This window comes from Cydia splendana, chromosome 1 (genome assembly GCF_910591565.1).
Source record: "Cydia splendana chromosome 1, ilCydSple1.2, whole genome shotgun sequence".
NCBI classification, from domain to species: Eukaryota; Metazoa; Arthropoda; class Insecta; order Lepidoptera; family Tortricidae; genus Cydia; species Cydia splendana.
In genome coordinates, this window is record NC_085960.1 from 24,994,778 (window position 1) to 25,138,956 (window position 144,179).

General features: G+C 36.3%; 8 protein-coding genes and 1 long non-coding RNA gene across 10 annotated transcripts; 3 read left to right on the plus strand and 6 right to left on the minus strand.

Annotated features, from left to right (window-relative positions):
- Positions 1–6,320: 6,320 nt before the first annotated feature.
- LOC134797999 (phosphatidylinositol 3-kinase regulatory subunit gamma) lies at positions 6,321–17,658 on the minus strand. Its single transcript, XM_063770336.1, has 7 exons — positions 17,607–17,658; positions 16,425–16,452; positions 11,958–11,968; positions 10,850–10,940; positions 8,309–9,007; positions 7,774–8,070; positions 6,321–7,264 (listed from the first exon to the last, which is right to left on the minus strand). Exons 1-7 carry the CDS (start codon positions 17,641–17,643, stop codon positions 7,048–7,050), a joined length of 1,380 nt encoding a protein of 459 aa, XP_063626406.1. The 5' UTR covers positions 17,644–17,658; the 3' UTR covers positions 6,321–7,047.
- Positions 17,659–18,161: 503 nt separating this feature from the next.
- Positions 18,162–40,720, plus strand: LOC134797360 (transmembrane protein 145). Its single transcript, XM_063769585.1, has 7 exons — positions 18,162–18,848; positions 20,072–20,347; positions 20,678–20,837; positions 21,549–21,686; positions 22,378–22,633; positions 35,613–35,717; positions 36,526–40,720. The coding sequence occupies exons 1-7, from the start codon at positions 18,379–18,381 to the stop codon at positions 36,666–36,668; spliced, it is 1,548 nt and encodes a 515-aa protein (XP_063625655.1). The 5' UTR covers positions 18,162–18,378; the 3' UTR covers positions 36,669–40,720.
- A 4,812-nt stretch (positions 40,721–45,532) lies between these two features.
- Positions 45,533–46,931, minus strand: LOC134801562 (uncharacterized). The gene is made up of 2 exons (XR_010145701.1): positions 46,255–46,931; positions 45,533–46,127 (listed from the first exon to the last, which is right to left on the minus strand). It is a non-coding gene; the product is annotated as an uncharacterized LOC134801562 (long non-coding RNA).
- Positions 46,932–49,058: 2,127 nt separating this feature from the next.
- LOC134796906 (protein retinal degeneration B) lies at positions 49,059–54,651 on the minus strand. Its single transcript, XM_063769109.1, has 2 exons — positions 54,478–54,651; positions 49,059–52,675 (listed from the first exon to the last, which is right to left on the minus strand). The coding sequence occupies exon 2, from the start codon at positions 52,636–52,638 to the stop codon at positions 49,126–49,128; it is 3,513 nt and encodes a 1,170-aa protein (XP_063625179.1). The 5' UTR covers positions 52,639–52,675; positions 54,478–54,651; the 3' UTR covers positions 49,059–49,125.
- A 2,595-nt stretch (positions 54,652–57,246) lies between these two features.
- LOC134797184 (carnitine O-palmitoyltransferase 2, mitochondrial) lies at positions 57,247–63,639 on the minus strand. Its single transcript, XM_063769440.1, has 8 exons — positions 62,897–63,639; positions 62,576–62,754; positions 62,089–62,359; positions 61,331–61,521; positions 60,615–60,784; positions 59,462–59,575; positions 58,455–58,756; positions 57,247–57,415 (listed from the first exon to the last, which is right to left on the minus strand). Exons 1-8 carry the CDS (start codon positions 63,502–63,504, stop codon positions 57,289–57,291), a joined length of 1,962 nt encoding a protein of 653 aa, XP_063625510.1. The 5' UTR covers positions 63,505–63,639; the 3' UTR covers positions 57,247–57,288.
- Positions 63,640–67,197: 3,558 nt separating this feature from the next.
- On the minus strand, positions 67,198–71,867 carry LOC134797664 (kelch-like protein 6). Its single transcript, XM_063770010.1, has 7 exons — positions 71,709–71,867; positions 70,976–71,116; positions 70,239–70,370; positions 69,514–69,638; positions 69,159–69,307; positions 67,757–67,940; positions 67,198–67,377 (listed from the first exon to the last, which is right to left on the minus strand). Exons 1-7 carry the CDS (start codon positions 71,784–71,786, stop codon positions 67,212–67,214), a joined length of 975 nt encoding a protein of 324 aa, XP_063626080.1. The 5' UTR covers positions 71,787–71,867; the 3' UTR covers positions 67,198–67,211.
- Positions 71,868–74,615: 2,748 nt separating this feature from the next.
- Positions 74,616–76,715, minus strand: LOC134797714 (transcription initiation factor IIE subunit beta). Its single transcript, XM_063770068.1, has 6 exons — positions 76,581–76,715; positions 76,083–76,193; positions 75,804–75,966; positions 75,583–75,692; positions 75,052–75,229; positions 74,616–74,897 (listed from the first exon to the last, which is right to left on the minus strand). Exons 1-6 carry the CDS (start codon positions 76,640–76,642, stop codon positions 74,637–74,639), a joined length of 885 nt encoding a protein of 294 aa, XP_063626138.1. The 5' UTR covers positions 76,643–76,715; the 3' UTR covers positions 74,616–74,636.
- Positions 76,716–84,635: 7,920 nt separating this feature from the next.
- Positions 84,636–110,315, plus strand: LOC134797288 (chitooligosaccharidolytic beta-N-acetylglucosaminidase). The gene is made up of 16 exons (XM_063769518.1): positions 84,636–84,734; positions 91,042–91,105; positions 93,674–93,798; positions 94,163–94,293; positions 94,752–94,857; positions 100,432–100,592; positions 101,784–101,892; positions 102,256–102,377; positions 103,122–103,256; positions 105,336–105,441; positions 106,321–106,496; positions 106,966–107,064; positions 107,779–107,899; positions 108,846–108,938; positions 109,142–109,289; positions 109,398–110,315. The coding sequence occupies exons 2-16, from the start codon at positions 91,047–91,049 to the stop codon at positions 109,480–109,482; spliced, it is 1,776 nt and encodes a 591-aa protein (XP_063625588.1). The 5' UTR covers positions 84,636–84,734; positions 91,042–91,046; the 3' UTR covers positions 109,483–110,315.
- Positions 110,316–121,255: 10,940 nt separating this feature from the next.
- Positions 121,256–127,310, plus strand: LOC134792239 (transmembrane protein 50A). 2 transcript variants are annotated; one of them, XM_063763513.1, is made up of 4 exons: positions 121,256–121,449; positions 122,136–122,267; positions 122,767–122,902; positions 124,757–127,310. In XM_063763513.1, the coding sequence occupies exons 1-4, from the start codon at positions 121,354–121,356 to the stop codon at positions 124,864–124,866; spliced, it is 474 nt and encodes a 157-aa protein (XP_063619583.1). In that variant the 5' UTR covers positions 121,256–121,353; the 3' UTR covers positions 124,867–127,310. The 2 variants fall into 2 exon arrangements, with proteins under 2 accessions (XP_063619583.1, XP_063619575.1); XM_063763505.1 differs by having other exon boundaries at positions 122,767–122,917; positions 124,757–127,309.
- Positions 127,311–144,179: the final 16,869 nt, after the last annotated feature.

A 144,179-nucleotide genomic window follows, 5' to 3' on the forward strand; every position in this document is an offset into this window, starting at 1 on the left:
TGACGCTTTTTATCAAGCGATGTTGGATTTTCGACTTTAGGCCTTGGTCGTTAAATCGAATTTAGAGTGTGGACAGATTCAATCGCTTTTTTAACGCGCGTTGAAAAAGCTGTCGTGCGAATGGGGGCTAACTAGCGTCGCTAGCTAGTGTAGTGTAATGAACAAGCTCTTTTTTATCTCGACTAGCAACACTTAATTAGCGCACTGCAAATTGTATAATGTAATGCCCGCTATAGGAGAAGGATAGTCAGGATAGGATTTTATTAATCATCGACATTCCATGCAGACGAAATTGCGGTTAGAAGCTAGTTTCCAAATAAATAAAGAATACGTCAATATTATTACCTAATTTCGAATGAAACTATACCACGGTTGATTTGTTTGTTTATTAACACTTATTAAAACATACTACAATTATAATTTTACATAAAATGGCGACTGAAAGGAATAGTTTATGTTTGAATGCACCCGATTTGGCTGCCCCTAACTTTAATGGTACCTTATCTTAAAATTTAAAATTCGCCTTTGAGATCAAAACATCTACTTCACAGAAATTACATCCATCCTGAAACTACTTTTGGACTCTTTATGCATAATTATAAGACATGAATACAAAAATAACTCGAATAAATCTCATTATATTAACTTTATAACTTACAATGATAAATAAATTTAAATTACACAATTCAATGTGAAACAACGTATAACGCCTCTTTCTCTGAATCCGTTTAGAACCGATCGTCGTTACTAGCATGTACAGTCAAGTGTAAAAATATGGGTGCATACAACTTACTCAAAAATATGTCCCATAGTTCTTAATTCGCTGACATAAGAGCTATGGGACAATATTTTTTGACTTTTTTGAGTATGATGAGTACACCCATATTTTTACACTTCACTGTACAAGTATAATGTACAAGTCAGAAGCAGATAGGTACCTATATATATATGTAGTAAGTATGAATTATCTGAGATGATTTTGGCCTCAAACCCTAAGCTGTTACACAAAAGGCATTGTTTCTTTTGTGTACCGCGGTAGCTACCTAAATTTTCATTAGTGAGAAGGATCAAGCTCGTTTTAGCGTACGTAGAAAAATACAATTTTAGCGTTCTACTTATACGGTTCAAATTCATGTAACAGTATTCAGAGATAATGGGTAATGTAGTACGACAGGTATTAAGAATATTCGGAGGTAGTCTGTGCGGAAAGAGAAGAGTTGTGAAATGTATAGGAACCAACGACTCTTTTTTTTCCGCACGCAGACTCTAACAAAAAAACTGTTACATAAATTAGAGCCATAAGTGTAGAACACTAAATTGCCATTTAAACGGGCTTGATCCTTCTCACTAATGATAAATTAGGTAGCCACCGCGGTGCACAAAAGAAACATTGCCTTTTTGTTTAACAGCTTAGGGTTTGAGGCCAAATAATAATTTCAGATAATTCATACTTTACTTGTATAGTAACGACGTCACTATACGTAACTTGTGACGTCCACCTATTTGAATCCTGGATCACTTTGTACCTTGTCAGTCACATGCAGAGGAATACTCTCAATAAGTAGGTATTCCTGCAAAGCAGTAGCGGTAATGATAATGACTCGTTGATTATTAGATATTATTGTGTTTAATTAATGAAATTGCGATAAGGTACAAAGGTGCCTAGAAATTAAATAAGTTGACTACTTATATATTGATAAAGCGCTCAAAATTATTTGAACAAGCTCTCATTTTACTACCAATATTTCTGCTGCTGATTGTACCTACATTTTTGATCACATGATTAACACATTTACTGCCAGCAACCGAGTAAGTAGTAGGCGGGTTCTCTGTTCGTAAGCGCTTTACGCTACAAAGCGGATAAACCACGTAATCGGCTACACTCGTAGCGCGCACTGACAGTGAACGCGTTAATTATGGTCACTACAAATTTCACTCACTAGTCCACCATGGGCGCTTTCAAAGTAACTAGGAGACTGACTGACCCCATCATGACATTATCAAGAGAAAGAAAATAACGGTTTATGGCCGGCATAGCATACATAGGTGAATATTGTCAATTTTACAAGTACATATTAGTGAATCGTATTGTATCGTCAGTTTTACACATCTTCACTAGGCCCTGACGCTCTTCCAACTTCCAATTAACTCTGAATAGGCCTTTAGGTATAAGTAATTACACAGTAAAACTATAAATACTAAAGTAATCCCGATATATATATACAAAGTTGATAAATTGCACAAAGTATAATAAAAAAAATATTGCACCTAATACTGTGAACATAGTTTTTTTTACATAGTACATCAGGCATTTGTGTTTTATGTGAGTGGGGACCCAATATCTAAATAGGTATCTGTAAAAAACTACACAGGTAATAATCAGAATAAATGTTGGATAAATACTGTAAATATATAGCATTAAGAACTTTACTCGTACTTAATGGTCTTAGTATGTTTTCCATTTATTCATAATTTTCACTAATTATCGTGTATATCTTGTGCAATGACAGAAATAATAAAAAAGCGGCAAATTCATATATATCTAACCACGTGTTTACTCGTTTTAATAAATATTTGTACCATAATCGTTTAAAATACAGGGTGAAATTTAAATCACTATCTATTTATCGGAATCTATTTAGCGAAAAAAAAAAGTACATTTTTTTTTTAATTTTCAATTTTTAAATATTTTCCACGAGTCGTGGTCACCCTATTACCACAAATGTAAACAAACCTAATAGTAGGTTTAACAACAACATCAGCAAAACCCTTATCTGACCTTCACTAAACCTTATAATCGTTGCAATAGGGTCCACCCAGTTAGTGTTGGCGATGGTAGGCAGGTTTATCAATTTCGAGGGTAGTCTAAACTAAACCATTCCGCGCTAGCGGTAAACATAACGGTAAGCATAAATGATTAGTCACTCGTCACTCGCCAACCTTAAAATAATAATCGCGCGCGTACTAAGGTTAAAAAAAATGTTTTCGAACCGGGAATATTACGAAGTGGTACGGTGTTATTTATTAAGTGGTGAGTGTTTACGTGGTGCACAAAGATTATACGAAATGGAATCCGTTCCACGCCTTCGCAGACAAGGATTGAATCCAAGAGTACCATCTCGTGGGACTTTCGTTAATTGCGTCGATTTTTAATCAAATGTACGTAAGTTGATTCAATTTTTTAAATACGCCTGAATGCAAAGATTCCTGACCTAGTTTTTACTCATTGTTTTTAAGCCACGGACGTTTTGTTAATAATCATTAGTCAGAAATAACATTTTAGATTAAAAATGGGTTGCCTTTGCATTTTGACGGTTCTAATAATGATCTGTAATCTCGCTGCAATAGGGTTCATAATTGGTGACGCGATTGCAAACAGCGGGAGGGGCGGGGTGTCAATGACCAAGCGGGTTTTCCACCGCGAGCGGAGCGGACTCATTAAGGACTCAGTTTAACTCGCAAGACTAAACTACGTACTTGTGTTTCCACCAACAAATAGTCGAGCGGAAATGACAAAATGAGCAAAAAGAGTTGAAATGAGCTCGCTCAGCTCGTGAGAGCGGAGCGGTGTCATTACGGAGTCCGGTCAACTCGCAATGGTAAATTACATAGGCGCGTTTCCACAGGGAAAGAGGTGAGCGGAGCGAGTCAACTAGTTAAAATGAGCCCGCTGCGTCAAGGTCCGGCCGACTAGTTTGAAAAGGACTCGTTGCTGTCTTCTTGAAATTGTTCTCTGGTAACCCTGTAATATTCTTAAATTTTTCTTCGTCTAAATCGTTGAATAGCCTATATTCCCCCTTCAGTGTTCTTTCTCGAATGTGCTGGCATAACCAAAATCTTCGTTTGGCGCGCTTGTTTCTCTGTTTTGTATACAACAATATGTATTTTTTCTTCTTGTATAAAAACTCGTAATCGCTATCACTTGATTCCGTATCGCACGACATCATGTTCAAACACGACCACACGCAACCAGTTCAAAACTTCAACTGAACTCGCTCTCTGTGGAAATCGACTATTCATTTTCTATTTCTCTTTATCCGTTCAGCCCGCTCCGCTCATTCCTCTTTTTCATTTCTCTTTTGCGGTGGGAATCAAACAACTAAACTCTTTGTTGGTGGAAACGCAAACCTATTTTTTAACAACGAAGTCCGCTCCGCTTAGCCATCTCTCGCTCATTACTCGTTCGCGGTGGAAAACCAGCTTAACTGATAAGAGAGAAGCGGGTGTAGTGGGTAGTTGTCGGTTCACCATAACGTACGAGGTTTTTAGGACAACTTGATGATGAGTTATTTCGAAAAAAATGTACTGAGCGGTATTAAAAGAAAAAACACGTGTTTAATATTTTTTCGAGTTCTTTCGGTTGTTTCAATTTGGCCAGTGAATTAAATTTCACCCTGTATATCAGCGCGCGATAACGCCTAGATAATGAGTTTTTTTAAAGTCAGTCGGGGCAAGTGCGGCCGTTAGAGCCCCTTCACCGTGTCCGCACTTTTACCAGAAAGCAAAGGGAAAGTGTGGTCACGGTGGAACGGCTCTCACTCCTAGTATTACGCCATTGGACGTAATCCATGGGCGCACTTGGCCCGACCTCGTTCACTCCGAGATAAATCTGATGGCGACCTGTACCCGACACGTGGCCTTTTCTATAAGAAGAACAATGTCTCATTTGCTTTGTTTCAAAATGTAATGGTATATGCAAATAATTATATTTAACACACTCGTAGCCAGATATGGATGTTTATAGTTTAATTACCACATCAATAAGCCCAACTGCATAGATAGAACAATCTAGAAAATCGATAAATGACCATAGCAAGTATTTACTGGCTTAAATAAATTAGGTAGAATAAACAATATTGTTACAGAACTGCAATACAAAATCTCCTCTTCATTTTTGCAACACTCCTCATATAAACTTTGATGACTCATGGAAACATCAAATAACTAATATAACTTTAAAGAATACTTCAATTCGTAACTTTCATCGATTAATTGGTTAAACCTACCTACACTAAAACTACTTTATGATTACAACCTTACATTTACCATAAATGGTGAATTCGGTGTAAGTTTCCAAATAACCAATGTATGTTTAATTGACAAGAATAGTTTATACGTATCAGAAACAATTATGTGCCTAAGCAAGGCGGCTACAGAAAATCCAGAATTCACCCCAAATCCAGAATTCACCCCAGTCTCATAGCTTTTTTAGAGAGTAGGTAAGTAACAATTTTCAAAGAGAGCCAAGGCAAACACTGAAGCTACTCGGCCACCACTATTTGAATGCTTAGAATTTGTGGCAAGCCAGTTGCATATTAGAGAAGTAGACATTATTTCAGCGAAATTATTAACCATAGATTTAGTCGATTTGACCACGACATATAAAATAAAGTAATAAAATCCTTATATATATTTGAAAGACATGTTGCACACATTGGTAAATGTCACAATGCTGAGCATTAATGAGCCAACATTATCACCAAATTCGTCACAGTAAGAAAGAAGTACGATTCATTTCATCATTTTCCTTAAAAAGAACTTTTGTTAATGCACGTATAGTTGAAAAATTACAAAATGCTATAAATATTATAGCAATAAGCTTAAACCAATTATATGAAGGAAAAAAAAAACAATATTCTTCCTTTGTTCAAATTAAAAAATGTTGATCACAATCCAGATATAAAATGATAATTCTCTTTTATACATACAAATACCTTCTAAAAATCGGTTTATATATATTTATGTCATATAATGCATATGTATTATATGACGAAATGTTATTAATTACTATCACATGAGTCATAAATGGGAGGTTATCGATACGAGCACTATGGCTGCAGACTCAAAGTCGAGTATTGGACACGATTTCAAAACGTAATCCTACCTCAAAATGCAAACAAAACTGCACTTTATGCAAGAATATTTCATGAACAGTTATTTATTCAGACAAATCCAGGTACTTAATACCTTTTTTTTCCTTGTTCATTAATCACGCATCAATTTATTTACACACTCAAAATTAATTTTAAAACATACTTTTGCTTGTCCATTTTCATTAAAGAATAAAACATTTCAAGTATGTATTATTGTATGTTGTTGTGACTTGAGTCTAATTTGCAACACCTATGGAGTTCTGGTAATCAGACCGCAAACAAGTTGTTATAATAGTTAAATACATACATGAACAATTATTCGTTTAGTTTTCCTGATATTCATCAAATTTAAGGTCCTTATTAAATACCTTCTAAAATTTTAATTACGTCCTGTTAGCAGGATGAGTGTCGCGGTAGGATGTAGTATTGTATATATTTGAGGAATTTAAATATTCAATAAATTTATAAATATAGTACCTGCAGATGTAGGTATGTGCTTTATAAATCCCAACCCTAAAAATGACTTTTAACAAATTAATATCACATTAGCAAACACAAATAACAAATCAAGTATTAAATAACATTAAACTTCCAGAGTTCACTGATTTGCACGCATCAACATTTACATGACACATTTTTGGTACTCGCGTTTGTACATTTGGCTGACAGACGTTCTCCCTAAAGCTACTTACAGAAAACATGCAACTTAAATATTATACTTCATACAATACTTTGTCTGTTCCCTCACGCGCCCTTACACTTCCCAATCAAATTCATCAAAAACTGGACGCAATACAAATTTATACTTTCGTTGTTGATTGGGCCATTCAAATTTTTACATACCTCTTCTAATAGAAGTATTAAGCAATGGAAAATATCACATGATAATATGCATAGTTATTATTACCATCACATACTTATCATTGCATTTTAGACATTATTCAGATCCAATAGAAGAGTATAGCCAGGTTGTTGATCATTTCAAAGACAAAACAACCGGGCTAATAATACAAAATCTTTCTGGGAACATGAGATCAGTGCATCTGTTTATACATACAGGAATGACTTGAACCTCATGCATGATACCTTTATCACATAAGTGAAAGATCACACCAGTCATCTATTTAAATAGAAGACTAGATTCAGCAAGACTCACATAAAGTATCATTTGGTACTACTGCCTGGGTCTCTGCTGGTGTGAAGCCTGGCACTCCATTTGATGGTTTGATTGATTTTGATGGGGTTCCAGGTGTTCACTTTCATGTGACTGTTTCTTCTCCGGCTTGCTTACTAGATGAGCATTGATGGGATACTTGAGTGTGGTTCGGAGTTGGTCGTTGTGTTCATCTAGCGAGTTAATGGCGTAATGTAGAACAAGCTCATTTAATGTCCTGAAAAAAAAAAACATGATTAATATACATATGTACAATAACAATTAGGTGTGAATTCATATGTATCTGAATATTACAAGAGCAGCTAGTATTGTTAATAAAATAAAAAGTTTATTAAATATAAGCCATCATTCTTCTTTGAATTGGATGGCCAGATAGCATTTCATTCCACAAATTCAATGCCTAATATCAACAACTGGGAATTAGACCGCCGACCCTCATACAAGGATAATGCCATCAATGACTAATTAAAATATGTATGTTGTATAAGGAAAAAACGTAACTAAGGCAAGCATGTTTGAATTAATGTGAATAATTTTCATATTAAAGTATTTTTTCAATAATAAAATGTAATTGCTAATGACTAAGAAAAAGGAACTTAGCAGTTAGCACTAACATAATAAATTTCCAATATTACTTTTGACAACTCATCTAATTAATCTATATTGCAGCCAATTTATTTACAATGATAAAAGACAAAATTGTAACTAGTGCTATAATAAACTTACTTGTAAACATTATATGGTTCTGCAAAACCATAACCTCTTTCAGTCTTGAATATAATGCAATGGTAGACAATGTTGTTACAACATATGGATAGTGCAAGTTGCCCTCTAGAGTTTGGCCGTATTAAAAATGTGCCTGTAGGTTTTCCATCTAGAATTTTCTCAGCATTTTCGCGAGTGCAATTTTCTACCATCCAACTTTTCATTTCACGATGTGCATATAACTCTTCTAACTTATGTATGTTATCCTCCTCTAAATTTGTTAAATACTCGTCAGTCTTACCACGCCTTTGGAGCCATCTGAAATCACCAATGCTTTAATGAGAAACTTGTATATTGACAAACAAATTAAATTAAATTACACTAGTCTTTCGTCTGGGGGGAGGAAGGGGAGGGGGGAGTGGACACCCACTGCACCTACACGTGTGGATGTTTTAACAGAGGTCCTTCATTTCTATATTTGTCTTAGGATACTTTGACAAATTTAAAAAATAAAGTTCTGGCCTTTAGGGAAGAAATAAAATTCTAGCAGACTTACATTTTGTGCAGATCTTTTTTCTTGAAGAGATCTACTATTTGTGGTTTAAGTTGAGTTATCTCTCTCTCAAGCTTCAAGTTTTCTTTTACAGTAACCCGAAGTAAATTGTGCAGATCATAACTTGCTTGTTTCAAGCTGTTCACTCTTGATATTAGCTGCTTGTTATTTTGTATAAGATCTGTTTTCTCATGTGGTTGTGCTTTAGACTGCATTTCATCTTGATATCGGAGATGTTCCTCACAAACTTTAACAGTCTCGTTGAATGCATCTAGAGCTTGTTTCTTAGCCTTAACTTCCTCCCTCAATCTCATGTATTTGTCAGAGCATTCATCAAAGTTCCTTGTTTTAAGGACATATTGTTTATGTATGTTTTTATATTCTGCTTCGAGTGTTTCTTCACTGTCATTTTCACCTCCATCATTTTCTTGGGATCGTAACAAAGGGTACATAAGAGTGATGTCCAGGTTGCGGTTGCAGTGTGCGAGGGAGCACTGCGTGTAGAACCTGACCAGTTCCACAACAGAAGCAAACTGGAATGGCTCACAGAATCCATAGCGTCCATCTTGATAGTATATCTTTATCAATTTGTTGGTTCCTCCTTTGCGGACAGTCAATGTATATCCACTGCCTTTATTTGATGCATTTCGAACCAGGAAAGAGCCATCTGGGGTATCTCTAAGTTTTTCATTTGCCTCATCTCTGTAATTAATTATGTAAGTTCATTATTTAATAATGTATGATAGAAAAGTAAAACTCGGAGAAGAAATTTATAATGCAATATAAAGCAAATTAAGTAACTTTTTTTTTTATTAAACCTTTTTTCGTAGTTGGTTCAAATGTAGCCTAAGTCACCAGCATCAAAAATAAAATTGGGTCATGAATATTGACACTATGGAAAAAGACAGAAAGTCATTCCCATAAACATAAAAGGGAGAAAGACTTCTAAATTTGTAATCCTTCTCACAATTGGGTAACATAAAATGATGCAATAAAGAATCTATTGATAACACATTGCCATTATAGTCTATTGAACAGCCAATAACACAAAAAAATCATATTTTAAGTTTGTTAAATACATATCCCCTTATTCATAAACGCGCTACAAACCTCAATTAGCTAATAATTGTTTATCTATCAGTCACTTTGACTAATGTATTTGTAAGAAAGGGATAAAACATAATTTAACTAAATCAGGCCCATACAGTTTTATGAATAAGGGCCATAAGGGGGATAGTAAATATAGAATATTATATAATAATTCATTCTTAACAAATAATCACCTGCTCTTAGATATTATTTTGTGTAGAAATCTTGTGCAATTTCAAATTAACCCTAACTAATCAGCAGGTCACAACTGGCTGTTGCCATGCAATAGTTGACATAAGAGTCTAAGTTTCCTATATAACAAATTAATATTTAATTTTTCATTTATTTAAGCTAGAATAAATAACTTGTCAATTATCTGCACTGACACAAAAATGTTGGTATTAAAAATCAAACAGATAAGTATCTAGAACATGTGTCCAATCTCAAGTATTAACCTATAAAAATTTCTTAATTTTCCTTCCTTAACCTATAAGATAGGTACCTAGAGTCAGACCAAGCTAAGTTGGCAGCGATTTTGATAGCACAGACTGTGAAAGTGTTAAGTAAATATCATAATTTCATAGAAGTTTGATGTTTAAAATAACACTTCAACAGTCTGCTATCAAAATCGCTGCCAACTTAGCTTGGTTTGACTCTACTAGCATTCCAGTTAGACACCATGAAAATTAATTTATCTTCAAAGGTAATAGTTATTTACAATACAAGTGCGGAAAAGAGGAAATTCGAATTGCGAATTATCTATTCGCATGTGTATCGTACAACGTTTTACAGTACATATGGCCTTTTAACTTTTGATATTCGCACGAAAAGTGCTATTTTTTCCGCACTAGTGTGGGAAAATAGGACCATATGTACTGTAAAAATTATTATCAATTACTAATATCATAAGAAATAAAATGTACCTACCTATTTATTGATAAATGGCATTGGAATGTAGGTAAAGTAGTGCACCTATGTTTGAGTTTATATAAAATGGCCATTTTATTCTGTTGTTATTTTGCATATTTAACTGCACTTGGTACACACATATGAGTGCATTTAAGGATAGGTACAAAATAAAGATAAATATAAAGTTTTAAGTATGAACTTAGTAGTTGTAATAGCAACTTCTAAAGTTAAAACATTAAATTATTCATCTTTATAATTTTCTTAACATGTTATGGACTACTGGCCTCTACTCAGGAATATAATGTTATTATAGTAAATATATATTTAGAGTAAAATGTGTTATACAGAAACTTACTAAAATTCTCAATGATATTGAAAGGAAAACAATACTTCACAGTAGGTTCTAAATAATAATCATATCAAAGAATATGACAGACAGGATTATTAATATTATTATGTTTAATAAGACGAATTTGTATACTTAAAATATACATAAAGTTAATGACAGTAAAAAACATACTAATATGATTTTTATAGGAAGCTTACCTTGTGATGTCACCCCAATACCATTCACAGTTTTCGAGACATTCTTCAGGTGGCTGCGGAGGGGCGCCTATTTCAACCATTATTTCATTATAAGCACCGAGTTACTCAAACTACTAAACTGCACTCAATAAGCTCGATATCTAACCAGATTCCGGCTACTACTACTAGCACTACTTCCGCCTGAACATAACCAAACGGTCATCAAATACACTTTACAAACATTGTTAGAACTAGTAAGATCACTTAAATAACATTAACACTTTAGTTGTAAGTCATGGTTCAGAAGAACTTCGCGGACACACATAAAACGGAGCAATTTGGTTCACAAAGGAAATGGGCGAGCGCAATGACAGTTACTAGGGCACATTGTCCATCGTTTCCTGGAGATAAACTACTACTCGCGGTGACACAAAACTTGGAATAAACGTTAATGCAGTTGTAACAAAAGTAAAGACATGGAATTCTAATTAAATATCTAAATTATAAAACTTGCAAGTATTAAAACTCAGTCTGCTGTATCTCTGTCGGCCATATTTCAATGCTTCTATACCTATCTTATCTATACTATATGCTGTACATAGACAAAGATATATGTAGAAGGCTGTCGTCCATTGGTCGGTTTATTTAAAGGCCGTAACACACTAAGGCGGTGCGATAGTGTGTTATCACTATAATGCTCTGTACACACTATACCCGATGAACGTCAAGGCGCGCCATGAATCTAGTATTAGAACTGGATCTGGCAAAAATCAAAAAATCAAAATCAAAAATATACTTTATTCATGTAGGCCTAGCAACAAGCTCTTATGAATCGTAATTAATCTTAATCTAATTATCAGAGCAATTTATTGATGTTAATATTATTCCATAATAAAATTGGATTATTATACTTACATATCAAATTTAACACTAAGAATTTCACAAAAGGATCGTCAACCATTAAAAAGATTGTATAAAAAAATACTAGTCTAGAATTTCTAGAATAAAATCTAAATGTCAAAAAAAAAAGCATAAGTAACAAAAGAAGTAGATAGTACAAAATACAAATACAAAAAAAAATACAAAATTCTTTATTTCATTAAAAACCATTACATATTTTTACCAATGGCTGGTGTCTCCCTGTAAGTTATTTACAAAATAACCTGTGCTGGGAGGCACCGCTCTTCCATATCTAATTTACAATTTATTTAGTATTATACTATCATATACTTAATTATTATGTGTGTGTGTGTGTGTGTGTGTGTGTATGTGTGTGAGTGTGTGTACTTGTGCGGCTTGGCTAGGCTACATAACCTAGCAAGTCTTCCACCTGATCGTAATTTTTATCTACTAACCAATTTACTACCTTATTTTTTACATCGTATTGTAGCTTTGGGTATATATCTAGTGCTTTGTTTAAAATATTGTATAGGTGCGAAGAACGTTTATTATATTGCCTATTAGCAAAAGTGGTGTTGGTGATAGTATTACATCGGAATATCCATTTCCTCATCAATAATCAAATATACCTAATAAATAAATAATCATTTCGAATAACAATTAATCCCACGTTGTAATATCATTCATGTAGTCTTGTGTGGTATAATAAGCTTTAGAAATAAGTTTACGCTTTACATAATTCTTAAATTTATTAATAGATAATTCAGTAATATGGTTTGGAAGTTTATTACTTATAAAATCTTACACAATTACCCATGAATGATTTTTTAATTTTATGGAGCCGAGTGAAGGGCACTGCGAGCTTATGTTTATTTCTAGTATTAATATTATGAATTTCACAATTTTTCCTAAAATTTACAATATTTTTATGTACATACAGAATATTCTCATAAATGTATTGACGGTGCACTGCCATTATGTCAATTTCCTTAAATTTATCTCTAAGTGAGTCTCTATGGTTCATTTTGTATATTGCTCGAATAGCCCTCTTCTGCAGAACAAAAATGGTATTTATCTCTGAAGCACCGCCCCACAGTAAAATACCATATGCCATAATGCTATGGAAGTAACTAAAATATACTAATCGAGCTGTTTTCACGTCAGTTAACTGACGGATTTTGCTCACTGCAAAAGCTGCAGAGCTCAGTCTATTCGAAAGAGTAGCAATATGGGGACCCCACTGGAGTTTAGAATCTAAAGTTATACCAAGAAAAACTGTACTATCAACTAATTCCAATTCCTCATCCTTCACAATGACACTTGTTTGCACATGCCTTACGTTACTACTAGTGACAAACTTAATACATTTAGTCTTTTTCTCATTTAACAATAAATTATTAACATTGAACCAATTTACTACTTTTGAAATGGCATTGTTTACATCATTGTAAGCTTGTTGCTGTCGTTTGACTTTGAAAATAAGTGAGGTGTCGTCTGCAAACAATACTATATCATGGTGGGTCTTAACAAGGAATGGCAAGTCATTTATGTAGATAAGGAACAGGAAAGGCCCCAATATTGACCCCTGTGGTACACCCATAGAGACCAATGACCCAGGTGATCGCTGTCCATTCACATCGACCCTTTGTATTCTACCATTTAAGTAGGACTTAAGTAAATTCAGTGCCGATCCTCTAACTCCGTAATAATGAAGTTTCCTGATTAATGTTTCATGACAAACACAGTCGAAGGCCTTAGATAAATCACAGAAGACACCTAAAGCATCTCGTGACTCCTCCCAGGCATCGAAAATATGCTTAATTAGCTCAACACCGGCATCGGTTGTTGAGCGACCCCGTGTAAAACCAAACTGCTTATTATGCATCAAATTATTAACGTTAAAATGTCGTACTAATTGAGAAAGAACTAATTTTTCAAAAATCTTGCTAAATGTTGGTAGCACAGATATCGGTCTAAAGTTAGTGGGGTCAGAGCTGCTACCAGATTTAAATAAAGGAATTACTTTACTATGTTTCATTAGATCAGGAAACTCGCCGCAATCAACACTGTTGTTATTTAAATATAACTACCAAGTCAGGCGCTACAATTTCTACTAAGGATTTGACAGCATGGACAGAGACTCCCCAGAGGTCATTAGTTTTTTTGACATTAATTGATTTAAACGCCTTTATTACATCTGAGGTACAAACATGTTCAAAATGAAGGTCTCCACAACACTCTGGAGCGTTATGTTTTAATAATGTAACAGCAGATGAGGGTGATGAATTTAAATCCTTAGTTGTGGATACTGGTACCTCGGTGAAAAATTTTTCAAATTCTGTAGCTACTTCTAAATTGGAATCTATAATTTTGTTATCAATGTTTAGTTTAAGCTCTTTAATTGTGTGTTTAGAGCGACCAGTCTCCACATTTATAACTTTCCAGGTTGCTTTAACAATGTCGGAACTACTTTTTATTTTTCTGACTTAGATAATTTCGCTTAGCTATATGACAATCTACTTTAAACTTCTTCGAATACTCCTTCACATGTTCTTTAAATTCATCACTCTGATTAAACCGCCGTTCCTCATATAAGGCATACAGTTCACGTCTTCTTTGATGTAAGTCCGCAGTAGCCCACTCACTAAAAACTGATGCACCACTAACTACGACCGATTTTGAGGTGAATATCGCATTATAATGATCCATAAAAGTGTGAAAGAATGAATTATACATACTATTAGGACTCATATCGGAAGACAAAAAGGGTAGCGCCTGAACTAAACTTAGCTTCATTCTTTCCACGCGGTCCGAGGTTACTGGTACAAAAGTTATTTGTTTTCTCATGGTATTTTTCCTTAATGCCTCAAATACCATTAATTGACCTAAGTGGTCTGATTCTAAATTGCTGATAACTTTTTTAGCAATAGGAAAAATATCTGTGAAAATATTATCTATACAGGTTGCACTAGTAGCAGTCACTCTAGTGGGCTCCATAAACATGTGGTTGAGATTACAAGATTTAAAAAGATACAATAATCTACAAGACATTGTTGAATTTTCCATAATATTTACATTAAAGTCGCCGCATATAAGCAATTTCTTACTAGAAGATGATATTTTAAGTAGGGCAGATTCCATTATGTTTTCAAATAATTCAAAATTACTTAATGGCGGCCTATACACACAGACAACAATAAATTGCTCTAATTCTACTGCACTTAGTTCTATAGTCCGTTCAACAGACATGGATACAATGTCCTTACGTTCCTTAAATTTTAACTGACTATTTAATATAATTAATGACCCACCATGTATGGAACTAAGTCTGGTGAACGAACTTCCCGCCTGGTGATTATTAAATTGGGGCATTAATTCATTATTATTTAACCAATGTTCAGTAAGACATAAAATATCAATATTAAAATCATTCAAAAAAAGTTCTATCTGTAATTTTTTTCCTCTAATACATTGAATATTTTGATGCACCAGGTGGATATACTTTCCATGTTTGCAGTATTTTTCATTATATTTATTTAAAACTAAATTGCCAGAGACAGAATCTTTTGTCTTAACACCTAGTTTAAATCTATTAAATCATTGGTTATGACTGGAACCAATTCCATGTTCATACTGGGCTGCTCAATAGGAGCAGAATTGTCTGCCAAATTCTTGGCAGAAATGTCAAGTAAATATGATAGCGATAAAGCTATTTGTCTTTTGTAATAATTTGAAAGGCAACACTTGCCTTTAGTCAAAAACACCATAGGCATATGGTATTTACTAACAAAATTGTTAGTGTCAATTATGCTAAACTTACTACTATATGTACAAAGATTATATAGAGATATATTTAACTTAGGGGCTGTCCATAAATTACGTCATCGATTTTTGACGATTTTGGACCCCCCCCCCCCCCCTATAATCATCCAAAAATCATGCTTCAAATGACCCCATTTCCTCCTACTTCATGCTACCGTCATCCGATGTCCAGACCCCCCCCCCCTAATTTGAAATGACGTAATTTATGAATAGCCCCTTATGTCTAGTGGTATTTTCTGCCTCTGACATTTGCTCACAATAGGGGAATGTGAAAAAAATAATTTCATGCACTGCAAGCGAGTTTAACTGTTCAAAGTATTTAATTAAATTATTTTTGTTCACATTACCCCTATTCCCCATAAGAATAAGCAGTGTTGTCTTAGAATTAATATTACTGTCATTTAAAATTTGTTTTAAGATATTTTCAAAGCTACTGTGAGGCAGACAATTGCTGATTGTACTAAGTCCCTTTAGGTAAAAGCTTAAAAATGAGCTCATATTGCTTCCAATTTCATCAGAATACATAATAACATTAGGTTTAGGTGTGCTTTGTTGTGTAGTGTGGAAGGAGCTATTATCATTTACATGCTGTTGTGGTAAACCGTCACACAGGCTTAGGTCGAGTAAACTGGTCGACGAATGTTCAGTCACTTGCTTACAAGCACATGACTGGGCATTGGTCAGTGACTCAAACCGTTCTGAATTAAGCTTAATCTGGGATATTAAATCATCCATGGCCAAAGAATATTCATTAATCACCTTTTTAGAACTCTCATTTATTTTTTCTAAGGATTCTATGGAATCCTCCAAACTCTGAATTTTTAATTTTAAAGTCTGTGTGTCGGTTTCATATTGCAATTGACTATTTTCTAACTGGGCAGAATATAAATCTAACTTATCCACTAAATTAACATTAATTTTACAAAATCTCAATTTTTAAAAAAACAATTTATTTATTTTTGACAAGTTTCGGTTTTTTTTTATTAGTCTATTTAATTTAATATATTTATTTAGTTTGTTCCCGCTGCAATTTACTAACCTTGGTGTGGTAGTATCATAGGCTAAATCTGTAGGGGCCACAAGGTTTTCAATTGGTGCGGCAACCAACTAAAAGTCGGGCCGGACCAGTTCTTCGAACAAGCTCTGAGAGTGTGCCACTGCTGCATTGTGTTGGGCCTCCTGTAGCTCATAGATTTGTTCGTGGGCGTCGTGCAGTGCTCTCTCCAATGAGTTGATGTCCTTCAGGGCCTGCTCATACGCAGCACTACACTCAGTGAACCTGTCAACCGTCTCCTGAAGCTGGGCCCGCTCTGAATTTACATTATTGTAGTCAGTTTCTAATGAGCAAAGTTCTTTTTTAAGCTTATCATTGCTATTAAGTACTAATAATAGTTCCTTCTCACTGTCTTCCCTTTCACTGAGCAATTGAGCACAAGATTCCTTGGATATTTTCAACTCCAGCAAGGTAAGTTGGAGTTTATCAGTCTCCTGCTGGCGAGCCGCTGCGGCTGCTCTGCGGGTAAGCATTGTAGACAGTTTTGCAATTGAAATTAAACCCAAAAATAAACAAGGAATCACTCACTCAAGCTAAGTGATATTTAGGTACGTACTTACGTGAAATAGTGACGATTGACTGTATCTACACTGCGTTCTAACCCTGTACAATGATCAACGCTTTATTATAAACACACTTAGTAAATATTAGTGATAAAAAAAAACCCAGAAAGGAATCCAAGGCGAAAGCAGGTTTCAAATTTATAACCTGTAACGGCTACAAATCTGAGATATTACAAGACACTAGTAAACGTCACTAAAGCACTTCACTTATTATGTATACATAAAACTTAATGTTAAAACTATTTGATTCACACTTTTAATGCTTATTTTTTTTTTTTTTTTTTTTGTTAGCCTGGTTAAGTGTCCCACTGCTGGGCAAAGGCCTCCCCTCGCTCCCTCCACTCAACCCTGTCTTTTGTAGTTTCCCGCCAATCCAGACAAAATACGTCCAAGTCGTCCCGCCATCTCCTTTTCGGTCTGCCTGCACTCCGGCTAGCACCATCTATGGTGTTCCGTGGGTCCCACTCCGTAACCATTTTGGCCCACCTTTCAGGGTGCATGCGGCAGACATGTCCAGCCCAGTCCCACTTAAGCTCAGCTTAAGTAAGAGCTTAATGCTTAATATTACATGAAATATCATTAAAATTAAAATAATTACAAGGGACCTAGCAAAATCAGCTGCTTATCGTTTGACAGCCCATTTATTGGTTTGTGGGTGGCATGAGGGTGGGTATAACTGACAGAACGGGATAGTCTTATGTATCTTTCAGTAGGAGTAGCAGCGAAAGCGCTATTATTGTTTGTCCTTGTCACAGTCTCACATATTTTTTGTTCCCCACCTTTATTTTAGTATGGATAATGGTGGGCAACAAATAAATTCGACCAATCACAGAGTCGCATTTGCGTATGTTTTGTACCTCACGGAGGCACGCGTATACCACTTCTATACGATCCTACCTTCTATGGTTCTATAGATTCTACAATTGTCTATAGTCGTTTCATCTGTCAGTCAAATGTCAACCAAATCGAGATGAACAAGACGACATACCAGCAGGATTTTTGCCACCCATGGGAGGAGAGAAAACATTTGTGTTTTATTATTTAGGAGAAAAAATGATTGAAACGTGGCATTCATGTAATCTAATATATCAAATGTAGTTTAAAGAAATCTACATGGAGTATATGAAACATAGACTGTGATCTGGTTATTATAAGAATCTGGTTATTATAAGAATGGTGTAAAGTGGAACCGTAAGAGAAAAGTGTTCAATATGTACATGAAATATGTATTTGTTTTGTCCCTCTACCTCATGCTCGACAGTGCGTCGTCTATGCACATAAAGGGCGAATTTTCTACAGATGAGTTCTTCAAATTCGTAGTCAAATTTGGCTTTCAGAAAACTGACATCCATTATCAAAAAGAAACATATGGATTCATATTCGGCAATATCACATCAAAAGAGCGTTTTATGTATCCTATCACATTTGCTGTGTTGAACAGGCATCATTTTATTCATTATTATAAAAATCGGGATATAGAGAACAAGGAGCTGGCATGTCAAGTCATGTTCCAGAACTTGAATACGTCTGCTTACCACCCTAAGTGTAATGCTGGAGGACAGGATTTTTTTCGGCGCATCCCTTGCCCAAAAAACGAAGTTTGCGTTGATGAAGACTCCCTATGGAATGTTGTAAAGAAAAGTCAATTTACTTACGACATTGAGAACCCAGGCCAACCAAGGTATGTATATGTTGCAGTCAAAAGTGTGAACTGGTCAAAAGAACTTTTAACCGACAAAAACAGGCAAAACTGCTTTTGACTGAGCATGTTGGTCAAAAGTAGTTTTACCTGAAAATCATACCTATTTCTGGCAGCAGTTTCGTTTTTAGGGCGTAGCAAAAAAAAAATAACCCTAACCTACCTATCTCTGGGAACAATTTCGTTTTTTGGGCGTAGCAAAAAAAAAATAACCCTAACCTACCTATCTTTGCGAGTACTTTTGACTGCTAGTAACAGTCACAATTACTATTAACCAATGATTTTCAGGTAAAACTACTTTTGACCAACATGCTCAGTCAAAAGCAGTTTTGGCTGTTTTTGTCGGTTAAAAGTTCTTTTGACCAGTTCACACTTTTGACTGCGACATATATAAATTTATAACTTTCAATGAAAACCCTTAAATTCAAATTACTGCCCCTTTTATTTGTCATCAGCCAACCCTTGGACCTTACACACTTGAAAGTATGCAAGTGTGTAATAAAGTGTTTTGTCTGAAATTGTAATAAAGTCTTATGGCAAGAGAAACAGTATGAGGATCCCTTACCAGTGTTCCTATTTCCCCATGTAACCTTAATGAAGTTTTCATTTTTATATTACACTATACTCTGTATCTTTAGGTATTTAAATAAAAATTAATAAAATGTAGATAAAAACATTACATGATCAAATAATGTAGGTCAAAGTCAGGTCGTTCAGTGACAGATCCAGGCAGTTTTGTATTTGGTTGGTTATCCATTAAATGTTATAACTACCCAAAAATGTTCAAATAGTTTGTTTACTTTTATTTTAATACCTAAAGATACAGAGTTAAAGTTTCTGCCCACCTTATGGCTTATAAAAACTAACTATCCTATGTCATTCCCTGAGCCTCAAACTATCTCCATACCAAATTTCATTTAAATTGGTTCCGTGGTTTATATGTGAAGAACCAGAAAGACACAGTTATTGCACAATCTCTTTCATATTTTATGTAGTTATTTTTTTTATCTAAACATGGGATAGAACTAACCTGTATGTGCAACTCTAGCATTGTTAAAAATTCTATCTGCCAAACTGGGGCTAACTGCATTGTTGATCAAGCTATATGTGTAATAGTTAACTGAAACACTTTTTCATTTGTCATACCTTATATTTGTATTTATTGAGATTAGCCAAGTACATTATAGTAATTTATTTACCCACAGGTTCTGGTATGTGTCCATGGTATCCTGCTATCTCAATGAGACAACATGCACATGGCATCATTACAAAGGAGCACCATCGAAAGATAATAAAACCATGACAAATGTCCCGCAAAAAGTCCAATATGACTTTTGGCTGGTCAATGGGAATCCTAATCAAAGTCTATACAATAGCCTGATGTACCAATTTTCGTTTGATCATCAAAACACCCTTGAATTGTATTTGGTGTTTCTGCTTTGCTATATTGTCCTTGTGCCAGTGCAGATTTATGCTGTCAGGTAAATTGTGCTATAATCCTTATTCCTTATCTATTTTATTGTATGAATAATCATCATATGGACTAGAAAATTACAATTACATGTAAACATGAAGCACAGTAGGTATATAACTGTACTCTATTTTCCTTAAACAGAATGGAACTTTTTTTTGTAAGAAAAACAAATTAAAACATTGTATTATATTAATTACATTCATTACAACATTGAATTTTTTTTGGGAAAAAGGTAAAACTGTCATCAATTTTGTAAACTATAATACTTACATTTTATTGGACTATTTTATGAATGACTAACTCTGTCACATCAATGTTTATTTTATATATCTTTCAGGACACAGAAACATCCAGTTACAAAGTTATTCACCTGCAGTCTCATACTGGAGTTTGGTGCCATTTGCTTCAATTTCCTGCACACAGTGAAGTTTGCCGCAGATGGCGTAGGATTTACTGGGCTCGATGTTGCTGGGGATATACTGGATATTATGAGCCGGGTAAGTTCAACATGTGTAAATTTAAATAACTTTATCCTGGAGGAACCTCTTAAGTCCCAAAAGCTTAATTATGTTTTTGAATTTGGTATTTCTTTATTAAAAGTTAAAAATACATTTTGAAAAAAGACCTTTATAAGTTCCTCTGGCACTCAGGAGGCTAAACATAAATTTAAAAATAAAATAGCCATTTGTCTGTTGTACTTGCATAAGTGTGGATATATAGATAATTCAAAGAATACACTTTTTATTTTTATGTTCAGTCAGATGTTGTGGGTAACAGAACTACATATTAACTTTGTCATGGCCACGCCAAAAATAGGGACATTAAATATATTGATGAATGTCATGATCATCATCTTGTTCTAGCTAGTTTATTATTAATTATTACTTACCACTAGTCATGCATGGCATCATGCTCTCAATAACATATCTATCTATCTCTGTGCGACCATATTTGTGTGTTGACAATTGTCTGATATTACAATATGTACAGATGTAGTGAATAATTGTTTTCCATCGTATTTTCTCGGAAACGTTCGTATTTGTCATGCTACTTCAGTCAACCGCAGTATTTTTTGTACCGTAACTGACTAAAATAGCAAGATACATTCATACGTTTCCGTGAAAATACGATGGAAAATAATTATTTACGCACTACCTCTGTACTGGTCTGTACACAATGTTGAAACATATTTTAATGTTATATTTCAGACCCTCTTTATGCTGCTGCTCCTGTTATTGGCAAAAGGCTGGGCAGTGACCAGATTGGAGCTTACATACAAGCCATTGGTTTTCGGCGTGTGGCTGGCATATGGCATCGTACATATACTGCTGTATGTGTGGAATACAGTAAGTTCGCATTTTTTTTCATTGGTATTAAGTCACCGAACCCAATATCATCGGCGAAACGAAAGCCCACAGACTTCGCTGGTTCAGTCACCTACTCAGAATGGGAGAGGATCGGGCTGTCAAGAGGGCGTTCTTGGGACGACCGACTGGTAGCTGTCCGGTGGGTCGGCCCAGGTATCGCTGGGAAGACAGTGTGACGGCGGATCTGCTTCAGCTTCGCGTCAGTAATTGGCAGGAAGTTGCGCAGGATCGGGACAGGTGGCACGCTCTCGTTTCGGAGGCCAAGGCCCGGTTCTCTTTGGATCGCTGAGCCAGAATAGTTAGTTTAGCTATTAAGTCAACCATTAGGGCTTATTTAGACTATGCGAGAACTCGCATGCGAGTTTCATTACATTGCGGGTTTTGATCGGTCGGTTGAATTGGACGTAACCAACAGTCAGCAATGTAACTAAAATCGCAAGCGAGTTCGCGCGCCGTCTAAATCAGCCCTTATACATTGTTGTATATCGTGCGATAAAGTTCGAGTAAATAAATACCTTTATATATTATAATATTTATAATTATATATCGTCGTCTAGTACCCACAATACAAGCCTTATTGAGCTTACCTACTCTAGATCGATTTGTGTAAGACTATCCAATACTTATTTTATTTTGCGTCTAATGCGGACGAATAAAACTAAAATTTCAGACGGAAGTAGATATCATAGAGGAAATAGACGAATACCAAACGTGGCCGGGCTGGCTCATCCTCACCCTGCGCGTGGCCATCATGTCGTGGTTCGTGCTGGAGCTGCGCAACACGATGATGTACGAGCACAACATGGCCAAGCTGAACTTCCTCCTGCATTTCGGTGCCTCGAGCTTGGTGTGGTTCGTGTATCTGCCGGTCATCGCTTTGATAGCACTGCAGATTAGCCCCTTGTGGAGGTTTAAATTTTTACTCGGTAAGCGATTTTTAGTAGTAGTAGTAAAACACTTTATTGCACAAAAAGAAACATAGCATGAAAAAACACACATAATTTGTACAAAGGCGAACTTATCCCTTTCAGGGATGTCTTCCAGATTTTTATTACCTATTGTATTTTTTTTTTATCTTCACGAAAATGTAGGTGGGTGGAGAGTAGTTGTACTCTTGTTGTATTACTGTCCCACCAGCCACGGAACAATAAATGTTATACTAGGTTTTACTTAGTAAATCGTACATTATGGAAAGAGTATTAGACCCTAACCTACCACAAAACCTGGGTCCAAGAGAACGTAGCCATGGCAATGCGTTAAATGAAAAAGGTGATTCACCTAGGTATTGATGCCTGATGGTACGTGGATAAGCTGAATTTATGAATGAAAGTGCGTTTGATAAATGAAAATTACCCACTTAGAATAGAATAGAATATAGAATATGTTTATTGCTCACATATTGATCTTACTCTACAAGTACAATAAGGTTACAACATGTTACCCTACAAGGGCATTGCAAATACACGTGCATATAAAATATGTATACACATAAGAAAGGTACACTATAATTTATCTATTTCTACGCCTATTAAATATAACAAAATTATTATTTTATTATCTTTGAATTATACTTATTTTCATTGAAAAACTCTTGCAGGGAGTAAAAACTGTGATCTATTAGGTAGGTTTTTAGCTTAGTAACAAATTTTGTGTATGTTTGCTCGTTAGTTATTTCTTTTGGAAGGTAATTATAAATTCTTATAGTCATTACGTGAGGGCTCTTGTTACTAATTTGTAAGTTACTTGATGGTATGGCTATTTTATCTTTATTTCTTATATTTATGGCACATGTGTGGCGGTCTGTTGCTTTTGTATATAAACTTGGATTCTTGCGGACAAATTTACTGGCTTCTAGAATATATAGACACGGTAAAGTTAAAATTTTTAAGTTTTTAAAGTGAGGTCTACAGGTTTCAAGGTTTTTAATATTTGTAAGAATTCTTATGCACCTTTTTTGCAGTATGAATAGTTGTAGTATGTCTGTGCTATTGCCCCACAAAATGATTCCATATTGGAGGCAGGTTTGGGTAAATGCATAATATGCAGCAACGGCCGTTTTAAAATCTGTGCTTTTTTTAATATTTCTTAAGACATAGGTAAATCGAGAAAGTTTTGTACTAATTTTGTCAATATGAGATTTCCAATTGATATTTTCGTCGATATTTATACCAAGAAGACTGCAATTACTAATTTGTTGGAAAGTATTATTCAGGTATGTGTAATTTATATCTATTGGGGATCTTTGATGGGGTCTAAACTGTATAAGGTTGGTTTTTTTAAGATTTAATAGTAAATTATGGTCATCAAACCACTTAACAATTACGTTTAGGATACTGTTCATTTTTTGGTTTACTTCCTCATTATTTTGACTTGAGAATACTATGGAAATATCATCGGCATATAAAAAACATTTGATATTGATGGAGTTTATTATCTTTGGCAGGTCGTTAATGTAAATCAAAAATAGGATACAACCTAGGACACTACCTTGCGGAATGGAGCATGTTATTTGTTTAGTTTCTGAATATATTTTCTCAACGGTTTTCCTTTTAATATCATAATGTTCTACTTCAACTAATTGGATTCTGTTCTTCAGATAGGACTTGAACCAGTTGTGGGCATCTCCACGTATCCCTATTCCGTATAATTTATTTAGTAAAATGTCGTGTTTGACACGATCATACGCTTTACTCATATCAAGCATTAGTCCAAAAGCAGAATGCTTACTGTCTATTATATTTATGACTTCCTGAATGAATTTGTAAACAGTGAGTACTGTACCTCTCTGCTTTCTAAAACCAAATTGGCTATCATCAAATATGCTATATTTTTCACAAAAGTCTGATAAGCGTTTCACCATAATCGATTCAAAGATTTTAGAGAAAGTTGGCAACATTGCAATGGGGCGATATTGGTCTGGGTCGGTTGGGTTTTTTGTTTTAGGAATAGGTTTGATAACGGCTACTTTTAAAGCATTTGGAAATGTACCTGTTGTGAACGATTGGTTTATTAAAAATGTTAACGGAAGAATCAGCTCATTTGAACATATTTTCACTAGTGAGGGGGGTATTTCGTCAATTCCGTAACTGTGTTTGTTTTTTAAGTTCCTTATAGTCTTTTCAACTTCTATGTGGTTGGCCGGAGATAGAAACATCGTATTGTGTGTGGAGCTAAGAACTGGACGCCCGCTTGGTTGATTATTAATATTATTTGTATTCATTCCAACTGAAGAAAAGTACGTATTAAAAGAATTTGCTATCAATTGAGGTTGATCTGTCATTGTGTCGTTTATTTTAAGGGATATATTTTTCTTAGGTTTATTTTTTAAGTGAGGTTTTTTTGTCTGCTCTCCTATTATTTTCCATAGTGTTTTTATTTTGTTGTTCGAACTATTTATCCTTTTATTATTGTACATTTTCTTTGCTATAGTAACACTTTTCTTTAATATTTTTGTATAGGTTTCCAAATATTGAATTAATATAGGCTCAGCTGACTGGTCAACAAGGTTTTTTAATAATCGTTTATGTAGACAGGATTTTTTTATTCCAGGTGTTAACCACGCTCTTTTTGGAGTTGCTTTAGATTTCTTTCGTTTCTTAGGTATGCAGTAGTTGAGTAACATTTTCAATATATTACTGAATTCGTTGAAATTTTCATTTATAGTATTTTGCGGAGATAGGATGGAAAACCAATTAATAGTTTGTAGTGCCGTTTTAAATAATTGTACATTTCTTTCTGAAAACGATCGTTTGTAGTATGTATGACTCTCGTGTTTTTTATTTATCTGTTCTTTCGCGACAGGCACTGACATTTACTCCCTTATGGTCTGAAAACCCAAAATCTTGGACATCTACGTTAAATCTATCGGAATCTATTGAGGTTCATACCAAAAGCAAGGTTTCGTGCTGGCCGCTTTACTTACCTACTATGGTTACGATAACATTGACGTGTTCTATATTTTACTTACTATTTTTCATTCACTGACATATGTACTGCTTTTCTTGCATATCAATAAAAATTATATTTATTAACGTGATAATCTGTTATTTACGTGCAACCTAAACGCTGGACCCCTTTGCGCTGCTCTGCCATAACCCGGACAATGGTTATGGCCCAGGGGTAGGTTGCAAAAAGTGATTAAGTGACGACGCTTTTAAATTTTATTACGACTACTAGAAGTGTAATAAAATGAGCACACATGTACGTATTGATGCTTTATCCAAGGAGAACTACGACAGTTGGAAGCTGCAAGCAGAAGCCGTTCTCATAAAAAATGACTTGTGGAAGTACACTAACGGTAAGGTAACTAAACCAGCCGCACCTGAAGCGGACGCGAACGCTTCGGAAGCCGCAACTAAAGCGGACGCTCTAGAAAAGTGGTTAACGGAAGACGCCAAAGCAAAATCTGACTTAATATTATGCATTAGTTCATCAGAACTACGCCACGTCAGAGACTGCAAAACATCGAGGGAGGTATGGTTACGACTAGAATCTATTTACGCCTCTCGTGGGCCCGCTAGGAAAGCAATGTTGTTAAAACGACTATTGTTACATAAAATTAATGAATCCGGAGATTTTCGCGAAGAAATTGGCACATTTTTCGACGCTGTGGACAAATTGGAGGCAATGGAGGTGAAGATCCACGATGATCTTTTATCTATCATGTTATTATATACCTTACCATCTAGTTTTACAAATTTTCGCTGTGCCATTGAAAGCCGAGATGAATTACCGAAACCAGAGGTTCTCAAGGTAAAGATTTTAGAGGAATACGAGTCTAGGAAAGTGAATACAGCCGAAAGTGATGTAATGTATGTACGTGAAAAAAGGAGAACTTGGAACAATCGGAAAGTTAATACTAAAGGAGAGCAAGGGACGTCACGACCACAGGACCACTCGGGGAATGACAAGAACGATGGATATGAAAGAAGAGTAATGAATTGCTACCGTTGTAATCGAGTCGGCCATAAAGCCGCAGATTGTCGGGAAACAAACCCAAAACCTAGACAATATAGTAATGTTGTGGATGAGGGACTAATGTCTTTAAACGTTTCAGGTATACAAGAATGCAACATTGTTGATGACCTTAAACAACAGTGGGTGCTTGATTCCGGGTGCACGTCCCATCTTTGCAATGACGTTCACTTATTTGGAGCTACACTTAAACAATACAATGGTAAACTGAAGTTGGCTACTAACACGAGCGCGGAGGTTCAAGGTAAGGGCTTAGTTAGACTATCGGCATTGACAGAGAGTTCAGCACAACCTATTGAATTTAAAGACACCTTGTATGTGCCAGATTTGAGAACTAACTTGATGTCGGTGGCAAAAGTTACGGATAATGGCTATGATGTATATTTCACACGTGATATAGCCAAGGTATTGGACAAAAGTGGCAACGTTAGGTTGATTGCTAACCGTAGAGGTAACTTATATTGTCTACAAGAATGTGAATCTGCAAACGCAGTCGCGGATTGCAAGATAGATCTTCGGCTTTGGCATGAACGCTTAGGACATCTAAATGCCAGAGATGTTACTAAATTGTTGCAGAAAACTGGTCATGAGGTGAGTCAAAGTTTGATCCATATGAAAGTACTACGTGATTGTGATATTTGTGCAAGAGGTAAGTTGTCTGCATTACCGTTTTCTGAATCAAGCGGTCCATGTGATGAGAGACTGCACATTGTTTATTCTGACATAGTAGGGCCCATGAGATGTGAAGCGAAATCTGGTGCTAAATATTTTATCACTTTCATCGACGACTGCACACGTTGGTGCGAAGTATATTTTCTAAAGAATAAAAGTAAAGCTTTGGAAGCCTTTAAACTCTACAAAAGTTATGCTGAAAACTATACGGGATTGAAGATCAAATATTTTCAATCAGATAACGGCCTTGAGTATTGTAATTTGGAATTCAATGATTATTTAAAGCAAGAAGGGATACAGAGGAGGCTAACTGTGCCACGTACGCCACAACAAAATGGAATAGCGGAAAAAATGAATCGTACTCTGATTGAAATGGCCAGATGTATGCTCTTAAGTAGCGAGTTGTCCACCGATTTTTGGGCCGAAGCTATCGATACGGCATGTTATATTAGGAATCGCTGCCCGACATCTAGTCTAGGAGGTGACATACCATATGAGAAATGGACCCAGAAACCGGTAAAGATCCACTATCTACGGAAGTTTGGGGAGAAGGTTCATTTTCTGAATAAAAACCCTAATAAAGGCAAATTTGATGCCCGCGGGATACCTGGAGTATTCACTGGCTATCCAAAGACCAATAAAGGCTTCAGAGTATGGGTGCCACACGAAAGAAAATTTGTTGTTTCAAGGGACATCAAATTTAATGAAAATGTGCTCACTGAGACCATGTTGTTAAGAGATGAGAAAGACATTCTTGAAATTGAAGCTTTTCTTCCTACAGATGCTGTACAGGCTCAAGATACAAACAATATAAATGAAAAACAAGGAAAAGTCGAAATTGCCCTCTCTAAAGACACAGAAGATGTGAACATGCCGATTACGACAAATAATGTGGAAAGAGAACAAGAACTTGAAACTGATGCACAAGATATTATAGAGTCAGATGAGGATTCGCCACCTGTGGCAGAAACTGTTGAGAGAGAACAGGAACTCAGCAGAGAAGCAGGAGTATCGGATGAAGTGCGCAAAGTTATATTGAAAAGAGGACCTGGTAGACCAAAATTCTTGCACACCGGACAACCAGGACGACCAAGAAAAGTCTACAATTATATTGAAGTAGAAGAATGTAATAGGGAATTTGAGAAAGAGAACACTACTGAAGAATACAGGGACTGCATGGTAGATGAAAAGGATGTGGCTGAAGAATACAGTGACTGCATGGTCGACGAAGAGGACGCAACTGAAGAATACAGAGATTGTATTGAGTTTGCAGGTGTAGCAATGGGAATATCTTTAGATAATGCCCTGCGTAGTGAAGAACGATTCGAATGGGAGCACGCAATACTCTCTGAAATAAGAAGTCTCGTGCATAAAGGGACCTGGACTATCGTCAAAAGGCCACCAAATACAAATGTCGTTGGCTGTAAATATGTATTGACCACTAAAGTTAATGTAGATAAGACTAGCAAGAAGAAAGCCCGACTAGTGGCGCAAGGATTTAGTCAACGGTTTGGAGTGGATTACGATAAAACTTTTGCACCCGTTGCCAGACTAGAAACAGTACGACTTATGATGGCCCTTGCTGCAGAAATGGACCTAGAGATTCATCAATTGGATATAAACACTGCTTATTTGAACGGTTACCTTGAAGAGGAAATATATATGCGTATTCCTCGATTGTTAAAAGAGTGTTTGCTAAAACTGGTGTATGATAATAAAGAAGATCCCATGGTGGTGAAGAAAGCGAAAGAAATGCTTCACGATTTGGAAGCAGGTGGCGACGCATGTCTATTACAGAAATCTTTATATGGATTAAAGCAGGCAGGCCGACAATGGAATAAACGATTTGACAAGAAGTTAAAAGAGATGGGATTATTACAAAGCCTCAACGAACCGTGTCTTTATATGAGAAAGCACGAAGGCGAACATTTATTTGTCCTAGTTTTTGTTGACGACGTACTGATCGCATCAGAAAATGAAGACCGCATTATACAATTTAAGAATGAGTTGAGAAATGAGTTCGACCTTAAAGACTATGGACAGGTTAAATACTTTTTGGGAATTGACATTAGGAGAGATGACAATGGCATTGTGTTGTCACAAGAAGGCTACGTCAAGACTGTGTTGGAAAAATTCAATTTATCTAATTGCAATGCTTGCAAAACTCCAAGCGAGTTATCTATAAGTATGCCTAACAAGGTAATTGAGGGCGAAATTAAAGAAAAATGGCCGTACCGCGAGCTTATAGGGTCACTTATGTATTTATCGGTAGCGACTAGGCCCGATATTACGAATACTGTGATTAAGCTTGCCCAGTTCGTAAATAATCCTGATTCGAGCCACTGGAAGGCTGCTAAAAGAGTTTTACGATACCTTAAGGGAACGGCAAACTATGGTCTTATTTACACCAAGACCGGTAAGTCAATTCAGGCATATTGCGATGCAGATTGGGGAAGTTGCCCAATAGATAGGAAATCTTATTCAGGGTACTCTTTCATTCTAGGAGGGGCTAGCATTTCTTGGTCTTCTAAAAAGCAGAGGACAGTAGCGACTTCAAGCTGTGAAGCTGAATATGTTAGCCTCGCGGAGGCTCTAAAAGAAGGTCTATATCTCCAAAGTTTACTGACTGAGCTCGGTTTACCAAGGTATGCTGATATCTCTATAAATACCGATAGTCGATCTGCTATGTTTCTTGCCCAAGATCCTGTGTTTCATGGTAGAAGCAAACATATTGATATAAAGTACCATTTCATACGGGGGACTTTAAAAGATAACAAAAGTATAGTTCTGGGACATGTACCTACGGAATCAATGCTCGCAGATGTGTTGACAAAACCACTACCCAGCATAAAACATAACAAATGTATCATTGGTCTGGGTCTCAAACCCTTTTAACAAATATTGTACATTTGGTTAGAATTCTCATTTAATTTTGTTTGATGTTAATGTATTACGTTTTATATTATCTTACTATTATATCTTATTAATATTGAGCATATGTAAAACAACTAACTTTGCTTTTGAGGAGGTGTATTGAGGTTCATACCAAAAGCAAGGTTTCGTGCTGGCCGCTTTACTTACCTACTATGGTTACGATAACATTGACGTGTTCTATATTTTACTTACTATTTTTCATTCACTGACATATGTACTGCTTTTCTTGCATATCAATAAAAATTATATTTATTAACGTGATAATCTGTTATTTACGTGCAACCTAAACGCTGGACCCCTTTGCGCTGCTCTGCCATAACCCGGACAGAATCAAAATTAGTAAAAATAACATCTAGGCATTTTGCAGTATTTTTGGTGACTCTTGTAGGTTCTTTTACATGCTGTATAAAGTTAAAAGTTAATAATAAATGTATTAAGTTCTTAGATAATGTCGTTTTTTTGAGTATGTCTACATTTAAGTCCCCCCCTATTATAACATTTTTATTTTTATATTTTGTATGTAGGTACTAACTGCAAAAGTTGTTCAAGTTTTTCAAAAAATAAATCAGGGTTTCTATCACTATTTGGCCAGTAAATAACAATAATTATTAAATTTGACTTGCATAATTCTATGGCACAGGTTTCAAATACGTATTCTATGGAAATGTTGTTTATATCTATTAAATCTACATATTCGATATCTTCTCGTAGGAAGATACATACTCCTCCAGCTTCGTAATTAGACCGGCAAAAGTAACGTGACAAATTATATCCTTCTAAGTACAATAGGTCTATTTTAGGGGTAGTTATCCACGTCTCAGTTATACACAGGGCATGTGAATTAGGTTTTTCATCTATAAAGGCTTCAACTAAATGTAACTTATTATTAATACTACACATATTTTGGAAAATTATATCTAAATGACTAGGGTTAGGGACGAAAATTATTTGTACATGATGCCGAAGGAATCAAAGGTCTTGTACTAATACGGGCTGCGCTCGTGCTCGGGCTCGGGACTCGGCTCTGCGCGTTATCTTGCGTCAACGGTGTCTCGGGACGGGCTGCGCTCGTGCTCAGGACTCGGCTCTGTGCGGTATCTAGCGTCAACGGTGTCACGGGTTCTGGTCTCGCGGTTGATTGTTTCAGCTGAGTTTGATGCAACTGCTGGTGTACCGCTGTCAGTTCGGTAACGTCTCGTCCATTAATTATAAGTCTATTATTCCGTATTACAGCTTTCTTTCCGTTTTGCCTCGCTTCTTGGAGCCTTTTCCTTAATTCTTGTCTTAAATGTAGGCTTTCAGCATCTAGGAACTCTGAAATGTGCAGTCCTGTACTTTTTAAGTATCCCACATTGTCTAAAATCTGCTTTTTTATCCTTTTGCTCAATAACTCGATCACTAATGGCCTCCTGGAAGGTGCTCGTCCTATTCTATATAAATCGTCTATGTATCCGGTGAGGTCCATACCATAAAAGTCGTAAAATACATGTAGTACTCTATTTAGTAATTCCGGCTCTGCCTCGCGCCAGGTTTCACTCATGCCGTAGAGTACTATTTTTTTTTAGTTTTCTGTGTTATTTCTTGAGGTGATCTTACAAGCTTCTTCAGATTGCATATTAGTGGTTGTATTTGTATGGTTCAACTGTTCTTTAGTAGCTGCCGCGTATGACATTGGGCGTTTCAGACATTCTTCTAATGAAGCGGTCTGCATTTTTAGTAAGGATAACTCGGTTTCAAAATGTTGTTCAAGTGATGACTCGGCATTGTGATGTAGAGACTTATTTTGTATTTCACGTATTTCGGTCTGTAACATCCGATTATCATTTTCTAATGAATTAATTTTCTGGCTTAGGTTATTTATGTTTTCGTTTATTTGTTTTTGCTCTTTAGAAAGCTCATTCGTTTTTTGAGTTATTTCTAATTTAAATGAAGTGATCGCTGCATATACTTCTGTTTGAATAATTGCCGTCAATTCGGAGATAGTAGTATGATGGTGTGATGCCAGTTTCTGTTCTAATAATTTGCTGAGAGCGCCCATAGTAAGAGTACTATCAGCCGTGTCCAGTTCCGAAGATTGCGATTCGTTCAAAGTGTCACCTAGCAAGCTGGTATCAGTGGATTCGCTATTTCTCGACTGGGAGTTATACATTGCTTTTACTGTAGCTGGTGGCTTTGGTCTTAAATTCATAGTTTTGTAAGTCGTATTTCTTGTACTCGATGGAGGTGTTTTCATAGTTTGCGAACTCGCAGGTCTCATCGGTATTGGTATGTTAGTATTGTCGCCCTTCGGGAGTTTACTTTTGCAACTTACGCACATCCATGTTGCTTTGCGATTTGGGCTCATTGTGTTAAAGAATCTTTTTTCTGCATTAGCACACTGTAGACATGAAGCCTCTTTACACTTCAAACACTGTAAATAGCATCTATCGCCTTCGGCTATTAAAGTTCCACAACCTGCACACTTTCTATCTAGTGGCGCCATCTTTATGTTTAATGAGGCAAGTGTCGATTGTGTTGTGAAAGAACTAGTTGCGGCTTCTAGTGATTATTTTGTGAAACACGGTGAGTACGTCAAGGCTAGTTATGTTGCACAAGTTTTCTCATAGATGGCGGTGTCATATAAACAGCACTAAGGTCATTGACTTATACGCATCACTTTTGGCGGCACTTATTGTTTTGAATGTTTAACGGTATTAATAGCAATATTTATTGTCTATTTAGCTTTATTGTATACACTGTAACGTCACTAAATAATAAAACGATGAAAAATTTGCACTTTCGACACTGGTTTTAGCTATTATTATTTGAATATAAGTACTCAATTATCGTTCAAAGTTTGGTGAGGTTAGAATTTGAACACAGAAATTTCACTGTAGTCAATATCGAAGCAAGTATTTTATTTGTCCACACTTGTGTTGTGTATTTACACTAAACTAAACACTTTTAGCACGGTATGGGATTCGGAAACCCATCTTTTGTATTATATTTGTTTGCATTCAAGATAGTATGCAAAAGATTGTTTTGGTTTCCATTGATAAATACAAATAACCAATTTAACTTCAATGGAATTACCGCACCCGGGTGGATTTCAGCACAAAAAATTTCACCATACAAAAAAATATTTTTTTTTAAATGTTTAATTTAACACGATTCTAGCTGGGTAAAGTAATGGGGGGCTGTATATTGAGGATATGTATGGTATTTATACAATCATTTGTGGCTTATATTTGAAGTTATCGCTTTCGGAAAATAAAAACGCAAGATGGTGATGACAACCATGGTATGGTAATGACTCTTTTATAGACGGTAATGACACTGCATGTACGGTAATGACGATTTGGGAACTAATTTACATATGTATTAAAAACGTATTAAAAAAACAAAAACTTTTTTAATTGTAAGACTTTAGAACTTTAATAAACATTACAAATAACATGTTTTTGAATATAAGACTAGCTACATAAATTATTTTTAGAAAATTATAAAAAATACATTTTATTCGTATAAATAAATATATAACAAGTATTTTTATTGTATAATTTTAAATAATTTATGTTCCGAAATAGGCAATTTATGTATTCATTTATTTTTTTGGGTTTTTTCAATGTTAAATCATATTAACAATATTGTACTCTTATTATCAGTTTAAACCCGCATCTTCTTTTATCTACTGCATAACTTGGTATTTATGTCATATTATAAAATTACTGGCTTACCAATGAGCTTAATTTTTATGATATATTACTTTTTTTTGATAGTTTGATTCATTGCACAAGTTTGTATTTTTGTTGTTTTATTAATTAACTTTAAAAATAGCTATAATGATTTAAATCCATATATATGTTGTTTAATAGCTAAACATTAATATATAATCAGTGTTTTATAAGTTGCAAGACCCCTACTTGTAATGCATGTCATAAGTTACAAAATGTTAGGTATTGGGTCCGGTGACTACCCAATGGTATAATTATTAATTGCTGTAATTATATACATCAATTAATATAATATTATCAAAAAACATAAAGCCATCACGATAGTGAGCCAGTACCGTAGCCTATGGTCGCTTAAAACTTAATATATGTTGCTTGTTTAAATACTTTGTTTTAACACGACTAACATGCAATTACAGACTCTAAGTTGCACGATTTACATTATTAGATTATAAAAAAAAAACATTTGTATGTTCTAAGTTCTAAATGACCTAAATTTTGCCTACTTCAGTCAAAATGTTAATTAAAAACTAAGCATCCTCTAGTGTGAAAGAAATAGTTATATCTTCTTCTACATTTATTCTAAATTTATAAGGTAGACATTATATAGTGTTAGAAGACATAGAGAACGTTTTTCAAACATACAGCTTAATTTCATAATGAATTATAGCAAAATAACTAGAAAAGTTTCTGAGAACCGTCATCACCATACACATGAAATCATCACTGGTCGTCATTTTTTCCCGGTGATGATGGGTATGGTGTTGACGATTTGAGAGTTTCTTGTTTTTATTTCTAGAATACGAATAATAGTAGTTAATGTCTATGCTACACAATAAACTTCATGTAGTTTGCCATTCATTTCAGTAATTATTTCTAATATATCATTTGTAACTTTTTTAAACCAAAGCATAACGGTGATGATGCTCTGTTGTGACAAACTACGTTTTACAAATTTGTTCGTAATATTTCTCACGATTCAGTGATGTGACTTTATAGTGAAATCATTTTTGGCATTCTATACTAAAGTGAAAAATAGGGCAAGGACCTTTAGCGGTATTTCGTTGTTCATACACCGAGATAAGCTCACATTGACATTACCATAACGGTGTTGACGAATATTCGTGACAAAATTTTAAATATTTTTAAATGTACTTTCTCGGTGAAGGAATTATTGCATATTTTTTCATGTGTTAAACAACAACATGGAAAAGATATAAGTAAATGAAAAATCGCAATCGTACGATAGGTATGCTATAATTTTCACTGCAAACAAAAAGGTTCAGATTTTTCCGGTCGACGGTGATGATTTTAGATACATAAAACATTTTATATAAAAAAAACGATTAAGTTATTGGAGATGGTAATTGAAGGAACATGAAGATAATAGTTCTTAAAAACATATAAAAAAAGTTGCAACTCGCACAACCTACTAGTTTTTTTTATAAAGACCGAACCATAAGTTTTCGCTGGATTTTGAAATCCACCCACCCATATTTGAGTTATCTGTTTGACCTTTTAAGTATTTAGATTTAACATAGAATTGTTTTTATTAGTTGTATGATATAACCTTTTGGAATTGAAACAATTTTTGAAGAAGCTGCTATAATTTCAGGTATTACATATTCGGCGGACTGCCTGGCGTTCTGTGTCATGACACATCTGCTGTGGCCCACTCGATCGGAACAGTACTTGCTGCTGGCTCCCTCTGATTACACAGGTAAGTTACGAGTTTCATAGCCGATAGGTGACAAAAGGAATCATGTTACTAAGCCTCCGCTGTCCCTCTGTCAGTGCGATGTATTTATATCCATATAAGTAGACAGATGAAATTTTCAGTCCGAGTTGCTATAATGTATGTATATTGTATGCATATTATAATATATCGTTAGGTGACAACCAAAACTCCCTAATTACTACTACTAGTTCATCTGCTGTTTTCATGTAAAAATGTGTTGGTTTTATTTGTACTCATCCCAGAAATCCCATATTTCGATTATCCGAACTAGTCTCGGTCCCAATTAGTTCAGATAATCGTGGTCCTATTATTAAAATAAAGAATAAAATATAATCGTCAGATGACAACCAAAACTCACTAATTAGGTACTACGCCAAATTCAGAGCCATATGATAGTGAACTGTAGTACCAAAACAAGGTTCTTTATTTTTAATTTTTTTTTTGCAATTAGTGAATTTTTGTTATCAGTTGACGATATATTCTATATATATAAACATGGAAATAAAATACAGTCAGCAAAGTTGCGAAGCAGCTATGTGTCAGTTATCATTATCAGTTAGAGTGATGTGATAAGCTTATTTGCAAACACCACACTCCATTTTGCGGGCACATCAATTAGTAAGGTTCGGACCGTTTTGCACTATTTTATAGGTCCGCTACATCCATTTCCTCAAACGTCCACAGACCAGACTCAAACGATCACTATTCTGGTACAAATACACGCAGGTATTTCTACTAATGTCTGTTCCTAACCTCGTCATCATTTTTCACGTTACATTTTAATTTCCAGCGGGCATCGAGGAACTAGACGAGTTCAACGAGTCGCCGCACGTGGTGCACAGCGACACGGTGGCGCTCACGGCCGACAGCGTCAACGTCGACGATGAGGACGTCATATTCACCCGCTCGCACAAGAACACCGTATACTCATAGCGGGACTAGACCAATCCAGGGGAAACTTCGAGAATTTTGTCCACGAGGCAGTCGGTTAGAACGAGCTAAGTGATCTTTGAGATTGTTAACCGGCTCTGCGTGTCAGACATTTTTAGACGAGGGCTGATGATAGCCTATTAGCCATATTGAGCGGACAATGGGATATATGTATATGAGGTTTATTAATTTCTAAATTTTGTCCGGTCCTGCACTTAAGTGGGATGTGTCGCACCGTTGTCAAATTTTCAATACCTATGAGTAAATGTCGATTTAAGTGTAATATTAGTCATAGGCGTTATATGTGAATAGATACGAGTATACAACGCGTATTATGATAAAGTGCATCTGTTGTAATAGGTACCTACAGCGTAGACAAACTATTGCACAGTACCGATAAAGAAAAAAAATGGCGGAATAATATAATGAGTTCCTCGAGCATTGTTTTAAAGAATTTAAAGTAATTAGGTATAGTGTATTTTAATGTGCAGTGTCAAATCGAAAACTTAGTCACGTAGTTGTAAGTAACGGGACGATATCTGTTTTCTCGTTGAATAACATTTTTTCATAAAGTATTCTTTAACCCAAGACAAGGCAAGAAAATATTCAAAAGAAAACCTTGAAACCACTTTTATTGTAATCACTTGCGCTATATCTATGTTTGAGGCTACGTAACACTGGCGCATGTTCTTATACTTGAATACCTAACTTACAATTTTGCAATTTACCTATAGTTAGAGTGCGCTAGAACGGCTACATTTGAAAAATTGTTCCTCAAAATTTGGCAGAACCTCCTGACAACCGGCGTCCTACGTGTAGTACATAGGCCCCAATCAAGTTTTGACATTGCATCAACTTGATAGTTTAATTTAAATTAGCAAATTTGATACCCAGTCAGGGGGTAAAAACCCTGATAAACAGGTCAGACAATTTGTGAAAAACCTTCTGTAGTGAATATTTACAATTTTACTCCATTGAAAGAAAATACCATCTCAAGATTTTTGTCGTGTTATTTGATGTTGTTTATACTAGGTAGTTGCAGGTTACATGTATTAGATGATTAGTACCTACATATTTAGGTAATAATGAATGTTCTAATGAGTGTCACTGAAATGTGCCAACCTGTGAGTCAAAAGTTGCATAACACACTAATCACTTTTGAAACTTTTTATGAAGTATAGTAGGTACAAAATTAACGAAGGCGGTATAAACAGTTAATAAACCTGCGAGTCGAAACTATCTTATTGCACAAAGCCTTAATAGTTCATAACTTTAAATGAAATAAAAATATCTTTATATTGAAGTTGTTATATCGAATAGTAGATTAAAAATCTGTCTCTAATAACTGCTTTGCGTACACTTTCATTCTTGGCTGAAATCAGTTTTATAATACTCTTCCGACTCTTCAGAGTATAAGATGTTAATTTTTCTTAGGCTTGTATAATAGGAAGTTAACGAGATCTTCCACCAAAAGCGTAGACATTTTAAGTGATTTTTAAAACGATAGATGTCAATTACCAGTAGTAGAAAAAGTAATACTAACCAATAATACCAATCATCTCCTCAGACTTATGAAATCATTACCAGCGACAGAGACGGAACTGTACCTTTTGAAATAAAACATGAATTCAAACATTTATTCTTCTGCTCGTCAACAGATAGCTGCTATCGCTCATGATAAGTTGAGTGCAATGTTATGTCTGTAGACCGCGTTGCAAATCAGAAATAATCACTCAACTTGGCATAATTATTTATAAATATATAAATTGAATTTACTAAAATTTAAGATGTTTAAATAAATCAATGTTTTATATAAAGGTTTTAACTTTGTATTGCTGACTGAGAAGAAGAAATGAATGAAATAACTCGCATAAATATCGTTTAGTAGGCATACATTTTGAATAAAATTGAAAATTGAATTACATTATAAAAAAAACTACCCGAGTTTTGCTCATACGTATCTATACTGATGTGCCGTTGGAAACTATTCAAAATTGCGAAATTTCCACATGGTAAAATTTCGGATATTCTCATATTTTTGTATGGGAATAGAAATTTACCATTCCCAAAATGAAAGTTTCCCTTGTTTCCTGAGAAATGTCGCTAAAATTTCCGCGAACTTTTCCAACTTTTTGGAAACTACACAACTTACACATCTGTAGGTACTCAACGACATGCTGTTGACAACACAGCGCCGTTTATTCTGACTTTCACACCCACTGAAAACAAATGACACACATTGTTTTACCGACAGTTTACCAAGAGAAATATCTAGATTCTGAAATGTTTCACTGTGGATACTATACATTACCTTAAGGTCGTATGTACTGTACAGTACAGTACGTCTCTACACATTCTTATGAAGTAAATTTGTAATACCTAGGTACGTACTATAAATGTATAAGGTTAGTTATATATAGTTTAATATTGTAAGAATCTTATTTTTAAGAAAGATTATTACGAAATGCTTAAAGTACAAGTAGATCTCATAATAGAAAGTACTATATTGTGTTACATATGATTTCATTAATAGAATGTATTATTAATTATTTTTATAAATACATGCATAATGCAGGTGCAATGAAAATTGGCGCGTGTTGCTTTCTATGTACTTGTTATGATTGCTCATAAGATGCGTCCAGATTAGCAAATACATGTTTGCAAGCTCACATAAGCACGTAATCTACAGCAAACTCGCGGTGCATTGGTTTGATCTGGACACATCTTTACTATACGTAGATGGGATAGTAAGAGAGGAATATAAATATTTGTAGAGCAGAGCAAGTAGACGCACGATTTTTATCCTTTGCTTAAAAGTGGATATATTGTTTACGTGCCAAATTCATCATATTTTACAAGCATTTAACTTGCAATGTATGTATGTTCCCATTATTTAATTTATGGTGTACCTACCTATTACTTACTCGTTTACGGCAGAAAAACGGGAAGAGGAACAACAGTAATACTGAATTTTGTAAACGAATTTGACAATTTAGGTAATACTTCAACAAATACATTTATTATGTATAATACCTACGTTGGTATATCTTTACCGAGGATGCTGTAACCCATGGTATAATAATATGTATACTCCGCCTGGTACTCTCTTCCCGTCTTTTCGTGGTCACGTGACTGACACAAGCCTACGTCATCATGCGACAGCGCTATATGATAATATGCGATAGCGCTATATAAAGTGGCAATGTTATTGTGACGTAGGCTTGTGTCACTCTGGGAAGAGAAGACCATGTTTTATTAGACTATGCTGTAACCACTTGAATACCAATAACATACATAGAGGGGGGGCACCAACAATTGTGCATGCCATCTTAACGATCACTGAAACGATAAAGCAGGTGGGTTAATTTAATATATGGATATGGTAAAATGTTATTGTAATGCATCAGCTAAACAAAACCGGCCCTTGTTTTGATCATTGTCCCTAAAATCTCGGCTATTAGTTGTACTATTTTTGATTCGATAGCCGCACTATTCTTCAGATAAATTCAACATCTTTATTTCTGTTGTTGTTGTAGTAGATTTCTGTCTATTGTTTTTTTTTGTGTTGGATGAATCTAATTTAAACCTATACATATACCTATATACCTATTGCGAATTTATTTATTTCATTTCAACAATATTTATGACCCTACCTTAAGTACCTAATTAGTCATGTAAATTATATTAAGCTATGTGTGTATTGTGTATATAATGTTAACTTTTTTTATCAAAATGATTATTGGGTTTGCTTTGTTTAAATTAAATTGTTTACCTATTATATACGTAGACTTTTTTGGCAAATTTTCGTAACGCTCTCCCTGAGGCATAAATCATCTAGGTAATCTTTCAACCTCGCTCGGGTTAACCAGTTTAGTAGCGAAATAAGCTATTATTATACCATTAAACTAATTTTGCTTGCACAGAGGCTCTCAGCTCGGAGTGTTTTATATGTTTGCAAATTAATAGATTTTAAAAACATGTCACTAGAGATTAAAGTTACTACAGCTAGTGATTATAAGTACTGAAGTGGGTAGAATTTAAAACACTCGTTGAGAAATTCCATCTTCTTCCTCGCGTTATCCCGGCATTTCGCCACGGCTCATGAGAGCCTGGGGTCCGCTTGACAACTAATCCCATGATTTGACGTAGGCACTAGTTTTTACGAAAGCGACTGCCATCTGACCTTCCAACCCAAAGGGGAAACTAGGCCTTATTGGGATTAGTCCGGTTTCCTCACGATGTTTTCCTTCACCGAAAAGCGACTGGTAAATTCAAATGATATTTCGTACATAAGTTCCGAAAAACTCATTGGTACGAGCCGGGGTTTGAACCCGCGACCTCCGGATTGCAAGTCGCACGCTCTTACCGCTAGGCCATCAGCGCTTATTTGAGAAATTCCATCTATGCAGTTTAAATTTATTTCCTGGATGGACGAATTATCACACTGGCGCCGCACCCAGAAATCACAACTTCAGTGTGTTATTACTCTACATTTTCGTTGGCAGACTACACGGCTTGCTCTCAGTACATTTAAGCATACACGATTTCATAGCCCTAAGGCCACTTTTATTAAATTAGTACCTAATAAAAAAAATAGTTTGCAGCGTTTTCTTTTAAGAAATGTTTAAATATCCTATCTTGGTTTACATTAAAATCGTTTCAAATGACGTCTGGCCGGGGAACTGCGCAATACGAGTACATACTCAACATTTATTACATTATAAATATACCTATCTATAATACAGACAGAACGTGAATTTGGCTCACTGCCCAATTCCCTGGGACAGGCGCTAAGTCTCAATTTGATCGATGTGAAGTAAATGTACTTTTTACCCCCGTATGTTTATGTAACATTTTGAAACTGTAAATAAAGATTTCATATTATTTTTGAAATATGTTTTAATTTAATACTTACCTAATACTCCTGTTGCTCTAAGGGTGGTATTTTGTCCAATGTGTATTGCGTCTCAAATTTTGCTTTAATGAGAGAGTGAGACGCACTGACATTGGCACAGAAATTGGACAGGGTGGAATACCACCCTAATTCAGTCACTGATATTCGCTCACGTAACGTAATACCTATCTTTGTTATCCCACAGTAGGTATTTGTGTCAATTTTCTTTCGTTGCATTTAAATAAAACAAGAGTTGCCAACAACAATAATTTATTTACCCACACATTTATGCACACAAAGATTTAAAAGCTAGCACAGCACTTATTTGAATTAATAAATTAACACCGATCACGGAATTTCTAACAACATTTGCGAAACTACGTAGGTACATAGGTATTAGACTAGTAAAAATATGACCATAGATGACCTACACCGAAAAAATAAACTTAAATACAATAATTTAACACATGGTTCACACCTTACGAGAGAGATCAGCGGTCGTATGATTGACGGAGTGATCCACGTGATAACAAGTGCGACAGAGAGGCAACACGTCGAACGTGGTCCACGGTAGGCCCTCTGATAAAGCAAATACATAGTCTAATAAAACATGGTCTTCTCTTCCCAGAGTGACACAAGCCTACGTCACAATAACATTGCCACTTTATATAGCGCTATCGCATATTATCATATAGCGCTGTCGCATGATGACGTAGGCTTGTGTCAGTCACGTGGTCGGAAGAGAGTACCAGAGGCGGAGTATATTATTATATCATGGCAAATATCACCTTTTTATAATGCGCGGTTGAAAGAGGCAAACACTAATTATCACGCTGTCACGTAGTGTATGTAGACCATCATATCCGTACTGCGCCCTGTACCGGCCTACATATTATTCGACGTAACTTGTCTCTTAGACCTCTTTCCCACTGACGTCCAGTTTTTTGCAGGATCCCGTTTTCTGTAGTATGCATGCAGGATCCCGCAAACAGAATCCTCGTGTGAAAGTTAAGATATATTAGCTCGTATACCTACTACTAAAACGGGATCCTGCAAAAAACCGTACCCGCAAAAAACTGGACGTCAGTGGGAAATAGCTTTTACCAGTAAGTAAATGGACGAATGCTTTTCGTCGGATAAATCACGTTTAGAGTCTGTGGGGAAAGGAAAGAGTCGTGGAATATAAGGGAACCAATACATTCAGAGTCATACTCTTCTCTTTCCGACTATATGTAGACTTTAGAATGATTTCGGTGCATGATGGACCTTTTTGACATCCGGGACATTCAGGTATAATCGAAAATCCTCTTTCCAAAATGGAAACTTCCTTGATTTCTTTTAAAATTATCCAGAAATCCTTTAAAACATTATTTGAAACTTTCCACAACCTGCTCTTTCTTCAAAATTACCTTGACACATTCTTATTCTCTTAACAATAAAGTCGCGTCAAGATCATTCTCGATCGCTTAGCAACTATTGCTGCTGACTGTACCTACTCATGTTAATAATATGAGACAATGAATGTCATAGAATTTGGACGAATTTGGTAGGTAGTTAAGTACCTACCTACGTTTTTCTACGACGCAAACGGTTTATTCGTGAGTTTCAGGGATAATTTCATGAATAAAATTGAGGACGGCTTTTAGACTGATTGCATCGTTTGTTTACATTATTCGGTAGGATTTACGTTTATTGTGGATTTCCCGTGGGGAAATAGGTAGGTAGTTAGCTTCAGACATTACTAGTGTATTAATAATAAAAAAACTACACGCTCTTACTCTAAAACGAGTAGTTAACAATAGTCGTGTATTACCTGTTTTTATTAAACTTTTCGTCCGCCTATTTTATCGTTTTACTTTCGGAGGTAAGTAAAACGGTAAAACGGTGTAGGTATCTGCCTACTTTTCGAAATAAGATTTTACATAGATTCTAGAAAAAGCGAATAGGTAACTAAAAAGAGATAAAATATAAACAAAAGCCAGCTATCGACAGGTACTTAGATAATTTTAGAGTTATGTTTACTTTATGGATTATAAACACTAAATACATCATACGATCGAGCGCCGTAGATTTAATCTCTAAATTTAGAAGGAACGGGCCGCGGCATGAAGCCATATAACTAGCGAGGTGCTTACACAGGAAGATCCACACAATCCAATTCAGTTATACCTGGCCTATAGCTCGCTGTATAAACATACTGTATAATAGTGCTTGATATATATAGGATTAGTTTTCATAGCGCCGTATACATAGAGATTTATAATTATAATCGAGATGGATACCTGCAATATATGCATCCCATGGCTCACATGGTCGTTTAATATAGTTAAACAAGTATACAATTGAAAAAAAAAAGACTTGTTAGTACTGCCAAGTGCCAAGAGTATTATGATTTTTTAGGGTTCCGTAGCCAAATGGCAAAATGTGTGCCCCCCCCCCCTGTAACTTCTAAAATAAGAGAATGATAAAACTAAAAAAAATATATGATGTACATTACCATGCAAACTTTCACCGAAAATTGGTTTGAACGAGATTTAGTAAGTAGTTTTTTTTAATACGTCATAAATCGTAATGTTACTTGCTGCTACGGAACCCTTCATGGGCGAGTCCGACTCGCACTTGGCCGCTTTTTTCTTTTGAAGTACTTAACTATTAAATTGCTTATTTTTGGAAAAAGATTTAATTTTGAGTTCTGGAATATAGGCTGTAACGTGTTGTCTTTATCTTATCAGCGACTTACGGTGCTATGGAAACTCTGACCCTTCATCGTGATACAAAGCCACGTTTATTGTTTACCAACCAGCCAACTGAAAATCCGATATGCGAATCAAAGTTGGCTGGCGAAGGTATGTGCTTTATTGATATACTTTTGCACGCCTGCATGCAGGCTAGATACACTGTTCCTTTTATACCCACTACTGTAACAACCTTCACAAACTGTATAAAAGCAAGTAAAACTTTTGATTACGAGCAGGGGCGTATTTTGAAATTTGGCGCCCCGGGCCAATACGTTTCGCCGCCCCAGAAGCAGGCCTCCGTCACACGCTCAAGGCCACGCCCTATATGCCTACCGCTCGGCGTATCGTCGACGATACAACCGACAGAGGGCCGCCGAACGCTCGCGTGAACGCTCGCACCGCACGTTTCCCGCGCTTACGCTTCGAAATGCCGAAACCACGTAATTATTGTGCAGTAAATGAGTGTAAAAGTCAAAAAACAAAGGAAAAAGCCTATAATAAAGATTCATTTTTTTATGGCGGGCTGAAGGTCCCACCTGAAACGTTTAATAATTATATTGAAGGGTTAGAAAAAGTATTTTTAAATAATTTTGACGACGTAATAATTAATCGGCCTGGTAGCACCGTATTACAACTTTTAAACACCGTTGATTTTCCGTTGCTTTGCTCCTGAGTATTTATTAAAATTATTTACGCGATTTAGGATATTTACAACTATAAAATTGATAACAGAGAATTCCGAGAAGGGAAAAAAAAAATCATTATATAAGACTAAAACATATTTCATTGACTAATAAAAAATATGGTTGATCCGCAACATTCGTTTTATTACAATAATCATCATAGGTAGATGCCTACAACCCTAGCGCATTCTTACGATGACGCGTTAGCACGTGACTCGCACGGCGGGCAACACAGTCTCGACTCTTTATGCGCGTACTTATGGTACATTTCTTCTTGTCCTGAGCAGCAGGTATTATTATTAAGGTTTTGTAGGTTATTATAGCGTAGGTATTTTCGCTTTTGTTTGGGAATGAAGTATCTGTTACGTAGTAACTATTTATTAATCTGTGCCAGAAGTCAAGGAAGAAAAACAATATGCAATCCGCCAGGGGCGGCGTATTCCGCCCCCGGGTGTTGGCGCCCCGGGCCATGGCCCGGATGGCCCTAATAGGGTATTATGAGTAGGTAATGGGAGTTGCTTGGCAAGTACTAAGTACATTAACATTACTAACATATATAATTATATTTTTCTTATCACATTACATGTCATTAAAAATGTGAGGGTAACTAACATGGCCGAGTGATTATCTTATAAACACTTGCCAAATTACAGGCTTAAAGAATAATACAAATTGGCATTTCTTATATATTCCTCAGGATTTATAAATACAGTATAACTATAGTATAAAAAATAAAAACCTGCAGCTATAACAAAACCAGGTTTTTGTGTATTTACCTACACATTTCATTTATTAGTGTTAAACTTAAAGACCCGTCACCATATTTATTTGGGAAAGTAGCGAATGCTATCACCAATTATTGTTTTACCACGAGTCCAGGCATAAAAAAATAACTAATAACAGTTTTAAGACTAGTCCTTCTGAGTTTTAGAGAAAACTTCAAGGATCTCTTTGACTTGGTTTAGTCTTAATTAACCTATAGGTATGTGATTTCGGGATATCAACAGTTGTGGTAATTTATGCTAAGTATGTCATAAGTCAAGCAATAATCATGTTAATTATTTATCTGTAATATAAAGTTTTTAAAGTTTAGGTAAATATATTTCAGAAAAAGTTTAACATTTATGTGAGGATCTAAATATTAGTCCTTATTTGTATCAAGAACGTAAATATTTTAAACATATTGCTTCTTCACAATCTGATTGTTATACAATATTAGTATTCTTTTTAATAAAACAAGTGGATGGTTATAAAAGAAAAAGGGTTGGTTTCACCACAAAATAATCAATGATTTACTAATTTTATTGTTGTAATCTGAACCGCCAATCTTTCAACAACTTTTCAATATAAATAAAAAATAATGTGATGGTATAACTTAGTCAGCGGAATGAAGAGATATGTAAGTACAGACATATATGTATTTGTCTTCTATCATTTTTTATTTATATTGTAATGACATTGGCAGGCCACACCACATCATCTCAATCATCTGAGACTCTGGCAACAATAAAAACAAATTTATTAACATTTTTTCGTCAGTATTGCCAGTTTTAATTCGTAAATGTATTAGGTTAGGCAAAGGATGTAACATTATTTGGCAGAATGTTTATTGCCTGTTTTTTATTTACCTGACATATTAATATTATACACAGTGCTGTTATTCAAGTTGACAACATGAATTAAACAACATTAATTGATACCAAAACGTCTCATTATAGTATAATTATATCTGAATCAGGAATATATTCAACTACTTTTAAGTTTTATGTTACAATTATAATTAATTAAAATTACTATGTAACTTAATGCTGTCTACAAAAATAAATTTGTTAGGTAATAGGTAGGTTTATTACAATATCAACATTATAAATTTTAAATGCCAATACTTATATTACAAATTGAGAATAATAAAAAGTTATTACAAATATACATATGTATTTCATGACTTAGAATTTAGTAAGTATTTAAATATATTATGCCAAAATATTAATAAAATTGCATCTACTTATCTTAAATTCATAATTTTAAAACACAATTTTAATAGTCAATAAAAGACTATCCAATAAAAGTATTATATATCTAAGTACTAATAATAATATGTAAAGGTTGCCTGATGATTAATTAATAATTGGATCTTTTAAAAACATCATAATTATAAAATGTTATAAATTTATAATATTATCGACCAATACCAATATCTACCGAAAGTTATATTCATAAACGAAACCCAATTTAAAATATATGTAGGTATAACATAATACATTTAATAAAATAAACTTTAAAGCACTTTGGTATGTGGTTACATAATTATTAGGTATGTCAATGTATGCTCATATTTTCTTGCGGGCTTAATAATATATTTGGTATATATTATTAAGTCCGTAACGCAAGGGTCATGGTGTCAAAACATACAGGAATTATTTTTAGTTCTCAGAATGTTTAACAAGTCTTTAATTTCGGACAAAGGAGAGTTTTATATATTAAAAATTAGGCATGATCTGTACTCCACATCCCTAGCGCATAAGTTTATATATATACCAAGAGCTGCAAAATACGTATCATTTGTAATTTTTACAATAGAGCATGTTGGACTGTGTAAAGTAGGTTCTCATTACAGTTAATTTTGCAATAAATACTATTTAAAGATTAGATATACACCGTGTTTTTATTGAATTCCTTTAACTTCGGGGTATGGTTAAGTACGTTTAAGAGAACTAAATGGCATAGTTAATAAAAAAAAAACTTTTTTTGCTTTAAAAAAAAAAATAAGTTTAAAAAGTAGTTAAATGTAGCATGTAGCGTTGTTGTAACACGGGCATTACATTCAACTCAACCAAACAATTGAAATCTGGGACATATCAATGTCATTTCGAACATCGATCGACCGAGATTGTACTTAAGTTTAGTAGCAAATGTATGAACTCATTCTAAACACTAATCAATATGTAAACCGGCCCTAAGGCAAGTGTACACGCTTGTAGAGGCCTTATAGGAAATAAATAAATTATTGATTATCTCCGAAATGGAGTTGTTTAGAATATCGGTGTCTTTGAGAAAGTTACTTGATTTAAGCTCAGGAATGCACCCTTGAAATTAACGGAAATAAAAAAAAACACGGTGTATAGGTAACAAAATAGAACTACGAAAGCCACTAAATACCATTAGGTACCTAGTTAAAAAGCAATAGGTAGTATGTATTAGTATTTGTGTCATCACTCGGCACTACTCGTCAGCGATTGTCCGGTCGGGTCAGCGCTCAGCGTACCTATCATAAAACGAGGGCACTGAGGCGCTGTATATCTAGACACGTACACAGAATCTACAGGTACGACCTACGTTACATAAATGCTCATATGTCGGAACATAAATAACTTCACGTTACATACACTTATTGAAAATGTAACTTACATATTAAAATACGAACGAGAAAAACGCGTAGGTACGACTAGAACATCGACGGTTGGGTTCAATGTTCGGAGATTCCCAACAATTTTAACTATTAGTACATACATGATCTAAATAATAAATATCTAAATCAATAGGCTTTCACCAATTTAAATCACGAGAAGTAGGTAACAAGAATTCTTACGTCTATTATATCATTAAATTAAACAGTAGTATGGGATGCGGCATCTACGATAGGTCACAAAAATACTACATTCCCAAAACTTAACTAATACCATTCGCTTTTTCTTTGAATAATATTTGTAAAGAATCCTTTAAATATTCTAATAACACCTACCGTAGATAACGCATTACATACCGTTACATTATTTAAGATAGTAAGGTACATAGTGACGATAGATTGTCTAAGCCTTTTTTTCGCATAATACTCAATTGCTTTAGTTGTAACGGCTTTGCTTAAGAAATACGCTAGTTTATATATTATGATGCACAAGCATGAAAAATCTAGTAAGACTAGTACATTTTACTCAATAATACATTTTTTAAAACATAATATTGAGAAGGACAATATTAGTTGATAACAATAACAACCAATAGCAGTGTAACAGCATTAGACGCATTCATATTTCAAATATAATTTAATATTGCTCACCATCTACAATGCTACTCAATCCTTATTAATGCCTTCATCTAATTTGCATGCAAGGCCAGTGCCAAGAATGATACAGAATATGTTTGAGTTAACGGCGGCCGCGGGTCGACACACTAGCCACTGGAGCCAATAATCGGCGCGGCACGAGCAAGCGCGCATTTCCCCTCGCAGGTCGAACAGCACCAGGCGACTTTAAATCGGCCAAATGAGAGGCATAACCATCACTCAAAGTCGTAGCCATATGGTTATACTTTTTACTGATGCGCCCAATTGCATATATCTGTTTAGCGGACAATCCACAGTTGTTATATACGCTAATATCTTTTCCAGATCCATAAGCGGCATGGAGAATAATGCCGTGCTCGCTTATGAGGTTTTTTAAATGTGCCGCTTTGTGCCCTAGGGGGTCTGTTGAGAACCCATCAGAGAAAAATACTAGTCCGTGAGGAAAGTTATGCTCTGCTAACCATGACACGACTCTCCGCTGTTGCATATCAGGTCTCCCAGTGATATATAATATAAGGTAACCCAAGTCTTGCCAGAAGCGTACTACGTCCACTGCACCTGCCCTAACCTTTGGGTCTCGGCCAGTCACAGATACACTCGCGGTAAAGGAGCCGTCAATACTGAAAACCACGCATTCTGTTTCAGGAGGAACAACAGCGAGATGGAAACTACAGCTCGTATGATCTCCTCTGACAACAAGTCTTAGCGGGTATATACCACAAGCCACGCTTTGTTTTTCAGTTAATGAATAGGAGATTCTACCAGTTTTATCCGTGACGACTGTCGACAACAACGTCCATTCTCCTGCTGGAGGGTCTTTCATCATATGAATATCGACTTTCTCGCCCGTTAATGTAATCATGTCCAGTGGACCATACATAAATCTGGCTGTAAACATTTGCGGGCACCCTTCCTTGACTATCACATCATTAGCTCTATGATTGGCAGCAACATTCTTTAGTTTAACTGATGTCCTCTTTTTTATCCATTTCTCCCTCTCTTGACCGGGCTTGAACGACTGGTTATCCTTATCTTCTGAGTGACCGTATAGAGCCAAATCAAAATGTCCAACTTGGCGTAGAATAAACGCAATAACATCAGAACTCTCCCAGTAACTAGCGTGAAACAAATGAGGCAGAGCATTCATTGGGAAATTGCTTAATCCTTCTGGACAATACAAAGCATAGTCTAATCGTTTGGATCCCCACCACTTTTGTTGCAATGCATTCATAGTAATTAGTGGAATATTATCGACTAACCCACTGACTGTACTTTGCATCGATACTTCGGAAAGCCTTCTCAATACCGGAGTTGGCGGCATTTGCAGGTGATCTCCAAACAATTGTGGGTGACTCTGGATTAATTCCATTAAGTGGTATGGTTGTCCGTTACCTAATGGATATTTAGCATATCTCGCAATGTTAATAGGTGGCAAATTTGTGAACCTAGCCGATAGTAAAGGCTCCACTCTAGCAGCCACTGGATCAGTCGGATGAAATAAGTTAAACACTTGTTGCACTGGTGGTTTGACAATGTCACGATATTTATCATCGGCTATTTTTCTCGATGCAACGATAACCGATAAAGGACTACCGAATGTAAAGAAATCACTGACTTCAAATTCCAGTTTGACTTGGTTATCGCTCGTGGAAGACGACCTTCTTCGCGGGGTGGGAGCTTGTAGATGAGATTTATTTATATAGTTTTCTGTTGGATCATTAGGAATGGTTATTTCGGTGTCTAAAATGCTGTTTTCACTGTCATGCCGCGACTGGTACTGCAAAGTACGACAAAGTGAGTCGTAGGCGAGAACAGCGCCCATGCTGTCTCCAACTACGCAGACTTGACCACTAAATCCTTTGCCATCACTTGATTTTATAAATTCATTATAAACCGCATTTGCAGAGTTAATAGTCTTCGTTACAGACTCGGGATAATCTGGCGAATTAGTAGCAATTAAAGGAATCGCACCTATAGGAATTAAATCGTTAGTAAGAGATGGTGTTTCAATCGTAGAAGGTGAACAATCAAAACTATAAGGACTCAATGTAGATAATATCCCTAAACTTTCCGTGCAAATAGATGGACACGGAACAAGCTTTATTACTATATGCCCTACAAGAGTAGGATAGTGTTGGCGCATGACAGATTCAAATGCACCCTTAAAAGTTGTTACATCTGATTTCTTAGCAGTCATATCAATATTGGCATCTAAAACGCTACCACCATGAAATACTAATATTAATACTGTTGTTTGACACGAGCCGTGAACTGGAGTATCAGGGCCGCCGTCAATACTCTGGTGACTTTGTAAAGTGCCGATTCGGCGAGAGCCTCTCTCGGATGTAACTCTTTTGAGGAATGAGGGATTAAAAATACTGTCTTCTTGGTTTTGATCTACTTGTGTCGGTGATATATCGATGTCTCCTTCATCGAGCGAGCACATTGATGACCATTTGTTAAACGAAGATTCACAGTCGTAGAATTCATCCTCAGAACCAGTTTCCGTCTCAGATTCTCTAACGAGAGTTTCCATGCGCCAATTAGCTGCTTGAGCTTGCAAACTCTTTATAGATCCGGAAGACGATGATCTAAGATTAGATTTAGAACTTTTGTGTTCTGATGGCGGAGTTCCCTCGGGGCTCAAATGCTTTTGCATTTTCTTTTCTAAATTATTTTTCTTTGTCACTATCGGTGTTGGCACGTCTTCATTCTTTTCCAGGCTACTCATTGTGGCAGCTAGAGATTTAGAATTATCCTCAGAAACATCCTGCTCGTCACTTGTGTCTCCAGCCATCTTTTTCTGAAGTGCTAACTGAGTTTGTCGTTCTATTTCCCGTATATCTTCCATCGTTAAGCCGTGCCACTCGTCCTGCCACGCCCACGCCTGGCGATGAGCGCGTAACATTGTTTTCCGCAAAGCAACATCATGAATAAATTTCTCTAGTTTGGTTTGCATGCCCCAGTATCGGAATTCTACCCTACACAGTTTGTAAGCACACATTAGTGATTTTCCATTTGGCAAAGGTTGTTGTTTTCCCTGAACTTCTCTCCAATAATCCTCTAGCCAAGACTCGGTTAGGGGGCCCCTGTTACATTTCTGAGACACAAATAGTGTTGGGTCTTCTTCTTTAACATAATCAGCGCCATAAAGTTGATCTTTCACAACATCAATAACATCAACTACTCTATTTTTTAAATCACTGCCAGATAATTTGAAGACATTTTCTTGGTGGCCATTATCAGCAAAGTAATAAGTTTCTATTTCTAATGAGAATTTTTCAACAAATGGACATGTATATCTTGTTTTTGTGTATGGATAAGCATTCCAAGCTTCTTCTGAAACTGTTAAAGCTGATTTTGGCAGTAGACTTTTAAACCACCCTGGCAAATGACTACCAACATGGTATATTTTTTGTGTGTACTGACCTTTACCTCCAGGCCCATCTTCATATGGCTCATTGACCAGGATCTCAACACCACTGCCTTCACCAGTGCTTTCTTCTTTACTTTTTTTTGCAATCATGTACAGCTGCGCAATCCTATATTCCTCTACTGTGAGAGGTAAAGGAATTCTATACTCTTTAATCAGCATCTTGACTGAGTTAGTATTTACTAGGGTCAAAAAATATCTGAAACAAAGATAACAAAGATGTTATTTGTATTAAAAATTATTGGAATACACCTTTCATACTTCAAAATCTGGCATCTAGCTAGTCCAGATTATTCCATAAAGAACTAAGATTATGATTACAAGTAAAACAACATTTCCCATATATCCCAATAGTGGCATATAAGTCAGATAAACAATTGTCTGCAAAGAAAGCATGATTGTATTAACAATGACTCAAGTTTAAAAAGAAAAATCCATTTTGTTCCTGGTTTGTTGGGGCCAATCATGACAAATAATAATCAATTAGGCATTTTCTTATGCAATCAATTCAGTGTGTCACAACAAAATGTTTAGAAGTCTCAGCTTATTTCAAGAATGTTTGAAGACAAAATACTTGATAATAATGATATCAATAGACAAATTTTGCCTTATGTTATTTTAGGAAATGATTATTCTTGACACTGTATGTGTATAAACAGCATTTTAGTATTCATTACTCCAAACTTATTATTATACTTATTATCAATCTTTATTTTTGATGGGTTGAGTTTCACATTTAAGAAGGTATTTAGCAGTTTTACTTTATACAATATACTGAGTGACAATTTGGCACAATATAAATCCTATAATAGGTTTTAAATGTAAGGCATATAAAAGTGTTTGATGGGCCCTTACTAAGTATTTAGATATTTACCTAATATTCAATCTAAAAGATTATAGATTATGAGTAAATCAAATAATAAATGAATAAAAATAAAATACAATTACTGGTTAAGTTTTGGAGTCTCCGACTTCTGAGATTGGTAAAAAGAATATGCTAGGGCCTAATATTTAATATTATAACAGTTAAGGTAAAATGCTTTCAGTTTGTCTTTGTTTGTGTTCAATCTTATGACAAAAACCATTACTTAAGTTCTATCTTACATTCAGTTTTTAAGTTTTGTTAATCTTATTATTATATAAATAGATTCCCATAAAGCTTAGTTGCCTTTTGGCAGTAGCATCTCTGCATTTACATGGTGCACACATATTTGTCAATGCACACTTGTTTATTATTTTATACACCTTAGCTTATGCTGCTTTACTATTAACAGTCATCATCATCATTGGCCTTTACATCCTTTTCAGATGTTTATTACAGCTGCTGTGTATTCCGAGAGTCGCATCTTTTAACAGTAATACATTATTTATACATATGTATAATAGACTTACATATGTCATGTTAAAACATACACACATGTAGGTATGTACAACTGTACTGGATTTTAAAAATTTGTTCAAGTATTATTAATACTTTATTAACTACTTTATTAATCTTTGTTTAATATGTATAACCATTGTATGGCCCATTAAAAGTAATGGCTGTTAAGGTTTGCCTAATATCAGTCTAATTAATTCCAGTACCTGCTGAGTTGCTGCTGACACAGGCACAAGTTCTTAATTACCTAATTAATATGTATTTCACATTAACCTTCGCACAGAGGTGAGGTCATGGTCATAAACCTGGTACAAATACTTGTATACATCAGACACTCTTATGATTCTAAGAAAATACTCCAGTTATTTTTTTGAAGGGCAAAGAAAATAGATAGTTTATTCTTTTAACATAAAGGTCAAATGTTATGGGTGTGTTTCAACATTGAATTTGATAAAAGTGGTACTGTATCACACAAATCATTATTATATGGCTTAGATACTTAAATGTTATTTCTGCTTTTTAAAAATACATTGTACAATTACCGTTACATCTACTATCTATAAAAACGTACTAGCATAACTCACAATATTAACTAAAATACATAATATACAATCATAACTAACCTGATTTCACATCCTAATTAAAGGTTTTAAAAATATCACATCACAACAATGACACATTATCACACAAACATTATTTTATTTCTTATTCACACCACACCAAACAAACGCTCCAATGGAGAAATACGAGTATTACGAGTGAACTTTGACATTTTCAACGCGCAAACTCCGACTGTCAAAACGCCTTAAAACACGTTCCTACTACGTCAATGTACGTTCTTGATGGTGGAACATTACAGTACATTGTAATGATCGTGTGTGCAAATAAAATTATTCAATTATACCAGCTGAAATATTTTCACCAGAAATGACTTAAACCCTTTAGTTTTTATTTTACACCACTGTATTACTATAAAAATACATTTCCATTTAAGACGCTATACGTATAACGGAACGTTGAATTATTACTGATTCTGCCATTCCTGCGTAGATGTGGTGCGTATTCATAGTCACGTCCTTACCAGTAGATTTTTTTTCTACCGAGCGAGCGCGAAGCGTCTCCGTTTAAGATTGAGCATAAATGCTTTTGTATGTCTGTTTAGCTGTTTTTCACTATAGGTTGCATTTCTTAACAGCAGAGGGCCTACCGCAACTACCGCGAACCATTCATTCGTTCGTCTATTTTTTCCTCTCTATCGTTTGATTTTGCAAAAGCGATAGAGAGGCAGATCTATACGGCTCATAGACCCACTAATAGTATAAACATGGGTCTATTTTACTAGTTAATTAGAGGCTCTTAATAAAGTTGCAACGAAGCAACTATGAATAACACTGGGCTAGTCCTAGATGATGGACAGAGCGTAATCGATAACAGTCTGTAAGCGCCGCCGCGAACTCGCCATAGAGCTGTTTAGGTACATACCAAAGTACATACACACACAAACCTTGTAGTCATTGTATCTATACATTGTAGGTATAAGCTACCTTTTAGCCGTCCATACTAAATATGACACTCCTCTCAGCATTTATACGGTGGAGTGGACAAAGGTCGGTGTATGTGTACAGTTGAGTTCACATTGGGCCATATCACAACACCTTTTTACATGAAAACAGAAACAGTATATTAAAATCTGATGTTTATTATATTAACGAAATATACGACAATACAACACCTGAAAAAATAAGTCGAATCCTTTTTTAAACATATTTTTTTTCATAAAATCGAGTTTTTTGTTGAAGAATAACTGCAGCGTTCGGATAATCGAGGTTCTACTGTAAGTAAAAGCTGTAAAACGATGGTATAAGTTACCTACGTAAATCCGTTATTAGACAATACTACTTACAGCAACACTCTCATCATGACGTAAAGGCTGTATTTTCAGCTCAAGGGGGCTTACATTTGTGTTTTTTTTCTACTGCAATGTTTTGAGAGAATGAAACCATGGCAAATTAAATATATTATTTATTTATCAGAACCTAATATCCATATGACAATATAATAATATACAAAGTATACAAAACACCCTTAGAACGCTACGCATATCGTGCGCGGCGTGTGAGCGTGAACTTTATTGGAATGCACGAAAGTTGATTTTGGGCTGAGCCGCGCGCATCTGTTGACGTATTTGGTCAGTTTGGTGGTCAAAGGCAAGTCAAAGGGTTAGATATGAGATATCAAACAAAGATTTAGTGATTTACCGTTACATCTCTTTGATACCCAAATTACATTTTATCGTCGACACAGCACAATTAAGTGACTATTCATGATTCATGAAGCTTACGAGTATTAAAACGAAATAAGGCCAGTTAAATGTGAATACAAAATGCTTTTTCTTATATAATGCTTACTTATAGATAGTTAAAAATATAATTGTTTTACTTAGGTTAACAAATTTATGTGTACATGAATAAATAGTAATCTGTATAAAATTTAATTATCTTATTTCTTATGCTAAATGCATTGTAAGGCACATGAGGTTGGCTAAGCAGAATCGAATAAATTGTCCCATGACTTGTAACCATCAATCATGGTCCTATTTCGATTCAAATGTTCAGTTCAGATACCTATTAAATGCACATTTACGCGGTTAGTTATCACACTGATGCCTTTCCGGCGTTTCCGCGGTACAGCGAGGTCTTTTTTCAGTGACGTTATAGTGTTTTAAATGTCATACAAAAACATTGTTTTAAAGTCTTGAATAAATGTTTATCTTATATTTCAATCGCATACAAGAACGCGTGCGGTTTGCATCAAATGTGAATACCGCCTTACTAGCCTTCGTCGGCCGATAGGTGACCCAGTGTAAGCGCGCCCTAAGGGTTGGTATTCCATCTGTCCAATATCTATTTTGTCTCACATTTTGCTTAATGAGAGAGTGAGACGCAATGACATTGGACGGTGGAATACCATCCTAAGATCGAGTACCCAACAGCTGTGCGAGGGAGCAGAGAATCCACTAAAAGGAACGCTTATAGCAACATGCTCCCTCGCTCATCATTGGTGGATGCTCAGATGCTCACCCTTAGTCCTACCTACACGGACGGGGCTTTTTTGGGACCCCATTTCGCAATACCTACGAGAGACAGCAAAACTATTTTGTACAAAATTTAAAATAGATACCTAACTACCTAATGTAACATTTTAACCCTCAAATCGACAAAAAACACGGAAGGTCGTGAGTTCAAACCTCCTCGGCGCTACTACCAAGAAATGTATGTATCGTTTTTAGGACGCCTACTTCTAATTTTATCAAGCTATATATAGCCATGTTACGCCTAACATGGCTATATTATTTAGCTTGATAAAGCCGCCGCTTTAAAACACACATAAGTAACATAATTCTATTTTGCGCCGCTTTTGCCTTTAAAGCGTAATCACGTAGATATAATTTTAGTGATATCTTCAAAGGACTGGTGCAAGGCCTTCACGAACTCGGTGCTATTGTTGTGAGATTTGTAGCTGGTGACCGCTGCGCCTAACTTGTCGGGGAAGGCTGAATACCTGAAGAGAAAACAAGTTAAAGTTTTTTGTCAAAAATATCATTTTCTTTCAACAGGCAACTAATACTCATCGAGACAATTCTAACAAACCCAAATACAATTAGGTTGAGTGGTTTTATCACAAGAGTTCCTATGGCCACCTCCTGTGTCCATCATCAGATCAGCTCGATGGTACCATAATACTGCATTTGTCATCCAACTTACATAAATCATGTATGTGAGGTTTCAGCACAATCGAATAATGGGAAGTGGATATAATTTAGCTTGCAAGATTTGCCCCGAACATCACACACACACAAACATCGCCAAGTTCAATAAAAGCTTGTAAACACTTTTTGACTTTCATGCTAAACATGTTGTATCTTTAGATGTGAATCCATTCACTTCGTTGCAGAAAATCGATTCTAATTTATAAAAGTAAAATCTTTCTACTCTTTCTAGACCCTATTGTTTATGCAATAAAGCTCATAATTATCATAACACTACTAGGCAGCTGTGAGAAAATAACTTGCCTAACTTCTTCCTCATTCCTAAAGGAGCACAGGCCGCTTTAAAAAGTTATCGAATGGCGCGAGCACTGGTTTTTACCAAATCGACTGCTATCTGACCTTCCAGTTCAGAGGGGGGAAAATATATTTAAACAGGGATTAGTTCTGTTTCCTCACGATATTCGCCGAAAAGCGATTGGTAAATGTTAAATAATATCTCTTAAAAAAGTTCCAAGAAACTCATTGGTACAAGCGCCTGCGCTCGCGGTGTTCCACCCTTAAGGCTCCTCTTCACGTTGGGCCAACGCCAACGCCAACGAGGGACGCATTTATGCGTTAGAGGGAGCAAGTGATATTGCTATCTCATTCCATGGCTGCGTCCCTCGTTGGCGTTGGCGTTGGCCCAACGTGAAGAGGAGGCGATACTCGTTTGAACGCCTTGCAGGTAGCAGGTTGTAAGGATTAAGGGAAAGTTTTTTTAACTGGAACACCGCGAGCGCAGGCGATTATAGGTACGTGCCAGAGCAACTACTAATAACTCGATAAACTTACCCAATACCGAATCCTTCTGTAGCCACCGGTCCAAAACCTCCTCCCATAACTGAAGGCGACGACAGCGTACTCGTACTTAGTATCGACTTGTTCAGTAAGTTATATTCATAAGAATCAAAGAGCTCAGGCCGTGGCAGGTTATACTCTTCAACAATCTTCATGAGCGCGAACAAATGACGGTCGAATCCTTGGCCCATCGCCGCGTCTTTCACTAGCTCGGAGTGATATTTGGAGCATTCTTGCATCATTGCGCTGAGCTCCCCTTGTGAGGTCTTGTTTGAGTGAAGGGCTTCGCAGAACGCCTGGGAAAATGATAGGGTTTTAATACCTTTATAGTGGTTTATAGGTTTTCTTACTTCACTATGCTATATGTTTTGTTCACTATGGTATATGTTTTGTGGTCACTGGATTGACAAAAATCAACTTTAGATAACCAATGTTACCGCAACGCCAAATTTGAAGCACAATAAATTTGTTTTATAAATCAGTCAAAATAAAAGACTACACCTGCGTTGAAAAATGAGTCATTTTATAGTTCATTCTAAAGACAAGTATTACAGTCATTTAGTTATATGTAAACTTGAAGAAAAAAGTTTTGATTGCCTAATAGGTACTTTGTAATGACTCAAAGATAAAAACAATTTATAGGTACATACTTTAAACCCTCGTTGAGTATAGGTACTTAGGTACCACATAGGTAGGTAGTAGGTACATAATATTTGATCTAGCTTAATATCATGTTAAACTTATCAGGGTAATGAGTAACAAATAGGTTGTTAGACTGGTATCAGACAAGTGATAACAGATTAGAGATAGTCGTCGCCAGCCGGTAGTTACATTGACCTATCATAGCACTATTTGTGGCTTTCCATTATAAAAGGATCCTTATGCTCCATGTGCATAAGGATGGTATTCCACCTGTCGAATTTCTTGGTCCAATGTCATTGCGTCTCACTCTCATTAAGAAAAATGTTAGACGCAGACATGGCTAGATGCCTAGGGCCTACCTTCGTTTTTTCAGTGCAAGGCCTCATCGTTTCCGTTCTGCCGTGTTTAAACGCCGAAGTGCTACACGATTCATAGGTGCCGACGAATTTACCATGGAGCAGGTGATACGCAGCCTGGAAACAAATATTATTTATTTTTAGAGCATTCGAGTTCTCTAATGGTATATAAGTATTAAATACCATCGCGCCAAGGATGATTTGGTAAATTCTGTTATAGTCTGGGCAACGAATTGAGATAGGTACTAAAAATGATCGCGCAACTTCCTTAATCTGTTATTAGCCAGCTGTAAAAGTTATATTTCAAAATATTTTTTTTTCAACTTCCAAATAGGAAAAAAATAATGGTACCATTCGTTTCCTTACACTATATTAAAAAAAAAATTGTATGCCAACAATATACATAAAGTATAAACGCAATATTTCACCGACAAAATCGCAAGTTCCTTGTTTTCCATACATCGAAACGGCTTCTAACGTTACATGGTGACGTCACGATGTATTGCCATTTTGTTAGAAGCGTTTCGTCAGTAAAGTGCGGGTGCTAGACTTTCATTTGTGTTTAATTTAAGACAATCGAGTCCCATACAGACATTTCATCCTCAAAACAATCCTGATTGATAACATTCATAAAAAAATTTCAAATACCCTATTCAAAACTTTAGTTAAATTTGTACTTGTAGTACATGAAGACTTTGAGAAAAAAACTGAGAGTTCTCAAAAAACAAGGTAATTTGGCTCACAGCGCCACATGCATTTTTTTTGAATAATATAGGAGGCAAACGAGCAGACGGATCACCTGATGGTAAGCGATTACCGCCGCCCATGGACACCCGCAACACTAGAAGGGTTGTAAGTAGAGATGCCACGAATATTCGGCAACTATTCGGTATCCGGCCACTTTTCCGAATTGACTCTAACTGCATTAATTAGTTATATTCAACAAAAAACATATCTTAGCAAACGTTGTGCTTTGTTGGCGAACCGTTTTCATAATAATTGTGACTCAAAATGTTCGCATCTCGTGCCGAATATTCGGCGCTTCGGCCGAGAGAAGGGCCGAATATTCGGTATTAGGTATTCGGCCAAAACCACTATTCGGGGCATCTCTAGTTGTAAGTGCGTTGCCGGCCTTATGTGGTACATTTTAACATACCTGGAAGCCGAGCTGCATTACACAATCAGGACTGACTTTATACTTCTTGCAAGCACCTTTTGTTAGGCCTTCGTACAAAATGTAGTCGATGCTTAATAATTCATACCACTCCTTGTATTCCTTCTTAGCTTTGTCAACAAATTGTTTTGATTTATCATCCAACTTGAAATCTGGAAGGCGAAGATAGAACTCATCAGGCTGTATAAACCAACAAAGTAATACCATAGAGAAAACCGGCCAAGTGCGAGTCGGACTCGTGTTTCTAGGGTTCCGTATATAAGCCCGACTCACGCTTGACTGCACATTTCTAATAGGTTTTCCTGTCATCTATAGGTAAAGAACTATTTTGTATATTTTTTTCAAAATTTTAGACCCAGTAGTTTCGGAGGTAAAGGGGGGGGGATGGTCAGTTTTTGGCTATTTTCTTAAATAACTCCGAACCTATGTATTTTAAAATGATAAAAAAAACATGTCCACTTTGGGTCACTAATGTACATATGTGTACCAAATTTCAACTTAATTGTTCCAGTCGTTTCCGAGAAAATAGGCTGTGACAGACGGACAGACAGACAGACGCACGAGTGATTCTATAATGGTTCCGTTTTTTCCTTTTGAGGTATGGAACCCTAAAAAATACATAGAGTGCTCACTCCATAACTAGAGAGTTTAGACATAGACACTGTTGGTGTTCTAGTTTTGTTTGTCCATGCTCATACCTAATTTAGTAACACTAATGTTGCTGCTAGCTGGCTTAGTGTCGGGATGAACAAAAGGCTTCTTTGTGGTCTCAGCATAGATGTCTTCAAAGAACCTCAGTACAGCAACACCATCGCCCCAGGAATGCTCGAAGTTTATGCCAGAGACACCATCGCCGGTGATGATAAGGCTGAAGGACTTGTCAAACCACCTGAAAAGAATTGTTGATAATAATAGTATTATTTTTTATTAGTTCAGGAGCACTGGTGACCTAGTGTTTGAGTCTGTGGGCTAAAACCTCGGCTCATACTCGTACAAATGAGGTTCTCGGAACATATTAAGTGAAATATCATTTGATTAACCAATTGCTTTTCAGTGAAGGAAACGTCGTGAGATAACCAGATCAGTTCCAATAAGCCCCAGTTTCCCATCTAGATTGGAAAATACTAGTTATTGCGTCAATTCTTGGGATTAGGTTATGGCAAAAAGCTCTTAAATTAAACATTCAAATATTGAGTTGCATTCCACACTATGAACAGAAATTTAGAGAATATAATAAAATAAATTTAAATACTGACTGTTACTCAATCTACTTTATAATGAAATGAAAATCTTTATTTCAGGCAACTAATGGCCCATACATAAATACCTTAAAACTAGCATACATATTATATAAAAATATATTTTATAACTAAACTTTTAAAAACTAAACACTACATATCACATTATGGCATAATATATGTATGTATAATAATATCTAGTGAAAGTAATTATTTACCTATTTAGACCATCTCCATGTAAATAACTCTTCAATAGAGCATGTTTTGAATCACCAATAATTTCATCATCCAGCACCAAGTTGAAAATAGCCGAATCAATTTTATTTAGGACTTCTTTATTTCCAGTTTGCTCCAAGTGTGCCCTTTGTCTGGCCCACTCGTCTCTGTTCTGGCAAGTTAGGACTCCTAGAGGATGCTCTGCTGCAGGAGTACTGTCATTGATGATTTTATTCAGGTTGGCTAGTATTTCTGTTGGTGCGAGGATGTTACCTGTGATAGAAGAAAAATACAGAATTTAAACTGTTGTGAGACATACTAACATTGAAAAAGGCTCTCCGAAACATGTCGCGTGAGTGACTACAAACAAGTGAGTCTAAAACTCTAAACTGTAAAATTATTCTAACAATGTACTTTGTAATGTAGTTGCTTTATAGTGGCACTAAAGTTGAGTTATATTAGGTGTATCAATAACACAAATTTCCTCACCATCACCATCCAACACATCAAAAGCATAGAAGTTTCCTCTCCGCTGCACCAGCACATGCCGGCTGTCCGTTGCCCTGAATATCTTGTCCTTAGTCTCCAAAGGGATGCGGGTCGCCCCAAACAGACCCGGAAACTGACTCATGTCAAGAGGAAACGCTTTGAAAAGGTAGGCACCATACCTATAAGAAAATTATATTAATAAAGAGAATTTAAGCAAAGTATTTGAAGAAGCATATAAATACATTAGTACTGACCACAACCAGACTTCCAGATTTCAGACAAGAACAAGTAGCTGTTAAATAAAGTGCAGTTATTACAAACCATGACACCGCCTCAGGCAATAAGCCTGTAACAGTTCTAAAAAGAGGTGTATTACTTTTCTTAGGATTCATATGAAACACTTCTGGTTCCAATATCTGTGCCTTCAGAGACTCCATAAATCTCACAGCACTGATCAACAAATTTGTAGACCGGATTAACTGATTGTTGTATTCTGGTCTAGTGTCGTTTTGGAAAACGATTAGAGGATTGTAGTTGATTGGCAGAGGTTTGCGATCTCGAAGATAGATATCAAACCAGTAGTCTGAAATGTAGCTTGTGTGCTTGTTTGCCTTATCTTTTGCTACGAGTTTTTCTTGCAACGCTTTGCCCTCATTATTAATGAAGTTATCAGTTCGGCTGGTCGCCGCGCTAAATTGGTCGTCGGTTAAAAGCGGTCGCAGTGCCTTAAGATACCGCTCGGTGCTTTTGTTCAACTCAGGTATAGGCAGTCTCGGTAATGATTTCTGGAAGTGCATTGTAGGCACCTTACTTCTTTGTAAATATTGATAATTAACATCACGAATTGTTTTCGATTTGCTGGCATAACTTCTTTGGGCTATGCTTTTTAAACACAGGTTTTTATGAGGACATTTGTTTAAAGCGTACATATTAAAGGCACTACAACACTTATTCCCACACTAAAATAATTGAGTTTTAGTTAAAATATAATTTTAATTAAATTATAAAGCGTAAAAACTATAACCCAATTCAGGTTGAAAATAATGAACTTTGACTTGACTTGTTGAAAGTGTTGCCATAGGATGAAAACCAAAATATCTTTGTCATTGGTGAGACTGATATCTTTTGAAGAATACCTGTACAAAACGAATAATCAATGGCAAATAAACCACTTCTTACATAAAATAAACATTTTAGAGAACAAAGTGGCAAAATTTATTAAGCACACTGCTTTCTTATTAGTAAAGTTTCATGTTGCCTATGTTGGAATTTATGTTAAAAATAACGTAAATGTTTGGATTTATGAATCTAGCAACACTTGCTTGACGTTTCATAGTTTTTTATTCGTCCTTCTGAACAGGCTAAGACCATTTGCCGTACTGCCTCGTTTTCGGTGTAAATTATTCAACGTTTTGTGTTGTGCAAGTACTTTTACATATAGCCGGTCAAACAACTTTGTCAGTAGAAAAAGGCACGAAATTCAATTTTTTTATGGAACGATAACCATTCGCTCCTACATTTTTTCATGTTGCCGCTTTTTCTACTGACGGAAATGGATTGACAGACTATATTAGTTGAGCCATGGGATCTATGTAGGCCGTCCGGTTTGTCAAATAGACGTAGTAGTATATCCCATTCAGGGCCAGCGACTCAGCGTATGGGTCATGCTCAAACAGTTCCGCAGGGCCAGTGACTCACATGTGAGTCCTGAATAAATTCTGATTTAAACTTAAACGAAACGTAATTTGATGTAATAACGTAAGTATCATATAAGCTAACAACCATTTCTATAAGGCATATTAGGATAAAAAATTATAAACACGTTTTTTTTAATGAAAACAGGGTCTCGAATATTCAAGTTTGATTTACTATCAGTGCAATATAGTAAATATACTGAAATTCTAGATACATAATGCGATGCAAGAAAACAGAAAGATCTATTTTTAAAAAATACAAAAAATATATATATTTCAGATGTTATTGACATGGCTCAAGGTATGGGTCACCGTGGCCTGGCGCTACTTGTAAAAACTACTAATGTTTCCGTAGCAGGCTAAAATAAACTTTATTGGCTGGTTTTAAAGCTTATTTCATGTTGAAGCTGTTTGATATTGTACCATTTTACAAATGATTACTGTTTGGATGATGGTAAGCAACAATTTGTAGGAACCAAGCCGTAGTATAATAATATTTTGTTTTGTATGAGGGGTAAGGCAACGAGGATTTTCTCCCACTGTACTTTTATGTCATAATATTTGGTGATCGTTGTATTGTATCTTAGGCAATTACCTACTAACAATGATGTTAAGGTTAATTTTTTAGGGTTCCGTACCCAAAGGGTAAAACGGGACCCTATTACTAAGACTTCGCTGTCCGTCCGTCCGTCCGTCCGTCCGTCCGTCCGTCCGTCTGTCACCAGGCTGTATCTCACGAACCGTGATAGCTAGACAGTTGAAATTTTCACAGATGATGTATTTCTGTTGCCGCTATAACAACAAATACTAAAAACAGAATAAAATAAAGATTTAAATGGGGCTCCCATACAACAAACGTGATTTTTGACCAAAGTTAAGCAACGTCGGGAGTGGTCAGTACTTGGATGGGTGACCGTTTTTTTTTTGCTTTTTTTTCGTTTTTTTTTTTGCATTATGGTACGGAACCCTTCGTGCGCGAGTCCGACTCGCACTTGCCCGGTTTTTTTCGTTTCAATATAGAACAAGGCGGTTGAAACAGTCACCACTAACTAATATGTATTGTATTACAAATAGTTTGTGACAAATATTTACAAGTTTTTTCAAACATCGTGGTTTCTACGGCAGATTAGAAAGTAAGTACTATAATACATTTTAAGTTGTCTATTGTTACTAATATAATGGCGTTTACCAAAACAAAGATACATGACCGACCAGGTGTAAGCTTATCGGACACACTTGGACAATAAACAAGGAATGCATCCGAGCGGCGGCGGCGGTATTATCTTTCATGTGGTATTTGTCACAAGAGTTCAAGATGTGCCATCCCCCATTAGAGATGTATTTTGGAGTAACATGGAAAATATTATTTAGTCACGATTTATTCGTTGGCGACTTTATACTCCTCCTGTGCTGTTTAGTGATTTCGTATTTTGTGACCATGGCTATGGATTACCGGAATTTGAACCCGCCTAACCTGACCGACTGTGCTATGATCGGGATATCGGGAAACGGGTCTAATTTAACTTCCAAGATTTGCCCCAAAAAACAACAACAAAAAACACGGCAAGTTAAATAGAATCAAACCAAGCTAAGTTGGCAGCGATTTTGATAGCACAGGCTGAGTACCTAAGTGTAATTTAAATGTCAAACTTATATGAAATTATGACGTTTAACTTAACACTTGCACAGGCTGAGCTATAAAAATTGCTGCCAACTTAGCTTGGTCAGACATTAAAAGCTTGTAGAAAGTAAAAATATTCACTCCTACAAACTGCAATAATTAGTTTCTTTATTTCTTTATTTCTTTATTGCACCATGGTAATTACAAGATGTTAAAACATAAAACGTATCTCATGGACCCGGAACGGGTATGGCAGTTAAAACTTAAAACTAGGACTAGTGCTATTAAATATCATATTAATAAAAATTATAATTATTTACATTGTTGGTTGGTACAAAGTTACAAACATCGGAATCATTTAAAAAATCGTCAACTTTATAAGTTTTTATTAATAAGAAATGCCTTCAACTTTCTTGCAAACGTTTCGTCCTTCTCTTCTGACCTAATGTAGTTTGGAAGATTATTGTAATATTTTGCAGAGGAATATAGGGGGCTGCTTCGGAATAGTTCTAGTTTTGGTGCAGGTAGTTGAAGTTTGTTTTTTAACCTTTCATTTTGCTGTTTTTGGAACAGGTGCATATTTTTCCTCACATACATGGCTAGTTCATAAATATAAATGCATGGTAATGTTAGTATACCGTGCTCAGAAAAATGAGGCTGGCAACTTTCTCTGTTATGTTTAGTAGTTTCTTTTTTGATAGGCACAGAAAATCGGTGGTTAGTAAAAATGTTGCATAATGCTGTCCAACTGGCCGGCTTCATAAGCGGCGATTTATTTACCGTTCGCGCCAGGCTCGAGACCCATAAGCTGAGTCATACGTTTTAGCTAAAAACGGTTTGTATGGTGGCCTGGCGTATTGTGTACGCTCGGCGGTTCGTGGCCATGAATGGGATATGGACCAGCTACCTTGCAGCATTTTTTATCCAAACGAAAATACCATGGAGTCAATATATTAAGCAGCCACATCTTAAATAAATAAAATATAGTAGCTGACTGGATCTTTCATTTATACCTATTATACCACGACAGTGGCATACACTAAGTGATACTAAGCGGCGATCGCAGCCTATGGGCGCTTGCAACTCTAGGGTAATAACACGGGCAAGGCAGAGGGAACATATTTCCCACCTAAGTTTGAAATTTATTTCAAAGTGCTATGGTTCCATTTTGCATAATTTCTGACATCTTTATACCTAAGTATGCAACGATTTACTTACTGTATTACAGGTTAAGGGACAAACTACAGGTTCCAGAGCACGTAACCTTGCTGACATATCTTTTCTTTGGCTAAAAATAATAAAACAAATATTTTTTAGCCATTTATTTACTACCCTCATCTTCTGCAGCAAGCGCTAGTTTTGACCGTTTATTACCTAGTAGTACATTCCCTTGCTTTTCTGCTTCATGTATCGCGGAAAATATTGAACCGGCGTGAACTTTCTTAAGGATTTTCTTGTCGTGGAAAGGATGAATGTGTGCAGCAATTCTGTAAGAGAAATAAAAACATAAGTAATATGTATACAAACAACGCCGTAACAGTTATTACACTGATGCGAATGTGTAGGTATGAGGACAGCGTTATGCGCGTAACGTAGGTTACCTATATTATTTAGCGATTACCTGCTCGCACACCAAACGTGAAGACCGCCTTATTGCAGTTGAAGGTATAATATACTGGCTCATCATGATCGAGACAGTTAGAATTGCAGTATATATATAAGTACAAAAAAAAATTAAGTACTTTTCTTTAATTTGTGGCTTTGGCTTTATTAGTGCCCTATTCTAAGTCAGTTTGTAAGAATAACCTCATATTTTCTTAGTGACATTTTTATGGCTGACTACATTTTTTTAAATTCTATTTTTACCTTTGAACAACAACGTCGTCTTTAGTGACTACGTGTGCCGGACACTTCATAGACGTGACGTAGTCAACACACCGCCACTGCCTACTGTTGTTACGGTTCGTGTGCTTCAGGTAGTACACGTATCTGTTCAGAATCATCTGTAAGCTGCCCTGGTTTGACACTGTATACTGGATAACGCCGCTGTCTGGAATACAAATTTCAGTCAAGTGTGGTGAACTATAACACTAAGTATCTAGTTTATTTTTTAGGGTTCCGTACCCAAAAGGTAAAACGGGACCCTATAATTAAGACTTCGCTGTCCGTCCGTCCGTCTGTCTGTCACCAGGCTGTATCTCACGAACCGTGATAGCTAGACAGTTGAAATTTTCACAGATGATGTATTTCTGTTGCCGCTATAACAACAAATACTAAAAACAGAATAAAATAAAGATTTAAATGGGGCTCCCATACAACAAACGTGATTTTTGACCAAAGTTAAGCAACGTCGGGCGTGGTCAGTACTTGGATGGGTGACCGTTTTTTTTTTTTGCATTTTTTTCCGTTTTGCATTTTATTGCACAATTCAAGAATTTAAATACTGAGGTATTCCTTACCAGTCAACCAAGTTTATCAGTGGTTAGCGCTGAAGACTTCTACAGAGGCGCACGGTTAGTGTAATATCAACCTTCGTGCATTCGGATAAGGGATAAGGTTTACGATGACGCGTTGTATATGTATACAATAAGCGTGGTGTTCAAAGGGTAAAACAGGTTCGGGCTGGGTTCCAATAAATAAAAGAAACCGGGCAAGTGCGAGTCGGACTCGCGCACGAAGGGTTCCGTACCATAATGAAAAAAAAAACGGAAAATAAATGCAAAAAAAAAACGGTCACCCATCCAAGTAATGACCACGCCCGACGTTGCTTAACTTTGGTCAAAAATCACGTTTGTTGTATGGGAGCCCCATTTAAATCTTTATTTTATTCTGTTTTTAGTATTTGTTGTTATAGCGGCAACAGAAATACATCATCTGTGAAAATTTCAACTGTCTAGCTATCATGGTTCGTGAGATACAGCCTGGTGACAGACAGACGGACGGACGGACGGACGGACAGCGAAGTCTTAGTAATAGGTCCCGTTTTACCTTTTGGGTACGGAACCCTAAAAACACCTTCCTACTGTACATTTTGCTTACAATTTTCGACATAGTTTAACCAGGCGTGGCTCACTCCGCGATTTCGTTGCTTTGCTACAGGTAGCTAAAAGTACATCCATTCCACACCAATTTTGGTGGCTAGCCATAAGCCGCGCGTGGCGCTGTCGCCACCTAGCGGCCATATCTGTCCTGATCGTAACAGACGCGCTTTGTTAGAGAGTGAGTCTTCTGTACCTAGTATTATTATTTATTCTGTGGTTTAACTTACTTTTACTACCAACTGGGTCAATTTTGTGATCCGTATCTGTCATTGCCACGACGTTGCTTTCCATTTCGTCTTGTAACTCCATGAAGGACTCATCTACTGACTTCACATTATCTATTGTGCCTAAAATATATTCTTTGTCGTCATAATTCCTGAAAAAGAATATCGAATTTCTACTTAATATTAACAATGAATTCACACTGCCAGGAACAAAATAAGATTTTATTATAGGTGTAACTGTGTAACCATGCATAACCAGCATTAACATATACAATTATGACCGCAATTGGTCATTATACAAATCATTTCATTATATTTAGACTCTAGTACTTGCATATTTTTAGTATATATCTCGTACTTAGAATCTTTTTCTGGCATATCACTAATCTCAAAGAAACAAACATCTTCATCTTCATTTTGTGATTGTGCATTAGATTCATAGTGAACGGAGGTCCGATTACTGGGGGCAGACTGGCTTATTTTCTGAAAATATTTGTTTCAAAAATTAGTAGAGCAGACAAATATTAATATAAATTAAAGACAAATCACTAACTGATATTCACCGCCAGAGTTTAGGGTGTGGGAATGTTTTACTTTACACTAGCCAAAAAATAAATAGTGAAATAAATAAAGTGCGAGTTGGACTCGCGCAAGAAGGGTTCCGTACCATTACGCAAAAAAACGTTAGAAAAATCACGTTAGTTGTATAGGAGGTCCACTTAAATATTTATTTTATTTTGTTTTTAGTATTTGTGGTTATAGCGACAACAGAAATACATCATCTGTGAAAATTTCAACTAGCTATCATGCCTGCCTGGTGACAGACCGACAGACGGACAGCAGAGTCTTAGTAATAGGGTCCCGTTTTATACCTTTTGGGTACAGAACCCTAAAAAAGGTAAAATCAGACACTATTTTAATCATTCTAAGCACATTTGGATCTATCTGCCTGTTTTTAATTCATGGTTTAGTAACTATTTTACAATAAACAATAAATACACTAAATAATTCCCACACCCGAACCCTCAAGATATGCTATTAATGTAGGAAAAAAATTGTCAATTGAAAAGTTCATAGATTTACCATGTCTTCCAATCCCTTTATATGTAATTCATTACCAGCCTCTATGAGTTGGTTTAAGTCCTCACTGTTCACCAGCACTTCCCCCGTGTATATGTACTCAAGTATTGAGCATAATGTTGAATAAGATATTCTCTGTAACATAATGTAAGGAGCTTACTAAAAACTTAGGCACTTCATGGTGGGGTGCACCCACACCCAGTAATGATGCACTAAACTTGGGATGCAAGGGATCATTCTATTTCCAAGTTTTCTATTTATATTTATAATTATATGGCTAAATCAAATATTATAAGTTTGCTGGGGGCAGACTTGTTATTATAAGCTTTATAAGTTTTGTTGAGCCTTGTACTAACAACAACATGGATAATTTATTCGAAATAAAAATATTGAATTGAATTGAATAAAACTATATAACGGTCGAATTTTCTTTAAATTTATTATTTTAGTATATAGTGTATATTACTCAACATATTTAAAAACATTAAAATATGTGCAGATTTGCTATAACTTCCAGTAATCCAAATTTTCCACTGATCCAGTACTATTGTGTCAACATTAGTGACGGATTAGCAAGATTGTACTAAAACTTTTATTGACCAATAACATTACTTTTTTAATAGTGATAAATTGTATATTGGGCAAATTTAGAGACAGTATGAACACCTAAAAATAGTATGTTTCTGACTGTACAACTTATGTAATCCTTAACTATTTACTGAAAAAAAAAACATACATACATTCAAGAATATGACAGGATGAGGGCACTGTGCTGATGCTATAAGATCCTTGATGTAGGGGCTAGCCAGTGCCATGACAATCTGGTGCACTTTCACCATGTGACCATCTGCAGCTAAAGTCATGTCTACAAATTCGCCATTCTGTAAATCAATAAATATTAATTTGTATTACACCTTGGTTACTTACCTCTAGGTATTGGTTGAAAAATAATGTTTTATTTCTTGTGTACTACCTATCAAGTTTTTCACAGATCAATATGTCTTTTATTTAAATAAAATTGACATTTTGTATAGATATTTTTATGAAACCAAACTTGTTGAGCAAATTTACTTTTAATGAGTAATGAGGAGATTACATTACATTCTGTGTAAGTACTTTGAATAGAATATTTGGTTTGGGGACCATTGTTGATTAATAAATATTCAACGCAAAAAAACTTGCCATCGTTACCGCGGAATGTTAACTGTAAGCAGTGGCGGATTTGCAGCTTTTGCCGCCCTAGGCCCCAGGATCTGTAGCCGCCCCTTTCTCAGCACCCATCATATTGACTACATTTTGAGTTATTTCTTGTTATCATCAGCGAATCTTTTGTCACAATTTGCCGCCCCTAATATCTTGCCGCCCTAGGCCCGGGCCTACTTTGCCTTAGGGCAAATCCGCCACTGACTGTAAGTATAAAAATAAATATAAAAATTGTATGCCAAGTTACCTAGTATAAATTGTGTACTGTACCTGTTGCAATGAACTTAAACCATTGCATACATTCTTTTTGTGAGCTTCCCATGATAACGCGAACTGTGTATTCACCATAATTACTGTATATTTTTATTTCAAGCACTTATTTATTGATTTCTATTTACATGTATTCCGCTAACACACCGTAACATAAATTAATTACGGGAAGACCTAGACCTAAATTGGCATGAAAATGACGTTTGGCTTTGTGTTACCAGTAAAATTCTAGTAGTAAGGGGTTTGTTCGAAAACACATTATATCTATTTTATTGATTTAACGTTGCTTGTAGTCTTAACCAAAGAGAATTAAATCACGTCTTAACAAAGAATATTATATTAAAAAAACAACGGGTTGCACTCCGGGAGTGCCGGCAGAAGTGAAAACTCAACGACATTGTAACTCAAAATATTAATAACAGCACCATCTAGTGCAAAATGTCTGCAGCACTATGTATAACTGAGGTTAACGCCATCTAGCGTTATTTCGTCGCATTACTTGAAACCCCTAAGCACATCACTGTGAGTACTACAGTTATATTAATACCAGTTTGAGGAAAACTCACTAGATGGCATTTAAATAAAAAAAAGAAAAATACAATGACGTCACGCAAGCGCCCTGCGCAGTCTAAACGAAACAGCAGGCTCTGGCATATATTTTCGCCGCGCGGTAGAAAGAGAGGGTTACGTCTTACGCTGTCTCGAGTTTAACATTTTTCCCCACCTCAAAAAGTGCACAGCGCCGCTAAAGAAGTTTTCACTTCAAAAAAACTATAGCCATGACAGGCTAATAATGCATTACTTATCGAATGTATTTTGGCGAGCGGAAAATAACATTTGACGGAATGCAGATAATAATTACGATTTTTAAAAACCTTACCTGGCCACATTGACCAACGCCACAATGTGCAATGCTGCCAGTACTATGTAGTAAAATGTAAAATTTGCATTTTTGGCCGCTTACCCCAAGGGCCCAACGTTTTCTGTTCTCTTTCACGTCGCAGCAACTAGTATCATATCTCTCTCCTCGCTCTTTTAAAAATGCCGTTTGTCAAAAAAGGACAACCATACTGTTGACAAGGTGGACTTCAAATCAAGTGTTGCCTTTCTTGATGCGCCCAGGCTGTGTATGTGTGCGTAAAAGCGTATATGTGTGCTCTTTTAGGGATGTGAAAAGTCGATTTTAATCATGTTATATATCGATAAACGCTACACAGCGGAACGAAATAGCGTTTAATTGAAGCTTCAATATCTTCGTTAAACATAAACATAATTGAAATGCTAATGGATAATGAATATATTATAATATAATAATATAATTCAATTATTGCGGAACACCTATTTTAGGACGTATTCATGTATTTTAATTAAATATCTGAACTTTCCCTTGGTTCCCTGCTGGGGCGTGACTATAAAATTGTGATCTGATAACCACAATAAAGAATAAAAGCGTTTTTGGTAATTTTAGGTATCGTTAAGCCTTTGAAGTAAAATTAAAATTGCAAGAAATGTCGATAGTTTATCGATATGACTTTATCGACATGGCTACAGCAACGTGGGCCTCATTGTTAATCGTACACTAAACAAAAGTGGCAACAGTGACAGCTCGCTGAGACACCGTCTCTATATATTATAAGTCTATGGCTTACCCACGTAATGACATGTGCAAGCGAAACAACGCTATACATTTGTATAGCGACGTCCCGTTCCCATCTGTCATTCCATGCGGAAACCGAATGAAAATTCCGGACGTCTGCGGCCAGGGTGGGCTATAGTCCGACAAGAAATTGTAGAAAATTATTGAGGGCACCACTTCCTACGTAACTGTCCATAGATTTAATATATAGAGATCCCGTCTCAGCGAGCTGTCACTGTTGCCACTTTTGTTTAGTGTACGATTAACAATGAGGCCCACCTTGCTGTAGCCATGTCGATAAAGTCATATCGATAAACTATCGACATTTCTTGCAATTTTAATTTTACTTCAAAGGTTTAACGATACCTAGAATGAACAAAAACGCTTTTATTCTTTATTGTGGTTATCAGATCACAATTTTATCGTCACGCCCCAGCAGGGAACCAAGGGAAAGTTCAGATATTTAATTAAAATACATAAATACCTACTAAAATATGTGTTCCGCAATAATTGAATTATTTTATTACATTATAATATATTAATTATCCATTAGCATTTCAATTATGTTTATGTTTAACGAAGATATTGAAGCTTCAATTAATAGCTATTTCGTTCCGCTGTGTAGCGTTTATCGATATATAACATGATTAAAATCGACTTTTTACATCTCTAAAAGAGCACACATATACGCTTTTAGGCACACATACACAGCCTGGGCGCATCAAAAAAGGCAACACTTGATTTGAAGTCCATCTTGTCAACAGTATGGTTGTCCTTTTTTGACAAACGGCATTATTAAAAGAGCGAGGAGAGAGAAATGATACTAGTTGCTGCGCCGTGAAAGAGAACAGAAAACGTTGGGCCCTTGTAACTGTCACATTTTTGACGTAAAATGCTTCAACATGGCAACAATACGGATTATTTTTTTAATTCTATTTTATTCAATTTCTACTATTTTATGTCGCACTATAACAAATTAACAAAGGGTGTACTGCGAAAATAAAAATTTCGTTATTGCCTAAGCTTGGCAAAGAGTAGAAATTAAAAAGTGGCAACACTGTAGTGTCGTCCCTTTCAAACCAATTGATATAAGAGAACGGGACGACACTACAGTGTTGCCACTTTTTAATTTCTACTCTTTTTTTGTCAAGCTGTATCGCTGACTGATATTCAGCGATACAGCTGACTAATGTGCAAGTGTGATGGAGGAGCAGTTCTCCTCCTCTTAAATACCGCCCCAGAATGTATAATGTGGCAACAAATTAGAACACTTTTTTTATCATTTATATTTATTATTTTATTGATACACCTTTTTGGGTTAAAGTGTTATCGTCATAAGTTTCCAAAACATCTGCCAAATGGTCATTGTCCCTTGGTTTTTTGAATTGCCTTTTCTTTTGTGATGCCTTTTTACGTTTTGGAGCAAGCGGTTTCCTTGGCCCATGATCTTGCATTGACTTTATTCCTTGTTTCTCCAGGTATTCTTCGATTTTGGCATCATCCATGGCATCAACAGCAGTAGCGCGCCAAAGTTTTACAAATTCTTCATCAACCTGAAAATTTTGGATTTATCAGTATTACAGAAGCACAAGCCTTGAACAGAAAATTAAGAAATGCGGGAAGAGATACAATTTCGGTGATAAAATCAAGCATTAGATAAGATATTTGAATATAATAATTAAGTTATAATTATAAATTTGATCTTACATCTAATGTAGCAGTCTTATCATTATAAAATAGAATCTTCTTCTTGTCAGTAGGTCTGGTAATGTACAGGATTTCCTGAGCCAAGTTTTTGAGTGCTCTATCACAATGTGGCAGAGATTCTTGAACATCTTCCAGCAAAATTCCCCCCAAACCTTTTAGATCTTGTTGTTTTAGTAATCTGAAAAATATGTCAATTAATATTAAGCACCTGGTTAAAACTTTTTCCTTTTCTTTTACAACTTAATCTAACTTCTTCTTTATACATATTTAAGAGCTGTGTTCTTGTCAGTGGAGCAATCTCCAACTCGTCCGGTCCTCTGCCAACTCCTTAACCTTCTGGTATGACACAACCTGAACCTTTTCTTTTATTTGGTTGAAATAATTTATTCTCGGTCTTCCTCTTCCTCTCTTTCCCTCTATTTTTCCTTCTATGATGTTCTTTAGGAACACGTCGTCTCATAGCAGATGTCCAATAAGCACTCCTCTTCTATTCTCTATTGTTCTAATCTAACTAAAGCATGCTAAACATACCTGAGTAGGGATTTCTTGTCCTTTATTTTGTATACTGGTTTGAAATTGTATTTACCATCTGGAGTGCATTCTATTTTTGGATTATTTTGAAGTGCCTCTGTTTGTAACCACTAAAAATAATTACAGATAATTATTTAATTTGTTACCTAAAGCCTAAAATATTGTATTTTTTACAAGGACCAGAGTTTACAAGAAATATATGAAAATTTTAAACAACTTACTTGTTTAACTTTATTACCAACATCCAACTGGTTAGTCTCATCAAGTACTTCATCTAGTGTCAGGGGATGGTCGTCACCCTCCTGGTGTCTAGCCCTCATGTGGCGCACAATGCGGGCCAGCACACCAAATCTGTATGATGAGCTGCCTGACATGGTTTTGTAGCTGAAAATTAATGAAACACAAGTTAATTAAGGATTTAATATTATTGGAAAGCCTGCAAGAATGGCTTTGTATAATGTATTTAAATAAAGCATTAATTAAAAATTTTCAATACATACTTGGAGGCATCAAGCTTCGGTGCAGAGCTGACCGAGCTTGATGATGGTTTTGATTTCTTCTTGCTATCATCTTTGGAGTGTGACGAATCATCTCTTCTCTTCTTTTCAACACTAAAAGAATAACAATAATAGTTAAAGACTTTAAGAAATTAAATAAAGAACACAAAACTAATCATCATTAAGTACATGTTTAAGTACTAACTAAAAAAAATGTACTTAATTTCCTATTGCAGAACAATTTATGATATAATTATAACTATTATATCTCTACTATTAAATAAGTAAGGCATCATAACATTCATAACATAACTATAAAATCAATTAGCATGAAATAAACAAACTCCTACTAGTAATTTCGTTACAGTTCCTGCCGAAAATTGGCCCTGAGATCTCATCAATATAAGCGAAGCGGGCCCGCGCGTGCGAGGGAGAGAAAGTAAGCGACTACCCGGCTGGCGGGCTGCCCAGTCAGTTCCCAAGTATGTCGCGTTCGCGTACCTGGGTGTCGCAAGTGCCTTTTTCTTGAAAGCCTCCCGTTCTCGAAGCAGAGCTGGGTCCATATTTTTGAAGATTTACTACGAAACTCTATAACAAGTAAGCATCTAGTTTTCTAATAATTATTTTAGTTACACAATATTAAATCTTTATGTTCATGTAACTCTTATTGTATTGACCTTTTGACAAGTTTACAATACAATTTTTGGTTAGGTAGTAATGACGTTAGTTTGACATAATGTGCTGTGTTGCAAGTTTAAATAATTCATTAAACAACCGTGTTTTTCAATAATTTCAATCAATAAGGTTTTAGGTCAAAGTTACGATTACGATATACGCGTGTGGAGCAAAGAGTAAAATAATATATGTATAGTGTGGAGCAAAGAGTAGTATTAGTATTTTTTCTACTAGTCGACTGTAATTCTTGAATTAAGATTTCTTATACCAAACTGCAATTGGGTATTTTTAATGTATGGGCTCCCAACCCAACTATAATATTCATTTCGATACAGTTTAGTCAACTATAATGAATTTGACCAATCACAGCTCGCCGCGATCAAGAGGACGAAACAAAACCATAGCTCAAATTAATTATTTTAGGTTGTATAGTAGAAACAATAAAATTAGTTCATAAGTCAGAAACGCGCATGTGACATCCATAGACTACGAAAACCACTTAGTGTTGCCTGTTAGTCTCCATAGGCTACGGTGGCCAAAATCGAGAAAACAATTGTCTAAAAATTGAATTTAGCGCGGAGCAAGTACCAAGGCCTCATGAGTTACGAGAAGGTGTCGTTGACCAGCCTGCCGTAGGGCGCGGGGCGCGGCGGCCGGGTCGCGGGAATCTTAGCTGTACACTTTTGGTTTGGTTTGTTTGTATGATTCTACTAGTTTAAAGTATTATTTTTGTTGACTAGTAGAAAAAGTATTGTATACAATAGTGATATAATCAAGCTTTTCAATCACGATTGTATAAAATACTATTATACAATCGTGATATAATAGAGAGTTTTTCAGTCGAGTACCGTGTTTAGGCAACGAAGCTTGCTGAGTTGCCTAAGTAAGGTACGAGATTGAAAAGCTTGATTATATCACTATTGTATACAATACTTTTTCTACTAGTCAACAAAAATAATACTTTTCTCAAAAATGGACGGCAAAGTCGACTTTGCCGTTTAAAAAATAGGTTGCGAAGCGCGTAGTTTATGGTCAGTCAAAAAATTAAAAAGTTAAAAACATTGCAGTCTCGATTTTGGGACTGCAATGTTGCATACAAATTCCATTATTTGTCGAGTTCCAAACTTTTTAAAAGTTGAAATGGCCATATCAAATGAAGGCACAGGCCCATTAAACAGCCAAACAGATGATTAGTACCGCGACTATTTAGCTGTCTCAAATAGGTTGGCGTATTTTCGGCAGAAAAATACACTTCTATTTTTTTATAAAAAAAATAAAAAGGCGGCAAAGCTAATTTTTTCAATTGTTTCTACTTTTTTCTGTGAAAATATATACGTAAGAAAGTTGCTTTTGTAAAATATTTCTATGATATTTATATTTCTTGCACCATTTTTGAGAAAAGCACTATATATGACTCGGCTGGAAGGCTACTTGCTGGCTTCGGATTCAATTAAACGGACTCCCAAGGTCGTCCGTTTAAAACGAATCCTCAGCCTGCCAGTAGCTACTTCCGAGCCTCGACAATAATGTACTATTAAACTAGTAGAATCATACAAACAAACCAAACCAAAAGTTACAGCTAAGATTCGCGAACAGCCGCGATACCTACATACTGGTACGCGACCCGGCCGCCGCGCCCCGCGCCCTACGGCGGGCTGGTCAACGACACCTTCTCGTAACTCATGAGGCCCTGGTACTTGCTCTGCGCTAAATTCAATTTTTAGACAGTTGTTTTCTCGATTTTGGCCACCGTAGCCTATGGAGACTAACAAGCAACACTAAGTGGTTTTCGTAGTCTATGGATGTTGCTATATTAAGGGTGTCACATGCGCGTTTCTGACTTATGAACCAATTGTTTCTACTATACAACCTAAAATAATTAATTTGAGCTATGGTTTTGTTTCGTCCTCTTGATCGCGGCGAGCTGTGATTGGTCAATTTCATTATAGTTGACTAAACTGTATCGGTATGAATATTATAGTTGAGTTGGGAGCCCATACATTAAAAATACCCAATTGCAGTTTGGTATAAGAAATCTTAATTCAAGAATTACAGTCGACTAGTAGAAATAGTACATTATTGTCGAGGCTCGGAAGTAGCTACTTGCAGGCTGAGGATTCGTTTTAAACGGACGACCTTGGGAGTCCGTTTAATTGAATCCGAAGCCAGCAAGTAGCCTTCCAGCCGAGTCATATATAGTGCTTTTCTCAAAAATGGTGCAACAAATATAAATATAATAGGAATATTTTACAGAAGCAACGTTCTTACATATATATTTTCACAGAAAAAAGTAGAAACAATTGAAAAAGTTTGCTTTGCCGCCTTTTTATTTTTTAAATTTTAAAATAGAGGTGTATTTTTCTGCCGAAAATACGCCAAGCTATTTGAGGCAGCTAAATAGTCGCGATACCAACATTATAATAATTATTACTAATCATCTGTTTGGCTGTTTAATGGGCCTGTGCCTTCATTTGATATGGCCATTTAAACTTTTAAAAAGTTTGGAACTCGACAAATAATGGAATTTGTATGCAACATTGCAGTCCCAAAATCGAGACTGCAATGTTTTTAACTTTTTAATTTTTGACTGACCATAACCTCCGCACTTCGCGACCAAATTTTTATACGGCAACGTCGACTTTGCCGTCCATTTTTGAGAAAAAATATATATGAGATGGTGTGGAGTAAAAATATTATCCAACAAAAATATGTACAAATTTATAGTTTTGCAAAGGGTCCAAGTTTGTGAAGTATGTGCACCTCAGAATAATGACCATAGTTGGTCAAACCAAATTTGTCAGTAAATAAGAACAAAAAACTATACTCATCCTTTTCTTTTGGGTGCTAGTACTAGTGTAAGACAAAGATAAAATTAGACCAAGAAAAGTCTGCAGCGATTTTGATAGCCCACCCAGTGCAAGTGTTATTTTGAACCTCCTAAGGCCCAAGGTCCTACCTATATAACTTATTCAGTTCGATGAAATTTAAATCATGTTCAATTGGAATAGACTCACATTTGTTTAGTGTCGTTCAGTTTTCAAACAATAACCAAAATCAACTCTATTCCCTGCACTAAAGGTTCAAATTTCAGTGGCAAATTCTGGATTTTTCATTTGTATGGCTGCATGGGCCTTTAGAGGTTAAACGTCAAACTTCTATGAAATTATGACGTATAAATAACACTTGCACTGCGTAGACTATCAAAATCGCTGTAGTCTTTTCTTGGTCTAACTCTAGTATGATTCTCTCTGTCTATGTTTGAAATTAGACAGTCTTTTGACAAACTATATGTGCACTGTATATAGTATTAGCCATGGAAGGCATAGAAAATCGTGCTATATTTTTCTTACGCTAGTAAAGGCAACGTCTTTATTACATTAAAACTGGATGTCTAGGACCCCCATTCGGTTATTGGTAACTTGCCACTGGTAACAGCTGGAATTTCCTTCTGTTTTTTACCAGAGTAGGACAGAGAAAATATAGTCTGTCAAGCCATTTCCGTCAGTAGATAAATGTGGCAAAATTAAAAAATGCAGGCGCGAAAGGTTATCATACATTTGAATATCGCGCCTTTTTCTACTGAAAAAGTTGTTTGACCGGCTATAAGTCCCATAGTTACCACCTCGCATAAATAGTGTGTCAAGCCATATCCATCAGTAGAAAAAAGCGGTAAATTTAAAAAATGTAGGCGCGAAATTTTATCGTCCCATAGAAAGTTTGAATTTCGCGCCCTTTTCTACTGACAAACTTGTTTGACAGCCTATAAATAATAACAAACAACTTTGTCAGTAGTCAGTAGATAAAGGCGCGAAATTCAAATTTTCTATGGGACAATTACCCTTCGCGCCTACATTTTTTAAATTTGCTGCTTTTTTCTACTGAAGGAAATGGCTTGACAGACTATAGTTGTGCATGTACTAGCACCTAGGAGTGCAGTGGTTGCTGTTGATTGTAGCGCGGTATGAGAAAAAGTTGTTGAATATTCTAGATTCAACAACTTTTTCTCATACCGCTTCTGTAATTTCGGCATAGAGCTCAACTTTTTAGCATTGTATGAGTACGATTCCATAAAAAAGTTGCAAAAAATTTGCAATTTGCCGGTATGTCGGCAGTTGAGCGAGACAAGCTTCGCCTACGCGAGTTATGAAATACCCAGATATTTTTAAAGTAGTTTAAGGCTTTCATTTTATGCGAATTAATTCGTAGATAAGTGCATTACCTATTCTTATCGGTAGTTTATAATTTTGCATTCCGTAAAACCACCTAACTGTAGTCCGACTGTACATAACTGTACGAGGTATGATATTCAAATAATAATTAAAGTCTGTTCGGAAAGAGAAGAGTCGTGGAATGTATTGGGCCCCATATATTCCACGACTTCTCTTTCCGCACAAACTCTACACCAAAACGAAGATATCAGAGTTAATTTCGGACCATAGCAGTCGGGACTTGGGACCTTTTTGGACTATACAGTGTGGAAAGATAAGTCGGGCTCTGGAGGGAAACTACCTTAAATCCTTAAGTTGGTTCATTTTACTTAAAGGAGACATTCCTTTATTTTTAAAAAGAAACAAAACCGCATTTAAAGATTTTTCTTTTTTTCTTCAATTTGGCTTGTCTAAAAAAATCTTGAGTACTAAATATTAGATTTTATTGATATTTTGTACGACAGACGAGTCTAAGACCTAATGTTTCTTGGAGAAATGTTATCATTAACATTAACTGTATCGACTAGTAGAATAAAATTGCGAGTGTTTATTTTTTGGAATTTTTAGTCGGTTCGAGACCCGGGCGAGGCAAGCGAGTTTTAGAAAATCTTTGAATGCAGTTTTGTTTCTTTTTATAAATAAAGGAATGTATCTCTTAAGTAAAATGAGCCAGCTTAAGGATTTAAGGTAGTTTCCCTCCAGGGCCCGACTTATTTTTCCACACTGTATATGGGTGCATGGTTTACCGTTTCCTATATTTCTAACAACTTGCTAACGCAAGATAATTAAGCTACAATTGGCTTAAATTTGATAACTATAAGGAGATAGGTAGGATCAATATTTTAAAATGCTCAAGCCGTCTAAAGTCCTTCTGCTTTTCTTCGACTGTTGTCGTAGATATCTGTCAGGAGTAAAGGCACTTAACTGCAGTACGTACGAAGTGCATGGTAATGGCAGGGGAATTAACATCACATGGTCTATTAAATTTATAGTTTTAAAAATACGTCACCTTTAACCTTGCGCCACCTCTGTTTGATTCAGGTATGTAAATCAGTTCTTCGAGCGCTTATCCGCGACAATTTTGAGACTTGTTGTGATGGTTTGAATATCAACTTTAAAAAAACCGGACGAGTGCGAGTCGGGCTCGCCCACCGAGGGTTCCGTACGTTTTAGTATTTGTTGTTATAACGGCAACAGAAATACATCACCTGTGAAAATTTCAACTGTCTATAAGTATGAGATACAGTCTGGTGACAGACAGACAGACGGACAGTGGCGTCTTAGTAATGGGCCGGGGTTCCGTTTTTATTAGGGTCTTTCATTTATTGAAAGTCAATTTTAAACACAATACAGGATGCCATTTACGTCGTGATCAGTAATATGTTTTTCTAACTCCATAAACAACGAGCAATTTAATGCCCCTACTCTTACTAAAATCAGACAAGATTTTTTTTATTTTTTTGTTTATTTTTTGTCATTTATTTTACTTTTACAAGTGGCAATGTGGTATTTAAACAGCTTTGTAAGATATTTCAAATGAAAAATTAAGTAAATTTTATTTCAACACAATTAACACTCTAAATTGGAAGTGCCAATATGTAGACAACCTTTGTGATCGATTGGGTGGTGCGTCGTTTGCGTTGAGGAAACTGAAGCCACTTATCTCAGCAGAAGCCTTAAAGCAGGTGTACTTTGCGCATTTCCACTCTATCATGGCATACGGCTCACTGCTCTGGGGCAATTCAACAGATGCAAAAAGAGTTCTAATAATGCAGAAACGCGCAATACGTACACTTGCCGGTGTAAAAGACAGGCACCCTTGTAAAGAGCTCTTTGGTTCTCAACGTATAATGACGCACTACTCACAATACCTGTTCGATGTACTGATATATGTAAGGCAGAATATATCCCAATTTGCACGTATTAACTTTCCGGGCAAACTGCTTCGAGCTGCAGGGCGTCTGAGAACAGTTCCCCATCGCATGGCACTTTCAAGAAAGAACCCACGAGTCATCGGCCCGACTTACTACGAGCACCTACCTGCCGATCTGAGAAATGAGCCGTGTGATGAAACATTTAAGCGCAAATTGAGAAACCTTTTTTTTGGATAACCCATGGTATAATAATAAACTCCGCCTGGTACTCTCTTCCCGTCTTTTCGTGGTCACGTGACTGACACAAGCCTACGTCATCATGCGACAGCGCTATATGATAATATGCGATAGCGCTATATAAAGTGGCAATGTTATTGTGACGTATGCCTGTACTCTGTAAATGAGTACATGGAATTGAATTTGTAACGACATACGTAATTTTATTTATTATTAATTTGTTGATTTGTATTTAAAACATGACATTTTGTTAATTTGTGATATTTTTATCTTTATTTGACATTTTAATGACAGTTACAAATTATTCACGTTGACATCGACTTTAATGTTAATTTGGTTTATATTCAATTGTTTGACATGTTTTTCTTTGTACATGACGATCCTTATTGGGAGACACAATTAATCATATTATTTTTAATTTTTAATTTATAATGTAATTTTTGACGATCATGATGAGAAGATAAACATAATTTTGACGAATATAGCAAATTTATAGTGTAATTTTCATCTTGAAATAAAGAAATATAAATCTAATCTTTCTAACTGGGACAAACTCGGAGTAATTAACAATGGAGCCGCCATTAACAGGCGTTCCCCTCTGTCGAAACTAGGCGGCCAATGGTCAACCACATGTCAACCATATGTATGGACTGACGTTTATCTGACATGACGTACCTATACATTTGATGTGCCCCTCCCCCGCAAAAAACGGCAGACTATTTTGTACCGAAAAATTGAGACATGGCGTCTCCGTTGGTTATATCCTCTAAGGGGACAAATGACAAAATTGATGTCAATGACAGTTCCGATTCAAAAAGGCGATTCAATTTACTATTTTAAATATCTTAGTAAGCCGTTGTAATATCCTAAATCCACTTATAATCTCGGAGTAATTAACAATGGAGCCGCCATTAACAGGCGTTCCCCTCTGTCGAAAATAGGCGGCCAATGGTCAACCACATGTCAACCATATGTATGGACTGACGTTTATCTGACCTGACGTACCTATACATTTGATGTGCCCCTCCCCCGCAAAAAACGGCAGGCTATTTTGTACCGAAAATTTTAGACATGGCGTCTCCGTTGGTTATATCCTCTAAGCTTATAATAAAAGTAAAATAAATGATAAAAAATAAACAAAAAAAAAATCTTGTCTGATTTTAGTAAGAGTAGGGGGCATTAAATTGCTCGTTGTTTATGGAGTTAGAAAAACATATTACTGATCACGACTTAAATGTCACCCTGTATATAATTTCATACAAAAAAAAATCTAACGATAGTACCTACTCGCTGTTTATAGAAGAGTTTTATATTTTAATAACATGATTCTAAAGCTTGGGCAGTAGTGACTAATTTTGTTTGCGTTAAACAGACTGGCCAGCGGAGTTATTCCAACCGCATACCGAGCGGGTGAGTTTATGTACTAAGTTGAAACGTTGAAACAACAGTTAAGTGGTGGCTCTCTTCTCGTGGCCACAGTAACATTGGTTCACCTACGAAAAACGGTCGATTCGCCTGCTAATAGGAATGTCCGCACACCCAAACAGCCGTAGAGGCGGGAAAATCGCATTTAGTTCGATCCGTGCTACTGAGCGGACGCGCACTTTTGTTTTAGTATTCGGTTTTTAAATACAGTTTTGCGAACATAGCGGATTAACAAGGTAAAAGAAACAATTGCTTTCTAAATTTTAAGAGCTTAGAAATATCCACCGATTTCATAAAATAAAATAATTTAGAATTGGTAAAAGCAGATCATTAGGTACTGCTTCTGTTAGTGACATTTGTGTGCTGCTGTGTTTACAAAAATTTTAATGATTGAAGGAAGAAGTGATAAAAACTGAAATATACCATATTATTTTCTTATAAGTAAATAGATTGTACTCTTACATCATGTCATGCTTCAAGGATATCAAGATACCTATATAAGATCAATTCAAACCTAAACCTTAGAAGCGAATATAGAAATATTTATCAGATATATATATTGTTAATTTTTGTATTGTATTAATGCAAGTACAATTATTCTTGTATGAAATGTCGGTTACCTATTCGTTTTGAAAATAGGAACTATAAATCTATAATATGCATATCCCAATTCGTAGGTAGCTACATAATAAAATTATCGTTACCATAAAAACACTTTAAAAATAAACTGATTATTTTTAAAATAAACTAATTAACTGACTTGACAAATACAAAATACAGCTTCATACAGCCAAGCTTTCAAATCAGCCAGTAGCTGACCATAGTGACAATAATAGTGACCTTACTAACTTCTACCAACCGCCTCAGTTAAATGGTAGACCTATAAACAATTAAACATTAACAACTACAAAGGCTGTTCTTTTTTGTTTTTGTAAGATACAAAGGCTGTTATGGCCGCGTTTGCTTGCAATAAAATAGGTACTTATACGTAGGTATATATAAATACATCACAGATACATAGATTACATAGTAGGTATCTATTACATAGAACGTCCGTTACTGATAGCGTTTTCTATGTTTGTATGTATGTTGACGACCTAATTAATAATTATGCACGATGCTATATTATTGTCCCGCTTAAGCTTTTGTCCCTTAGGTACTTATGAAATAGAATTTTGCCATTCTAGTAGATTGAGAAGTATTTTGCTAACTTAGTAGAATGAGAGAGAGACTAGGTACTGTAAAATGGGGTGAGTAGGTGCAAAACTGACATTCAAACCTCGATAACATTTTATTTTTACATATATATGCAAACTGAATGTTTGTATTTTAGTTTTTATTTTATTTTGGGTAGGTCCATTTCATAACTTTGACGATAAACAGGAAATCCCACCTCACCCCGTAGTCCCTCGTATTTGGGGTGAGTTGGGTTTTCATACAAAGGTGATTTTGGAAGATTGTTGGATCGGTTTTTTTTTATTATGAGTATTACTATAGCTCCATTTTAAATTGGAATACATTATTTTTGTAGCCTTAAAATCCCATCTCACCCCCTTTCATCCCTTCTCTCCCCATTCATAACCCAACTCTCCCCGCGAAACGTACTCACCCCATTTTACGGTAACGAAAAAAATCCGTTTAGTTATAGAATTAGAAATTTTGTATATAAACTTGGTAAAACGTTTACTCGCTTTCTCTTTGTAAGGTGTATTCGGGTATTACCGAATGTCGGATAATTCCGAAATTCAGATGAAAATCACCCTTAATTCCATCATAATAAAAGTCTCTTTCGGAATTATCCGACAGTTTTCGACATTCGGAATTACCCGAGTAAACCTTATTACAATTCTTAGCAACGAAAATTACTGCAAGACAAAGGTATGTTACTTGAATGTAAAATTTCATTTTATTTCGGAGTGTCGTTTTAAATTACTCTTAATTAATCTAACGTTTGTTAAATATAACCTAATACCTTTAAACGAGCAATTCTTGTTTATTTATATATATATTTCGGCGATCTCTGAAACGGCTCTAACGATTCCGATGGAATTTGCTATATGGGGTTTTTCGGGGGCGATAAATCGATCTAGCTAGGTCTTATCACTGGGAAAACGCGCAGTTTTGAGTTTTTGTATGTTTTCCGAGCAAAGCTCGATCTCCCAGATATTACACTTTTTAATAGAGGAACACAACACAATGCAAAATACCTGCATGTTAACTAAGATAATTACAACTGTCTACCTAAAACTACAGCTAGGTACACTAACAGACAGATGGTCAGCATAACATTAGAAGGCTTCGATTGGTCACCCTTCGGTTACGAAACAGTAAATACAAGATTACATTACAATCTTTGCAATACTTCACATGTACTTCACCATGTTAAATTAACTACATCATTTTAATAAATAATTTATTATAATTGGCAGAAGGCGGAAAATTTAAAAGCATGAAATGTAGCGGTTTTGTGGCAATCACAAAACGACAATCGTGACTAAGTAAATCAATTCATCCCCATAAGAATCTGCAGCGAACTAAGTTTCAGATGTAAACTGTGTTGTGTCATCTTGAATATGCGTGCCAGAATAATAAATCAAACAGAATTTAAATACAACTTTATCCTGGAAAAAAGACGGGGGTCGTATTTGGCAAATTTACAAGTCACGTCAAGTCAAGTTTGGTAAATATTCCCAGACAGTCTGCTTTCATACCCACTGTAATTTAATATGTAAGGTAAACGTCTAGTGCTCGAAATGCTAATGCCTAATAGATGACACCTTGCTGTCACCTCTATTGACAATGACTTCAAGATGACATGTATTGGGACCGCGTCGAGCACCAGTACGTTTACCTTAGTAGGATAGTAGAGTTTTGGATTTATTCTATCTTAGCGAGTTAGATTAACTGCTTAGGGTGCGTTTTTCTATTGCTGCTATAATTACAAAAAAAAGAAGGGCACCTCCTACAAAAAAAGTACATACCTACCTAATAAACATGTCTCTACAATTAGTCAAACAATTTACCTGTTTCGAGATTTTCGAGTGGTCAGATAAAGTGTACGTACGAACGGACAGCCAGGCTTTAAATTAAATAGGGTTGTCATGCTTCGGTTACGAAACCCTTAAAATGACAGGCACTGCAGGGGTCTCATAACATGTAGGGTGCGGTGCGAGACTTGGCTACCTACCTGTTTATTTGTGGGTTTTTTTAGAAGAGTCCTCATTTATCGTGTAATTTGTTTCATGAGTTTACTGTTGTTATACCTACATATATAATTTCGTAGAATTACGTGAGTTAACGTTACTGGTTTCAATTCACTAAATTTATATTTCCTGTAACATTTTTTTATAAAAATAAACTTTATGTGTCTAATGACTTCTATCTTACAATACGAAAATATTTGATCTGATAGGGTTGCGTCACGGCACGCGTGTCGCTGTGTCACGTACTTTATAGAGAACACACGCAGCAGGGTCATTTCTAGTATTCGGCCATAACCTAGTGCTAATAGTCAAGTACCTAGTCATGCAATTGAACTGACATTATTTATGTAGGTATATCGTCAGAAGAGGGATTGACTACTACGCCAGTTAAATACTTAAATAAATCCGAGCATCATAAATTGGTATTCAATTATTCATTTAAAAGTCATCATTCCCAAGAAAGATAAATTTCAAAAACCACCATTTTCGGCATGATTAGGTACACGGTTCAGTAAAAACGCCCATATTTCAAAAAAATACTTTCTGGCAGGGGAGCCCAAGAGGGGATTTTTGTGTTTACTCGAGCGCGTCAGATTAAGATATGAATGATATCTTGCTACCCCGCTACCTTAACCCCTTTTAGCCATCTATGTTGAGCCCTTGGTTGGTGGGGGGTTCAACAAATTGTTAAGCAGATTGTGGATTTGGTCATATTAGTCCAAATTAACGCTATAATTGTGCTATTACTAAATCTGATAATGATTTGCACGCATTTCCTTAATCTGACGGTTACAATGTAAAAATTAAGCGTCAAACTTGTGTTCGTCAGATTAAGAAAATGCCTACAAATAAGTGTTATATTAAGTTATAAAAAAAATATAGCATTAACGTGGACAAAAACGACCAAACCCACAAACTGCTTAACGATGTTTTAACCCTCCACCAACCTCCCGAAATTTAAAAAAAATTGTAGACGCTTTCCGGCTCGCTAAAAAAAAAAACTTTATATAACTTTTTTTCTTCTTATCATCTAATATTTCGATTCCAATAGGTCTGTATGACGCTCGAGTAAATCCCGATTTAGCATCGTGGGCTCCCCTACTATTAAAAAGTAATTGCAGGTCAAACATACTCAGAAAGTGAAAATGACTGAGATTATTGACAGATAGGATTCCTTTAGGATGTAATCGGGAAAGCGCCACGATGAAAAGGAACTTTTACATTTAAACTGTAACCAGAGTAGAGAGTGGGTAAATGGGTTAAAGCGACTGCCGTAGTGGGTTTGTGCGAGTAGCGACCTGGATACCCCATTAGCATGGGACTATTGATTTTCTACGAATGTAGCGTGCCCACCTTAGATTTACTGAGCCTAAAAACGTTGCTTACCTACTGTAGTATATGTAGTAGCTTATACTTGCCAAATTGTCGTAAAATCAGCCATTAAATTGGGAATACGCGTGTTAATACCTATAATACCTACATACATTCACGTGAATAAATACACTTTACGAACACTGTAGTTTTTAACCTTTTAGCATTAGAAACTCCGCAGAAGCAAGTGGCATAAGTAGTTATTATGAAAGCGGCGGGTTTTTATGAAATACTAGCTAGGTACTACACCGATTATTACTCATTATGTAGGTAAGTACATCAATAGATCCCCGCAAAAACCGCATCAAGTGTTGAATTTTTGATATTTATTTATTTATGGACATCGAACAGCTAAAGGATGACTGACGCTCGACCGGGCCGGGGCCGGGCCGGAGTTTCCGGCGCTTCGTTTTCTATGGAAAGTGGAAAGCACCACGTTATCACCGATCAGCCGTTATAGAAAATGACATGTCGGACGCCTCGGCCCGGTCTAGTCTAGCGTGAGTCATCCTTAATTTCGGAGAGCCAAGAAGAATACCAGTACTCGTTGTAGGTTTTTTCTGCTTCTAACGGAAATAGTACATTTCAATGCAAGTGTGGAAAGTGTGTTATTATTTACGAGTCCCGAGATGTCTTTTATGAGCCGTAGGCGAATGCCGTGTTACCAGGGAGGTTTTCGGATTATACTGAGCAACTTTTACTATGGGACCAACCCCGAAACCGCGAAAAAAAAAATTTTTCATCACACTTGCTCGGAAAAGATGTATTTACACGTAGGGCTTGCGGGCGGGAAATTGAAATTTTCGCCCTAGGGCGGAAAAAATCTTTTCCGAGCAAGTGTGATGAAAAACACTTATTTACACGTAGGGCTTGCGGGCGGGAAATTGAAATTTTCGCCCTAGGGCGGAAAAGTGTTTTATACAGAAGTTTGTTTTTATTAATTCTCCTTTTTTTCCTTACAAGTGTGATGAAAAACATTGTGTGTGCCACGGGCGGTAAAGAAATTCCGAACTCGTGAACATTTTAAGCCCTCGCTTCGCGTCGGGCTTAAAATTGACACTCGTTCGTAATTTCTTATTTCCCGCCCTTAATACACAATGTACTATTGGCTGTTTCATACATTTTGGCTGGTCCATTTACTATGGGAGGGTAATCTTTTAAAAACTCTGCGTAGAGGGCGTCACTAGCACAATCACAGGGCCTACGGCGAAACGCGAAAATCGAAAGTTCGGTTTCTGCCTTTCTATCACTCTTGCCTATTCGATCGATAGACACCTCAGACACCTGTAAACAAACCGCCTTGATACATCAATGTCATAGAGGAAACTTGTCAAAAAACTTTTTAAGGCCTAGTATGTGTAAGTTACTCTATCGTTTACTATGTGCACTAGAGCTGCACTCTGGTGGTCTGGGATTGCAGTAATACTCCCTATTATGACGTAAGTATATAAATAACATTTGCACGGCGCGTGTTATCAAAATCGTTGCAGACTTTTCTTGGTCTAATTCTAATAGGTTCGTGTGACTCCAGCGATGCCTAACTAAATAAGTAGAGTCGGACCAAAAAAAAGTCTGCAGCGGATTTGATAGCCCACGCAGTGCAAGTGTCATTAATACGTCATAATTTCATAGAAGTTTGACGTTTAAAATAACACTTGCACTGCGTGGGCTATCAAATCCGCTGCAGAGTATTCTTGGTCTGACTCTAGGCCAGTGGTGGGCAAACATTCTTCATGGGGGGCCAGAAAGTTTAGAAAATTTAAGTGGAGGGCCAGAATTGTAGCCAAAATTTATTATGATTTGTGATAAATTGATAATCGTGGGCCAATGCCACATACTAATTATTTCATAGGACCGGCGGCGGGCCGGATAATATCCATTCGCGGGTCAAAGATGGCCCGCGGGCCGTACTTTGCCCACCACTGCTCTAGGCGCTTCCTAAAACTAACGTTGGTTTTCTTTGTTTCAGATACGATGTGGCTAGATAGGTTATTAATACTTTGCGCTATTCAAATAGCGTTTCTTATAATTTGGTAAGTTTCTAAATACATACATATAACTTATAACTAACTATTAATACCTAATAACTAATTAATAAGCGTGAATACTTATAATACCTACGTAAATATTTACTTGTTTAGTAGGTAAAAAAATCCCGTTAAACAAATGTTACTAAAGTACTTAAAGTAGGTAAGTTAACCTTACTAAATATAGCCCCTGCTCGCGTGATGTCGTTAAACTGCCTCCTCTTTAGCACTCCTATACTAACTTTCAACCCCCATTTCATAGAAGATTAATTCTTAGGATGGAACTGGAAGGTATCTTATATCAATATTAAATTATCTGTGTGCCATATTTTTACTTGCGTGCGTTTTTGAGTAAAAAACATCCAAAACATATCTAAACATGTCTTCCTCATTTATAATATTAGTAATTTCGGCTGCTTAAGTATCCTCTGGGGAAGAAGGGCAGTACGTAGTAACAACTTAATGAGAGCAGTCGAAAGGGAAAGTCGAGGGTAGGAGAAAGAGAGGAAACCCAAGAAGTGATGCTGCATACATCGATCAAGTGAAGGAGAAAGTGAACGTCGTGTCATGCCTGGGTATAGTGGGTATTGCTCTTAAATTTATGATGATGATTGAAACATCTCTGTTGTTGTTGAGATTGATCTAAGCCAGGCCTACCTAATTAATCAGCACCCATTTGTCTTCATAATTAGCCTCTGGTACAATGCCTTAAGGGCCTATTTTAGAATTAAGCTAGTTATTAATTTCTTTTAGTTAATACCACTGTATATTATATCTTGTTTGTAAATAAATGATTAATAGCCTCTTAATTCCAAGCGGCTGATCAGATAATGCCTAATTGATCGAACGATCTTCCGATGACGTCTTGGCTTGGATGTTGACTTGATGACTATATGGACATATCGACGTGTACCTACACGATTAGGTATTAGTTCATGGTTTCATTTGGTTAAACACAATAGGATTATAATCAACACTGCACCGCTATTAATTAATAAATCTTAATTAGGTCGGCAACTCGCTTGGCACTCTATGGCTAAAAGCTAAAGTCATGCACTAGTTCTAAAGTTAAACTACCCTCAAAAGCACCTATACGGTCATATTACTTACGGTGGAAATTACATTGAATGAAAAGAAAAACATGCCTTTATAAATATCACAGAGTTGAGTGAGGAAATAAAACGTTTGTGGAAAAATATGTTCGGTTATACAATTGCAATAAAAGCTGTCGTCATTTGCATCAGAAAAAAAAACAGGAATGGAAGAATCTACGATTGAGAAAAAAACAGGATGAGCCCATTTGTACTTATTACTCAGGAATGGGAAATTTTGTGGCTCGCGGGTCTAACAATTTGGAGGCCCCTACTCTAGCTTAATTTACTCGATGAAGATTACGATAAGTAGATAATAGTCTTATGTTTGATGTTATAAATAAATAATAATAAATATTATAGGGACATTCTTACACAAATTACCTAAGTCCCACGGTAAGCTTAAGAAAGCTTGTGTTGTGGGTACTCAGACAACGATATACATAATATACAAATACATAGAAAACATCCATGACTCAGAAACAAATATCTGTGTTCATCACACAAATAAAGGCTCCTTACCGGGATTCGAACCCAGGACCATCGGCTTCATAGGCAGGGTCACTACCCACTAGGCCAGACCGGTCGTGTTATGATTCCTTAATTACCATAATAAGATAAGAATCCAGCTAATGCGATAAATATTATATGTAAGTTTGTATGTTTTAATATTTGGAGATATTTGTTCCTTTATCACGCAAAAATGGAATTCGATGAAATTTGGAACAGCCAATGTATAATCTGGAAAAGGACATATGATACATTTTATTCCAGTATTCATTGCCTAAAGGGGTGTAATGGGGGTTGGAACTTAGTATGGGGTTTGGGGGTACTAAGAGGGATGGTTGGGAGGGTGTAGGGCTCAGTTTAATGACATCTAAGCGGACAAAATCGTTGGCAGACGCTAATATTGAAATAGCCATGCGTTACCCTCACCATGGCCGCCCCTAATAGGCTATGTCAGAAATATCCACGTATAATGCCGGTTGTACCACCAATACAACCCGCTGCTTTTTTAAAAATCTTCTACCGGCCCGGCATATCAATTAGCATGCTATGCAATAAAAAAACTGTGTCCACGATAGCTTCACTCACCTCATCCATTAACTTGTGTAATGTTTATCTAACAATATATGTAGATTGTAGATAGCAGCAGAAATATAGGTAGCTGATTTAAAATTAAAACCGGACAAGTGCGAGTCGGACTCGCCCACCGAGGGTTCCGTACTTTTTAGTAAGTATTTGTTGTTATAGTTAGCGGCAACAAAAATACATAATCTGAGAAAATTAAATATCAACGGTTCATGAGATGCAATGGTGACAGACAGGCGGATGGACAGACAGACAGACAGACAGACGGGCAGTGGAGTCTTAGTAATAGGGTCCCATTTTTACCCTTTGGGTACGGAGCCCTAAAAAGCAGCGGGTTGTATTGATGATACAACCGCGCTACCTTGCACTTTTGACATTAGCATGTTCGCAGTGTCGCGGCCGACGACTACAAATGGGCGTGCGACAACGGCAAGTGTCTCAAGACACGCCATGACCCCAAGAACAAGGAATCCGCCCTGAGCTTGGAGGCTTGCAAAATGTTCTGCAACGAATATGGTAACCCATCCTTTTAAATTATGCCACCTACTGGCAATGCTGCAGGATGATTATGGATGAATTTATCCACGTGATAAAAAATAACTGTCACTATATACACACCACGGGATTTTATCACGCTGTCACGTAAACGAACGACCATCGTATACGTACTGGAATATGTACTGGTCTGAAAAAGATCATAGGTTTTCTTGCAACTAGCGAAACCCGTCATAATACGAGTATTACTAATTAGTACATTGTAACTACGTTCGATATATGTTCCTTCATATATGAATTTCCAATACACTTCTCAATTTAGTTAAAAATAAGGTCAGTGTCTAGACTAAACCACAAATAGAGTCTAGAATAGCACTATTTTCAGGTCTCCTTTGGCCAAGGCCCACCGGCGACACGGATCTCGGTAACTTCCTCTCCAAGATCAACCTGAACAGTATCGAGATGAAGATCGAACGGCATGGTGGTACTGACAAACTGATGCAGGCAGCTTTTCAGGTATCTATTTACCGATCATAATTATCTGAGATTGATGAAACTATGTGGAAGATCAAATTACTTCCGCGCCGCGCTTCTGCCACATAATTTTGTGGGCCTACCGCGAACATGAAAAATCCAGATTTCGTTTTCTATGTAGGTACCTATCTCTCTATCGCTCGATAAGGGCGATAAGGAAATTTCATTTTTCTATAGTTTTTATTTTTTTAAGTGGGTAATATACTATTACTATTACCTACGTAGGTGTTCTAGGTATGACGTCTACACGTCCATAATTGCGCCTAAGTATTATTTAATGATTAATTGATGATTGTTAATAAGTCATTAATTAATAGTGTGACTATTGCTGTTGGAAACTATTATACGATTTTCAGCTTGCTGGGAATGAATTCTTATTTGATTGGCCTACTTGTGGAAATGAATTAGGTAATATAAAAGTATAAAATATCTTTTTACAGAGATTTCTCAGTATTGTGGCTCTAGCTATACCCAAAGATGCGAAACCGAAAACCAAAGGCAAGGTGTTAGATGTACATCTTATCAACGAGGATCCCGATAACAGCGGTTCGTATAGTTTACATTCATCATAATCATAATAGCCTTTATTGCCGAAACTAAAACAGTATTACATTACATTTATAAACAAATTTACTTATAAACTAACACATTGTATTGTTCGGATTAGTGTTCAGCGTGTCTTCTGACACATAGGCCTCTCCCAGCTGTTTCCATTCCGTTCTATTAATGGCTGTCCTGGTCCAGGTGGCGCCCCTATAGACTTGATATCATCTATCCACCTTTTAATTGGTCTACCTCTTTTTCTGTTACCGTCTCGTCGTTGTCAGTCTGTAATTATTTTGGTCCATTTTTTCTTACTATCCCGTGTCATATGTCCTGTTCATTGCCATTTTAATATTCTTACTTTCTTAATTACGTCTTCTACTTTTGTTTTCGCTCTTATTTCTTCTGCTCTTCTACGATCTTTTAATGTGATGTTCATCATACTTCTTTCTATTCCTCTTTGGCAGGTTCTAAGCTTTTGGAGATGTTTCTGAGTCAGTGCCCAAGTTTGGCAACCACAGGTTATACATGGTAGGATACACAAGTTAAAAACTTTTTACTTGGCTAACATTGGAAAGTGCTTACTCTTCTCTTAAGTATCTCCTTAAGCGACCAGAATCTTTTGCAAGCACTTATTGATACTCTTCTCTCTACTTCTAAAGTCGTCTGGTCTCTGAATGATATAATTTTTCCTAGGTAAGTATAGTTCTGTACATATTCAATATTTTCATTATCTACTACTATGGTCCTTTCTTCTCTGTTTATCATTATGTTCGTTTTTGATTTATTTATGGTAAGTCCGACTATTCTGCTTGCCTCTGTCAGCTGTTGTACCATGTGTTGGAGCGTTTGAGCGTTGTCTGTTACCAGGACTAAATCGTCAGCAAACCTCAAGTGGTTAAGTGTCCAGCCGTTAATATTTATGCCAAGTGTATCCCATTGAAGGTCTCTGAATATGTCCTCCAGTAAGGCAGAAAATAGTTTAGGTGACAATGGGTCTCCTTGTCTTACCCCCTTAGCTATTGGAAACTCTTCGCCAACTGTTTCTAATTTTATTTGTGTTGTGCTATTCGAATATATGTTTTTAATTAAGCGTATGTATTTTTTTGGCACTCCTTGCTGGATTAGAGCTTTCCAAAGCGAACCATGATTGATCGAATCGAATGCTTTGCTATAGTCTACAAATGCAATGTACAAAGCCTTTCCGTATTCTTGGCATTTTTCTATAAGTTGCTTTATAACATGCATATAATCGACAGTTGAGAATCCCGCTCTAAAGCCCGCTAATTGTTCCATGGGTTATTGTTCGTCCAGTATACTTTCTATTATATTTTTTCTACTCGTCGACTATAATTCTTGAATTAAGATTTCTTATACCAAACTGCAATTGGGTATTTTTAATGTGTGGGCTCCCAACTCAACTATAATATTCATATCGATACAGTTTAGTCAACTATAATGAAATTGACCAATCACAGCTCGCCGCGATCAAGAGGACGAAACAAAACCATAGCTCAAATTAATTATTTATTTCTGGTTGTATAATAGAAACAATTGGTTCATAAGTCAGAAACACGCATGTGACACCCTTAATATAACAACATCCATTGACTACGAAAACCACTTAGCGTTGCTTGTTAGTCTCCATAGGCTACGGTGGCCAAAATCAAGAAAAAACTGTCTAAAAATTGAATTTAGCGCGGAGCAAGTACCAGGGCCTCATGAGTTACGAGAAGGTGTCGTTGACCAACCCGCCGTGGGGCGCGGGGCGCGGCGGCCGGGTCGCGTACGAATATGAAGGACATGAAGGTATCGCGGCTGCTCGCGTATCTTAGCTGTATACTTTTGGTTTGTTTACCTAAATGATTCTATTAGTTTAAAGTATTATTTTTGTTGACGCGTAGAAAAAGTATTTTATACAATAGTGATGTAATCAAGCTTTTCAATCTCGTACCTTACTTAGACAACTCAGCAAGCTTCGTTGTCTAAACACGGTACTCGACTGAAAAGCTCTCTATTATATCACGTTTGTATAAAATACTATAGCAGCAATTTAGAAAACACTTTGTAGATGTTAGACATAAGGCTTATAGGCCTATAGTTTTCAATCGTTCTTCTGTCTCCTTTTTTATGTAGTAATATAATGACGCTCTTGGTCCATTGAGATGGTAGAACTTCCGAACTTAAAACGGTGTTGTATATATCTGTCAGTTTTCTCAAGTTTTCCGGAATAGTTATAGAAAGTTTAATCATCTCATTTGTTATCTGGTTGGTCCCGATGCCTTGAGTGCTAACCGGTTTTTCTACTTCTGACTTAAGAAATGGTGGTATGAACTCGGTCTCGTCGTCTACTACATGTAGATTGATACTAGGGATCGGGGTGCTATCTTCTGCCGCGTAGAGATTCTTATAGAAATCAGTTCTTTGCTGTTTGAATTATATTATTTCTTGTCCTTTCTTGCTTTCCTGTTTTATTTTTAAGATTTGGTATCCATTGTTTTGTTTGTGTCAATTCTTTTAAGGCTTTTTTAAGTTCTCCTCAAGTCTTTTTAATATGGTGGTTTAGCACAGTTGTTCTTCTCTTCATTTGGTCCTTTTTAATAGAATTACTATTTTTTTTACTTAATTTTGCAATATCCTTAAGATTTTTTCTGTATTTTCCAAATTTTAATACCTCCTTTCTTTGTTCAATTAATAACCTGCCGGCCTAGCCAAGGTTACAATCGCTATCGCTTCGACAACGAAAAGCATTATGTCTCTCTATCACTCTTTCATATTAGTGTGACAGTGACAGTTGCGTTTCGATCGCTACGGAGCGTAAGCGATTAGCATATTGGCTGCGCGGCCTGGTCTCTGTTCCAATTTTTTCTATTTTGTTTTTTGTAGGTTTCTCGAATTATCCATAAATTTCATTTAACCGAGTGTTATATAATTCGTCTGTGTTATTTCTTGGGTTGTGTACATAAATATTGTTGCTCATGACTTTAGTTGCTGCACTGAATTTGTTTCTACTTTTTCTTGGTTCTTTATTGTCTATCGCTGCTCTTACCATTTGATGGTTGGTACTAAAGTTGAACTGGTTTAAAATGCTTATGTCTTGGAACACTTTTCTATTATTAGTTGCAATATAATCAATTTCATTCTTGTATGATCCGTCTGGCGAAACCCAGGTCCATTTATTCCTTGAATGTTTTTTGAAGAAACTATTCATGAATTACTGATTGTTTTCTTGGGCCATATTAATCATCATTTCTCCATTTTTGCTCCTGATGCCATGTCCGAATTTGCCTACTATCATTTCTTCACCAGTTCTTTGGGTTCCTATCCTGCCATTAAAGTCTCCTATCACCATAACGTTTTTACATGTATCTTGTAAGGTTGCTGAAAGCTGGTCATAGAAAATGTCCTTCCCGTGTTCATCATGTTGTTCTGTGGGAGCATACACTTGGACTATAGACCAAGTTATTTATTTTTGTATCCTGGTAAATGTATATTAAGAACCGCTATTTTATATTATACGCTAGTTTACATTATAGGTACCTATCTATATATTACAGTTTACTAACCCGATAAATATTCTGATCTCTAAGTAGTTGCTGGGAAAGAAACAAGCCAATAGAAGTATTATTGTTAAGAGTGGCCAATTGCTATAGCAGTCACCTTACGACGATTTCGGTTCGGTAGAAAATAGAAATACTATTTCAAAGATAGGATTGCCGGTTGGAAATGAGATTAAAAACTCTCAGATTATGCTTCCGACTAACAAAGGGCGGTGCCAGTACCTACTAATATCGACTTAAATAAGCCGGTGGTCCGAAATTAGCACTGTTAAGGATGACTCACGCTAGAACGGACTGGGCCCGATGTGGCTGCCGACACTTCTTTTTCTATGACAGGTGATCGGTGAGGTGGTGCTTTCATAGAAGACTGAAGTGTCGGGAAGCCTCGATCCGCGCAAGGACCGTAGTAGCGTGAACTGTGAGTTGCAAAAAAATTGTGCATAGTTAAGCACCTGTAATTATAGTCTAAAGTTAATTGATTCCATTGTGTTACGACAGTTAAGCCATTTCTATTTAAGTTAAGCATGAAAGTGTGTTAGCGTATGCTGTAGACTTATATGTGTACGAATTAAGTACAATAAATACAATACAATACAATTTACATAGTTAATTTTCGTAACACAAATGAATCAATTAAGTTAAGACTATTAATCACAGCTTCTTAACTGCGCTCAATTACGTACCTACAATTTTTTTTGCAATTCACTCGAGTCGTCCTTTAACCCTTTAAGTCGTTTATTATACATCTTCTTCTTCTTCCTCGCGTTTGTCCCGGCTTTTTGCCACAGCTCATGGGAGCCTGGGGTCCGCTTGACAACTAATCCCAGGAATTGGCGTAGGCACTAGTTTTTACGAAAGCGACTGCCATCTGACCTTCCAACCTAGAGGGTAAACTAGGCCTTGTTGGGATTAGTCCGGTTTCCTCACGATGTTTTCCTTCACCGAAAAGCAACTGGTAAATATCAAAGGATATTTCGTACATAAGTTCCGAAAAACTCATTGGTACGAGCCGGGGTTTGAACCCGCGACCTCCGGATTGAAAGTCGCACGCTCTTACCGCTAGGCCACCAGCGCTCTCTAGGCCACCAGCGCTCTCTAGGCCACCAGCGCTCTCTAGGCCACCAGCGCTCGTTTATTATACATATATGTAGGAAATGTGTTTTAAAAGAAACCGGGCTAACACCAAGGAGTTCCAGTTGGCGCTCTTGTCAAAATTAAATAGCAGTCTTCGCTTAATTTCTTAGAGCGCGTGTGGGGCCTCATTTAGACGATTCGAGTTTCATTAATTATCTCACTGTTGGGGGGGGGGGGGGGGGACTTTATTGAGACAAAAAATACAAACTAAACAATAATAAAACCAAACTACTCACTGTTTAATTCTGATTATCACATATGAATATCGAACGACCGTTGTTTCCATGAAGGAAATTTGTATTTCGTTTAAGGATCAATGATCTCTTGTTCAAATGAATCTGATTAGAATACCTAACACTGAGCGATCTCAAAATGTATAGCTTCCTACGGTCGACCGGTTCTCAAGTTGCTATTGGGGATGTTGAACTCAAATAAGCAGTCAACAACATGAGCTGTTCAAAGCGTTATTTTGAACTTTGCATATAAAATAAGTGATAAAATTTATATGTAGGTTCTTTTATAAAGTTCATAAATTTAACGACATATAATGTCGGTCTTAATGTATTTGAAACAAATTTAGGTGGTTTAATAAAAAGAGAATACTTAATGTTTACTACATCGTTTAAATGAATATCTTGGTATTATTTAAAAAGGTAAGGTATCGAATCGGAAGCATGATTTCTTTCGCTTCATATTGGAACCTCGCATACGTTGCAATTATTTATGATTTGCACGATGAATTGATTGTATTTCCTTAAGTCGTATCTCACTGAAATTTTACAACAAACATATTATGTAGACGTCAATGACATCATTTAACACGTGTACCTACCTATTTTAAAATGTTCTTAAACATATTCATTATTTAACGATTTGTTTATAGATTTTTCCTTGGACATGCGTGAAAACTACACACTGAAAATATCCGGGAACAACGATAAAGTGGCAGCCATCATAACTGGAGGGTCGTTCTTCGGAGTCCGCCATGGCCTAGAAACACTCTCTCAGCTCATTCTTTACGATGATATCAGAGATCATCTCTTAGTAAGTTATCTTATCTTTTAGGTTAATAACTGACAATATTTAGTGGGTATCTAGATACCTGTTTATGCCTAGGCATAAATCTATATGAGACACATTTTTTTATCGGCAGATAGATATACCGTTATGATACTTATATATTGCTTATCTGATATACCTATAGTATAGTATAGTAGTAACATAAGTGCAGGTGTATTAGTTTTTTTCCATGAAAGTAGTAATTTCACACTTATCACAAACCACGTAGGTACTCGTACCTACTTACGGCCCGATTCGAACTTGAAGATACGTCAAATATTACGTCTAGATAGGATATGGATTAGATATGTAAGAGTCAAAATGATTACCGATTTAACTTTAGGTAGTTTGTATTAAAATCCACATTTGTATTGTATTTGCTACAACCACATTGCCAGATTATTTTGATATTTCAATTTAATTTCACGGCTTATCGCAAGTTATATCGCCTAATAAAATTAAAACATTATCGACTCTGGAGAGGCATTCAGATTTTTAAAATGCATCGTCTTTGGATCGCGCTCACGCCTATAAAATCAAATGACATACACTGAGAGGAAATTGAATATTATATCAAATTCAATATAATCTTTGCTTCGCCTTAAAATCGAACGAAACAAAACAAAAGCGACTCTGTTCCTTTTCATAATGATTCGAATTTCATTGGAGGTAATTTGTACTAATAATAGAACCGTGGGACGCGAGAGGTTATATAATTAAGCTCGTTTTTTTTAAAAATAACTCTGTGTCCACCCAGTTGCAAAAGTGCACGGCCACTTTATGAATGAATTTTGTACTAAGTAAATTTAAAGTAGGTAGAGGAGGAATTAGAAAAATCAATGGCTCTAATATGTGGTGTCTATCAATGGCTGTAGGTGTATCCCTGCCAGAAGATTATTATACAATTTCCATGCTGATATTTGACTCTCCATTCCATAAATAACGATACTTTTGCCTAAATTGTTAATTTAAATGTATGTACCCTCAAAAATACTATAAAAATGTATACTTAGTCATGTTTTAAAAAACACATGCATTTTACTTTCCTCGTATTCGAAATGAAAAGTAGAGTGTTTAACTCGGGTGAAAGGAATCATTTCAGCCTCGGACTATTACTACCTTGGCAGAACCAAGGTTAACATTCTACTATTCTGTAAGTAAATGATTTTATTTCAGATTGTTCGTGATGTTAGCATTGTGGACAATCCGGTCTACCCATATCGAGGCCTGCTTCTCGATACATCAAGGAACTATTATACCGTGGACTCTATTAAGAGGACTATAGGTGATTTTATTATTTACCTATTTTTATTTTAGGATTTCGTGTTTACAATCAAATATTTAATAATAAGTACGCGTTCGGAGGATAGATTCGTTGCAAAGTGAGTCATGATGACGTCGACTCTTGCATAAAGAGTTAATTAAGCGTGTTTTCGTATGATATTGATAGTGGAATACTTACCATATAAAGGATGACTCACGTTAGACCGGGCCGTGTCCGGGCCGGAGCTTCCGGCGCATCGTTTTCTATGGATCGCCTGTCATATCATAGAAAAGTAAGCGCCGAAAGCTCCGGTCCGGACACGGCCGGGTCTAACCTGAGTCATCCTTTATACAATCTTTTACCAGAAGTTTATTATCCCAATAGACGCAATGGCCGCGGTGAAGTTAAACACGTTCCACTGGCATATTACGGACAGCCAGAGCTTCCCCTTCGTGTCTCAGAGGAGACCGACGCTCTCCAAATATGGCGCTTATTCTCCTTCTAAGGTACGACGTTTTATAATATTTTAGGTATATATTAGGTATTTCAGTCTTAGGGGAGCTCTTTTATTGGCATTGGTACCCAAATATCGTTGAAGGAGAAACAATAATACAAATCGGAACCTACCAAATAAATAGAAAATTTTTACGGAGAAGCCAAACATGTGAAGTGATTCCGTTTCTTTGCTCGCAAGTGTACCTACTACGTAAATGCCACTAAATATTGATTGAAAAGGTTTTAAGTTTTTTATCGGGGTGTTATTCTCACTTTACTCCCTTTTTTCCTGCATCCTTCATGGTTTCTCTTACTTATTCCTTTTATTTTTGTAAATCCCATAACCAATTCGCGTGTGGCGTATGTGGGTACGGTACAGAGCCTTGATGAAGGTGAACTGGACTCCTATATATGACAAGCGACGTTTGACGTATCGTGTTGATCTCCCGTTGATGTGGGAAAAATCATAAGTTCTCGAATACGTACAATGTCAAAATTTGACATTAGCAATCCACAGTTAGGTGACAACCAAACCAAACCGAACCACCCCACGTTCAGAGTTGAATTTTGGTTGTACGTTGTACCAAATGATATTATTCACAGTTGATCGATTCAACACTTGATAGAATCAACATGCAATAAAATCAACTGTTGATTTGACGTGGATGCGAAATATGACAGTTGTACATTTCGAATATGGCCCCTGTTCTTCATCAAAATCAACCGTTTCATAAAACCCCGTTATGTACTTCTAGGTGTACACCCCCGCGGCGATGCGCGAGGTGGTGGAGTACGGGCGCGTGCGCGGTGTGCGCGTGCTGCCCGAGTTCGACGCGCCCGCGCACGTCGGCGAGGGCTGGCAGGACACCAACCTCACAGTCTGCTTCAAGGTAACCAAGACCCCTGAACTTCTTTAGGATAAAATCTAACCCCCTTATTCATAAACGTTTACTAAAGTTGACAAGCCGATAATAATCGTTTGTTTCTTTCCATCATACCGATACGTCGGAAAGGGACAAACGATTATTATCGGCTTGTCAACTTTAGTAAACGTTTATGAATAAGGGGGTAATTTAAATTTTTCATATCTCATGCTCTGAAAGTGGGTCGTTGTTGTTCTAAAAGGTGCGCAGAAAGTGATACGTTTATGCTCTAGCGCAGAAAATTGGTGTACTCCTCTGCGTCCCCGTCCCATGAACAACTGGGTGGAAACAAAATGGAAAAATAGTGTCTTTATTTCCTCGTCTGGAACAATTGGTAATTCTTTAATTTTACAAATCCCACGTTGATCCTTTTTTTATAAAAAATGATGTAAGTAATTTGTTAAAAACAAATTATTCTTGATTTCTTTCGTTGAATTCTATTTACTCGATTTCATAAAGCGGGAACCAAAAGGAATACACCAAAAATATTTTTTTAAACCTTACGCTTGCGTAAATGAGCAAAGGCAGAATCTTATACAGCCACAGTTAAACGTTTGTACGATATTAAATTGGTTTTTAAAGTTATTTAGAACTATATTCATTAAAATAAAATAAAATACAAGATAAAAGTTTCTTATATTATTAATTAAATTGTTATTTAATATTAAAAATACTTTTATTATATTATGACGTGGTGCGGCGCACCATGGTCGCGGTGCGGTCCGGTAGTCTGTTGCGGCTTTTAGAACGAAAAAGTATAAAATTAAAAAAGTACGAGGCAATCCCGCTGATTTTCATACTATAATGAACAAATTATTTTAAAATTGTTGTAGTTTGTAAAAAAATGTGTGTTTTCGTAAATATTGCAATCTAAATGATTTTCGTTAGGGGTGATTAATCTTCACGCATGTAAAGTCTCCGATTGCAAGTAAGTCCTAAGGAAAAAATCATGGCCGTAGGTTTGTTATGTACTTCAATTACTGATTTTGCGAAATTGCCTTGTCTTGTTTGGTTTCCTCGCATTCGATATGAAAAGTAGAGTGTTTAACTCGGGTGAAAGGCACCGTTTCTGTCTCGGACTATTGGCGCTCTCACTGCGTTCGAGCGCCAAACTACCTCGACAGAAATGGGTGCCTTTCAACCCTTGGTTAACAATCTACTATTGTATGCGCTTGTTGATATGTATTTTTTTAATGAATATAACACTGGCCGAGAGGTGGGACTCCCCGATATATTTTAAAATTTTTAATAGTGTAGGTACCTTTACCTTATATAAATCTTAATTTTAATGTATTTCACTAATAATTTGTTTCTTGTGTGCTAACATACTTTTAAGTAGTACGTATTACCTAATGTTACTAACATATTTAATTATACTTTAGGTAATTTTAATTATATTGTGAATTGAATTTTATTCTGAAATAAATTATTTGAATTTGAATAAGGATAAAGTACTTTAACCTTTTCGACGCCGTGTCAAACACAAAAGCTGTCACTCGGACCCTCGGACACCACGTCACCGAAGTGTCAAAACTGAAATTGAACTTTATGCATATGCACGTAGGTCTATGTTGCTCTGTGGTTTGTGACCGATTAATCGGTCTTTGGCGTTGAACCTGCGGTGCGGATATATCGGTCATTGGCGTCCAAAAGGTTAATAAGAGGAAAAGGCTGCAGATGTTTTAGATTTCTCTAAAAACCCTTTGCTAGCCTGCTATAATATACCTACTCTGACCTTCACGGATGAACAGCTGCCAGACGCCCGGATCAAGTAATAATGATTTTATACAAAACTAATCAGAGGAGTTTCGTTGCTCCCAAAATGGCATACCTTTTTCCAGTACTGGTTCTTAGTCTGTTAGAACCGTCTTGATAAGATTTAGATGACTGTCTAGATAACAGTACCTACCTAGGAACGCACTAATAGTGCGAGATAAAAGTAAGAAGAAAATTTGGAAAAATACTTGTTTTATTAATGGATTTAAGATTTCACACTTGAATGGAACTCAGCTCAAAAAACTAATGTCTACATTGTTTTGTCGACAGGCGGAACCCTGGGCCTCGTTCTGCGTTGAGCCCCCGTGTGGTCAGCTGAACCCCACGAGGGATGAGTTGTACGAGGTGCTAGAAGACATTTACGCGGATATGTCTGGTAAAATATTATCTAATTGCCATAATTAATAAACAAAATAAAACTGGTTGATGATTAACAAGTAGGTAAGGTACCTATAATGCAACGACATTACAAGTGACCGATTATATTTTCGATCTAATCAATTAATCATAGACGGACATTATTCTGGGCCTTGCTAATTTGTAAACTAACGTTACATGCTGTATAAAATGCTCTTTTTAAATGAATACAGTGCCACTTTTTGCTGTAGCGAAAACCAATAGGGAAGTGATAAAAAAACTCAAACCTAAGCTTGAATAGCAACTGTTTATTTTCCAAGTTTAAGGAAAATTTTTCCTTACTAATTCTGCATTGTTCAATTTGCGATACGTTGTAATTCTGGATTCGTTCAACTTTAACATAATCATTCTCAATTAACCCGTTTTAGTTACGGTCCGCTCATAGCCTCATAAATAGCCTGACCTAATTAAGAAGTAGTTAAAAGGCATTATCGTAAAATTTGTTTGATAATAATTATATTCGTAATATACATCTTCTGATTAGTTTGCTTTCTTTTCCGATAATTATAAAATCGTATTTGGCTATAGATTTATGCGGCATTAGACTTATATACTTTGTATTTTTTTGTAACAACTTTTTACCATGGCGCAGTAAAAGATATTATGATTATGATTATATTATAGGTACCTAATATCGTCACTACTTTGAAAAAATCTCATATCTCGCACTGGTACTCAAAGTTAAAACGCAGTAACTCTATGCATCCCATACATAGTTAACAACATTTTTCTTTTGATTGACAGAACAAGATTCGAGTTTTATTCATAGTACCTTAGTCACGATTTCACGATATAGTATTTTTATTATATAACTTGACAAACCACTTTTCATCTCCAGAGATATTCCAACCGGACATCTTCCACATGGGCGGAGACGAGGTCAGCGAGCGCTGCTGGAATGTGTCCGAAGAAATCCAGCAGTTCATGGTCCAGCACCGCTGGAACCTGGACAAGGCCGGCTTCCTCGAGTTGTGGGACTACTTCCAGAAGAAAGCACAAGAGAAGGCGTACACGGTACCCTATTTATATTTATTCTGGAATATTCTATCGCTAAAAGTGTAGGGGATCTAGCAATTCATGATTTAGTACCTCTGTCTCTCTGGAACCTGAACAAGGCCACTGTGAGGTTATTTCTTCTGTGTTCTACTTTCAGCTGTGTAAGGCTATTTCTACAAGAAAACACTAGAGAAAGAGTTGACTGGATTTATATCTATTCTGAAATATATACCTACCTACTGTCGATAAATGTGTAAACTTAACTTAATACAGCAGTTCATGATCCGCTTCATAAGGCCGGTTTCCTCAAGCTGTGGGACTGATTACATTTATTCGGGACTATTGTATGTAGATATGGCTGAAAGTGTTGCTTATTTGTATGCCGGTTTGCATAGGTTATGCTTGATTATGAAAATAAATCGAAATTTGCGATTTCGCTGTTTCTGGTTGTTAAAAATTCGTCATTATTTTCTAATTTTTGTTTCAGGCATTTGGCAAGAAGCTGCCGCTGATCCTATGGACCAGCACGCTGACGGACTACAGCTATGTTGACAAATATCTTAACAAGAATGATTACATCATCCAAGTGAGTCACGTGTATTCAAATTAGCCTAAGAATAAGTACATAATCTAAATAGACCGCTATAACAATATTCGATTGTTCGCGTGAGGAAAAAAATACGGTGATTTAAATTACCGAATCATTATTAGGCCATTGAACGTTGGCTGACGCAATTTCGTCATTCTAATGTTGCATCACAGGCATTATATTATATTATGTCAATGCGTTAGCGCGAGATCGTAACACTTATGTGTGCATAGACAATTAACGAGACAAGCACAATAGGATATATTACGCAAAACTCTGCATAGGGGGTGCCACTACCACTATCCATCACAATCTGGGGGTCTCATATATATTATACTACTCTTTGGGGTCTACCGGGAAAAAAGAATATCTAAATTTCGTTATCTAACCTCTGTATCACTCTTGCATATTCGAGCGATAAAGAGGCAGATAACTAAATTTCGAGTTTCGCGTTTCCCGGTAGGCCCTTGTTAATAAACCGCTTTGATGCATCAATGTCATATTTTATTGTCTGTGAAAACTTGTCAAAAAACAATTTTGTATAAGGCACAGTATGTATAAGTTACTCTATGGTTTACTAGCTAGCTTAATGCTGCACTCTGGCGGCAGAACATTGCAGTAATACCCCCTATGCAACTGTAATGTCACAAATTGCAGGAGACATCATCTTCCTTCTTTCTCACACGGTATAAACTTCATTTTATCTTTTAGGTGTGGACAACAGGGGTAGACCCCCAAATCCAAGGGTTACTTTCAAAGGGGTATCGCCTCATTATGTCCAACTACGATGCGTTGTACTTAGACTGCGGGTTTGGTGCCTGGGTTGGCGCAGGTTGGTATTAAATTTTTAACAGTCCAATGCAGGGATGTTGCGGATGCAGATTTTTTGACATCCGCGGATGCGGATGCGGATATTTAAAGCCTCACATCCGCGGATGCGGATGCCGGTCCCGTTTTACCCTTTGGGTACGGAACCCTAAACAAACGAAACGTTTAGTATTTGAGCAACAATATAGGTGCGTTTTATTTAATAAACAGTAACTTGGCCGACTTTTCGGGATCTAGACGATTTCGTTATATATAATGCCTACCTACCTAGCACTTACGCCGCCGGCGCCGCCGCTAATACGTTCCTGTTACCGACTTGGTCGACATCCGCATCATGCGGATGCTCCGCATCGATTTTATGCGGATGCGGATGCAGATGCGGATGTTGAAAATAATGCGTATGTTCCGCGTATGCGGATGCGGATGCGAATATTCGCAACATCCCTGGTCCAATGTTAGACTTTATATCGTTGCAATAAGGTGCCGTAATGCAATAGATATAGAAGTTAACAGTTTGAAGATAACAGTGTCGATACCTACGGTATGCGATAATGACAAGAGTGTCCAGTAAATAATTTAAAAAAATCAGCTTACTCCTCTCAACCCCCAAATTTCCCCCTAAAATAAGAAATAAGTTGTTTTGACTTAATTACAATATTAACTGTTCCAAATTTTAGGTACCTATCTAAGTCAAACGGTCTAAGAGAAAAACGCATTTAACTGATTTGCAAGACCGAAGTGATCCCATAAGTGTTCCGTAAACAAAGTTTTGTACGGAACACTAAAAAGAAATATATTTGAGATTACGTTTTAAATTGATACTACCGCATAAAGTGCTCGATGAAAATCCTCATGTTCAAATGGGGACGACAACGATAATATGGTCGGGGTACTTGCACTAGTTTACCTCACCTCTTCTGCAGCCATCTACTAACTCTTTATATCTTCAGGGAACAACTGGTGCTCTCCCTACATCGGCTGGCAGAAAGTTTACGATAACAGCATAGCAGTCATGGCCTCAGAGAACAAGGATCTAGTTCTAGGTAAGGGTACATTGATACTGGTCTTAGCTTTAGATAGGTACCTCATTTGATAATTTGTAATAAGGATTACGTACCTATGGCCAGTTATTTCCATTATTTCTATTTCGGACCTATTAAATAAAAAAGTGTAATTTTATGCGGATTAAGCGCTGTTATAACGAAACGTTACTTGTATATTTCTGACACTGGGTATGATTACATAGGAGGTGAGGCGGCCCTGTGGTCCGAGCAGTCGGACACGGCCACGCTGGACCAGCGCCTGTGGCCGCGTGTCGCCGCGCTCGCCGAGCGGCTCTGGACGGAGCCCCCCACCACGTGGCTGGACGCCGAACACCGTATGCTGCACACGAGGTGAGCTCCCACACAATGCATGATTACACAGGAGGTAAGCGGCCCTGTGGTCGTACACTCGAGCTCTTATTTTATCAGAAAGTGTAAACAACTTTTTTTTTTCAACAGAGAACGCCTCGTCCGTATGGGAATCCAAGCAGAGTCCATCCAGCCAGAATGGTGCTATCAGAACGAAGGCTATTGCTACAGATAAGCAACAACCGTCCAAACAATACCTTGCGGCAGTATTTCTAGCGAAATATTAGTGCTGTTTATTGTATAATTTACTATCTTATGAGTCGAGATTAAATAATTCAATTACGGAAGTACCTATATAAGGTTAAGACAATTCTTAAAGAATTCTGAAAATGTATAAGATCCCAGACATTCTGTGAATTTATGAGCCATGTAAACATCTAATCTAACTTATAAAGTTGGTGCCCTTGTCATTGTTAAAAATCAAAATACGCAAGCATGAAGTCACAAACTAATCCGCCTCTTTTATGAGTTTTTGCTATTTTAAATTTGTTACTTAACATTAAGGTAGTTCGGTTTTTTATATCTTCTCAATGTTCTCATATACCTGATTTAGGTAATTATTGTTTCATAGCAAATATTTTTTTCGACATTCCATATGGCTAGTGTTTGTTCAGTTATCTCTCTCTAGTCAATCCACTCACTTGCTTTTCGAAGCTGGACTTTGGTGGTGGGGGCTTGTTAGACCGTACCTAACCCTTATTGAGAAGGAATTAAGAATTAAGATAACATTTATTTCGCATATTGAGTCACATTCAATTGATTAAATATAAATGGCAAATTCACTGATAATGTGGGATTTAGACTACAAATGCACGCTGTGCTAACTGTTAGTGATTCTACTGCCTTGGCATAAATAAGTACCTAGATAATAATTAAGAGTAGGTGCATGAAACTTCGTCTACTTAACTATTTTTTGGCGCGTACAGTGACGTGGTTTCTTTTAACACGTTTACTGGGATATAATACAATAGAACAAATCTAATACTTATTATTATATTATTGCACGTATGGTTTTTGTAACTATTGAACTTATTTCAATAAATTTATTATATACATACAACGTTTGTTTTACTTTACCTAAATTTAATTAGATCCTACACTGCACTGCACTATTAATAATTTCAAGTTTTACCGATGTTTTAGCGAAAATAACATGGGGTGAGAATGAAATTAGGAATTTTTTATTTCAGCAATATTAGCAGGTCTCCGGACGAGATATTGTTACTCGAGTCTTAAATTTACTCCAGCCTACGGCTGTCGTGAATATAATAGACTCGTACAATATTCCACTTACCCCCCACGTTGCACAATGTACTATTGTTATCAGCATCGTTACGTTATTAAAGTAAGTATTAGGCTTGTAATTGCTATTGCAACATGCGTTGCATTGCGCAGAACGATTTAATTGTTTGATTTGTATCCGCTTATATTCTCGAACAATTTTATTGTAGGTACCTATATGTTTTGTTATTGTTTGGTTTCGTATGGTAAGGGGACGATTTACACATCGAATCGTGTTTTTATTAGTCCAGCTCCGGGCTTCCAGTTCTGGTACCAAAGACCGCCGCTGTTTGCATGTGGACATTTGGATAAATTTGGAAAAAAAACACGTTTTTGCCATGTCGAACGTTTGCACTTTTTTTTCACTCACCATATACACTGCGCATATAGCCAATAGCAACTAGCGACTACCACTTGAGAGCAGTGCTCGACAGGTGTCCAACACGCCGGTTAGCGTATAATAGTGATAGGGGCTATTCATAAATTACGTCATTTCAAATTAGGGGGGGGGCCTGGACATCGGATGATGGTAGCATAACGTAGGAGGAAACGGGGTCATTCATGATTTTTTGGATGATTTTAGGGGGGGGGGGGGGGGTTCAAAAATCGTCAAAACTCGATGACGGACGGAGTTTTATGACGTCATCTTTGTTTGTATGGAAAATAAAAAAAATATGTTCAGAAACCTATCGTGTGTGGTCTTAAATGAAAGGGCATTTTGAGCCGGTTCTAAAAATATATCACATTAATATTTTTCCGTCACTTGCATTCAATTAAAATAAAAATAATTTTCAAAACATACCAAGTTTGGGCTCCTCCAGATACGAAACCGTTGGATTATTTTTTGTAAAATATAACTCAAGTAATACCCAATATCATCATATCTAACCCCAAGAAATTAATTTCGAAAATATTTAGGTTTAGTATTTATTTTTTATTTTTTATTATTACAAATTGTGATCTATCAATCTATCAATGAAACGGCCTCCTAGCCTAGTCGATAGTGACCCTGCCTATGAAGCAGGAGGTCCCAGGTTCGAATCCTGGTAAGGGCATTTATTTGTGTGTTCATCATCATCATCACACAAATAAATGCCCTTACCAGGGCTTGTATATATGTGTATATGGGTATTTATTAATGGTGTATCTGGTTGCTGCTGTTTGGAGCTGGGGTTTGGAGAGCCCTGTTCTAGGTCACTACCCACTAGGCCAGACCGGTCGACAAAACACGGGACAAAAACGGGACCAGTAAAAATACGGGACGTGATACTTAAATACGGTGACAGTCCCGTATATACGGGACGTATGGCAACCCTACCTTTAGAGGGCATAAAAGTCTTAATTCGATTTCGTTCTACCACAGGCACAGCCCAGCTGCGTCCTTCGCCCAGGTAGGCAGGTAGACCCATAAACATAGGCTAGGGAGTTCGGGTTTTTTGTGTGATGCTATAATGGGAGACATCACCCAAGTTGATTCGGATAGGACGTCCATCTGTGCCCAAGTTCGACCCTTATAGAGTCGGCCTACAAAGCAGGGACCGAATACCGGTATAGTTTTCATACAAATTAACCGGTATTCAATTTCGGTATCACGGTTGTTTATGTACCAATTTACAATTAATTTAGCAAATGTGATCAATCATTATGCTTACCTAAATACTATAATATCAAAGAAATATTGTGAATGCTATGAGATATTTTGATTTTTAGTTACACCGGTAACGGTCCCTGCTACAAAGGCGCCCACGCCCATACTTACAAAGTTGTATGTTAAGTGCTTAGATATCTTCCTATTTGAGATTTTTTTACTGGTGCCGAGGGGTTAAGATTACGAGTATGACGTCAGCGGCAAAAGCTGAAGTGGCCGATTCTATTAGCTCGGTAGAGGTAGAGGCCTTGGTCACTCTTTCTTTCATATTAAAATTAAAATCTATTTCGGATTTGGATATATTAGCCTGCATTTGCATTTGGAATACAATAGCAGACAATAAGCCTTATGTATTATGTGTCTTATCAAGTTCCAATATGTCACGTTCAACTTTATGTTATTGCACCTGACTCAATGAAACGCTTCCAAGTAAGATTACGTATCTTCACATAACATGCGTCAATATCTACGCAAGGCATTGTTGAGCAATAATTTATAATAAAAAGACGAATTAATATTTTGAACGTGTTAGTTCTACGCAACTTTTAAGCATTTTTCTTTTGGAGTGCATCGAGTCATCATGCACGCTAAGGGAATTATTCTGCTTTGTGCGCATTTGCTTTTAGTCCAGGTAAGTAATTAAATATCGATTAAATTTAATGTCGACTAATTTTATATCTAAATAGGATATTTTTATATGCATTGCAGCAATATTTGAAATGCGTTAATATTGTAATTTGATGAGTGAAGTACTTACTTACTTAGCTTGCAATTATCTCCGCGAATCATAAATCGTTAATAAATTGTTCAGTAGGTAGGTAGGTAGTAAGTAAATAATGTCAATTGCGGTTGTTAACTATGTGTATTCTGGCCTGCCAAATGTTTTCTACTACAAAGTAAACAGCTAGCTAGAATATATTACCACGCGGCTCCTGACGTGCGATATAGATTTCTATACGATTCAAAGATTCACTACCTACCAATTTCTTGCTAATAAGTAGGTAGGATTATTGCGCTAGTTTACGTCCGGCTCTAGTTTTCGTCCACTTGACGAAACTTGAATAGGTATAATACCTTCATTGCTGCACAAATTTGGACTTATTGCAATCCTTAATACCTATCTAAACAATTTTGTCTATCTACATTTAAATTATATTTCGCAAGTAGCAAATTAAAAATGAAATGTATTATTTGCTAATCCGTCAAGTGGACGGAAACTGACGCAATTAAATTACCCTATATGCGAAAGAAAAGGAAGATACCTGGCAAGTAAAATGGTAGACGAAGATGCTGCATTGCATCTGTTTATCATGTCTTCTGAAACCAACTTCTGCCAAGTGAATAGCTAAGTCAACAAATATCAGTCATTACCGTACCTATTACCTAATTGAAGTAACTTCCTTAGATAAATCTACTTTTACCGTTGTTGCAGCAAGTGTTCTCCCAAGCTAAGCAGCCCCTTACGCTGCAGTCACTCAGCCAGGGCTGCAGCTCGTTCGTGGTCAACAGTTTAACCGACATCACGCCGAGCGGCATCTCCGTGAGCTCTGACAAGCTGACCCTGACGACTCCCGTCAAAGCTCCCATTCAGAAGCTTCCTGCCGGCTTAGGCGGCTAACGGCTAGAATAATAAAATATTAAATGGCGTTTTATATTAATTACCCACGTGTTTTTGTTTTCTACCAATTGTTAAAATTATAATAAAATAATTCAAAATTGGCGATGTTTGTGTACCTATTTTTAACCGACTTAACGACGAAAAAGAAAAGGTTAAATGTTCGGATGTGTGTTATATGTATTCATTTGAGTTGTTGTGTTGAGCCCTTTTTCTGATATGAGTAGGTACCTAGGTAATTCTTTTGTAAAGTAGAATTACAAGAAGTTAGAGGAACGAAAATAAGCGCAAATCGAATTATGAGATCTTTGGCGAGCTATACTTACGCGAGCTATCGTATGTATAAAGCCATACTAAGTATACTACACGTATAAATACTACAAAATAATCGAGGGCCAGTAGAGCTACCGCCAATACCGAAAATCGTCAATTGCGGGCATTTTTCTCTGTCACTCTAATTACGCCTTCATTGGAGTAGAAGAGTAAGATCCCCGCAATTTGCGAATTTCGGTTTTCGCGGTAGCCCCTCTGCCACCAAGATCGTAAAATCGAAAAACATTATCTGCCTCCAGTGTTGCCAGATGAAATCTGAAATATTCAGTAGGAATAAAATCGTTTTAGCAGTAGATAGGGGAAAAAAGCAGTAGATTTAAAAAGTGATGTCTGCAATAGGTAAAATTGAAAAAAAAAATATTTTATTCTTTGACCTGACACCAACGTCCCATAGAAAATTTGTTTTTTTTTCCTTTTTCGGCTGACATACTGGCTGTGATTGAGTATATATAGCTGGCAAATCAAATTGTCAGTAACAGTAAAATGAAGAGTATCATTCTGTCTCTTACTTCTGTTATTATAATTAATAAATGAGCAAAAGTTTTTTTTCTACTCATCATCCGCTTGCCCTTATCCCATTAATTTGGCGTCGGCGCAGCATGTTTCTTTCTTCCATACCTCTCTCTCGCCCATCATCTCATCATTCACTTGCGTTCGTTTCATATCATCTCTCACACAGTCCATCCACCGTTTCCTCGGTTTTCCTCTCCCGTTACTTCCCTCCACATTCATTCATAATACCTTTCTCGTCACATGACTTCATCCCTCCCCATCACATGCCCATAAGACGCTAGGCGATTCGCTCTTACATTTTCTACTATGCGTGTAACTTTCAGGCTTCCTCTTATATACTCATTCCTTATCCTATCTATTCTTGTCACACCCCACATCCATCTTAACCTTCTCATTTCCGCTACATGCAATCTCTTCTCATCCGTCACCCAACACTCTGATCCATACATGACGACAGGTCTTATGATGGTTTTATACATTTTACCCTTCAATCGAAGAGGCATACAAGCGTCACAAATGGTTCCCGTGACCTGTCGCCATTTCATCCATCCTGTGCTAATCCGGTTTTTCACGTCACGGTCAATATCGCCATCTTACTGAACCAGCGAAGCGAACCGAGGTACTTGAAGTCGGAGCAGACCGGCAACGTAACGCCATCGAGTTCCGTGGCAGCGAAACTGCCGGAGAGACCGAGACCGCCGAAATCGCAGAACATATGTTCAGTTTTAGATCTACTGATCTTCAGGCCAACATTCTCCAGTTTTCGCCGCCATTTCTCAAGTCTGCTCTGTACCTCGAATCCGTCTTCACCCACAAGCACAATATGATCAGCGAAAAGCATACACTAAGGTGCCTCCTCCTGTATGTCCGAAGTTTTTTTTTCTACTATTACTAGTATTACTATACCATTCATTTGCCAGGCTATAGTGGCGACGACGCCGACCAATACTATAAAAAAATACCAACCTACCTACCTAACACAGATATAGTAAAATGAAGACTAATCACACTATAGATAAAAAATAACCGCGGTTTCAGAAAATTTCGTATGTCATAAAGGCTAGACGACACGATACGACGGTATAAAGTAACTAGATGATCCGGTCACGACGAATAATCATTCGTTTTCGAAAAATCAGTAGCTCAGCAGCAAAAAGCAGTAGATCAGTAGATATTTTTAAAATCAGATAGATCTACTGCTTAATCAGTAGATCTGGCAACACTGTCTGCCTCTCTATCGGTCGGATATGCAAGAAATTTTGAATTGCGTTTTACGCGGTAGTCACTACCGGGTAGTGCCTATGGTGAGTCTGGTGCAGGACCAGCTCAAAGACCAGCTACTCTTATATGTAAAGGTGCAGGCTATTTGCGTGAGCAACTTGTATTTGCACATGTAGCTGGGCGAATGGGGTATGCGCATGTTATTAACATTAGATTAGCCCACTTCCTTATTTGCTTGAGTTTTTAACCGACTTCAATTTCATAGAAGGAGGAGGTTCTGTATTCGGTTGTGGCTATTTTTTTTTTCTATGTACGTTCACCGATTACTCCGACATCCGTAGTCCGATTTGAGTAATTCTTTTTTTGTTTGAAAGGAGCTACCTCCGAGTTGGTCCCATTTTAATTTGGTTCTGTTCTGATGATGGGATCCATGAGGAATTAAGGGAACTCCTCAATTTTTAAAGGCACATGCATGGTGTTTTGGGCGTTTTCTTAAGCAACTCGAGCATTTTCTCCCGAAAACCACCAATTTGATGAAGTAGACCTGATGATGATGATTATTTTGATGATGATTTCTTTAAATGTAAGTATGTTCAGCGATTACTCCGGCACCTGTGATCCGATTTGAGTAATTCTTTTTTTGTTTGGAAGAAGTTACCTCCAAGGTGTTTTCGTATTATTTTTGGTTCTGGTCTGATGATGGAATCCATGAGGAATTGAGGGAACTCCTCAATTTTTAAAGGCACGTGTTAAGTGATTTTGGGGTTTTCTAAAGTAACTCGAGCATTTGCTTCCGAAAACCACCAATTTGATGAACTGCAACTGTAGCCTTACCACGAGTTTGACATTGACATATTCGCTAACGTCTTATGCATCTAAATATAACTTTTTATGCATCTCGCTCACACTAAGGTTAGTACGAGCGAGATGCATAGGAAGTAAGTTACACACATGCTAGCGAATATATCAATGTCAAACTCGTGGTAAGCTGGTAAGGCTACTGATCGGGGGTTAGGGTTAGGAGTTAAGGGGTCGGGGAATGGCGGTTGAAGGGTTGCTGGTTCAGGATCGAGGGGTTCCTGGATCAGGGGTTGATCTGCTGTGAGGTTGAGTGATCGGGGGGCTGAGGGATTGGGTCAGTGGCGGGGCGGGCGGATGGATTTAGTTGACAGGAATTATAATTTCCCAGACGGACTCGAGAAAATTCCTGATTACATATTTACTAAAGTAATAGGTGTTACACGAATTTTGTGTTAAACATGATCTTGTTTTTCATTCATGCGTCGCGCTCTTAACAATGCGATAAAACCTTCGAGCAACACGGAAGGGAGGCGGCATTCGCACTATTTCCCCTCTGCCGAGGTATAAGATTAGCGCGTCAATCTAATCTAGCGCGGGTAATAAAACTAGTTGCACTTGGATTTTTCACTAGACCGAGTCCAGACGCGCGCGTGAACACTGCTGCACAAAAATGCCTGTTTGCTCGGTTTTTTGTTATAAAAAGAGGTCGGGGACATCAAATTTACTAAAAGAAAGTGTTACATTTCACATGTAACATTTTTTTTTACATATCATACGTTTAATTACATTCAAACACAATTATTATATTTTAGTCTCATGTAATTGTTGGATTTATCGATTTTGCTCGCTCAGTACAAATTGCGGATCGGTCGAGCGACAAATCCGACTTCTCATCTCTCAGAATCTTCGAGCAACACCGGCTTCCGACACATCGGAAGGGAGGGGCCCAAGCGATATCTCACCGTACAAATCTTTCTGCCATTTTTCGCGGGGGGGAAAGGTGCACACAGTCGCACTTCTCACACACTTACATACAAAATCCAATCAGTAATGACGACACAAATACATAGAAAATGACACACGTCAAAGACAAATCTTGCAAACCTCGATCTCTTTTTGTGTACGGACGAGTGACAAGTGTCACAACACGCACACTAACACATTTTCGTTGAAGTATGTTATTGTATTCTGAGAGATGAGAAGTCGGATTTGTCGCTCGACCGATCCGCAATTTGTACTGAGCGAGCAAAATCGATAAATCCAACAATTACATGAGACTAAAATATAATAATTGTGTTTGAATGTAATTAAACGTATGATATGTAAAAAAAAATATTACAAGTGAAATGTAACACTTTCTTTTTGTAAATTTGATGTCCCCGACCTCTTTTTATAACAAAAAACCGAGCAAACGGGCATTTTTGTGCAGCAGTGTTCACGCGCGCGTCTGGACTCGGTCTAGTGAAAAATCCAAGTGCAACTAGTTTTATTACCCACGCTAGATTAGATTGACGCGCTAATCTTGTACCTCGGCAGAGGGGAAATAGTGCGAATGCCGCCTCCCTTCCGTGTTGCTCGAAGCTCAGAATACAATAACATACTTCAACGAAAATGTGTTAGTGTGCGTGTTGTGACACTTGTCACTCGTCCGTACACAAAAAGAGATCGAGGTTTGCAAGATTTGTCTTTGACGTGTGTCGTTTTCTATGTATTTGTGTCGTCATTACAAATTGGATTTTGTATGTAAGTGTGTGAGAAGTGCGACTGTGTGCACCTTTCCCCCCGCGAAAAATGGCAGAAAGATTTGTACGGTGAGATATCGCTTGGGCCCCTCCCTTCCGATGTGTCGGAAGGCGGTGTTGCTCGAAGGTTAAAACTAAAAATGGTAAAATAAAAACTTTTTACAAAAAAAACGAAACCGACTTCAAAAAGGATGAAATAAAATATTATCCTTTTTTATGTCTATGCGTTACCAACTGATATGTTTGAAGTCGGTGCCAAGCCAAGTAGTAACAATACCAGTAAAAATAATCAGCTTTATGGCTATAAATCCCATTAGAACTGTACTAATAACAATTATAAATGTGTAAAAAATTCTGTCTGCCTCTTTGTCGCCTTTTCATGGCTAAACAACTGAACCACTTTAGGTGAAATTTGGCAAGAAGGTAAATTCCTTGAATTGTTTTATATTTTGAAATATCATATCAATCCCACACTTGCGTGCTATAGACTGAGCATCAGTAAGAAATGCTCTTTAAAAAATACGACGGCGAAAAAATTCATTTATATTTACACTAATGTGCCGACAAATATGGTACGGACTGCGCCAAGAAGGTTTGATTGTGTGTTCTGAGGTGTGTTCTTAGGTCCAGTCGACGTCAATGATATGTTTACACTTTTGCACCTTACTCCTTTGTAATAAGGCGAAAAGTGTAAACATATTTTTAACGTCGACTGTACCTACAGAAAGTACGTTCATTGTCGTCGTGTAAGGCAATCCAACGTAGGTAAATCTTTATCGAATCGCACCAAAGTCATGGTATGCTTCAAAATTTGGCTTGGCACCGACTTCAAACATATCAGTTGGTAACGCATAGACATAAAAAAGGATAATATTTTATTTCATCCTTTTTGAAGTCGGTTTAATTTTTTTTGTAAAAAGTTTTTATTTATACTGTTGTTCGCATAAAGCAGAAAATCTACGCGGTATCTTAACATGCGCATTTTACATGCATGCGCCATATGCAAGAGTAATATTGATTTTTGAACCTGGCAATTTTTTATTTCAAACGTCACTTGCCTAGCCAATAATACCACTGAAATATGAAACCTATGGAAGTGAAACGTCAACGAATAATGCGTGCCACTGTGACGTCATCTTAGAACTAAACATGGCGGTTTTAGTGCTGCCCAGAAGATTTTTACTGTTACTAGGTTTTATCGATACATCGATACCTTTTTAACGTTCTCGGCTCATTTTATTTAAAATACTAAGTATGTATTATTTGTGGAGTTTATGTTTTAATAGGAAGTAAGTAAATAAATAAAAATTCTTTATTAGTATATTGTTATGTGAAAAGATACTTTGATTTAGTAAGATGTGTGGAGTCTAGGACAATTTCGTGCTTCAAATTTGACAGGTAAACGAGATGACGCTGTACTACTCAATACATATTGCGATTTTTGCGGTTACACTGATGTTCAAAAGTTGACGTTTGACAACTTAGTGACCGCAAAACACATGGCGCAGTACAGCGCCATCTGTTTTGGATGTCAGAATGAGTGTACGTGTTTTTCTTGGACTTTACCTCTCTATTACAATCAATTTTGTTGTGTTGCTAACCCTGAAGTCTGTAACACACTACCGCACTGCACCTCGACCTTGGTGCGCCGTATCTATAAGTGAGAGCGATACAAAATTCAAGCTTATTAAGCGACGGGTGAAAAAAAACAAAACACCTTCAGAACATTTTTTTATTACAAAAATAAGGAATGACTTCCGCTCTTCAACTTCTTCAACATTTATTCAGCAAATAGGCCACAAGGGCATTTTTATACGTCAAAATAATAACAATACATTAACCATTTTATAAATTACAACTATATGTATATGGTCTCTTAATGTCGAATTATATAAAAAAACTATAATAATGATATAAAAAAGCCCGCAGGGCAGCTTGTGGAGTAACGACCCCACGGACCCGAGTGCTCCCGAGAGTCGGTCAGGGTCTCCATCTCCAGCTCTTTCTTTTTATGTTCATTTCTTGGTAAGCTATAAAAATGATTTAATTATTAAATTAAGATAATTTAGTTGGTTTGAAGCGGGGTAGCATGATAAAATAAGAAAATATAAATAGGCAATCATAATATATCGATATCAAAGTCGATAAATAAAGTACAACCCTAGCTGAAATGTTTACATTATTTAAGCGTAAAAATATAGTTAAATAAATCCAATCACTTCATGATCTATAACTGCACAGAAGAACCTTGCTATTTATAATGTGAAACATCCTTAAATTTCCCAGGAACATTAACAATAACCAATATTTTTCATGTAAATTATAGCGTACCTGTGTATGGTTAAAGATGGCTGATTTGGTGGTTTTCTTATGCCGCACCCTAATACACTACACACTGGCATATTCGCGACGTAATTATTCACATTTGGCTTCAATTATTTTCAATCACAAGCAAAATATTGAAAGATAATTAATAATTTTAATTTTCACCACGACTTTTTGACAGGACAAGTACCTGCTGAACTGACAGACAATGACATTTGCGTGACTAAACATGGCGGAGTTTCGGCCGCATTAGGTATTTACGTATTTTCATGGAACACTTTATGTCCGTACTGAAATACTGTCACCTTTTTTTGCTATGGGTTACAGTGCTGAGTAAAAACGAGATAGATATATATTTATGTGTGTGCCGTCAAAATGGGTGCTATTTCTATAAGCAATTGTACGTATAGAACAATATGTCTTGTCCCTATTATATAGGTCTATGAATAATACCAATTTGCCAAACAGATCAAGTTCAGCAAGAAGTTTAGATTTGTCATTATTATTTACTATTTCTACTTAACTATTGCTATTTCCAAATTAATACGACGAAAACAAGAAATAATCATGAACTGCTTCGAGAACGTGACTGTGCCGAATTGCGTGTGGTTTGAAGGAGGAGAAAGGCGCAATATTTTTGCGTCGATGGTTGCAGGTTTTCTGGTAATTGTTTTGATATTTTCTCTATGAATCATTGTTCCACTTAACGAAGTTAGATTACTAAGGTTTGTTTGTGATATAATATGATCAATTTACTTAATAACTGGTGTTATTATCGTCACCATATTAAACTGCAGGTATGAATGTGATAAAGGAATCTTATAAGGATATTTTTGTTTTGTCACTTTGTTCGATGCATCTTTATATTATTATTAAGGCGGTAAACAGAGTGATACGGTTGCGATAAAGACAACGCTATCACAGTCGATAAAGAACTCCCGCGCTCCAAGCACAGTCAGCAGCAGGTGACATCCCTGCATACAATCAGTTTATGCAGGGGCGAGGGGGGTCACCCTTCTCTGCAGCTAACTGTACATTTAGGGTGATAACTAACTAAATGCTAATTAAAGTAGCCAAATATTTTACTTAGCTTATTCTGCTCATACTAAATTGCAACCCATTTTGCACACCCTTAAGGGTTAAATTTAGGGATAGAAAGTATCCTATGTCCTTTACTAGGTAACTGTCAGACATATTTGCATGAAGAAAGAACAAACATCCAAACACCTGAACTTTCACATTCATTTTTTTAACATTGAAGTGCTTATTTTATTTCACAATTGATGAATGATTGAATGAATGAATTCTAAACAAACAATAAGGTATGCGGCTAATATTGTTTTGTATAGTTCTTTACAGGATGGTGGTTTATAATTGACTCAGCATCTAAGTACCCGAGTGATCTACCAAATGCAGCACATGTCTGCGGAGTGATGGCTACCATATCTTTGGTCATGATTAACTCTGTTTCAAATGCACAGGTAAGTTTTACATGAACAATAAATCACTTAGTTCTTTTCACCTTTCATCCATGCAGTATATTAAGATATGTCATTTTATAACATTGTAATTTGGTATAAAATGACCCTATCTCCAAAGCCTTCACTCGAAGGTTGGGGTAACATAAGTCACGGGAGTGCTAAATAGGCCTAAATTATAGTATTATTATGTATCTGTCTGTGTATTTTAATATGTAACTTGAAATTATTCAATTAATCAATTGTAATATGTAAAATGTATCAGATAATGTAAATAAATAAATGGAATACTTATTAATCAATTGTATTTGACATTAATAAATCTCAATTGCAATTTTGCAATTGCTGCAAGAATTTTTAAATTTTAATCCACTCATTTGCAAGAGAGTGTCTCTTTAATTTCAAATATATGTTAGGCTTACATTGCAGACCAAACATATTTCTACTCGCTCAATGATATTCTTGGATGTGCAAAATTTTAAATCATTCAAAAACATTGCAGGTGCGAGGAGAGACATACACCGGGGGCTGTATGGGGCCGCGCGGCGCCAGGCTCTGGCTTTTCATGGGCTTCGTTGTGGGCTTCGCATCACTCATCGCCGCCTGCTGGATACTGTTTGCCAATTATGTTAACTCTGGTAAAACAGGCTCAGGTGTTACTTTTGCACTGTTTGCTTATTAACTGCATGCATACAATGCTCACAATCATGGGTATGGCTTTCGGAACTTTCTTTTTGTACAGTAAATTACTTTTCTCAAAAATGGATGGCAAAGTCGACTTTGCCGTTTAAAAAATAGGTTGCGAAGCGCGTAGTTTATGGTCAGTCAAAAATTAAAAAGTTAAAAACATTGCAGTCTCGATTTTGGGACTGCAATGTTGCATACAAATTCCATTATTTGTTGAGGTCCAAACTTTTTAAAAGTTGAAATGGCCATATCAAATGAAGGCACAGGCCCATTAAACAGCCAAACAGATGATTAGTACCGCGACTATTTAGCTGTCTCAAATAGGTTGGCGTATTTTCGGCAGAAAAATACACTTCTATTTTTTTATTAAAAAAATAAAAAGGCGGCAAAGCAAATTTTTCAATTGTTTCTACTTTTTTCTGTGAAAATATATACGTAAGAAAGTTGCTTTTGTAAAATATTTCTATGATATTTATATTTCTTGCACCATTTTTGAGAAAAGCACTATATATGACTCGGCTGGAAGGCTACTTGCTGGCTTCGGATTCAATTAAACGGACTCCCAAGGTCGTCCGTTTAAAACGAATGCTCAGCCTGCAAGTAGCTACTTCCGAGCCTCGACAATAATGTACTATATACCCAATATGGTATGGGCACCCCTCTTTCAGGGTCCATGCTTAATATGCTTATTATCACTGTGATATCACGAATATCCACTTGTTAGGGTTCCGTACCCAAAAGGTAAAACGGGACCCTATTACTAAGACTTCGCTGTCCGTCCGTCCGTCCGTCCGTCCGTCCGTCTGTCTGTAACCAGGCTGTATCTCACGAACCGTGATAGCTAGACAGTTGAAATTTTCACAGATGATGTATTTCTGTTGCCGCTATAACAACAAATACTGAAAACCGAATAAAATAAAGATTTAAATGGGGCTCCCATACAACAAACGTGATTTTTGACCAAAGTTAAGCAACGTCGGGCGTGGTCAGTACTTTGATGGGTGACCGTTTTTTTTTTATTTATTTTTCCGTTTTTTTTTTCATTATGGTACGGAACCCTTCGTGCGCGAGTCCGACTCGCACTTGCCCGGTTTTTTTTTATCCTGACTTCATTCACATTTATAACTTAACGTTCATGCATCAGTAGTCAATCATATCAGTTGTGCCTGTTTTGTTTTATTTTCATCATACACAGTAACAATCATCATCCAAATTTTGATAGTAAATAAATGGACGTATTTTTGCAAATGGGGTACCCACACCAAATATTCATTGAAAATTGAACCTAAATGTGAAAACAATGTAGTAAACATTTGAATGAGTATTTGGTGTGGGTTGGTTCCCGTTTGGACATTAAGGGACAATCTTACACAGATCAACCTAGCCCCAAACTAAGCAAAGCTTGTATAAATACATACTTATATACACAGAAAACACTCATGACTCAGGAACAAATATCTGTGTTCATCACACAAATAAATGCCCTTACCAGGATTCAAACCTGAGAACATCGGCTTCATAGGCTGGGTCACTACCCACTAGGCCAGACCGGACAAGTTACCTTATTTTCTGTAATGCCAAAAGCTGATGAAACAATTATAAACTTTAAGTTTAGATCGCTTGGTGATATCCAAGACAGGATCTTGGATGATAGAACTACTACAGAGAGAAATATGACTATTGACTTGCTTCGCCGATTTTAGCTGTTCGACATCGTGTCGTCGTGTTGCATATCTACTTTACAGCATAGGCACCTATGTTTTTAAGGTATAATTTTACCTTATTTTCGTGTTTGTTTTCTGCAGATACGACTAAAAACACCTGGGCCGGGGTGAGCCTGTTCCTCCAAAACGCGTTCATCTTCGCCGGCTCGCTGGTCTTCAAGTTCGGCCGCGCCGAGGACCTGTGGGGCTAAACCTAGCAAGTAACCATGATATCTTAAGTCCGCTAATAAGTATGTGTGCCTTTAGAATATGAATACCGTAAAATGGGGTGACACGCAATGACTTTGACCATTTTTCAAAGATATGTAAAAATACCTTTTATATCTACTATTTTGTAGCCCAGATTAATATTTATATATATAAAAATAAAACATCGAAACATCATAGCTAACTTACTTTAGCAATTACCGGCGACGCTCTCATATCACCTCTGGAGGCCCCTTTATAGGCTATGGTGACCTTTCTATCAGGCGGGTTGTATGCCATGATTTTAACTACTGTCGTTACAAGGATCAAGCTAAGGGCCTAAATGTATCTACAACTTGTTAAAACTCTGTCAAAATCTTTCCTCAGGTCACCCTATTCTATGCTACAAAGTTATGGTTATGTTGGCTTCAAATTGATATTTACTTATAGCGAATTGCCTGAAGGCAAAGAAATCTACAAGTCTTGATTTTTAGAAAATTAAATGTATTTGTGTTTTTATATTCAGTCTGGTTCGACAGACCCTGTATCTCTTGCATTTACTGCTAACTAAACAAAAAAGGTCACAAACTATTATATACATATTGCAATCAAATTATTATTCGTGTTTATAATAATAATAAAAATATATACAACTTTTAAAATCCGATATAAAACAGTTGTGATTAAGTATTAATTGGTTAAAATCGCCAAACATGTTTCTAGTCGAACCAAATTCAAGTGAGTAGATAAATAACATTCAAGATACTTTCATAATGGATACATTTGTAATTATTCTGTTTTAACATGTCCTAAATAACTATTGTGACTAGTTAATAATGTATGTAATACAGTCGTGGCTTGATATGATAATCAGGTACCAGGTACGTACAAGATTTTTTCACATTCTGCCTAATACTATACGTACTATGTATGTTTTAAATGGGAAATACATTTTGTTCGTTATTATCAACCCAAGGCTGTACGTTAGATAGTTATAGTGCAATTTATACGTAGGAAGCAAATAGTTATTTATGAATTGACTTCTACCGTAGAAAATATGTAAATACGGAAGTACGGCCAGTGGGGAGACAGAGACACTCCTCCTTTCGGGCAAACTCGGCTCCGTTCGGCTCAGCATCGCTCTGAGCAATTATTAGGGTTGACACCATTTGACGTCCTTATGCGTGCACGACCACAGATAAGATAATCACTTGAATTTTGACAACCCTAAATAGCCGAACCGTGGTGACCAGGGTGTCATACATCAGCTTATAAATTTGAAGCACGATTTGTTCTTAGATATCATTCTACAATCAATTGGTAGGAAGAAACATTTTCTTGGTCAACATGATTTAATAACTAACAAACACGTTAATTTTTCAGTTTGAAGTCTGTTCGGAAAGAGAAGAGTCGTGGAATGTATTAGGCCCTATACATTCCACCACTCTTCTCTTTCCGCACAAACTCTATAAAATTAAAATCCAACTGTCAACCGAGGATCTTATCTATTTTGTTTTAAGTTAAACTCGTGGAGAGTCTAAAATTAGGTTTACATTATGATATGAAACGTTTGCTAAGCATGTAAATTCGCTGCTTCTCTGATTGTATAGAACAAGCGAACATTAAAGACATACAGCATAATGCATGTAACAAAAATTGAGTCGGAAGTTGCACGCCAATGCTTGATGTTTTGTCTCTGCAGAGTGATTCTATTGAAATTAAGTTAGGCATTAAGGTATATTGCATTGAATGGAAGTAGCTGTCAAGTAATTTTCAAGAGACTCGTTCTAAAATAGGGACAGCTAATGCTGACGTGACGTCAGGTCATATGTATTTTATGCCTCAAGCATGACCGCCCAGGTATAATCTTTTTAACTGACTTCCTTTTATTTAAGGTTTAAGAAATCCACGGACCTACTATGGAGGAGCAACTAGAATGCAAAAAGTTCATGGGCTATAAAATGTTGTTGTCTGGTTTCTGACCCCTGTTTGTGTAATCTATTGTTTCAATATTCTAGAAAACAATAAATAATAGGTACAGTCACCTGCAATAATGTTACACAAGGAAGGCAGCAAAAATATCCGACACGATCTTTTGTGTAGGGCCACAAGAGCGTGTCACATATTTTGCGGCCTTCGAAGAGTAACATATTTATGCAGATGACTGTATCATCTTATCTCTTTGTAATTAATATTCAGTATTAAAAGAAAAACACATCTAACAGAAAAAACTCCACCTCGTCACAGTTTTTTGGAACAGAAAACATGTCAAAGCGTATAATGTTGAACCCGATAGAGCAACAGATGTTTAATATTTCAACTAAAAAAAGTATACCTACTTACCGAACTTGTTAAACGTATTTATATTGTATCGGGTTTTGTTTAAATTGAAATATTTTATGTTAAATATGCTTAAGTCGATATAAGAACTCACCTGTGAGTGAATCTATTTATTACTTCATTAATAAAAGTATCTCATTTACTAAACTGGCTTGCTTATAATTTATCTATTATCTTAACATTACCTATCCCCTAAAAACATGTTTTCCATTAGGTACATTTTAACTGTTCTGATTTAAATCCTTTTGTCTTGTTTTACAAAGGAACAATAGTTATTTGTTTTACAAGGGGGCAAATATTGATACCCGAGCAAGCGAAAGATTCCAAAATTGAACCACGAGCGTAGCGAGTGGTTCGAAAAATGGAATCTTGAGCGTTGCGAGGGTTTCAAAGCACGAGGGTTAAACAAAATTTGCCCCCCGAGTGAAACACAAAATTTTTCACCACACCAACCCGAAGCAAATATTAAATGTAAAATATCAACCAAAATCAAACCAAATCAAATCCAAATTAATGTTATTAAATATTTATTATCCAAAATCATCATTTAAGGGGCCGGTATATGACGTTTTCGATTTAGACCTCATTTTGTAACCATAATTTGTTCAATAAATGTTTAATAATTGCATTAAATTACACGTAAATTTGTTCACGAAGAAACCGTGTACCGACTCTTCATGCCATTGTATTTTTAATTTGCTGTTATTCTCTACAAATCGACACTAAAAGTATCAAAAAATCAAAATATGGAGTTCCGTTTGAGACGGAAGCAAAACAATTTTGTCTTTGACAGTAATTGAATTATTGTATGATTCTGAAAGCTAGATAATCCAGCTACCAATTTATTATCGATTTATATTTTTACTCACAAAGACAACACAGAAATTCAATCTCAAATGTAAACTTTCGAACAATTTCCATACATTGACGACATCACTCAAAATTCTTCTTCAAGTCAGATGCAAAGAGTATAATAATATATGTATAGTCAGATGCCCGTTGGGGCTACACCGGAGCACACGTGTACTTCTTCAAATGAAAATGACAGCTTGATTTTCTTGCTTTTGACAATTATATTGACATTAAATCATATACGCACACGAGAAAGTATACCAGTAGATAAATTGTATTTCAAAAAATAGGGTACATTAATATCAGCTCGCGTCTCATTTAAATTTGATTTGCTGTTATAATGGTTGAAAACCGCAGTAAACTATCTTAAAACAATACGATTACAGTCGAATTTAAGTATTATGTTCCTGCAAAACTCGCTTAAAATGAAAAAAGTTTAAAGACTCATCTTTACTGATTGGGATCAATTTTTATTATGCTGGTATCATTTTGCGTCAGTTTAAAAACGTATTTGACTTCTGTACGTCAATGAATTTTGATGACAATTGTAATCTTGTATTATATTATAGAACTTTTATCTTAAAATAATGCCTATTAACAGGAAGAGTTATGTAATTCGTATAAGTAATACCTGAAAGTCTTGTACCTAGATCTGTAATACCATGGATTGCGACGAATAAATGATAATGATTATGCGGTTCGTTCCGTCTATATGTATAATGCGTGTACGTGCTGTTCTCTGAAAATCTTCAAGGAAAAATAACGGCTAGACCAGCACTAAGTACTAGCGAGTTTTTGCGGCTTTGGAGACCGAGATGAAGCTTACAGGCCAATAGCGCTCTAGTTATTGTTATGTATACCTATGTATCGAATGTTTTATAAATTACCTATAAAAAGCAATGTTTTATTTCGATTAGGTCTACATTTTGTGCATATTGAATATCTGAAGTATTTTCGTACTAAACTTGAAACTTTCGTTGAAACTAAATAAAATAATTATTCCAAATGTACAGTCGCCTGCAATTTATGTTACACAACGAAGGCCGCAAAAATATCTGACACGATCTTATTTGTAGAACCATAAGACCATGTCACATATTTTTGCGGCCTTCGAAGAGTAGGTACCGTCATTACCACCAACTTTGCCCGCTTATTTTTTAAAACAAATTTCTCAAAAAACATCACATCATATGACTTTTTTTGCTCAGCACGTCCATTGTGATCAAACGCATTAGTTTATTTGAAAAAAATATATTTTTTATCGTGTTTTTACTCATTTTTTTGCGTTTTAGAGGGCGGGCAAAGATATCCGGGGTTTTCGCCAACATTGCCCACGTCAATTTGGTATTCAAATACAGCTCGTATGATGATGATGTCTAAGGATCACTTAAAGGTTTTGGGCAATCCTACCATTCCCTGTTAATAACTTAGCGATAAGTGTAAAAACTTTAAAATAAATTTGCTGGGCAATGTTGCCTACCCGTTTTTGCCCATTTCCAAATAAGGCTCGCCTAAGCATTTTACAAAGGCTAGGATTGTCACTTTTGAGAAAATCTGTTACAATAGTTTAATGGCCAAAAATATGATTTTTGTTGTGTTTTTCATTCGTTAACGGGATAAAACATCTAAATAAAGGATAATAAGACAAATTAAATACAGTATATATTTATAAATTTATTTTAGTGTACAAACATAACCTTCTTTTACTTGCGAAGTTGGGTAAATTAGATGAAAGTGACAACCCTAATCCGTTTTTGGTGGTGGGCAATGTTGGTATCGATGCCAAATTACCGGATTACTTTGCCCACCGCTAAAACTTTTGTGTATTTAGACCTTTTTAGTTTAAATCTCAATAGACGTAATCTATGCTTCATGTGTTATAACTCAAACCCGGAAATATTTGTCAAAGGGTTCTCAATTTTTTCTACTTGCATTCATTATTTATAAATTTTTTGCCCGCCGAAATATACCCTATATTAGACAACTCGCTCAAACTCTAAATTCCCAAGTCAAGTTATGCACAAGTTTGGTATATAGTTTTGTCAGAAATATAACCTATTTTCTACTAAAAATAGCAGGGTGGCCTTAACTAACTATTATAATTTTTTCTACATTAACGAATTTGTTTAAAATTGTCGTTTTGGACAAAGTTTCCCTGGAGGCAAAGTTGGCGCTAATGACGTAACATATTATTGCAAGTGACTGTACATAAATGTTTCGGTGGTTTTGAGATTATTTTTCAGGTTAGTTTACTAACAATCAAGTTATGCAGATACCGATTTCGTGAACGTATAAGTAGTAAGGTACCGCTATTGTTTAGCGATACCGATTATTTTTGAAGGCAAAACTATACCGTTGAAATATAAAGATATTAAAATTACAGCAGGGACAACCATTTTTTATAGGTGTACCTAAACCATCATTGGCCGAGCGTTAGCAAAGGTCTCCGTTTCAGCTTGGGCAAAAATGCTTTTGTATGTTCTCCTTTGCAGATCACATTTCTCAACTGATTCTCGTGAAAATTTGTAAGCAGGTTCGATAGAACTATTCTGTTTCGCTTTATCCGCCAAAATGGAATTGCCACCCTGCTGAAACTTTATTTATTTAAATTCCTATTGAATGGATTTTGCACCTTATGAAAAACCGTATAGAGTAGTAAATAACATTTTACATTCGACTTAATGACATCTTGTTTTATTTAGGATTGTTCATTTTTTTTTAAATGTTCTATTTCGAAAACCATTTCGAGATATGAGGTTTTCAAACAGTTTCCGACATTTGCTGCGATATAATAATTGAGGATTGAAGATATTTCAACAAATATCCTTATGACCTTAGTTTGACCTTTCTCGTTGGCTGAATGTAAAGTCATCGCATAATAAAAGTTATCGGACCATAGTAAATCAATCCGTCACTCACGTAATTGTCAAAGTTATCATTGCCATAATGAAATTTTTCAGTTAAACCGCTGCGCTGGTTTGTTATGATTTGATTTATAATTGATACCTAAACAGTAGTTTTCGTTGCTTAATATATCAAAGACCTTGTTCCTACGTGTGGGAATGATTCACAAAAATAATTGTTCGAATCCGCGCAGACCTACGACGTGAAACATGGTGCCGTGAATTGAACTTGGAATACCTACCTACTTACACACAGTATTGCTGTGAGGATCACGTCGATGTAAGTATAAAATTAATATTATTTTACTACAATTATTTAAAAGCTCACTTTGTAGCTAGGGTCGCGGGGACCTATGTGTTTTCTGTGGTAATGTAAAGTCCATTCCAATAGAACTTGCAAAGTATGTAAACAAACCGCCATATTGAAATTGTCTCTGAATGATGAATTTGCTAGTGATGGGCAAGAGTCTTACTTAGTCCTTTACTTAAGGCCGTAACACACTATTGCACTGCATCACGAGCTTGGTGCGTCGCATCCATAATCCACTCATTTTTTCGTTGCCGGCAATAATAAGCAATATCAGAATCCGTGTAAGGTAGCAATAAGTCGTCGTTCCAAAGTTAAATAATATCCAGATCACATTAATGCAAAACAAAATCCGTAAATCAGGCCAAGTCGTTAGAAAATTCAATAACAAAGAAGTAAGAGACGCGTACATGCCAAGAAAAACAGTGAAAGAGTAAAATAATATTGAAACCGTCAATCATTCAACAGTCATTATTTTGTCAAATGTAGGGTAGATTTTTATTTATGAACAGTCCAAAACAACCAGTTATAATTTTCCGTAGTTTAAAAATGGTGCGAAAGAATGGAAAAGGTTATTTAAAAAAAAGGAATTAAAACGATTAATCTGAGTTATATATATATATAGTTTTAGTTAATTTAATTGTAGTTAGTTTTAGTTTTATATTCGTGTTTATGTCTCCTATATATTTATTGAAATTTAAAATTGTCAAACTACCGCGTTGGCAGGTACAGACCGTGAGTCGCGTAGTGTGTAGCGGCTTTACGAGTATATCACCAACTTTAGTCACAACACTACCCATCATAGACAATTGTAGAATATAAAAGAAACAAAAACGTCATTACATCAGGGCCTAATAACCTAACTTATGAAACCATTTTAAACTTTTAATGAAATATCCAAGATACAGTTATATATTGTTGTATTTTACGGTAACGACCGCTTTAATAGTGTATAGTGTATGTGTTTCAATGGTGTTTGATGAGATTATGTGAAAATTCAAGGAGAAACAGTGACAAAACAAAGTTACGTGCTTTGTTGACAAAGTTAGCAAGTTCTATTGGAATGGACTTTAGCCAGAGTATATAAAGGCAAACCGTTAAACAGAGATGGTGCCTACTAGAAAGAAACACTATACAAGAATACATAGTCATACTCAAAATTCAGCCTGAAACTGCTTTAAAAAGATATAATTTCTAATTTCCAGGTACATGTTGCAGTTCAAGCTGCTGATATCATGGTGGACAAGACTTAAGTTAATAGTTGTGAATAATAAAACATGTTTTTGTTTACCTACTTTTTTATTAATTTAGGAAATATATGTATATATGTTTCCCAAAAAAAAGTAACTATACATATATGTATGTTCATCATGTTCTGCACGAGCAGCTGACAATGATGGCTTCTTGTTGACGAACCAGAAGAGAAGTGTATGGTTTGTTATTTACTCTGTTCCCAGGCATTATTTACTGTCGTAAAGTATTATGACGATTAATATGACGTTCGTTTCGATACAAAATGCTCAACTTTGTTCAGGGCCCAAGTGCCTTAACAAAATCAATCTCCTTCGTACATTACGTATCCCACAGCCGAATCTAAATAGGAATCACATGATGACCTGAAATTATAGGATATAATTAGCAAAATTGGCATGTACTTACCTAATATAGTACAATATCCAAACAATGGTGACAAGCCGGTAGAACCCACTGGGTGCTAAGCTACCTTATTAGCAATGGACGCTTATAACGATTTTATGAATCCAATCATCTTACGAATCGAATCAGTTAAAAAATATATGATGTAACTTACATTTGTATTTTTGCTCCCCTGATTTCAGCCAAGTTATGGTTGGAGTTGGATGCTATATGGATACATACTCCAATAAAACTAAGTTATATTATATAACTTAGGCAGATTTCTGGAATCAGCTTTCACAAATTTATAGCGTAGGTATTTTGAAATTATTGATTTAGGGATTCAAAATAAACGAGTTTTCCAGACGATATTATTTATAGAAACGCGTGACACTGACATTGTAGACAGGTGACATTACAATCAATTGACAATTACAACTATTTTTTTAATGTCTGTTATTGCTTGTGCTTTATCAAATCAGCCACTACATGTAATTTACGAGAAGTCGTATCTCATATTTTCAATAAATTATAAATATTCAACCGACCCGTGAATTAATAAATCATTCAAATTGGTATCTTAAATTAACCTATATTTTCAGAAAATAAAATAAAAATGGGGGTCTAAAAATAATGAACAATCCTAAATTACAAAACGCGTATCTCGACAATGCAATATTAGGTAGTAAAACAGTCAACAATCAAATTAATTAAATAGGTAAGTACGTCACGTGTGACATGAACAGACAAGGAAAGCAAGATTAAATGCATTGTTTCTCTTTCATCTTTCAATGGAACGCTTTTACTCTCAAAGGAGGCTAGTGGTCAATACTAAACTAAAAGTCCAATCTTTAAAAAAACATGATGGGTCACTGACCTGTCCCAGTAAAGTGAGGTAGTGTGCGTGAAGTGCGCTTGTGTGTGAAATGGGGTAAATTGACAGAATCTGAAATTTTACCCACCGCTACCGTCGCCTTAAAAGTCAATTCTACCAGCAAACATAAGAAAACAACTCAAAATTTGCATTAGATTACTTTGCCTCACATGTGAATAAAATGCAACTTTGCTATCAGTTTTTGAAGTGCAAAGTAAGCCTTTCCGAGCTGGTGTGGTGAAAAGTTACTTACCTATTGTTTTATCTTTCGTGCTAATATTGATATCCAAGCAAGCGAAAAATTAAGAAATAGAAAAAGTGGAATCTTGAGCGTTGCTAGGGTTTTAAGGCACGAGTGTTAAACAAATTTTGCCCATATTTTGCCACCGAGTGGAACAAAATTTTTCACAACACCAACACAAGGAAAATACTAACTGTAAAATATCAAACAAAATCGAAGCATGTTTATCATTCAAAATTATCATTTAAAAAGTCAATTCTACCAGGAAACAACATACCGAAGGACACAACTCAAAAGGCCATGCCAGGATAAGCTAATAACTATAAGTGAATCTGTCCCCAGCGAGTTTTGGCTTGTAATTTTTAGGGTTCCGTAACTCAAAAAGAAAAAAACGGAACCCTTATAGGATCACTCGTGCGTCTGTCTGTCCGTCTGTCACAGCCTATTTGCTCCAAAACTACTGGACCAATTAAGTTAAAATTTGGTACACATATGGAAGTCTGTGACCCAAAGACGGACATGTAATAAAAACGGGATCCCTTTGTTTCCCATAAACTTATTGTTTCGAATTTCGATAGTCAGAAATTGATATCCATATAATTTATGGACATAAACATCAAAAGTCATAATTTTTGTTAAGTATAACGTTTCATAGTTCTAATGTTAAACATCTATAATATTAAAAGCTATAATCACAAAAGTTATAAAATTGATGAGTATAACATTCAAAGGTAAGTATATCAATAATTATTCAGAAATATTTTAAGGCATATATTTTATCGGACTAATGGTCGTTAATCATATCGTTTTAATGTCATCCCTTTGTTTCCCATAAACTTACTATTTCAAATTTCGATAGTCCGAAAATGATATCCTCTAATATTCCAATATTTAGGAGCTATAATATTAAACATTATGACTTTCAATAATTATGTCAAACAAAAAGTGAATTACGTCTAAGAAACCAAATCAATAACATCCTTCATACTCGTATAAAGAAAAAAGAAATCTGTTTCCTCAGGTAGGTTTGTTAGTTACCTCAGAGCGGAAATAGGAGCCCCGCGAAGCGGGGCTCCGTCGACTCGTTGGCGGGACAAAATGGCTTAATAAGCTACATGAAAAATAAGAAATGACGGGGAAATCAGTAAGCTAAACAGAAGAAATCTGTTTCCTCAGGTAGGTTCGTTAGTTACCTTGTGTCCCTCAGAGCGGAAATAGGAGCCCCGCTTAGCGGGGCGCCGTCGACTCGTTGGCGGGACGAAATGGCTTAATAAACTACATGAAAAGTAAGAAATGGAGGGGAAATCAGTAAGCCAAATAAAAAAGAATCCCCAGGTAGGTAGGCAAGCATGCAATTTGTATTGCTTAATTTTATAACTATTGACAATATCACTAATAAAAATTATGATGGAAAACGTTATGGTCTAAAAAAATCGGAATTTAAAATTTAGGGAATGCAATAGAGCCCCTACTTATCATTATAACCTGCGATAAAAGACCTTACAACGATTATTATAAGCAAGTTTATTGCCTTCAACATTATGTAATGGTATACCCTCTGGACTTTGAATATTATGAGTAACAAATTTTATGACTAACAATAATAATGACCTGCAAAAATCGGAACTGCAATTTATATTGTTAAAATTTATGACTATTGACAATATGACTAACAAAAATTATGATGGAAAACGTTATGGACTGAAAAAATCGGAACAAAAAATGTATGGGAACCAATAGAGACCCAATAAAAACAAATGAATTTTAAGCATAGGGGACTCTTTTCGGGGGAACATGAGAAAATTAGTTTTGCAAACCATATCGTGTTACATATTAAATGGAAGGGCTTATTTTGAGGATCTCAAAATATTTTTTTTATAATTTTATATGAAATAGTGTAGAAGTTATTTAAGAAAATAGGCAAAAAATTACCATCCCCCCCTTAACTCTCCGATACTACTGGGTCTAAAATAATGAAAAAAATACACATAATAGTTCTTTACCTCTAGATGACAGGAAAACCTATTAGAAATCAAGAGTCAAGCGTGAGTAGGACTTAAGAAAAAAAAACGCGTTTGGGCTGTTTTAGGGACACAGCCGTAATGGTTTGGTTTAACTCGGTGTGGACAGCTTTTGCGAAGGCCGAAGGCCGAGCTAATACGCGTAGAGCCGAAGGCCCGAAGCATCCCCCAGTAGCTTTTTGAAACGCACGGCCGAAGGCCGAGTTGCGGGAGGTTAGTGTTCAAACACAGAACAATTATAGTACAACCCATACAACCATTCCAGTCGCAGAATCATCAAAGTGGTAACTAAATGTCAGATGTGTCGTAACAGAGTCCACACAATGTGTCTAGAATTGTTTCGAAACAAAAGTGTCGTCGCCGTGTGTACACTTTTCCGTAACAAGGTGTCGACACATTTGTGTGCACTTTGCGTGCGGTTTGCGACTAAATCTGACAGCAAATTTGTGACAGCAAATGTCAATATAAAATACCTCTTGAAAACCAAGGTTTGTCAAACTACTATTAGTGTCTCGTGTGCTCGTAATTCTAGTAAGTCATCATGGGCAATGCAAATGATAATAATCGACCGAAACCATATAAACACCCCATACAACCATTTCCAGTCGCCGTTACGACGCGGTGTTGACACATCTTGTGTCGACACCGTCTGTTTCGGTCACAATTCCAGTCGCAGAGTCATCGCCGTGTCGACACAGTTACCAGAAATGGGGAAGGGTCGACACATGACACAAAGTGACATAAAGTGTGGTCGCCGTGTGCACACATTGTTTCGAGTTTGCGACTACTTTATGCCAAAGTCATTCGTTCATTCGTTCATTTTGTTCCTGTCAAATGGAAACTGTCAGATGGAAAAATAGTTAAATAAAAATAAGTGACATTAATACGCCATCTCTAAAACGGATTACAAGACGTAATTATATATTGTTTGCATTTATATTACAATAGGACTTAAATTATTATGGGGAATTAAACTGCTCGAGTGATTTGATAAACTAAGTGTAATATAATCAACGCGCCACCACATTGTTTTAGTTTAGCCGGAAATGAAATTGTTTACTTCTCAGTGCCTGTGTTCATAACTATATTATTTGAAGCATTTTTAGTACTTCGATGCGTATACTATACTTAAATAACGGAAATAACGCTTTACATACTACGAAACTTGTTAATTATGATGTATAAATATGGTTTAAGGCTGAGAAATATTGCAGTCACAAAGTAGTTGCAATGTTTCGACTTTGTGTCGACTCTGTGTTGACACATGACACGCGCTGTCAAAAGTAATAACAAAGTTACTGGTATGTTACTGGATTTGCAAAATGGCTCCTTGTGTTGATTTGTTTTCAGATATTCTCAAAGTGTAAAAATGCCGTGGTCAGATTGGGCATGGGCATTAATCGATTAACTGTTTATTCGACTAATTAATGGAATAAAAAAAGTTAATTCTCAAATTTTAATCGCGATTAGTTTAGTCGACCTAACATAGATTGAAATTGAATTAATCTGAATATTAATCGAATAAATTATCGATTAAATCTCGATTGAAAGTTGACAGGGGGCCATTTTTGTACGTAAAAATAATAGAAATGTCTTGCATGCAGATGGTAGCAAAACACTTTGTCATAAAAGTCGAGATGGGTGTCGATATATAGGTTTTAGGGAGTGCCGATTTCGAAAATAAATAAAATAATGACCATTTTGGAATCCGAAATGGCGGCCATGCACTGTGTCATAAAAGTCGTCATGGATGTCGTTTTATTAAGTTTTAGGGGGCCCCAATTTTGAAAATGATGACCATTTTGGAATCCAAAATGGCGGCCATGCACTAGGCCTTAAATTCGTCATGGGTGTCGTTTTATAGGTTTTAGGGGGCGCAGATTTCGAAAATGATGACCATTTTGGATTCCAAGATGGCGGCCATGCACTATGTCATAAAAGTCGTCATGGATGTCGTTTTATAGGTTTTAGGGGGCCCCGATTTAGAAAATGATGACCATTTTGAAATCCAAAATGGCGGCCATGCACTATGTCATAAAAGTCGTCATGGGTGTCGTTTTATAGGTTTTGGGGGGCGCAGATTTAGAAAATGATAACCATTTTGGATTCCAAAATGGCGGCCATGCACTATGTCATAAAAGTCGTCATGGGTGTCGTTTTATAGGTTTTAGGGGGCGCAGATTTCGAAAATGATGACCATTTTGGATTCCAAGATGGTGGCCATGCACTATGTCATAAAAGTCGTCATGGATGTCGTTTTATAGGTTTTAGGGGGCCCCGATTTAGAAAATGATGACCATTTTGAAATCCAAAATGGCGGCCATGCACTAGGCCTTAAATTCGTCATGGGTGTCGTTTTATAGGTTTAAGGGGGCGCAGATTTCGAAAATGATGACCATTTTGGATTCCAAGATGGCGGCCATGCACTATGTCATAAAAGTCGTCATGGATGTCGTTTTATAGGTTTTAGGGGGCCCCGATTTAGAAAATGATGACCATTTTGAAATCCAAAATGGCGGCCATGCACTATGTCATAAAAGTCTTCATGGGTGTCGTTTTATAGGTTTTGGGGGGCGCAGATTTAGAAAATGATGACCATTTTGGATTCCAAAATGGCGGCAATGCACTATGTCATAAAAGTCGTCATGGATATCGTTTTATAGGTTTTAGGGGGCGCAGATTACGAAAATGATGACTATTTTGGATTCCAAGATGGTGGCCATGCACTATGTCATAAAAGTCGTCATGGATGTCGTTTTATAGGTTTTGGGGGGCGCAGATTTAGAAAATGATAACCATTTTGGATTCCAAAATGGCGGCCATGCACTATGTCATAAAAGTCGTCATGGGTGTCGTTTTATAGGTTTTAGGGGGCGCAGATTTCGAAAATGATGACCATTTTGGATTCCAAGATGGTGGCCATGCACTATGTCATAAAAGTCGTCATGGATGTCGTTTTATAGGTTTTAGGGGGCCCCGATTTAGAAAATGATGACCATTTTGAAATCCAAAATGGCGGCCATGCACTATGTCATAAAAGTCTTCATGGGTGTCGTTTTATAGGTTTTGGGGGGCGCAGATTTAGAAAATGATGACCATTTTGGATTCCAAAATGGCGGCAATGCACTATGTCATAAAAGTCGTCATGGATATCGTTTTATAGGTTTTAGGGGGCGCAGATTACGAAAATGATGACTATTTTGGATTCCAAGATGGTGGCCATGCACTATGTCATAAAAGTCGTCATGGATGTCGTTTTATAGGTTTTAGGGGGCGCAGATTTCGAAAATGATGACCATTTTGGAATCCAAAATGGCGGCCATGCACTATGTCATAAAAGTCGTCATGGATGTCGTTTTATAGGTTTTGGGGGGCGCAGATTTCGAAAATGATAACATTTTCAATTTCAAAATGGCGGCAATGCACAATGTCATAAAAGTCGTCATGGATATCGTTTTATAGGTTTTAGGGGGCGCAGATTTCGAAAATGATGACTATTTTGGATTCCAAGATGGCGGCCATGCACTATGTCATAAAAGTCGTCATGGATGTCGTTTTATAGGTTTTAGGGGGCGCAGATTTCGAAAATGATGACCATTTTGGAATCCAAAATGGCGGCCATGCAGTATGTCATAAAAGTCGTCACGGCTGTCGTTTTATAGGTTTTAGGGAGCGCAGATTTCGAAAATAATAACTATTTTGGAATCCAAGATGGCCGCCATGCACTATGTTAAAAGTCGTCATGGATGTCGTTTTATTGGTCATGGTCATCAATTTCGAAATCTGCACACCTGTTTCAAATAAGGTATCGGTAGATGCATCCTAGTAAGGGCCAGTTGCACCAACCACATTTGACAGACTGATCAACGTCAGCCGGCGCGCCCCGGCACTTTACTATGAAACTTTCCATACATAAAAATTTAGCGAACTCTTTAACGATACGAACAGTTTGGTGCAACCGACCCTAAGTCAACAACATCTATATCTACTATCCAAATGTACTTTTGATAGTACTTATGTAGTAGTACGAAATGTAATCTGAAAGGAATCAAGTAATATATATTCCTGTACCTAATGAAGAATCGACATTGATTTCTATTACTAGTAATTGTAGTATTCGAAAATATGATTCCTGATTCCTCAAATGGAATTGTACTTAGTAATTCGGTATTGTTAGATTACAAAGTAATCTAGGAATCGGTAATCAGATTACAAAGTAATTTCAAGTAATCGTGGAATCAGGAATCAATTACGAAATGCCCATCTCAAACTAAGTAGCACTGCATTCAATTGATCTGTTTGGCGAACCGCGAGTTCACAGTTCGGGGCGAACTACTATATGTATAGGTTTTACAGAAAAGTTTTTAAAGAAATGCAATAAGCTACTTAGGTCAGGCAACGAATGCTCCAAAAGTTGTAGAGGGAAATGCTCGGAACACAATTTTTGACTCCGTAACTCGGTTTGACAAGTTAGGAGGTGAATATATCAAAAGTCCCCGGCCGTAGCCCTTGAGCGGGGAGGGAGAGAGGGAGCTTTGAAGGTCCCATTTTCCGGTTTTTCGATTATATCTCGGAAACTATGCATCTCAGCGACATGGCCACTTATACAAAATGAAAGTTAATTTAATTTGTTACAAGTTTATTCAGTCAATTTTTTCGATATGTTGAATAGTTTTTGAGATATCCGCTCTTGAAAGTTTATTTAGGGCTCTCAATTTTATCTTGATATATCTATATCAGTGAAGGTGCTAGGCCGTGTTTGGTATCGTTTTCGTATAAATCTGGGGTGCTGAATCCATTTAAGGTATCACATTCACACCATTCCACAAAATAAATAAAAAATCTTTTTAGGGTTCCGTACCTCAAAAGGAAAAAACGGAATAGGTAAATTGAAAGAACCGAATTCTCTGTAAGCAATGTTTCTGACATTATACGAGTATCAACATGAAGCCAATGCCCACTACCCTGACTATACATGACTTACGCACATTATTGCCATACGTAAGCTGTTTGCAGCGACACTATCTCAGGGTTAAATAAACTGTTGTCAGGCTTTAGAAACGTGACGTGTATGCTTATAATGATGAACACTGGCCACGTATAAAATAAAAATTTAAAAAAATGTCCCTGTGAATAACCGGCACAGAGGGACATTTAAAAAAAAAAAAATTATGAGCAACAGCAGAAATATTTCTAGTAGGTACTCTTTTTGTGCAATGGTACTTTTCTTAAGATATATAGATGTCGGAACCTGACACCAGAAAGACGTATTGCAGCGTTATAGTTCATTATTTTAGACGCCTGTATAAAATCGATTAGCAATGTTGAGCTACGTATTATTTGGTTGTAACGAAATAAATAAAGTTGCGTAGAGAGTAACGCCGTCCGTTCTCGAATCCGACGTTCTTTAACCATTTAGCTAAGTGTCTTATTTCAAGTGTTATTTTGATTTCTTATGTTTCATTAGAAGCTTACTTTTGTGAAATAAAGAAAGGATGTAAGGTCACTGTGGGCAAGTCCGTCTACAAGGCAAGTCCGTCAACACGTTATAACTTTTGAATTTGAAGGCGTATGCGACTTTGGAGTCCAGTCGATTAACCAATTTTTCGCGCTAGTTCCGTCACTGTAAAACAGATGGCGCTGTGACAACCAACTTCAGAGCAATCCGCCTCAACAAGTAATTTCGTGTTTTGAACTCGAAGTCATAGTGCGACAGCCGTTCGAATAAAATTTGTTAAAAATAGTTTTTGAAAAAATTGTGCATCAGAAAGTAACTACGTAGGTAGCATAAGAACCAGTTGTCTTTATTCTATTTTTAAAATATCAGAAATTAGCTTAGTTTTGTAATTATGTGTTCCACAATTTATCATATTAAAATTTGACTAAGTTGGAAAGTCCGTCTATTATGTTCAAGGCAAGTCCGTCATATGCCGGACTTTCGTTAAATCAGAGATTACCAACTGTTTTTGCGACTTTAATATTATAACGATTTGATAAGGTATCAAAAAATCCTACTGACTTTGCGCATGATGTTACTTTATTAAATTTTGATCTCAGTAAATTAAAAGAAACGATTAAAATTCATTTTAAAATTACTATTGATCTTTTATTTCGGAAATCAAAAAAATAATTATGTTTAATTATTTACCAAAAAAGGTTTACCACCCCATTTTGGTAGTATATTGACTTGCCTTTGTTTTAGAAAAATGGTGTTTATTTCGAATCTGAACCGTATATTAACAAGTTTAAAATACACTTTTCATTGTCTTGATCCGTTCTTTTTAGGAATTTGACTACGAACATATACGCACCCATAGATTGGCAGATATCATAACTAGACGGACTTCCCTTAAACTGCACGGGAAGTCCGTCTACTCGCCGAATTTTAAAAAATGCCATTGTTTATGCTTAATTTGTGCTTGAAATGAGCTGTCGCTAAGGCTAAACTTTTAATTATTAAATTCTTCATCGTATGCGATTACAAACAGTAACATAGGTGAATAATTAACGGAACTAGATCACTCCAAAGTCAAAAAAAAATAAAGTATGCCGGACTTCGCCACAGTGACCTTATTATGTGTTGTTTTGAAAAGATTTGTCCCTCTGAGTTTGTTGCCGGTCCCATATAGGGCTAAATCTTCTCAGGTCAGAGGTGTAGGGTTGGAGCCGGCCTAGTTTGACTTGAATAAAGATTTAAACGATTTTTATGTGATCTTTTTAGTTTCATATCGATCCCTTGAGTTAAAAATAGCAATTAGTTATTTTTATCATTTAGTTCTGAAATATAGTGGGCACTAGTATGGTTAACGAGTCCTAATGTTTATTTCATGCACTGGTAGCAATGGTAGCATACTGGTTTAGCTGTGAAGTAATACATCTAGGTACTATATACTCCCACGCGCCCACCGCCTTTAGGACCATCGGTCTCCGACATAGATATATATAGTCAGTGCCGGATTAAGATATTTCGATGCCCTAAGCATTTCTAGACCATGGTGCCCCCTCTCCGTAGGGTCATCGAGATTACATTGAATTTTTTGGTAAGTTGAGTGACGTTCAAAATTGACAGTGCTGCAGCAGTAACGTTGCAACAGAGTAATGCTGCTGCAGTCGCCACCCGAATGTCACCTTTATCATATCTTAGAATGTTATTGAAAACGCGAGCAAAGGGAGCGCGAAAATTTTTCGATATAAAAACGCAATTTGATAGACAGTTGAACATTTTGACTTTTAGTATATGGCAATCAGTCACATCATTTTATCACGAAAATTTACAGTGCTGCAGCAGTAACCTTACAACAGAGTAATGCTACTGCAGTCGCCACCCGAATGTCACCTTTATCATATCTATAATAACAACATTATATATTACTATTATATAACTAATAACATTATACGTTATTGTAAACGTTTTCGATATTTAAAACGTAATTTGATAGACAGTTGTACATTTTTACCTTTAGTTCCAACCAGGCGCGAATCCAGGATTTCATACAGAGAAGGGATGGGACAGTTTTCTATCGGCCTAGCTTCGCATAGGGCCTCGCATAAGACTTAACGCCGAACTGCAAAAGAGTGGCTTGAAATCGAATCTATGCATGTAATCACGACTCTCCTATTGATCGCTCTTTGGCTTCACTCGAAAGCGCTACTTGATAGGATGCTTTTAGTTTACGGCTTTCACGGGGCCCCTTATAACACTTTGACAGTTAGGTCTCAGGACCGCGGCTAAGGAGCAACTCCGTTTGGCCGACAAATCTGGCGTGCAAGAGAGCAAAATTCGCTATAAAATCGGTAACCTATGTCGAAAAACTCGGCTGGCCGCAAGTCCGAAAGCAAGATTTTTTTCCATGACTTTAAGGGCCTCCGCGTAAGGTCAAATCGAGACGGGTTGTTAGTAAGCGTTGTGAATTACCGATTGTTTCCCAAAGAATTACGCGCCATTAGTTTTGCAAATTAGCTTTTGGACAGCTAAAAAAATAGTGTGGTAATAACGATGTGTCTGTCTCTAATTTTAAAATTTGTTCACCTTTTTCAACCTGGCATTTTGGTGCCCCCCCCTGAACGTGGTGCCCTAAGCAGGTGCTTGTTTTGCTTATTGGTTAATCCGGCACTGTATATAGTACCTAACTGCTAAACAGGAAA

Bases quoted from the DNA above. Each gene is read 5' to 3' on its own strand.
- LOC134797999 (XM_063770336.1), bottom strand. From the start codon at position 17,643: ATGGTTACGGAGTGGGACCCACGGAACACCATAGATG. The intron at 16,453-17,606 runs GTGCTAGCCGGA...ATGTTAATTTAG, and splicing joins CCCACGGAACACCATAGATG to TGGATAAGTTAGATTTATAT. The intron at 8,071-8,308 runs GTAAGTCTGCTA...TGGTGATTTCAG, and splicing joins AAAAAAGATCTGCACAAAAT to ATGGCTCCAAAGGCGTGGTA.
- LOC134797360 (XM_063769585.1), top strand. From the start codon at position 18,379: ATGTACATGAAATATGTATTTGTTTTGTCCCTCTACCTCATGCTCGAC. The intron at 22,634-35,612 runs GTAAGCGATTTT...CTATAATTTCAG, and splicing joins GAGGTTTAAATTTTTACTCG to GTATTACATATTCGGCGGAC. The intron at 35,718-36,525 runs GTAAGTTACGAG...TTTAATTTCCAG, and splicing joins GGCTCCCTCTGATTACACAG to CGGGCATCGAGGAACTAGAC.
- LOC134796906 (XM_063769109.1), bottom strand. From the start codon at position 52,638: ATGCTGATTAAAGAGTATAGAATTCCTTTACCTCTCACAGTAGAGGAA.
- LOC134797184 (XM_063769440.1), bottom strand. From the start codon at position 63,504: ATGTACGCTTTAAACAAATGTCCTCATAAAAACCTGTGTTTAAAAAGC. The intron at 60,785-61,330 runs GTATGAGCATGG...TTCGCCTTCCAG, and splicing joins CATTAGTGTTACTAAATTAG to ATTTCAAGTTGGATGATAAA. The intron at 57,416-58,454 runs GTAAGTTTATCG...TTTTCTCTTCAG, and splicing joins ACAGAAGGATTCGGTATTGG to GTATTCAGCCTTCCCCGACA.
- LOC134797664 (XM_063770010.1), bottom strand. From the start codon at position 71,786: ATGGTGAATACACAGTTCGCGTTATCATGGGAAGCTCACAAAAAGAAT. The intron at 71,117-71,708 runs GTACAGTACACA...ATTGATTTACAG, and splicing joins GTTTAAGTTCATTGCAACAG to AATGGCGAATTTGTAGACAT. The intron at 67,378-67,756 runs GTAAAAATAGAA...TTTCTCTTACAG, and splicing joins GACGACGTTGTTGTTCAAAG to AATTGCTGCACACATTCATC.
- LOC134797714 (XM_063770068.1), bottom strand. From the start codon at position 76,642: ATGGACCCAGCTCTGCTTCGAGAACGGGAGGCTTTCAAGAAAAAGGCA. The intron at 76,194-76,580 runs GTACGCGAACGC...TTATTCTTTTAG, and splicing joins AAGGCACTTGCGACACCCAG to TGTTGAAAAGAAGAGAAGAG. The intron at 75,693-75,803 runs GTAAGTTGTTTA...AATTATTTTTAG, and splicing joins TTGGTAATAAAGTTAAACAA to TGGTTACAAACAGAGGCACT.
- LOC134797288 (XM_063769518.1), top strand. From the start codon at position 91,047: ATGTGGCTAGATAGGTTATTAATACTTTGCGCTATTCAAATAGCGTTT. The intron at 94,858-100,431 runs GTTCGTATAGTT...ATTTGTTTATAG, and splicing joins CGAGGATCCCGATAACAGCG to ATTTTTCCTTGGACATGCGT. The intron at 100,593-101,783 runs GTAAGTTATCTT...ATTTTATTTCAG, and splicing joins ATATCAGAGATCATCTCTTA to ATTGTTCGTGATGTTAGCAT.
- LOC134792239 (XM_063763505.1), top strand. From the start codon at position 121,354: ATGAACTGCTTCGAGAACGTGACTGTGCCGAATTGCGTGTGGTTTGAA. The intron at 121,450-122,135 runs GTAATTGTTTTG...TGTTTTGTATAG, and splicing joins CGATGGTTGCAGGTTTTCTG to TTCTTTACAGGATGGTGGTT. The intron at 122,918-124,756 runs GTGTTACTTTTG...TGTTTTCTGCAG, and splicing joins CTCTGGTAAAACAGGCTCAG to ATACGACTAAAAACACCTGG.